This window comes from Sus scrofa, chromosome 14, assembly GCF_054392235.1.
Source record: "Sus scrofa isolate SSC_HxYL_T2T_F1_AM1 chromosome 14, Sscrofa_HxYL_maternal_Yorkshire_Landrace_v2.0, whole genome shotgun sequence".
Taxonomy (NCBI): domain Eukaryota; kingdom Metazoa; phylum Chordata; class Mammalia; order Artiodactyla; family Suidae; genus Sus; species Sus scrofa.
In genome coordinates, this window is record NC_139396.1 from 20,370,017 (window position 1) to 20,514,195 (window position 144,179).

The 144,179-nt window shown below is 42.1% G+C and overlaps 1 protein-coding gene across 1 annotated transcript; it reads left to right on the forward strand.

Moving 5' to 3' along the window:
• Positions 1 to 24,789: 24,789 nt before the first annotated feature.
• On the forward strand, positions 24,790 to 89,010 carry SPIN1 (spindlin 1; the record flags this gene model as incomplete). The annotated part of the gene is given in 6 exon segments (NM_001195370.1): positions 24,790 to 24,828; positions 47,511 to 47,721; positions 64,479 to 64,527; positions 78,948 to 79,201; positions 84,451 to 84,684; positions 88,573 to 89,010. Coding segments are annotated over 5 exon segments (789 nt in total). The 5' UTR covers positions 24,790 to 24,828; positions 47,511 to 47,669.
• Between the last annotated feature and the right edge of the window lie 55,169 nt (positions 89,011 to 144,179).

Here is a 144,179-nt window from a genome sequence, read left to right on the forward strand (position 1 = left end):
AACATGGGATCTGAGCTGCACCTGCCACCTACACCACAGTTTACCGCAATGCCAGGTTATACACCGAGTGGGTCGAGGGATCGAACCCGTAACCTCATGGATACTAATCGGATTCATTTCCACTGAGCCACAACGGGAACTCCCAAGAAAAAAATTCTTCATCTTTTCTTTCTTCCCAAGCATGACTTATAACTCATGTTGACTTTAAAAAACACACACACTGGAACTAGAGACTCTCATACTGAGTGAAGTAAGTCAGCAAGAGAAAGACAAATACCATATGATATCACTCATATCTGGAATCTAATATGCGGCACAAATGAACCCTTCCACAGAAAAGAAAATCATGGGGAGACTTGTGGTTGCCAATGGAGTGGGATGGATTGGAAGCTTGGGGTTAATAGGTGCAGAGTATTGCCTTGGAATGGGTTAGCAATGAGATTCTGCTGTGTAGCACTGGGAACTATGTCTAGTCACTTGTGATGGAGCAGGATAATGTGAGAAAATGTATGTGTAACTGGGTCACCATGCTGTACAGTAGAAAACTGACAGAACACTGTAAACCAGCTATAATGGAAAAAAATAAAAATCATTATAAAAAAAAGAAACCATCAATACAGAAAACAGAAGATTGCTTATGAATAGTTTATGTGAATGCGAGTATTTACAGATTCAAAATAAATCAGATCTTATTATAGTGGGAAAACACACACACACACACACACACACACACACACACACACACACGCAGTGTAAGAGTTAGGAGGTGAGTATATTCGGGGTCTTACTGGGAACCAAAAACTAGGAGATAGGTTCTCAGTTCTAAGAATCTCTTCCAAAGCAGTAAAGGAGAAGAAGCCAAGATATATGTGAGTTTTTCGCTAGGAAAAAACCACAACCATGTAGTTGGATATCAGATTACTGTTTATTCTTGAGAACACACATCTCAAGTTAATGATTTTAGTGCTTTTCTATTTATAGAAAGATGCAAGAAACTGGGGTCATTGAAATTTTTCCTTAGATATGTATCTTAGCCATCTAGGGCTAGTATCCAAACACAAAATTCTTCCTGTTTTTATCCGTTCTGAATTCCCCTCAGGTGCACTGTCAGTAGGCAACTGCAGTAGCTAATGGCTGGGTTCTTGTAGGACAGGAATGGCAGGCAACATTCATTTTCTTTATACTCAGAAGTCCAGCTTCTCTTTTCTTTTCTTTCTTTTTTTTTTTTTTTTTTTTTTTTTTCTTCTTTTTAGGGCAATACTTGCAGCATATGGAGGTTCCCAGGCTAGGGTGAAATTGGAGCTGCGCAGCTCATGACAATGCCAGATCCTTAACCCACTGAGCAAGACCAGGGATCGAACCCACGTCCTCTTGGATGCTAGTCAGATGGTTTCCTCTGAGCCACAATGGGAACTCCAGAAGTCCAGCTTTTCATCTGCAATCATGGGGGAGGGGTCTGGAGCCCACTCAGGAGCCCATTGATTGTCTGGAACATAAGAGGTGAACAATGATAATTACAGATTGATTCACCTTTTACCATTCCAAGAAGAGGCCAGTTGACATTTGTCCCTGAGAACCAGAAACCATCTCTCCTGGAATTAAAACAATTCTTCCCCTTAGCCTCTACCACCTACTAACACAACATTATCATTAGCACAGAGTCATTGCAAGCACTCTGGGTGAACTTATAATGAATTTAATTGACATCCAAGGCAAAGAGAACAAGCTATGCTTTGCCCATTTTCTTTTTTTTTCTTCTTCTTCTTCTTAAGGCTGAGCCCTTCCATAGCCTGGCATATGGATGTTCCCAGGGTCATATTGGAGCTGCAGCTGCCAGCCTACCCCACAACCATAACCACACTAGATCCGAGCAGCATCTGCGACCCATACCACTGTTCATGGCAATGCCAGATCCTTAACACACTGAGCAGGGCCAGAGATCAAACCCACATCCTCATGTATACTAGTCAGGTTCTTAACCTGCTGAGCATGATGGGAACTCCTACCCATTTTCATTTATAGATTAGCAATAGTATATATGGACACACATTAGAAGCACATTCACACATAAGCATGCTTGCTCAAAAGGTTTTTAACTTCAAGATCAAACAAGTTTGGAATTCAAATATTTAGAACAGTCTGACTATCCTGCCTCACAGGAGAGTTGATCAGGAAGACTGAAGAGCTCAGTGGGTTAAAAACCTGACACTGTCTGTATGAGGATACAGGTTCAATCCGTGGCTTCTGGTGTTGCCGTAAGCCACAGCATAGGTTGCAGATGTGTGGCATGGATGCTGTGTTGCTGTGGCTGTGGTGTAGGCTGCAGCTGCAGCTCTGATTTGACCCTTGGCCCAGGAACTTCCACAAGCCTCAGGTGTGGCTATAAAAAAACAAAACAAAACACTGAAGATAACAAAATTCTTGGCTTTTGATGTACCAAGTAGACTTCTGAGGTCTCAAGGAAAAGATTTTAATTTGAGACAAAAAACTTAAGTATGCGAGGTGGGTTTGAGATTCAAATGTCACATCCCTAAAGACTTGCAGATTTGGAGGAGTTGGAAAGAATAGATGAAACTGATCCCTGGTGGGAATATAAATTGGTGCAACCACTGTGGAAAACAGTATGGAGATTCCTCAGAAAACTAAAAATAGAACTACCATTTGATCCAGCAATCCCACTCCTGGGCATCTATCCAGAGAAAACCATGGCTCGAAAAGACACATGTACTCCAATGTTCATTGCAGCACTATTTTCAATAGCCAAGGCATGGAAACAACCTAAATGTCCATTGACAGAGGAGTGGATCCAGAAGATGTGGTCCATATACACAATGGAATATACTCAGCCATTAAAAGGAAAGAAATAATGGCATTTGTAGCACATGGATGGACCTAGAAATTATCATGGTAAGTGAAGTCAGTCAGACAATGAGACGCCAGCATCAAATGCTATCACTGACATGTGGAATCTGAAAAAAGGACAGACTGAACTTCTTTGCAGAACAGATACTGACTCGCAGACTTTGCAAAGCTTATGTTTTCTAAATGAGACAGGGTGGGAGGTCGGGGGATATACTGAGGGCTTGAGATGGTCATGCTGTAGGGTTTGGTTGTGATGATTATTGTACACCTGTAAATGTAATAAAATTCATTAAATAATTTAAAAAAAAGAAAAGAAACAGGTCCTTCCCTGCCCTCCTGAGATGAAGACAGCCTCCTCCTCTTAGGAAGCTGGGGCCTTGGGATCAGGGATTGGGACAGATCATTCCTGGTGGAAGTCTCTCCGCTCCTAGCCAGACAATGCCCTGGAGTCTGTGGTGTCTCAACGGAGTTCTCCATTGGTGTTGGCTTTGTCCTGGCCATGGGCTGCACCTTGGTGGGTTATCCTGGATATGAGCTAACTGCTAGAATGGCAGTGCTCACTGCACTTGCCCTAGGATTTGCTCAGCCCTCTGAATCATCCTCCCACCCAGAAGAAGTGTGGTGGGGCCCAGCACTTACACTCAGACTGAAGTCAGTAGATGACCCATGCTTGAAGGCACATTGTGAAAATAATCATCAACCAGGGTCATTGGGTGCAAGCACTGTGGCTTCACAGATGTAATCACTTCCATTATATGCTAATTATTTCTAGTTTTCAAATCAAAGGAATAAGCTTTTATGCCTTTATGCCCTTAAGGCAAATCTAGTAAGGGGAAGAGGGGTTTGGACCCTTTACTATAGCCTTCTAAGCAAGGTGGGCACCCTAGGAGCAAGAAAAACCACACACGCACAGGGGCAGACATTCACAAACACAGATACACACTCAGAACTAGGGACCCTAAAGAAGGCTTGTCTTTGGTTTCTAGGGAAATTATCTTGGATGACAGAATATTTAAACATGATAGAGAGGCGTTCCCATTGTGGCTCAGTGGAAATGAAATCTGACTAGCATCAATGAGGATGCAGGTTCTATCCCTGGCCTCGCTCAGTGGGTTAAGGACCCAGCATTGCCGTGGGCTGTGGTGTAGGTCGCAGTCATGGCTCAGATCTGGCTTTGCTGTGGCTGGGGTATAGCCTGGTAGCTATAGCTCCAATTTGACACCTAGCCTGGGAATCTCCATATGCCATCAGGGCGGCCCTAAAACGACAAAAAAAAAAGAAAGAAAGAAAGAAAGAAAGAAAGAAAGAAAAACATGATAGAGAATGAAAGTGGAAGATTTTAACTATTTAATAGCATAAGCCACATTTAAAAATGGGAAAATATTTAACAACAAAGTCAAACATCTTTTCCTGTGCTTAAAGTTATAGTTTATAATTTTAAGGTTTTGTTTTTGTTTTTTCCCTTTTTTAGGGCCGCACCCACAGCATGTGGAGATTCCCAGGCTAGGGGTCCAATTGGAGCTGTAGTTGTTGGCCTATACCACAGCTACAGCAACACAAGATCTGAGCTGCATCTGTGACCTACACCACAACTCAAGGCAACGCCAGATATTTAACCCACTGAGCGAGGCCAGGGGTCAACCCTGCGTCCTCATGGATGCTAGTCATTCTTTTCCACTGAGCCACAACAGGAACTCCTATGATTTTAAGTTTTAAAGAACAAAAAAATGCTTCTGAACATGAAAGGAAAAAAGAATGCATTGTAGGGGAGTATAGGAATAAATAAGTAGGAGTCCCCATGTGGCAGAATAGGTTAAGGATCCACTGTTGTAACTGCAGCTGCTTGGGTGGCTGCTGTGGCTAGGGTTCAATCTCATGCCTTGGGCATGGCCAAACATGAGATAAAAGAAAGAAAGAATAAGTAAAGAATGCAGTATAAGGAAGACCTTTCTAAAGATGATAAAATGAAGAAGCAATATAAGAAAATGAAACCCAGCAGGATTCTGTGGGGCTCCAGGGTACAAATCCTTTCTATGTCCCCTCTTTCTGCTTTGTAGGCTTCATTGAGCCTCACTGACCTTCCCAGAATTCTAAAGGGCAGATCCAAACAGTTGCTAACCGGAGAAGGGAGGAAATGCAGAAACAGGGGAGGAGCAGTCAAGAAACAGTGCAGCCTTGGGGCAGGGTCCTGGTTCCTCCTGAAGGAATATACATAAAAATACCTTTGAGTTTTGCTGTAGGGACTAAGGTACCCCCAACCCTCAGGTGGAGGACGGCAGCCTCAAGCTGAGCACAAGATTCCTAGAAAGCTGTCCTGTTAACCTTACCACCAACCAAGCAGAAGAGTCACACACCCACAGCCCTCATCCCAAATTTTGTCTATTAAAAACTTCTCCCAGAGTTCCCGTCGTGGCTCAGCGGTTAGCAAACCCAACTAGCCTTCATGAGGACAAGAGTTTGGTCCCTGGCCTCGCTCAATGGGTTAAGGATCCGGTGTTGCCATGAGCTGTGGTGTAGGTCACAGATGCAGCTCAGGTCCTGCGTTGCTGTGGCTGTGGTGTAGGCCGGCAGCTGCAGCTCTGATTAGACCCCTAGCCTGGGAACCTCCATATGCCTCAGGTGTGGCCCTAAAGAGACAAAAAGGCAAAAAAAAAAAAAAAAACTTCTCCCTAGAAGCCATTGGGGGAGTTCCCACTGTGGCTCAATGAATCACAACCAGGTTGAGGGAATGAACCCAAGTAGTATGCATAAGGACACAGGTTCGATCTCTGGCCTTGCTCACTGGATTAAGGATCCAGCATTGCCATAAGCTGTGGTGTAGGTCACAGACAAGGCTCAGATCTGGCATTGCTGTGGCTGTGGTGTAGGCTGGCAACTGAAGCTCTGATTGGACCCCTAGCCTGGAAATTTCCATATGTTGCAGGTGTGGCCATAAAAAGTAAAAGAAAAAAAAAAATCAGAAAATTTGGGGTTTTTGAGCATTTGAGCATGAGCCATCCTGTCTCCTTGTTCGGCCCTGCCATAAACTTTCCTCTGCTCCAAACTCCAAGGTTTTGGGTTATTTGGTCTCACTGTGCATCAAAATTTCAACATTGTTCAGTAACAGGGGAGATCTCGCACATGTACCACCCGTCAATAAGATCCTAGTGGAAAGAGCAATATCTTCAATCTTCGGCAGGAGTGTCATTGCCCCCAGCAGGATGAAGAAAGACTTTCTTCTTGCCTGCACACAGCTCAGACTATGAGGGCCTGTCACAACCCAGCCAATGAAAAACCACTATGCTTTGACTCCCAGTTTCCTCCAGTGGATATTGTTTATAACAGCCCCTCCCAACTTCCCCTTCTCAACAAAATTTCCTCTCCTTTGGTTTCTCAACTTCCACATAGTTGCCTATGGTTGCGTTTTGAACTGCAATTGTTTGTTGCTCCCAAATAAACATGCTGTTCAGGTTTTGGGCAAAAGAGAAAAAAAAAAAGCTTTATTGCTTTGCCAGACAAAGGCGGTCACAACAGGATAATGCCCTAAAGACTATGCCCTCCTTTGGGAGAGAATAGGAGGTGGCATTACAGTTTTGGGAGTGGAAAATAGGGCCACAGATAAGGATTAGGGTAGATGCAAGCTTTCATTCTCCTTCAAAGTTGGTATTTATTGCCCCCAGGATTTGTTCTGGTGGTCCTCCTACTTTCGGGAATGAATGCTTCAATAGGTACCTTTAATTTGTTAGGGGTTTTAGCTCTGCAGAGGCACTCAAAGGTATTGTTACACATATTCTTTGAGGAGGAACAAGAACCCTGCCCCAAGGCTGCACTGTGGTCTCTAGACTGCTCCTCCCTGGTCTCCGTATCCCCTCCCTTTCTGATTAGCAACTGTGTGAACCTCTCTTTGGAACTCAGGGGAGGTCATGGGAACTGAGTAAGCTCTACTTCCTCAGGCAAAAAATAGGGGAGAAAGGCTTTTCTGCACAAGAGCTCCACAGGGTCCTGCTCGGTTTCACCCCTTAGTCACTGCCCCACAATCTCTGTCTCCTGTCCCAGGGAACAAACGAATCTACCTTCCATCTGTACAGATTTGCCTATTTTGGACATTTCGTATATATGGACTCATATAATATGTGGCCCTTCTGTTGGTTCATTGCTGAACAGTCTTTCCTGGGCTTATTTGCCATTTGCTTATCTTATTAGGAAAACTATTCAGATCCTTGGTTCATTTTTAGTTAGGCTGTTGTTTTATTACTGTGTTGCAATGAGACAATATTAACTCAGGTAGTCAGTGTAGGAGCAGGGGCTTTGATGCATTCTTTGATACAGCCATTGATTAACATTTATGGCTTAAGAGCTCCAGGGAGTAACATCCCCACAGGCCTTGTTTACTACAGGGAGTGTACCTACGCCCAGAAAGACATTAATCTCCAATGGCCTATGACTCAGTTTACGGGAAAAAAGGGGCAAAGGAACTTGGAGAAAGGGGGAGATTTACCGGACACTTCCACCCCTAAGACCCTATTGGACGAGGACTGATATGGGTAATTGAACAAGGTCAATGGGAGAAAACCACATCTTTCTGGACCCCATGTTGGTACCCCCCATCTTTAAGGGATAAAACCCCCTATAGGACAATACGGAAAGGGGGAGGGGGCTCTTCCCCTCGCTCCCAGCAACCCAGGGAGCTATTTGCTTGCTTTCTGCCTATATGTTCATGAAGTTCATTCTTCTGTGAACAAGAACCCAGATTCCGGTACCATCTTTCTAGCATCAAAATGAGATACTGAGACTTCAGTTGCAAAATAGAGAAACCAAAGTCATTTAAGACTATTAATCAGTATGTTCAGCGTCATTTTGAGATGTTCTGTACAAGAAAGCACATGATTTTAGAAATTGTAAAAGACAGTCCATGGTTGCTTCAGAAAAGCAGGATGTGAGTTTTCAGTAAAGAAGGAAGGAGGAATGGAATTGCATTTTATTAAGTGAACAGAAAGTAAGTCTGCCTTACAGCTTGTTATTTAGAATGGAAAGGTAGGGGACAGAATAATATGGATATAGAAAGTGATGGAAGATTTGTGGGAAGTGGACACTGAGAAAAGAATTTTTTTTCTTTTGTCTTTTTGCATTTTCTAGGGCATAAGGAGTTTCCCAGGCTAGAGGTCGAATCAGAACTGTAGCCGCCAGCCTATGCCAGAGCCACAGCAATGCGGGATCTGAACCACGTCTGTGACCTACACCACAGCTCATGGCAATGCCAGATCCTTAACCCACTGAGCAAAGCCAGGGATCGAACCCACAACCTCATGTTTCCTAGTCAGACTAGTTAACCACTGAGCCACAACGGGAACTCCCCAGAAAAGAATTTTGTGCATGGTTGGGGTTGACTAAATTTAGAATTAAATTTAATTAAGTAAACTAATTTTAAAAGTAAGCTAGTGCAAAACTTGAATTTGGATTCCGTCTCTCTGTTAAAAGAAGGTTTTCTTAAAATGTTGCTTTTGATAACAGGGTTTATGAATTTCTTTGCCTTTAATTTGTATTTGCTTTTAAAATCCTTTGTAACTTTAGCTGAATGAATAAGTAATGTTAGGAGTTCCTGTTGTGGCTCAGCCATAACGAACCGACTAGAATCCATGAGGATGCGGGTTCAGTCATTGGCCTGGCTCAGTGGGTTAAGGATCCAGCATTGCTGTGAGCTGTGGTGTAGGTTGCAGATGCAACTTAGATCCTGCATGGCTGTGGCTGTGGCTGTGGCATAGGCTGGCTGGCAGCTGCGGCCCCAGTTTGACTCCTAGCCTGGGAAATTCCATATGCTATAGGTATGGCCCTAAAAATAAAAAAATAAAATAAAAAAAGTAATGTTAATAATCTATGATTCTATTTGACCAGGTGTTTTTAAATTTTTCCTTATTTTTTTTACAAACTTCCTGAGTGTAAATTACATTGTCAAATAAAAAGCAAAAACAGAATCTATAAAGATTATGGCACACATAGACATAGTGCGTTCTACTTCTACAAGGAATTAACCCCTCATTGTCAGAATTTTGCCATCCTGATGCCCCTGTAGTATGGTAACAGTCTGCTCCTAACTTAGAGAAGTTAAGATAGGTAAACAATAGCTGTGAATTAAACAGTCAGGGCTATGGGAAACCCAAGACAGCTGCTTGGGTCTGTCCCTCGCAAAGCCAATAATGAAAAAGTAATGGTTAGAAAATGTGTTTTCCTTTTGGGGTATATTTTCTATAAACCTAATTTGACTATACTTGGTAAAAATGAGGGTAATTTTAAAGAAAAAGACTGTTGGAGTTCCTGTTGTGGCGCAGTGGTTAACGAATCCGACTAGGAACCATGAGGTTGCGGGTTCCATCCCTGGCCTTGCTCAGTGGGTTAAGGATCCGGCGTTGCCCTGAGCTGTGGTGTAGGTTGCAGACGCGGCTCGGATCCCGCGTTGCTGTGGCTCTGGCGTAGGCCGGTGGCTATGGCTCCGATTCGACCCCTAGCCTGGGAACCTCCATATGCCGCAGGGGCGGCCCAAGAAATGGCAAAAAGACAAAAAAAAAGAAAAAAGAAAAAGACTGTTTTGATCCATATTCTAGTTTTGTGTATTGAGATTAGTGTTCTGTCTAAAACTCACCTCCCAATTTGTTCTTTGCCACTATGTTGCGCTATTATAAAGTTTAACTGAATTAATAAGAAAAATAATCTAAGCTTGTTTCTGAAGCTGATTGCTGTACTCTGTCTCTGGGTAAATATCAGATGTCCCATGACAACCAGCAGACTATACGTTCTGGAAAAAGTGTCATTTAAAGGTCCATCTCCAGCCTAGAGAAAAGGTTTCTTATCAGGAAATCTTTTTTTTTTTTGTCTTTTTGCATTTTCTAGGGCCGCTCCCGCGGCATATGGAGGTTCCCAGGCTAGGGGTAGAATCAGGAGCTGTAGCCATCTGCCTATACCACAGCCACAGCAACGCTGGATCCGAGCCGCATCTGCGACCTACACCACGGCTCACAGCAACGCCGGATCCTTTAACCTACTGAGCAAGGCCAGAGACCGAACCCGCAACCTCATGGTTCCTAGTCGGATTTCTTAACCACTGTGCCACAACAGGAACTCCTCTTATCAGGAATTCTTAAGTGCCATATGTACAAAGAAAGTGAAGAAACTCTTAAATTTATATTTCTCTCTTAAGAAGGGCTTCTACATTAGACTGGTCTATAGAGAGAACTATTGACTTCAAACTCATCCTAAAATAAGACTCTAATAAGAGAAACAAACACCAATGCATGGACAAAATGAAGACAACATCAGAAGTAGACCCCTGTCCCAAGACTGCCACTCCTGACGCATATGGTTATTTGTTTGACTTCTGATTTACCTTGGTGGGTTTCTCCCCTCCAAGGCTCTTACTGATGTTACTAGGTGGGATCCCTTCACCTGGCCATTAATACTCACTCTCACCCAGGCCATAAATATGTTTTCTTCTAATGTTTCTCAAGATCAATCAGCAACAAATAAGACTTCAGCCAAGGGACATAACTTTCCCAGGCTATATTAATTTAAATTTAAAGGCTCCCTTATGTTGGGAACAATTAAACCATCTAAGGATAACCAGCCTAATAACACTAGGAAATAAGGCTGAATGGACAAAGCCAATATATAATTTCCTTTAAAGATTAGGAACAGGGAGTTCCCGTCATGGCTCAGTGGTTAACGAATCCGACTAGGAACCATGAAGTTGGGGGTTCGATCCCTGGCCTTGCTCAGTGGGTTAGGGATCCAGTGTTGCCGTGAGCTGTGGTGTAGGTCACAGATGTGGTTCAGATCCCGCATTGCTGTGGCTCTGGGGTAGGCTGGTGGTTACAGTTCTGATTCGACCCCTAGACTGGGAACCTCTATATGCCATGGGTGCAGCCCTAAAAGACAAAAAGACAAAAAATAAATAAATAAATAAACATTAGGAACAGACAAATCCAGCTGAACCGGAATATACTGGGCTGTACTTGCTAAAAACATTTAACTTAATATTATTATTATTATTATAGGGCCACACCTACAACATATGGAGGTTCCCAGGCTAGGGGCTGAATTGGAGCTGTAGCTGTTGGCCGACGCCACAGCCACAGCAATACCATATCCAAGCTGTGTCTGGGACCTACACCACAGCTCACAGCAATGCCAGATCCTTAACGCAATGATTGAGGCCAGGGATTGAACTTGCATCCTCATGGATGCTAGTCATGTTTGTTCGTTGCCACTGAGCCACAACAGGAACTCCAAAACATTTAACTTAAATTCTTATTTACAGCTTTACTAATACTGCTATCTATCTTATTTCTATTAACTGTTTTCACAAAATTGCTATTTCTTGCCTTGCCGAATGTGTAACTGAGTCTCTGATAAAATGATATACCGTTCCATATGAGATCAGTGATCTCTAGATATGGGAAAATGCAACAAGAGGGAATATTTTCCAGAACCATAAGAGACTAGAAAGACAGGTGATCCAGATCCTTATTGGCTACTGTTAATAAGGCCACGTCTAGTAATAGCACATTGAGTGGCCTATGAGCAAAACCTTTGCCAGATCTAGGAATGTTCATTCCTAGCCCCATGGGGCAAATGATCATGAAATGCCTCCCAAAACTACAGTTGAATCTATGACCATGGGGAAGCACTGTGAACTGAAGTTTAGCACTTGCCATCAGCCTCCACATAGAGTAAAACCTGAGCCACTGCAGCTGCCAACCTGCAGCACCCCCTGAGCAGAGGTTAGGGTGGAGACCAGAAGCGAGGTACTCTGAGTTCTGGGAAAACTGACAGAACAGGCCTTCAGAGAGTTAGATTTCAGGTAAGGACTTTTATGGGCCCAAATTCTTGTGTCTTCTCTTATCTAGAAAACCAGAAATCATTAATAGTGGCATCTCCAGGAGTTCCCATCATGGCGCAGTGGAAACGAATCTGACTAGGAACCATGAGGTTGCAGGTTCTATTCCTGGCCTCACTCAGTGGGTTAAGGATCTGGTGTTGCCATGAGCTGTGGTGTAATTCGCAGATGCGGCTCGGATCCCGCGTTGCTGTGGCTCTGGTGTAGGCGGGCAGTAACAGCTCCGATTAGATCCCTAGTCTGGGAACCTCCATTTGCCATGCGTGTGGGCCTAAAAAGACAAAAAAAACCCAAAAAAACAAAAACCAAAAAACAGTGGCGTCTCCATTGGCCATTAGAGAGAAAAGGCAGAATGGAGTAGCTATGGGTCAGACATCCAAGGTAATACTAGCAAATGTTATGGGCATAATTTTAGACAAGTCTTTGTATTGCTAAGAACTTATTGTGCTCCCTGTCAGTCTTGATGCCACCAGCTGTTCTCAAACAGCATCAGCCGGCAACTCAACCTTATGTTTTCAAGGTCTCCTCTTAAAACAACAGAAAGGAGACACCATTTATAATAACCAATAGCTCCTGTTAATTGTGTTAATACCACAACAAATGGTAAAACCTCCTTAGATAAACTACACTCCTTCAACAGTACCCATATCAACCTATAATCTCAAACCTCTGTTTATTTATTTTTCTTTTCTTCCCATCCTCTATGGTAGGAACCTACCATGGCCAGCCACCCAGTACGACTCATCCCTAGCCACCAGAAGTAGCTACAGAAGAGTAGACCGTGGCCCCTATTCCATATAACAAAAGGCTGGGATGATAGGTTCCCAGGATGATGGAGGCAACCACCCCACCCTCACCCCCCAAATGCAGCTGTTCACCTTGGAGACCTGCTTGCAGCCCAGCACAAGATCTACACCCTTTCCCGGAATGCGGAGGCTCAAGTTGGGCAGCAAGAAACAATGGCCTGGAGTTCCCGTCGTGGCTCAGTGGTTAACGAATCCGACTAGGAACCATGAGGTTGTGGGTTCCATCCCTGGCCTTGCTCAGTGGGTTAAGGATCCAGCGTTGCCGTGAGCTGTGGTGTAGGTCGCAGACGCGGCTGGGATCCTTAGTTGCTGTGGCTGTGGTGTAGGACAGCGGCTGCAGCTCCAATTCAACCCCTAGCCTGGGAACCTCCATATGCCGAGGGAGCAGCCCAAGAAAATGGCAAAAAGACAAAAAAAAAAAAAAAAGAATAAAAAAAAAGAAACAATGGCCTGAAGGAAATAACTGTCTGCATAGATTAGCCACCTATAAGGATTAACTGCCCTCAATCTCAACCGCCTACCCCTCCCTTGATCTTCCCCTCCTTCTTCTTTGTCGGTGCTACCACAATCCATCCAGCCACAGATCCTTTATAAGCCTAGCACTTCTTCACGGTCAGGGCTGGTGCCATTTTTTTTTTTTTTTTTTTTTTTTTTTTTGCTTTTTAGGGCTGTACCCCCACACCTGCGGTACATGGTGGAGGTTCCCAGGCTAAGGGTCCAATCAGAGCTACAGCGGCCAGCCTACACCATAACCACAGCAATGCAGCGTCCAAGCCGCATCTGCGACCTACACCACAGCTCATGACACCAGATCCTTAACCTACTGAGCAAGGCCAGGGATTGAACCCGAAACCTCATGGTCACTAGTCAGATTTGTTTCTGCTGCGCCACAATGGCAACTCCGGGCTGGTGCCATCTTGAACCCCTCTGATGCCTTAATAAATCTCTCTTATTTTTACCAACTCAGCCTTGCATGTTCCTCCCTTGGCAAACCTAATAATTTTCATATATTTTCTCTCATTCTGTGGGTTGTCTTTTCACTTTCTTTCTGGTATTCTTTGAAGCGCCAAAGTTTTTTTGTTTTGTTTTGTTTTTTAGGGCTGCATCTGTGACATACGGGAGTTCCCAGGATAGGGGTTGAATTGGAGCTACAGCTGCTGCTCACAGCCACAGCCACAGCAACACCAGATCCAAGCATCATCTACTACCTATGCCACAGCTCACAGCAATACTGGATCCTTAACCCACTGAGCAAGGCCAGGGATTGAACCTGCACCATCATGGATACTAGTCGAGTTTATTACCACCGAGCCACAATGGGAATTAGAAGGAATTGTTTTCTTAATTTCACGTTGGTTTGCTCATTGCTACTGTATAGAAATAGAATTGATTTTTGTATATTGATGTTATATTCTACAACCTTGCTGAAATCATTTATTATTTCTAAGGGCTTTTAAGGGATTCCTTAGGATCAAATGACTTTTATTTATTTTTTTTTTCTGCTTTAAAAGTAGCAGTTTTATTTATTTTATTTATTTTTTTTCCACTGTACAGCAAGGGGATCAAATTATCAAACGACTTTTAAATACATGAAAAGAGACTAACCTCTTTTACAACGAGATAAATGCAAATCAGAACTACCAGTGGGAGTTCCCTGGTGGTGCAGCAGTTTAAGGAGGATCTGGTGTTGTCATTGCTGTGGCACAGGTTCAATAAGGCAAGGCCAAAAAGAACCCCCACCCAAACCCCATTGTCATGGAATATGGTTTTGTTCACCTACTAAACTGGCAAAGATCTAAAATTTTCAATTGTATGGGTGTGGTACTATTAATATTCATACTCTTTATTCAGCAATACCACTTCCAGGAATATATTCAACAGAAGCTATCTTCCAGTTCAGTTCATGTACAGTATCCCTAGGGACGCATAAACATTACTGAGGCATGAAGGCACATCTCTGTTTGATTGTTCATACAAAGTTCAAAAACAGGCAAAACTAATCTGTGGAGAGTAATCAGCATAATTGTATCAACATATCGTTTAATCAAAAAATTTTCAGGAGTTCCCGTCATGGCGCAGTGGTTAACGAATCCGACTAGGAACCATGAGGTTGCGGGTTCGCTCCCTGCCCTTGCTCAGTGGGTTAACGATCCGGCGTTGCCGTGAGCTGTGGTGTAGGTTGCAGACGTGGCTCGGATCCCGCGTTGCTGTGGCTCTGGCGTAGGCCGGTGGCTACAGCTCCGATTGGACCCCTAGCCTGGGAACCTCCATATGCCGCGGGAGCGGCCCAAGAAATAGCAACAACAACAACAACAAACAACAAAAACGACAAAAGACAAAAAAAAAAAAAAAAAAAAAAAATTTTCAGTATGTTTCTTTCTTTTCTTTTTCTTTTTTTTTTTTTTTTTGTCTTTCCTCCTTTTAGGGACATACCCCAGCATATGGAGGTTCCCAGGCTAGGGGTCTAATCGGAGCTGTAGCTACCGGCCTACACCACAGCCACAGCAACACCAGATCCTAGCTGTGTCTGTGACCTACACCACAGCTCACGGCAACACCAGATCCTTAATCCACTGAGCAAGGCCAGGGATCGAAACTTCAACCACATGGTTGTTAGCTGGGTTCATTTCCACTGTTCCCAGTATGTTTATTTCTTTATTTTTTTAATATATATTTTTTAATGACTGTACCCATGGCATATGGAAGTTCCCAGGCCACGGATTGAACCAGCACCTCCACAGGGACAAGCCGGCTCATTAATCCTCTGCACCACAGCAGCAACTCCAATCAGGATGCATCTTTTTTTTTTTTTTTTTATTTTCCCACTGTACAGCAAGGGGGTCAGGTTATCCTTACATGTATACATTACAATTTCAGTTTTTCCCCCACCCTTTGTTCTGTTGCAACATGAGTATCTAGACATAGTTCTCAATGCTACTCAGCAGGATCTCCTTGTAAATCTATTCTAAGTTGTGTCTGATAAGCCCAAGCTCCCGATCCCTCCCACTCCCTCCCCCTCCCATCAGGCAGCCACAAGTCTCTTCTCCAAGTCCAGGATTTTCTTTTCTTTATTTTTTTATTTTCCCACTGTACAGCAAGGGGGTCAGGTTATCCTTACATGTATACATTACAATTACATTTTTTCCCCCAGGATGCATCTTTAAATGATGACTTCCTCCGTCTCAAGCTAACCATAACGCCACCTTCATCCCCCCCTCAGTAAAATAATAAGTTCTCTTTATTATCGGTTTGTTTGCTGTTTAAAATGTATGTATTATATTATGCTTTCCATGAGCACTACATCCAGTTCAAATCCTGTCCCCAAAAGTTATTACAGTAGCCTTCTATATGGTCTCCTGTGTTTCATAATTCCCACTTTAAATTCTCCTCTACATAGCACCAGATTCATTTAACAAAATCACCCTACGAACCTGACTGAACATCTTCAATCGGTTCCTACGGGATTGCGAAACTCCCTTACACGTGCATAGGTCTATATAGAGTTTAGGTTGATCCCTGATATAATCCTGTGAGTAGGTCAGGAGAGTTTAAATTCCCCAATACCCTGGCACTTGGAGACACTTCACAACCTTTGTTCTTTTTTTTTGTCTTTTTGCCATTTCTTGGGCCACTCTCGCGGCATACGGGAGGTTCCCAGGCTAGGGGTCTAATCAGAGCTGTAGCTGCCAGCCTACACCAGAGCCACAGCAACTTGGGATCTGAGCTGCATCTGCGACCTACACCACAGCTCACCGCAACGCTAGATTGCCAACCCACTGAGCAAGGGCAAGAATTGAACCCGAAACCTCATGGTTCCTAGTCGGATTCGTTAACCACTGCGCCACGATGGGAACTCCCCGAATAAGGTGTTTCTTTCTTTCTTTTTTTTTGGTCTTTTCTAGGGCCGCAGCTGCGGCATGTGGAGGTTCCCAGGCTAGGGGTCCAATCAGAGCTGCAGCCACCAGCCTACACCACAGCCACAGCAACTCAAGATCTGAGCTGTGTCTGCAACCTACACCACAGCTCACAGCAATGCTGGATCCTTAATCCACTGAGCGAGGCCAGGAATCGAACCTGGAACCTCATGGCTCCCAGTCGGATTCGTTAACCACTGAGCCACGACGGGAACTCCACAACCCTATGTTCTAATAAATCCACATGTTCCAGTATTTACACACAATCATGTATTCATTTATAATAATTGTTGAATCTTAACAGTCGTCTAGGAGGTATATTGATAAGGAAAACAGATATGGTCTCTGGACTTTACAACAGGGTGGGGAACAGATAATTCACAACTCAACAATTCAATGCTGTATGTAAACAATCAGTGCTCCAAAGAAAAATAAACAAAGAGGTCAGTAAAAGAGGAGAGAGGGCGGAGTTCCTGATGTGGCGCAGCGGAAACAAATCTGACTAGGAACCATGAGGTTTCGGGTTGGATCCTTGGCCTCGTTCAGTGGCTTAAGGACCCGGCGTTGCCGTGAGCTGTGATGTAGGTCGCAGACGTGGCTCAGATCTGGTGTTGCTGTGGCTGTGGCATAGGCTGGCAGCTTTAGTTCCGATTAGACCCCTGGCCTGGGAAACTCCATGTGCCACAAGTGTGGCCCTAAAAGACAAAATGACAAAAAAAAAAAAAAAAAGTAGAGAGAAGAGAGGGCAATTTACTCTTGTAGATGTCAAAAGAGGCTCCTCTGAGGAGGTGACATTTAGAAGCATACATTTGGAGTTCCCGTTGTGGCTCAGCAGGTTAAGAACCTGTATCCATGAAGATGCAGGTTTGATTCCTGGCCTTGCTCAGGCCTCGCTCAGTGGGTTAAAAGTTCTGGTGTTGCAGCAAGCTGTAGTGTAGGTCCCAGACGTGGCTCTGATCCATGGCTGTGGCATAGGTTGGCAACTGCCACTTCAATCGGGAACTTCTACGTGCTACAGGTGCGGTCCTAAAAAGAAAAATAAATTAATTAATTAATAAATAAAGGCATACATTTAACTGCTGTGTAAAGCATGACCTGGAGAAAGGTGGGAGTGAGCCAGGGGAGGGAGGAAGTTGCAGAGTTGACCAGATGGCTGAACTCTGCTCCTGCTCTTTCTTTTTTTTTGTTTTTTGTCTTTTCAGAGCCACACCTGTGGCATATGGAGGTTCCCAGGCTAGGGGTCTAATGGGAGCTAGAGCTGCCGGCCTACGCCAGAGCCACTGCAACACCAGATCTGAGCCACATCTTTGACCTACACCACAGCTCAAGGTAACACCGGATCCTTAACCCACTGATCGAGGCCAGGGATCAAACCTGCAACCTCATGGTTCCTAGTCGGATTCATTTCCACTTCGCTACGTCGGGAACTCCTTGCTCCTGCTCTTTCTTTCTTGGAGTCATTCAGTAAATATTTCCTTATCACCATGTGACGGTCCCTTCATTGAAGTGTAAACATTCTTGGGTGTGTAGATGTAGTGTCCTCTCCAGAGGCTAATATAGTATCTTGTGGTCAGTAGGGTCCATTTTATAGCTTTTCTTGCTCTCTCTCTCTCTCTCTCTTTTTTTTGCGTTTTAGGGCCACACTTGCGGCATATGGAAGTTCCCAGGCTAGGGGTTGCAGTGGAGCTACACCTGCTGCTCTACACCACATCCACAACAACACAGGATCCAAGCCACATCTGTGACCCATGCCACAGCTCACAGCAACGCTGGATCCTTAATCCACTGAGCGAGGCCAGGAATCGAACCTGCATCCTCATGGATTCTAGTCAGTCTTGTTAACCATTGAGCCACAAAGGGAATTCCCTCTTGTTCTCTTCTTTTTTTTTTTTTTTTTTTTTTTGTTTGTCTTTTTGCCTTTTCTAGGGCTGCTCCTGCGGCATATGGAGGTTCCCAGGCTAGGGGTCTAACCCGAGCTGTAGCCACCGGCCTACGCCAGGGCCACAGCAACGCAGGATCCGAGCTGCATCTGCGACCTACACCACAGCTCACGGCAACGCCGGATCGTTAACCCACTGAGCAAGGGCAGGGACCGAACCCGCAACCTCGTGGTTCCTAGTCGGATTCGTTAACCACTGCGCCACGACGGGAACTCCACTCTTGTTCTCTTCTTCACTCAGCAGTGCTGAGGATGGTGATGATGGCTTTCAACTGAGAGAAGCCTGGAAAGGGCATGCTTCTCTAAGTTGTGATTTTCCTGAGGATCCAGGAGCAAGTTGAGCCACAAAAATGAGCATGGAGAGAGAATCCCCTCTGAGAGATGGGATTCCTGAGAAGAAAGCAGTCCTGCTTGGCCCCACTGCTGCCAGACTTCCAAGGACAGAGGACTGGAACAGTGTGACTCCCTCCCCCTCTAACAGGAAGAAGCTTCAGTGTAGTGTCGACATGACCTGAGGCTTCCTGGGAGGCAAGGTGGCTGGACTCCTCCGTTCAGAATGGGAGAGGAAGGAACTCTTATCCTCCTGGTTGAGGTTGTTGGATCCCAGGGCAGACTGCCTCCAAATGTGCCACAATGGCATGTTGATTATTACTATTATTATTTTCTTTGCAGGGCTGGTGGCATACGGAAGTTCCGGGGCCAGGGATTGAACCTGTGCCACACCCGCCACCTGAGCCATAGCAGTGACAGCGTTGGATCCTTTTTTTTTTTAATTTTTTTTTTAGTGCCACGCCCATGGCATATGGAAGTTCCCAGGCTAGGGGTGGAAAAGGAGCTGTAGCTGCAGGCCTAGGCCACAGCAACGCAGGATCCAAGCTGTGTCTTCGACCTACACCACGGGTCACAGTAATTCTGGATCAATCTGCTGTTGGAGGCCAGGGATTGAACCTCCAATCTCACAGTTCCTAGTCAGATTCATTTCCGCCGTGCCACTGCTGGACCTCAGACAACGTCGTATCCTTAACCCGCTGCACCACCAAGGGAACTCTTCACGCTGATTATTTTAATTAAAATCACTTAAGAAACAGCCAATCAGGGGCATGCTCTGTCTCCCTGAAAACAAGGAATAAATCTCCCATGTGAGAGGTACCCTTCCTGTACCAGGAGGTAAAGAGAAAATCCTTATCACTAGAGACAGGGAAATTAGGCTGAGAAGTCTGTATAAACAAAAGCTTGTTACTTTTAAAATTTACTACCCAAAGTCCAAATTCTGTTTAGATTCTTCCTCAGTTGAGCACCCCCAATCCAACTTTCTTTGTTCTATCAATTCCTCACAGATTTCTTGTTTCTTTGCCTGAAAAGAATAAAATCTGCCTGCTTTGGCCACTTTGGAGATTCTATTTCTATGAGATCTCCATGTGCATGAATTAAAATTTGTTTCTGGAGTTCCCATCATGGCTCAGCGGTGAATGAACCCGACTGGTATCCATGAGGATGTGGCTTCAATACCTGGCCTCACTCAGTGGGTTAAGGATCTGGCAGCGTTGCTGTGAGCTGTGGTGTAGCCTGGCAGCTACAGCTCCTATTCGACCCCTAGCTTGGGAACCTCTATATACTGTGAGTTTGACCCCAAAAAGACAAAAAAAAAAAAATTTGTTTCTTTTTCTCCTGTTAAGCTGTCTTCTGTCTTTTTAAAAAATTTTATGTTTTTTGTTTTTTCCTTTATAGTTGATTTACAGCGTTCTCTCAATTTCTACTGTACAACAAAGGGGCCCAGTCATACATACATATAAATTCTTTTTCTCACATTATCCTCCATCATGTTCCATCACAAGTGACTAGATATATAGTTCCCTGTGCTCTACAGCAGGATCTCATTGCTTATCTACTCCAAATGCAATAGTTTGTATCTACTAACGCCAGACTCCCAGTCCATCCCACCCCCTCCCCCTTGGCAACCACAAGTCTGTTCTCCATGCTCATGATTTTCTTTTCTGTGGAAAGGTTCATCTGTGCCAAATATTAGATTCCAGATATGAGTTATATCATATGGTATTTGTCTTTCTCTTTCTGATTTACTTCACTTAGTATGACAGTCTCTAGGTCCATCCAGGTTGCTGCAAATGGCATGATTTTGTTATGTTTTATGGCAGAGTAGTGTTCTGTTGTGTATATGTACCACATCTTCTAATCCATTCATCTGTTGATGGACATTTAGGTTGTTTCCATGTCTTCGCTACTGTGAATAGTGCTGCAATGAACATACAGTAGGTGCATATATCTTTTTCAATGAAAGTTTTATTCAGAACTTCTGTCAATTTCATCATTAGTCCATCCACAAGGAGTCAAGAGGGGCAGAGTAGGAAACTTTTCCCTCCCCAACAGGGTGGCCCCTAGAGAGGGCAGGGGGGGTTGGTGAGGATGTGAGAGGGTAGGGAGGGGTGGATCTAGGCTTGGGTGTCACTCCTCCAGAGCTTACATTAGCACTCTGGCAAACCTGGCTTTTTTCCCTAAGAGGTTACTTCCCCTGGAAGAACAGTTTCTGCATCGAAGTTGTGAAACAAACTTGGGGAAAGCTGTCTACAAACCACAACTGGTCTCTTGTAGGGTTGTCAATGGTCAGTGAAGCCCTTCTCTCACCAGACTCCAGCCTAGTCAGTGGAGACACAGCAGAAACTAAGGTGTAGGAGTTCCCGTTGTTGCACAGTGGAAACAGATCTGACTGGGAACCATGTCAACCCAGGCAGCCACTGGGTAGAGAGCATCCTTACTTTCAAGGTGACGGTGGCATATAAGGCTCACCCACCTAGAGAGTAAGCTAATACAAAGAATGATCCTTGTACAAGGAGTACACACTAGATACTGAACACTTTTTCTGTGTTGAATAACCGAATTCAAATGTGCTGAATAAGTCTATGATAAATATAATGAATTTAAAAAGGCTCCTGAGGTTGGGTTTCCTATGATCATATCAATGTCAGTGGTGAATATACCAAGTTTCACTGTGGATTCATCTCTGGGGAAGAAATTCCCTTCTCCCGAAGTAGGATCCCCAGGATCCAACATTAAAAGAGACATAGTCTTTCTGTAAATTGAAACTTTATTTTTAATTTTTTCATCTTTTTAGGGCTTCACCTGTGCATATGGAAGTTCCCAGTCTATGGATCACAGAATTGCATCTGCCAGCCTACACCAGAACCATAGCCACACCAGATCTGAGCCACGTCTTTGGCCTACACTGCAGCTCATGGCAACACCGGGCCCTTAACCCACTGTGTGAGGCCAGGGATTGAACCCAAGTCCTCATGGATACTAGTCTGGTTTGTTACCGCTGCGCCACAACGGGAACTCCTAAGTTGAAACTTTTAACATGCCAATTTACGTTTGCTAGCAATAAAGTTCCGGCAGGAGAAAAAAATATGTATGAAAGCCCTTCTGACCTAATCTCCAGCAGTCCAATGTGGTTGAAAAACTGTAAAGAAATTAACTACACGTGTTTAAGTTTCTGGAAACGTGTGGTTAGCAAGTTGGAAGAGAACAGAGGCCACCCGGGAAGTTGAAGCACTGTGGCTTATTTAGCATCCTAGAGATTCATGAAATAACTTGTATTCCACTTTTTAAAAACATTTTTACTGGAGTATAATGCATAATGTTATATTAGTTTCAGGTGTATAGCCAAGCGAACTATATATATATTCTTTTTCCCATATAGGTTATTTATTTATTTATTTATTTTTGTCTTTTTAGGGCCACGGGCATATGGAAATTATCAGGCTAGGGGTTGAATCAGAGCCACAGCTGCCAGCCTATGCCACAGCCACAGCAATGTCAGATACAAGCCACGTCTGCAATCTACACCACAGCTCACAGCAATGCCAGCTCCTTAACCCACTGAATGAGGCCAGGGATGGAATGCACATCCTCATGGATACCAGTCGGATTCATTTCCACTGCAATATGACAGGACTTTACCAGCCACACTTGGTACTTCATCACCCCTCTCCTAAGAACAAGGATATTCTCAAACATAGCCATTATCACAGTGAAACATATAACAGACTCAAAATTACTCTCTTTAGTATACATTACACATACAAAGTTCTCCAATTACCTTTCAAATCTCTGTCATAGCTTCTTTCCTTCAACATGGTATAGGATCAAGGGATTTGGTTGTGGTCCCCTAAGTTTGGACTGATTCCTAGCTTTTCTGTGTTTTTCTTGATATTGATTTTTTGAAGAGTCTGGAGCTGTTTCGCAAAATGTCTCTCAATCTGGATTTGTCTGATTTTTTTTCCCCGTGACTAGTTTCATTTTAAACCTTTTTGGCAGATGTACATGGGTGATGTAAAATCCCATTTTTGACATTCAGCGTGCTAACAAGCTAGGCCTTGGAGGGTGGTTGATATATTTTTAGCAGGACTAGTTGTTGCCTTCTCTGGAGTGTGGCGGCCCTTTCTGACATAGGACTGGCTGACCTCTCTGGCCTGTGCACTGTTGAAAACTCAGTGACCCTCATTAGAGGCAAAATTTTAAAAAGGGAGGTTCTCTGTTGAGAGAGGGGATAGGACAACATATCCGGCTTTGTCTGGAGACATTTTTGGTTGTCATATTGGGGGAGGGGGTGTGCTACTAGCATCTAGAGGGTGGAGGCCAGGGATGCTGCCAAACATACCCATTAAAAAAGAATTATCTAGCCCCAAATGTCAATAGTGGCCAGGTGGAGAAAGCCAGTGAATGCCAATGAAGTGCTCCAACTAGTCGACTTCTTGGCACCTGCCTCCTTTCAATCTCTTTCTGAAGTGTTCCACTACTGTTTTTGTCATAAATGTTGAACACGAATGAAAAAAAAAACAATTTCCAGCACTTCCTAACTGTTAAGCAGGGTGACACAATTTTGTATATCTGTATCTAAACTGGTCCTCTAGTTGGCCTGTGAACTTCCAGCTCCTGCCAAGTGTGTCATCTGAGATGAACATTTTAATTGTTTGAACAGGCACGTATCAATCTTATTTGGGAGAAAAGGTGCCAGTAAAATCCCAAAGAGCATTGCGTACTGACAATTACGCTGTAGGTTAGAGTGTACAGAGCGCTTTCCAATAATACATCTGTCATTCGACCTGACAACATTCGGGGAGGTGGTTTATTAGGAAGTGGCTGCCCTTTCGCACTCGAGGAACCACGTCCGCCCAGAGCTGTGCCGGAGGACTCCGGGCTGGGGGGGGGGGGGGCCGGGGGTTGAGCGCGGGCTAGTCGGGGAGGGGAGAGGGCCGGGAGAGAGTTGGGTGGAATGACGAGGGAGAGGAGACCTCCAGGCTGGGGTGGGAGGGTAAGGGGTTCAGACTGGGGATTCAGCCTCCAGGTACCGCAGTCAACTTCGCAGGAATCAAAACTGTTCTGGACTCTTCCTCTCCCTGTCCTCCCGCAAACAACCAACCTGACACTCAAAGGGCATCTTCTTGGGTGAAACAGAAGTCAAACAAGTTCTAGAGTGACCGTGGAAATGCCTGGCTCCTGACTTCCGCGGAAAGCTGGGAAGTTCACCTGTTAGTGGCGGGGCGCAGCACGAGTAGGGAGTGCGGGGTCAAGTGCTTGCAGCGCTCACCTTCCCCCGCCAGGTAGGGCAGGTGAATGAGCAACGTCAGAGTCCAGGTTCGATGGTGCGGTGAGGAGCACAGAGAGCTGTACAGCGCTGCATCTCGGCGACCATGGCTCAGCTGGTGGATGGCCCTGTTACTGTATCCGGCTTCTTCCACCCGTGCGGCATGCGAGACGCAGGTCGACTTGACAAGACGTGGGGAGACAATCACGGCGTGATCAAGGGATTTGATCCTCCCATCACGCGAAAACGAAACTTCTAAGGATGCCAGACTTCCAGTGCGACCTGCGCCGCCCCGGCTGCCGGGGCTCAGAGTCCTGAACGCCGTCCCTCCCTGCGCGTACCTGGGGCCTAGCTCGGCCATGCTGCCAGGCCCCGCTCCCAAGGTGGGAGTCGCGCCTGGCCCTCCCGGCCGGCAGATCCCACCCCGGAGCCAGGCCCTGCTTCGCTAAGTCCGGCAGCCAGGTGTGTGGCGCCAGGCCCCTCCCCACCTTCAGGCCCTGCCCCATTCGGTCCCTTCTCGCAGCCAGGTGAGCCGCGTCAAGTCTTGTCTCATCGCCAGGCCCCGCCCTATCCCGCCGTCATGCCCCGCCCACCACCTCAAGGCCCCGCCCACTGACTGCAGCGCCTGCGCGCTGTGGCCCGTCGGGCCAGGGCCGGGCGGCGCGGCCGGTGCAGTCGGCGGGCGCAGTGCGCGTGCGCCTTGCGGCCGGGGGCGGGCGGCGGCGGCCGCGGAGCGGAGCGGGGGCGGGGCGGCGCCGTCTGGCTCGGTCGGGCCGGGGCGGGAGCGCGGCTCGGGACAGTGGGGCCCGCGGGCTGCGGACGGCGGCCTAGGTGGCCGGCAGGTGAGGCCCGTGCGCCGCTGGGGAGCGGACGCCGCAAGGGGGGCCGCGGGCGGGGCCCGCCGAGGGGCGGTGGCGCCCGGGGAGCAGCGGGCCCCGGCGCATTGTCCGGGCGGCGGGCGGCGCCTGCACAGCGCCCCCTGCCGGCCGGGCCGCGGGCGGGGGCCTCAGGCTCGGGCCGCGCGCCTTTGTTCGCCGCCCCCGCCAACATGGCCGCCGCCCCCGGCCCGGCCGATCGGCCCCGCGCGCTTTGTTCCAGAGGCCTCGGAGCTCACGCGGGCGGGGGGCGCGAGGTGGCAGGGCCCGTGGCGTGGGGGGGGCGATGCGGCAGGCGCCAGCGGGGGGGCGGGGCGGGGTGAGTGTTGCATAACCCGGGCTGGGCGGGGGAGGAAGGAATGGGACCCTCGGGGCTTGAGGGGGTGGAGTAGGAGTCCCCCTGGTGTGGGGGAGGGGGGACAGGACCCCCGGGGTTGGCTGGAGGGATGTGGGGGGGAGGGGAACGGACCTTTGGGGCGTGGGGAGGGGCTGGGGTGGAAGGTGGGAAGAAGGTGGGGGGAGGGGACTGGTCCCCCCGTGTTAGGAGGGCGCTGGACGGGACCCTAGGAAGAGGAGGGGGTTCTCCAGGATCGGGACCCCTGAGCACTGACGCTGCTCTCCCACCCAAGCCTGTGTACCTAACGACGGCTTGGCCTCTCCGGCGGCTGCCCGGGGTCCTGCAGCGATGGGCTTGGCGGAGAAGGTGGTTTTTTCGGGGCTCCCATAACATCCCCCCACCTCATTTCCCTCTTTCCCTTGGCGGCCGGTTCGCACGCCCCGGGGAAGCTCTGCGCGGGACGGGCGGACTACGGGGTTTTCTGCACACACGGACACTTTTCTTTTTCATCACGAGTGACCTTGAGCGCATTCCGCAAGCATTTGCTGAGATTAATTGCACGGCGCGGAAACTGCGCAGTGCCTTTCCTTTGCCTCTGTTAGCCTCTCCAATTGTGGATGCGTCCTCGACTTTACCAGATTTGATTTTAGTGATGGCCTCAGCAATAAATGCCCCAAAATAGACACCCCAAATCTGTTTACGCGGTTGCTTTATGCTTATTTGCTTTTTATGATTTGTGGATTGGGGTTCTTGGTTTTGGAGAGGGTTTTCCGTGCATGTTGAATTAACAAATATGGATTTGCTGTAGATCAATAAGCAACACAGGATACATTTAAGTATTAAAGGATTACACTATGTAACGTGACTTGTGTAGAAGACGACATACCTAAGGAAATGCGAATACCTATGTAAGTTGGATTGGAATTTTCTGGAAGGAACTCTGCAGTCTGAAAGGATTGATGGAGAGTACAGTAATTGCTTTCTACATAGCTTTTGTTAGGAAGTGAAAATTAAACGTAAAACTTGGGGTTGTATACTAGGACAGAATGAGTTTGTGAACATTCTTAAGAGGTTGTGAACTTCTAGTGGCTGTGAAATTTCAGATGGGGTCAAGTGAAATGAGGCAGCTTTTTCCCCTTCCTACTGTCAGCCTTAGTTAATGGGCAAATACCAAAAAACTGTACTAGCTACTAATTTATTACCAGACTTGCTAATTATATGTAAAAGTTGTTAAGTATGTCTCTCAAAATTATGGGTAATAGGTATGTGTTTCTTGTGAGAATTAAAATTGATTTTTTTTGTTTTGAATTTTTTGAGTAGCGAAGTGATTACTGTTAAGATGCTTTTAAATGGATAAGGAAAAAAGACCTTTAGCCATCTCTATGATTCACTTCGAATTCTTGGTTTTTTTTTTTTAAAGACTTTAGATGATCCCCAGAGTTTTGATTGTACCATTTCTGATGGTACCTTTATTGACCAATTCAGAACATAGTAACAATAATTTACTTAGTTTTGGAATATGTATCTGAAGCATTGTTGTTTCAGATGGTATTCTTTGTTACACTGGTATTAAATGCTGCAGGAAAACGGGTCGTGGGTCTCCTTTAGTTTGGGAAACAAATCTAAATCCTTTCCTTCTTCTGTAGGGTCACAATTTTTATCATATCAAGGGCTCTCAGAAATAGTACCAGCAGTGTTTTCCGCATTTGGCCTTACTTAGGTCCCTTCTTGTTTGTCTTTAATGTAATATCTGGTAACAGTCGGGAAATCCAGGTAATGGTGACATGTTGGTTATTGGTGTCCTTATAGATAATGGTGCCACTCCCATTAATTGTTGACTCGGAGGTTGATGTGATCTGTGTGTGCTTGTGCATCCTGTGGGAAGTAGTACCTCAGATTTGGCGCTTATTGATGAGATATAATTATGAGTTACTAATTTGAAGTCTTAACTACAGGAAATTTATGCAGTTTTTACTTCACAATGACTTACCTGATTGCATACTGTTACAGCTCCACTGGCTGCACTCCTTAATTGTTAGCATTTTTTCCTCTGGTATGTTAGAAATGTGTAGAAAGGATACTATTGTTCCTGAAGAGTTCCTGTGGATTATTTTAGAGATGCACAGGAGTGCTGTTGGGCATTTCTTTTGGATTAGCTATTAGCAGGAAACTAATTTGCTGAGAAAGAGCAGTTACTATATATCATGTAAATATTTTCTTATATTTATTAGATGCTTAATGTGTTTTCTTTCTCTTTTCCTTGAATGAAAAGAAATGCGAAGAGGGGAATCAGTGGCGAAAAGGATATGAGCTCTGGAGTTGGACATGGAGATCGAATGGCCTTCAACTTGAAGGAGTCTGGGTTGAAATCCAGCCCCAGTCCTTATTGGTCTAAAGCCACATACCTGATTCATCACAGAGCCTTTTTAAGCTTTCAATTCCTCAGCTGTAAACTGGGATTAAAACCTATCATATAAGACTGTTATGAAAGTTAAATGAAATAGATTTGTAGCACTTCCAGTACGTTCCTGAAATGCACCAGCTGATGCCAGTCATTGTTGATTTCCTTTTCTTTCCTGCCTTTGAACTTTGCTCTAGTTATTAGCATTTATTCTTCAACATCAGGTTGCTGAGCTGTGCTCCAGTTCAATTAAATTTTTAATTAAATCTTTATTAGGCGCTTATTTTATAGCTTTAAAATTACTATAAGTCATGTATGGGCATATTACGTAAAAATGTGCCCTTAGAGCCCTTAACAGCTTGGTAGGGAAGATACCCATTCATATGATGAGGAAATTCTATGCTAATGATGTTTGGGAAGAGAAGGTGATGTGCCAGCAGGGTTTAAGAATATAGATTAGGAGAGGAGTTCCAGTCGTGGCGCAGTGGTTAACGAATCCGACTGGGAACCATGAGGTTGCGGTTCAGTCCCTGCCCTTGCTCAGTGGGTTAAAGGATCCGGCGTTGGCGTTAGCTGTGGTGTAGGTTGCAGATGTGGCTCGGATCCCGCGTTGCTGTGGCCCTGGCATAGGCCGGAGGCTATAGCTCCTGTTGGACCCCTAGCCTGGGAACCTACGTATGCCGTGGGAGCAGCCCAAGAAACAGCAAAAAGACAAAAAAAAAAAAAAAAAAAAAAAAAAAAATATAGATTAGGAGAGAAAAGAAGTCTAAATGGAGTGATGGCAGGGGCAGAGTCAAGAATAGAGTGAGACCATCCTGAATTTGAATTACAATCAGAAGTTTCCTGATTGTTATCTGTTACTCTTGTGAGAGATTCATAGGACTCCTGGATGTCATGAGTTGCCTATGGGTATTGATCATATATCACTGTTGACATACCACTGTAGTCTGGCATAACCAGTCTATCTAGGGATGAATTTGGGGCTAGATTTTCAATCTACATGTCACGTTAAGGTAGTTGGTTTTTCTCCTAAAGGTAGGGGAAGCCATTGAAAGGCATTCAACCTATGAAAGGTGGCTTGGAGGAATCTGCCTGTGTAGGAGCTCTAGCTTCTAGCATCCAGCCTGTGGAAGAAGGTGGATGAAGTCATTTGAAAGCAGAGGGAATTTGTCTGGAGTCATTAGAATGTTAAATGTGTGGACTTTTCTGGGGGTGGTGATGGAGGAAGAAAGGATCCATTCATCATGGATCCTTTTACCCAGATGTTGAGAGAGTAAATGAAGAGACTAATAAAGCATTTTAAATACCATTTTGGATGGTTTTAGTTTGTTGTAATAAAGAAAAGGGCAGGACAACTTTTTTTTGAACCTAGATTATTTTTGTTTGCTTATTACTTGTTCCATTTGCTTATAGTTCTATCCTTAAGAAACCTAGGTTTAATTTTTGGACCTGTTTGCAAATGATCTATATATTTACCTATAGATCTATATAGACACATATGTATCCATGTGACCTATATATCTGTATATTAACTAACTGTGTGTGTAAGTTAATATTCCTCGTGAGAGTTTGAGGTTCTGACATGAGGGTAAGAATGTTCTTTTTCCCGTGTGCATGGTTGATTCGTTGTGAGTTTCTTTTTGCTTTCTTTTGAGGATCACTGTGGTCTCGTGGAATTTTATGCATTCAGTGTGTTTTCATCGAGTAGTCACCATTCTTTTTCCTCAGCGTGTTCTAACTTGGTTATAGCTTGGAACTCTGAATCTGATTCTTTTCCCTCAAATGCAATCCCATTAATTTTTTAACTGTGTCTTGCTCATGTTACAAGATGTCTGAGACTCACTTTGTGCTTTTCCTGCCCAAGACCTATCATCTAGTTCTTTCAGCTGCTTTTATTAGGCAGTGGAATTTAGATACCAAGGTGCTGTGCATCCTTATTGGCACTGAGATGCCCTTGCTTTCATTGGACAGGCCTGGGAAATAATACGTTTTGATTTGTGTACACTATTGTGTTGATATTTCCAGTTCACATTTAACTTTATAGGGTTTTTACTTTGAGTTTATCTTTTCTTCTCTAACATGGAAAATTTGCATTCTTAGCGGCATTGGTTATTTTCCTTTATCTTATAAATTAGTTTGAAAACACTAATAACCGTGAAGAGATTGTAGGTTTATATTTTATTCTTTTTGTTTAAAGACTATATCCACATAAGGATGTACAGTTGACATTCCGAATTATTAAATCATTTGAAAACATTTTCCTTCTGATTTTGTGTAACCAATTTGATTATTAATTTGGCTTATTTGAATGAGATCTTTAACTTTTAAGGATTGCTTTAATTTTTTACTTAATATATTTTTTCACTGTGTAGTTCCAAAGTCAAAGCTGCGTTACAGAGGTCTGTTCACTTTCTCCCTTCTGTTCCTGTCCCCTGCACTGTTCTCCTGCTCCATTTTTATTAGCTTCTGGTTTATTCTTCCACTCTTATTTTTTCAAATAAAAGCACACTTTTTAAAAATTTATTTGCCTTTCTTAAAAAGAAGTTTGGGTACATTGTTGTTACTTCCTTTTAATATATTCTGGAAATCATATAAGCTCTTTTCCTTTTAATATATTCTGGAAATCATATAAGCTCTTTTCCATCCTTTTGTGCTTGTTTGTCTCTTAATTATGAACACTTGGGTTGTTTATATTGTGGACATTTTGTTTTGTATTTGTACAGGGATAATTTCAAGATAGATTGTTAGATAAAAAGGTAAATAATGTTATTTGTTAGTGTCAAAAATTACATTTAAAAATTATCAATCTTTAATAAAATTCTCACTGGCTTCTCGTTGCTTTAAAGAAAGAAACGTCACAACATTACCTCAAAGGTACACATGATTTTTATCCTTTGGGGCCTTGGCCTCACCTGTACCGCATCTCCCTTTGCTTTCCTTATTCCAGCCATACAGGTTCTTCTCGCATGTCCTGTGGCCATCATCATCTCCTCCACTAAGGAGTGTGGCCCTTGTTCTTTTCCTCTTCCTGGAATGCTTTTCTTTTGTTCCTAGTCTTCTTTTAGAGCTTGTCTCAAGCATCACTTTTTGGGTTTTTTTTTTTGGTCTTTTTAGGGCTGCACCTGTGCCATATGGAAGTTCCCAGGCCAGGGGTGGAATTGGAGCCATGTGGCCTATGCCACAGCCACAGCAACTCCAGATCCGAGCCTCATTTGTGATGTGAGCCACAGCTTGTGGCAACTCTGGATCCTTAACCCACTCACCAAGGCCAGTAATCTAATCTACATCCTCACGGATACTACTCAGGTTCTTAACCCGCTGAGCCACAACCAGAACTCCAAGCATCACTTTTTTATGGAGTTCTTTTTGTGTGAGTTTACAGATTTTATAATAGCGGTAGAATAGGGCACCTCCATATGTCCATCATTTGCTATGGTAAATAACCATCAATCTTCTGATGTTTTTGAATTGGTTTTCCTTGGTTTTCCTGAAGTCAAGTCCTTCTGTTAGAGACATTACTATCTTTTCTGGTTCTTAGCAAAATTAGTGTTACAGTAGTTCACATAATTTAATGGAATTTTTTCTCAAAAGGGCTGAGTTACATGAAAGCAGAGACTCTTCCTGTTTCTGCCCATAATTCCTTTTCTTGTCCTTAGCTCAGGGCTTGGGTTGTTAGGGCTCAAGTCCCCTGAACAGTAGCTAGAATTATCCAAGGGTAGATTGAGGCTGTGTGATTAAATGTGTGGTCTGCTGCACAGGCTCTGTCAGAGTTCCATTCAGGGATCTTGGTTAGAGTTGACAATGCACCTTTGTAGATAAGGCTGTTGTCAGCATGCCTGATGTTGGAGTTTGCATACTGCAGGACAGTCATTTGGGAAAGGAAAGTGAAAGTACAGATGGGAAGAACACAGACTGGAAGCCACAGCAAGACAGATTGAAAGCTGTATCAGTTCTCTTGTCTCTGACCTTGCTTGTGTGGGCGTCTCCAAGAGCTGGGCCTTTGTCATGGAGCCAACCACACGCTCTTGGCCCAGGAGGCAGACACTCTCAGGGACCCTGGAGGAAGGTAGAATGGCTATTGCAGCCTTGCATCAGTAAGGCAGATGGGGAGGTAAGTGGGTGCAGGCTGCAGATGTCCCACCAGATGTGCCCTTCACTTGGCGCCCTCTGCCTGCTGCGCAGTAGTCCCTCTTGTGGCCCGCCCAAACCAGAGACAGATGGGAGGGGAAATACTAGGGAATGTGGTTGAGCCCAGCCAAGTTAAAACTTTATAAAGCAAAACCGAGAACCTGGAGTTTTAAATTCGCAGCTCAGGTTCCACATATGGGACCTGAAAGTTTCTATGAAAACCCTGCAAGTGCAAATTGAATTCCCAGTTCGTAAGTGAGAGTGTTGATTGGTAAAGAATGGAACCCTGAAAATTGGATTAGAGACCAGTGGTCAGATTCCAGTTTAGCTGGAGACCTTGAACTCCTAAATTCTGCTGGGCTACCTTTGCCAGTAGAAGCAGCCTTTCCATCCTCTACCTGAGCAACTTCATCTCCCTTTGCCTAAAAAAACCTGCATTTGGCTTCCCCTGGGATCCTACCAGGAGGCCCTAATGGGTGAGGTGCAAAGTGTGACTCATGAAGAGGTGGGCCTACCTGCCAAAAGATTGTCTAGTTTGCCAGTGTGGAGTGAAGAACCTGGGGAGTATTTGTAGCAGTGGATGTTAAAGGTGTGGGGTAATGATGGAGGGAACATAGGATTAGGCACCAAATGTATTGCTGTGCCCTAAGCAGAGATTCTGGATTTCAGTAGCTCAAGGGGTTAGAAAGGGCTCTGCTTAGTTGATTGCCTGAAACAAACCAAAAGGTGACCTGTGCTAGGTGGGGTTAAGATGCCAGAACTGCCTTGGTATACTCTAGAGAAAGGCTTATGGAGATTGGAGTGGATTTGTCATGAAAGACTTGCTCACCAACCCTGGGAAGATTCATAGCTCATGCCTTATCCCACAGCCAGTAGACTTGCAGTGGGAGCTCCATTATCCTTGAGAGCTCTGGTCACTTTTCTCTCTAGGTCAGAAATCACAGTGGAAACTGCTGGTATTGAATTGGGACCTGTAAATGCAGAGGCAACAGCTGGATCTTGAGTTGGCAGCTCTGTTAAATGGTTTTTATTGTATTTCTTTCCCCCTTGGCTGCGCTTGTGATGTGTGGAAATTCGTGGGCCAGGGATTGAACCTGAGCCACAGCAATGATAGCACCGAATGAATCCTTAACTGCTAGTCCACTAGGGAACTCCTAAATGGTTTTTTTTTATTTAGGATTAATCTCTGGCTTATAACTACTGGTAATTTTTGTTACTCTGGTATTTTTGTGTAACCCTATAAAATTTTCCTTGAATTCACTCAGTATAAGATAAATGCAATCTTACGTACTTTTCGTTCATAATTACTCTTCACAATTTTTAGTCCATAGAGTAGGATTCATTTAAAATACATAGCCTTGGGCGTTCCCGTCATGGCTTAGTGGAAATGAACATGACTTGTATCCATGAGGATGTGAGTTTGATCCCTGGTTTTGATCCCTGGCCTTGCTTAGTGAGTTGGGGATCTGGTGTTGCCATGGGCTCTGGTGTATGTAGGTTGCAGACACAGCTCGGATCCCACATTGCTGTGGCTGTGGTGTAGGCTGGCAGCTGTAACCCCTGTTCGATCCCTGCCTGGGAACTTCCATATACCACGGGTGTGGCCCAAAAAACCAAAAAACCAAAAAAAAAACCACAAAAAAACCCGCCATTAAATTATTTATATTGCTTATGGGACTATAATTTGATAGGATCTTTCTGGAAGGTGGCTTCACTAAAATAATATAAAATGCCTGTACTCTGGCATAGTGATTCCACTTCTAGAAATTTACTGTATAGATGTATTTGCACAAATATACAAATCTGTAAGATTTTTCTTTATAATGGTGTTTGTGATAGTGAAGAATTTGAAACATCTCTAATATTGGGGTTAATGGTAAAATAAGTGATCTTATTATATACATACGCTGAAATGTTCCATCACTATTAAAAATAAGTGGAAAATAAAAATAAGAGGAAAAAATTTCCTATACTGCATGGAAAACATAACAGTAAGAGAAGTGAGTTGTAGGACTCATGCCTCTGTGTGCATGTGTGTGTTTTAAGATGTTTATGTTTCTATTCTTATACTTTAAATATTTGCATATGTCATTAGATTCACAGCCGTCTTTTAACAGTAGTTACCTCTCAGGGATGAGACTGAAGAAAGAAGGGGGAGGAGGATGCTGTACAAGATAGTAACAATTTGGCGGCATATAACTTGGTTAATAGTAAGCAGATTTCGTTTTGGTTTGGGGACAGTTGACTTCTCAGTCTTACCTTTTCTTTGAGGTGTGTGTGTGTGTGATATACTGTAAGTAAAGTAGTAGCTACAGATTTGTGACATACTGGCTGTGGAACTGCTCTTAATTTTGTCATGAGTTTCATTCACAGGGTCACATGTAGTTTGTTTATTCATGTAATGATTTTTTCATGTATTAATTATCCATGGCTCGTCATTCTTCTGTTGATAAATATTGGGTGGTTTCCAGTTTGAAACTGTTCAGGTCCCCTGAAGAATAAGAAGACTGCAAACTGGGATTAGATTTAGATTTATTGGAAGAAATGCTTGTGAGAGAGCCAAGAGCGCCTTGCAGATGTGATGCATGTGGAGGAGGAAGGGATTGGGGGGAAAGTCTGGAGGATGTTTTAGGACTTCAGGGCAGTTCTGAGAAAGTTTAAGCAAGGCCAGTGAGGAGTCCTCCAGCCAAAATTGGGGCCAGAGACGTTCCTTATCCTGCAGGTATGGGCCTGCTTTAGCACCCAGCCTGTGGCCAGTCATTGGCTGGAACAGTCTGTGAGAAATGTTGGGCTGGGGGAAGGAATGGATTCAGAGTCGAGCAGCTCCACATGTTAGGTAATGGGAGAGGTTCATTTCCATGACTGACCAGGGGCTCATGTGAGTGGACTTGCTATGAACATTCAGATACATGTTTCTTGCATGCTTTTCTGTTGGGTAGACTTAGGAGTAGAATTGCTGGGTCATATATGTTATGTTTATGTCCAGTATTGGTATAATGCCAAACTTCCGATTTGAATATACCCAGTTTCTATTCTGACTACAGTGAATGCATTCTTGTGGCTCCACATCCTCACCAATACTTGGTTCTTTTTAAATGTAAATAATTTCAGTGACTGTGTGGCAGCATCTTGCTCTAGTCCCTGGCTCCTAATTAAGTGTGGCCATGTCATTTGTGAGCAGAAGAGACTTGTCACTCAGACCTGAAGAGCAGTGGTGAGATTTGCCACATTCCCTTCCTCCTGCCAGTGATGTTTTCAACTGGAGCTTCTTCCAGAGCAGGTCTTTTAAATGTCTAGAGGGAAGACAGAGCAGAGGATGAGGGAAGGAGCAAGGGTAGAGAAAAAGAGGAGAGGCAAGGGTGGAGAAAAAGAGGAAGGGCAAGGGTGGGGATTTTTTTTTTTTTTTTTTTGTCTTAAAGTAAAATTTCTAAGGTTGTTTGTAACCATAGCAACTCGTTAAACCTATCCCGACAAAGCTTTATGAAAAAATATACTTTATTTTTAAGAGCACACTTTAGGTTCACAGCAAAATTGAGTAGAAAGTAGAGTTCCCCTGTATCCTCTGATCTGACACAAGCCCAGCCTCGTCCATTAGCAACATCCTGCGCCAGATAGTGCATTTGTTAGAATGGATGAACCAACATCGACACATCATTATCGTCTGAGGTCTATAGTGCACATAGGGTTCACTCTTGGTGTTGTATATTCTGTGGGTTTTGACAAATTCGTTATATATATCTGCCAATATAGTATCGTACAGAACAGTTTCACTGCTCTGAGAATCGTTAGTGTTCTGTTTTTTCCTGATATCTCTATTCCATTGTGGTCAGAAAACTGTATAATTAAAAGCTTATGGGAGTTTCCTGGTGGCCTAGCAGGTTAAGGATCTGGCATTTTCACTGCTGTGGCATGGGTTCAATCCCTGGCCCAGGAACTTCTGCTTGACACTTGTGCAGCCAAAAAATAAAAATAACAGCTTATGAAATTTTTTGAAGCTTGCTTTATGGTCCAACATATGATCACTTTTTGTAAATCTCTTGTGTGTGCTTTGAAAAGATGTGCTTCTGCATTTGCTGGATTCACTGTTCTATATTTGTTAATCCAACTTGGTTAATTATGTTACATTCTTCTACCTTTTTTCTTTATGGTTTGCTGGTTGTATTGGTTACCAAGAGAAATATATTAATACTCTTACTTTGCATTTGTCTGTTTCTCCTTACTTAGGATAATTTCTGCTTTATCTGTTATGAGGGTATGTTATTGCGTGCATACATGTTTAGAGTATATTTTCCTCATCAGTTGAGTCTTTCTTTTCTTTCTTTCTTTTTTTTTTTTTTTTGTCTTTTTAGGGCCTCACTGCAGCATTTGGAGGTTCCCAGGCTAGGGGTCTAATTGGAGCTGTAACTGCTGGCCTACACCACAGCCACTGATCCATAACCCACTGAGCAAGGCCAGGGATCGAACCTGCATCCTCATGAATGCTGGTCAGATTCGTTTCTTCTTGGCCAGGATGGGAACTCTAGTTGAGACTTTAAAAATCATCAGGTATTCTTCCTTAAGGCCAAAGTATTATTAGAGGTTAAGGTTGCTTAACTTAATATTAATGTAGTTGCATTATCTATTCTCTGATTAGTAGGTGCAGTGTATATCTTTTTTTTTTTTTTAACCTTTTATTTTCAGTTTTTCTAAGTCTATGTTCTGGATGCTTCTGTTTTCAGCGGTATATAGCTGGGATTTTTAGTCTAACAGTATTTCTTAAATTGGAGCATTTGCTTGATATTTAACAAAGTGACTGACATGGCTTTGTTTAAATATGCTGTCTTAATAAGTGCTTTCTGTTTATTATACCTGCTTTATGTGCCTTTTCCTCCTTTCTTGTCTTTCTTTGGAAGCTTATTTTTTTTTTTCCTCTGCTAATTTGGAGGTTACTTAAAACATGCCTCCTTGACTTGTCAAAATCTAATATTTGGTTATTTCCTCCTCTTCTGGACACTTAAGCTCTGCTTATCTTATTTTCACTCATGTAGCACAGTTTGTGCTCTTGTAATTCTGTGTATACTTTATCTTAAGATATTATTAATTTGTACAGTCAGTAGTCATTTAGATTTATCCTTTCATTGCTCTTCATTCCTTGCCATATTTCCAGTCCAGCCCAATTCCATTCCATTTTTTCTTCTGCCTGAAGAACACTCTCTTGTTTCTCCCCTGTTGTGTGACTCCTAGTAGTGAATTCTCTGAGTATGTGTTAGTCTAAAAGTATCTCAAATTGATTTTTCTTTCTGAAGGATATTTTTGATGTGTATAGAGTTCTAATGTGTCAGTTTTCTTCTAAAGTGTTGAAAGAAGTTATTGAATTACATTTGCAGCTTTCATTTTTTTCTTAAAAAGTAAACTGTCAGTTTAATATTTGCTCCCATGGACGGGATCTTTTTTACCTCAGTCTTTATGATTTTTTTTTTTTTTTCGGTCTGTGGTTTTTAACAGTTTTTTTGATGTGTCTTTTTTTTTATATTTTGTGTTTATAGGTCTTACTGAATCTGTGGTAATGTCTTATTCTTTTGAGAAATTTGTAGGCATTATCTTTTAAAATATTTTTGTTACCCTGGCCCCCACCTATCCTCCACTCCATTTAAACACATGTGAGACTTTCCCAGTCTGTTCTGGATATTTTCTTCTGATCTTTTTGTTCACTAATTTATTTATTTGTAAATTTTTTGGCTGCATCTCTGGCATGCAGAAGTTCCTGGGCGAGGAATTGAACCTGTGCCACAGCAGTAACCAGAGCCACAGCAGTGACAAAAGCCAGATCCTTAATGCTCTGAGCCACTAGGTAACTCCTGTTCACTAATTTTTAATAAGACTAGCCTACTGATAATCTATTGAGTTTATTGTATTTTTTTACTTTTGGAAAATCTGGTTCTGTGATACCAAAGTTTTCTAGCTTATGTTTTATCTCTTTGAACATAATAGTTACAGCTATTTTATTTTTCATTAAAAACTTTTATTTCTGTTGCTTTCTTCCCATAACTTACTTTAAAGTATGATTTTGTAACTGGAATACCTGGCAGCCCAATTGATCTGTTTTTTTTGTGTGTTTATTTGTTGTTTTCGCTAGTCCCCCCCCCCCCCCCCTTTAAAAAAAAAAACCAAAAAAAACCCAGCTGCATCTACACATATGGACGTTCCCGGGGCCTGGGGTTGACTTGGAGCTGAGCTGTGGCCTATGACACAGCCACCGCAACACTGGATCTGAGCCATGTCTTCAACCTGTGCCTCAGGTTAGGGTAGTGCCAGATCCTTTGCTGAGCCAGCTTAGGGATCGAACCCACATCCTCACAAACAGCACTGGGTCCTTAACCCCCTGAGCCACAAAGGGAATTCCTGTTTCTGCTAGTTTCTATTTTTGTCTCTTTGTAGGCTCATTTCTGTATTTACACATGTAGTGGATTACATTTTAAAAATTGAGATAATTTGAGGGTCTAGGATGATATTCCTAGGAGAATTTATGCTTGCTCTGCTGGGCATCTGGGGGAGTGGGCAGCCTGGGATCTACTTCAGCTCAATTTTAGGGTGAAGATGAGTTGCCTCTGGGCATCTTATCATTCCCCCAGCCCCTAGGAGCAATTCAGGATTCCATGTCTACATCTTACAGATACATAGGTTCACCAGCCCCCTCCTTCCTTTGCTAGTCCCTGGGTTCTGGTCTTTGGCCCCTTACCTTGCAAAATTGTTAGCCTAAAACTGTCCTTTAACACTTGACACTTACTCTTGGCTGAAAGTGGTTGCAAAGTGGGGTTTACCTCTCTAGATCCCAACTCTGAAAGCACTGCTGTCTTGGAATTCTGTGATACCTTCAAGCATATGGTGAGTGTTTGTGCCAATATGTGTGTTCAAGGTTTTGTCATGGGCATTTTCAATCGTGTACAATCATCCTTTGATATTTGCAGAGGATTGGTTCCGGGATCTCCCACGGATACCAAAGTCCATGGATACTCAGGAACGTCACATAAAATGGCACAATGTTTGCATATGATCTGTGCACATTCTTGTGTACTTTGTCATGTTTAAATTATTTATAATACAGAATACAACGTAAATAATATGTAAATGGTTGTCAATAGAATATAAATGCTGTGTAAGTAGTTGTCAGTGCTTTGGGGAACTTCCTGGAATTTTTTTTCTCCTGATTATTTTTGGTGTGAGGTTGGTTGACTCCATGGAACCCAAAGATATAGAGGGTTAACTGTACAAAAGTCTAGAAAATAATGTAGGGGTTCCCCTAGTGGTGCAGCGAAAATGAATTCGACTAGGAACCATGAGGTTGCAGGTTCAGTCCCTGGCCTTGCTCAGTGGGTTAAGGATCTGGTGTTGCCATGAGCTGTGGTGTAGCTCACAGACGCAGCTTGGATCCCAAGTTGCTGTGGTTGTGGTGTAGGCTGGCAGCTACAGCTCTGATTAGACCCCTAGCCTGGGACCCTCCATATGCCGCAGGTGTGGCCCTAAAAAAACAAAAGAGAAAAAAAAAAAGTAGTGTAAACGAAACCTTTCCAGTGATGTCCTCCTGACTTCAATAGCTTCCTGGCTTCTGGTGTTGCACGGTGTTCCAGGCTCCTCATGTATTTCCTCCCCTCATCTGGAATTAGCCATTCCTATGAGAAACTGGTTCCTAATAGTTTTTGTTAGAGGCGTTCTTTTAGATTTTATTTTGATATATATTCTAGCTTTCAGGAAAGTGGTCTCAAATACCAAGCCATTACTACCAGGCTTGTCTGTTCTTTACATTGATGCTTGCAGGTGGCCTTGAAACACATCGAGGATTCAGAGTTGCTCTTTTTGCTTGTGGTGTGTTGTATATATGTATGTATGTATGTATTTATTTGGCTGCCCCATGGCATATGGAGTCTCCGTGTCAGGGTTCAGATCTGAGCTGCGCTTGTGACCCAGGCTGTGGCTGTGGCAAACACCAGATCCCTAACCCGTTGTGCAGGGCTGGGGATTGAACCTGGTCCCAGCATTCCCAAGATGCCACCGATCCCGTTGTGCTACAGCGGGAATTCCTGCCAGTGGTTTTAGGCAGGGGTGATTGTGCCATGGACTTTCTGGTAGTCTGGTGAAACCTGTGGATACCTTCTCAGAATGTTTCTGAATATGATAAGTGAAATATGAGGGATCAAAGAAGAAATCAAGTATGTTTAAAGTTATTAAAATGTGAAAACAATATAAATTCAGTGTGGCTTTTTTGTTAATATGTTACACAATGCAGATGAGCATTTTCATATTTTAAGATACTAAAATGACAACTCTTGCTATCTATCAAAAAGTAAATTGAGGTGGTCTTTGATTTATCTCCTTTCACATATTGATCAGCTGATAATTGATGACAGGGAATACAAGTGAGCATTATAGATCCTGTGTGTTACTGTGGTGTAATCCTGACACGCTAGTTACCCAGAATGAAGTCATACTTTCAGGCCAAAGCACTGTCCTCCATACAGCTACCCTCCCTGCATACACCAGAAATAAACTTGGGGGTGGGGGCGTCCCTAGGCCATCCACATCTGACCAACTGGCTGCAAATTGGGGGATTCTCATGACTCAGGTTTGATAATTCCCAGATATCAGGAAAGTGCTCTATTTATGATACAGCTTCTTTACAGGAGAAAAAGATCCAAATCCATGGCCAGCCAAAAGACGAAACACATATGATGAGGTCTGGAAGGGTCTGTATGGGAAGCTTCTGGTTTTCTTCCGGGGAGTCAGGAGGATCACCCTCCTGTATATGGATGGTAATTGTGCATGGAGTTGGGAGTACTGTTGACCAGGGAGGCTCCCTTCGGCTTCGGGGTGCAGACTGCTTATGGGGGTTTCATTATGTCAGCATGGCTGATTGAGTCATGAGCCATGAGGTTGAGCTCAGTCTTTTGCTTTCCTCCTTAAAAGTTGGGCGGCTGTCAGGGAATTCAAAGCCCCAGTCCTCTAATCCCATGGTTAGTCGTTTCAGTGTGGCCGGCCCCATTCTTTTTTTTTTTTTTTGGTCTTTTTGCTATTTCGTGGGCCGCTCTCGCGGCATATGGAGGTTCCCAGGCTAGGGGTCGAATCGGAGCTGTAGCTGCCAGCCTATGCCAGAGCCACAGCAATGGAGGATCTGAGCCGCATCTGCGACCTACACCACAGCTCACGGCAACGCTGGATCCTTAACCCACTGAGCAAGGCCAGGGATCGAACCCACAACCTCCTGGTTCCTAGTCGGATTCGTTAACCACTGCACCACGACGGGAACTCCCAGGCCGGCCCCATTCTAAGTCATCTTGTTAGCAGAAACTCTCTGGGGTTCCACCATAATCTCAAAGACTCTTTCCTGTCACTTAGGACCTTCTAAGGATTTAAAAGGTACTTCCCAGGAACTGGGACAAGGGCCAGCCAGAACTCTTTGTTTTATAACAGTCACCAATTCTGTTTTCACAGTTTGATGACTAATGCCCTGATGGCTGATCCACTCTGGTCATGTCTGTTCTGCGACAGACCTCCTTCTTAATTTAGAAGTAGTTGATGAGTTTAAAAGCTATTTTGAGATTTACAACAAATGCAATGGGAAGGAAAGATCTGTGATTTCCATTCTTGAGAAAGTCAGAGGTATGGTAATAATACTGTGGTTTGTTTTTGTACCTTCACGATGGAAGGAAGTATTATATATTTCAGATGAAAGAAAAATGAAGATAGAATTTTCCTCTCATCCAGATTCACAATACTTGTAAATTTTGTCCAGGCTTAAGAGCTCCTATAGTAGAACTTGGTGTTTAGACATTTAGTGGTTTAGGCTGTTCAGCAATTTTGTTGACATTGTTATGAGAGTTTGGGGCTCTGAAGACCTTCAGGTATTTGCTTGATATTTATAATAGTCAAACACTGGGTAGCTGGCAATGCTGTGTTCAGATAGAGCCCTTCATTTTAATCTTGAGCTGTTAGCTGAGGGACAGCCTCCAGTGGAGGCCTCTAGAACACTGCTTTTAGGTGCTATCCATTGAAACATTTATGACTGGCCTTTCTAGTAAATTCTTTTAGGAACTTGGGAACGTTTTGAGTTCCCAATGCTTTTTCTTTCCACATTTACAAAATCTAAAATCATTGACCGTTTCCCTCAACATTGTATCGTGAAAAATTTCAAAAATATAGAAAAGTTGAAATATGCAGTCGGAACATCTGTATACTCACCATCCAGATTCAGGAATTACAAATAATTTGCCACCTTTTCTTGGTCTATTTTTAAAAATCACATCATAGGAGAAATGAACTATAGATTTTTGAGTACCTACAGTAAATCTACATTGTTGCCATATTTGGTATTTTTTTTCCCCAACCCCCCCCACTTTTTTTTTCTTTCTAGAGCTGCACCTGTGGCTTATGGATGTTTCCAGGCTAGGGGTCAAATCAGAGCTGCAGCTGCCTGCCTACACCATAGTCATAGCAACGAGGGATCTGAGATCTGAGCCACATCTGTGACCTATGCCACAGCTTTGGCACCACCAGGCCCTCAACCCACTGAGTGAGGCTAGGGATCGAACCTGAGTTCTGACGGATATACTTGTTGGAGTCTTAACCCACTGAGCCACAAAGGGAACTCCTCCCCAAACCTTTTAAATGAAATTTCCTATGCATGGAAAAGTTAAAACTATAGCTGAATTGTACCTGTATGTTCTCCACCGAGATTTATTTGCTAACATTTTGCTGGACTAACATTTTTTGTTTTTGTTTTTGAGCCATTTGAAAGTTGCATTAAATTGCAGACATTGTGACACTTCTTAAAATGATATTTTTCTTTGTAGCTATATCATAATTAAGACAATTGTTTAATATTTAGGTTCTCTTCAGATTTTAGTCGTATGCTATTTTTCACATAAATATTTGTGGTAATGTACATTCCTTCCAACCCTTTGAACCTCTGTGACAGTAACTTTAAGATACTTGTTTGCAGCCCAAACTTCAGCTCACACTTGACATGTTTAGCCATTAGTGCTCCTTTGTGATCCAGGTATTGAGATTTCTTTGGAACATAGCACTTTTGCTTAAGCAGTTTCAGAAATGTATGTATTTTTAATAAATAGGGCTTTTTGGTGGTAGCAGCTGGCAGTAAATTCTTTGATATGTAACTTCTGCTTTGTCTTTATCACTGATACATGTGAAATGTTGAAATGCTTATTTCTTAACCTTTCCGGAGACACAATACAGTGTCATTGATTTTTGTGGTGTCCTCTTCCTTTATGGATATAATCTGTGTGGTTTTTTTGCCTTTTTTTTTTTTCTTCTTCACATTTTGGGCTCCATCTGCAGAATATGGAAGTTCCCTGGGTATCAGGGATTGAATCTGAGCTGCCTCTGCAACCTGTGCCACAGCTGTGGCAACCCCAGATTCTTAACTCATTGTGCCGGGCCAGCGATCAAATGGCAGTGCTGCAGAGACAAGCCAGGTCTTTAACCCACTGCATGTCACCGTGGGAACTCACGTGTGTATTTATTTTTAAAATAGGAGATTTTTCTCAGTAATGTTACTTGTGGTCTGTATGACCAAGTGCGAGTTGTTTTAATTTTGGTGCCGCAGTTTTTAATTTCTAAAATGGAACAGCTATATGTGCCTTGTGGTTGTGTAGAGTCTGAATTGATGCATGTATAGCAGTGTGTGACACATAGCATGTGCTTGGGGACATTTGTTTGTGAAATAGTTTCTGAGAATCTTGTGATCCCCTTTGAGATGGTTACAGAAGGAGAATTTTGAGTTTCAAAACCAAATTCATGACATGTTTTAAAGATCATTTAGCAAAATTGCATGCCTGTTAGTTAGCTATGTTTAATACAGATGGACTTAGCAAGGGAAATCCAGGCTCTTTTTTTTCTCAGCTTTTTATTACAGAAAATTTTAAATTGAAATAAAAGTTCAGAGAATATTAGTATGTTCTTCATTTAGATTCAAAAATTAACATATTGTCATTCTCAACTTACAGTTTGTGTGTGCATTGCTTTTTTTTCCCTGAAGTGTTTGAAATTCACTTGCAGACATTATAACAGCCTACCTGTAGAAATTTCAGGACTCATTTCCTAAGTATATTCCCGTGCATAACCACAGTGTACTTTTAAAAGTAAATGATAATTCCATAACATGTCATGTACTATATAGTCTCAATTTAAATTTTCCCATTTGTCTTCAGCGTCTTCTTTAGCTTTTTTCTGTCCAAACCATTCATTCAGGATTTACTGTTGTCTGCTTTTATTTATTTACTTTTTTACCATGCTTGTGGCATGCATATCTGGGTCAGGGATCAAACCTGAGTCACAGCAATGACAATGAGCCACAACAGTGGCAATGCCAGGCCACCAGGGAACTCTTAGGTAGCAAGCATTTTTGGCAAGAATGTTTTATAAGTGATGTGGTGTACTTTGTATGACATCACATCTGGAAGCCTCTAAAGTGTGGTGACTCACTCTTAGTGGTCCTGAATTGTTTGATCTCTCCGTCATAAAGCAGCATTTATAACCAGTAGGTAATTTTGGGTGATCCTTTGTTACCATGCAGCATTATTCTCTTACAGCCTTTCACCTGACGGCGTTAGCCGTCTGTTGGGTTTAGTCCTGAATGCAGGACTATCCTTTTTATGACCTCCAAATTAAGTTCCACTTGACAACATTTTCTGTATATTTGAAAAAAAAAGATAACTCCTGCTATCTTAGAAATAATGAGATTTTGCTATCTCGGAATTTAAGATCAGGCAGTTGGAATAGTAACTGCGACTCAAAAATGAGGAAGGATTTTTATCTGAAATTATGCATTCTTACATTATTCAAAAAGCTCCTGTATCCTTCCTTGCTACAGCTCTTTCTTCAATCTGTGTCTTACACTTTTTTAAAAAGTATTATAACAAGTTCAGCCTGGAAATTTTAATGAAGTGGTAAGCAATAGAAAATTGTACCAAGATAAGCTTAAGTCGGCTAGTGAAAAGAGGGCATGCTCTTTAGAACATCAGTTAAGTTAAAACTTTCATGTTGTAGAACCAAGCTGATTTATTAAGTTAGGAAACCTTGATTACTTGTGTAGATTAAAATATTCTACAATCTTTGAAGTAGCTTTGTAAAGAATGTTGGAGAAAAGGAGCAGAGTCTTGGGATGTTTTTAAAATTGGGAAATACTACGTTATTGTATGCTGATAAGAGAGAAATTGATAGAGATGAGATTGATAAAACATGAAAGGGTCGACTTTAAACACAGTTCATCTGTTATAGCATCAGAGGGTACCAATCAGCTGGTGAATTTGATGGTGGGAAGATGAGTAATTCTCTTGTTTGCTTCCACCTCACTTGCAAAAAGCAAGCTTATTTGCTGAGAGGGAGGGAGTGGTATTGTCAAATGCCCACTTGAGATAGGAGATTATAAATTTGAGGTTTTTCCAGCCACGCTTAACAGCTTAAATTGTGGGGCAAGGAGTTAGGCCTTTGCCAAAAAGTGACAGAAGAGAAAAGCTTGGAAGTCACCATAGTGGTTGACCATCTGTGGAATCTAAGCAGAGTAGTGATGAGGGCAGTAGAAAGGTACAGGTCAAGACGTAGTTTGGAAGGAATGGTTGCATCAAAGACTTATTGGAATGGGACTATTGGCATCAGAAAAGTGGGATAATCAGAGATGGTTTTGAGTGTGAGATACTGGAAACAAAGATTCTGGAGATATTGCAGTCATTGGTGATGAGGGGTTGAGGTTGTGACTGTGGAGTCAGGTAGGTAGGCTGAAGTCAGGATATCAGAGAACCAAGGGAGTATGTTGTTCAAAGGATCAGATGTTGCCAAGAGTGTGATGAGAATAGTGATGGAAACAGGTAAACCAAGAGCTAAAACCTTCAGAAGTGTGTGCACATGACTAGAGAATTAACAGGTAGCTGACTACAACATAAAGGGGGGTCTGTTATTGCTGATGCTGTGGCACGTGCCTCCACACTGGGGTGTTGGGGTGGAAGAGATTGTGTGAGGACAGTGGGGGACACAACCACTTTGGAGAGCTCCTGGACAGAGGGGACCCTAGATAGACTCTTAGGACAGGCTGACTGCCTTTCAGAAGGCAGTGGAGAGGTTTGGGCAGATAAGGGGAAGAGGACTGTAGGGTTCCAGTGGGGCAATGTACATCAGTGCGGGAAGAATTGAATGGGAAGCTGAGTTTTCTGGTGCTGAAAGAGGTAGAGCGGTGCAAGGCTTGCATGGCTGTTGGGTGGACGCCTAGGGAAAGATGACTGTCTTTGTTGTCATGACAACCTTGGCTTGGTCTCCTTAGCACTTTGGGATGAGGAGGCAGGTTGGTGTATCACCCAGGAAGGATCCATGAACCTTGCACAGTCACCTTCAGAAAAGGTTTTGCTTCTGTTTTTTTTTTTTTTGGTGCAGGCATACCTCTTTTTTATTGAAGGTTTATGGCAACCTGTCACTGGCTGGTGATGGTTAACATTTTTAGCAATAAAATATATTTTCATCAAGGTATGTACATAGTATTTTCTAGTAAAATGGTACTGCACACTTAATAGACTACAGTGTAAACATAACTTTTATATGCACTGAAAACCAAAAGATTGGTTTTGTGTGATTCATTTTATTGAAATACCTACTTTATTATGTGGTCTGAAACTGAACCCACAGTGTCTCTGAGGGATGCCTGTATAACTTACTGCCTCTTGAGATACGGTCTCTTTTTTTCCTCACTTGTGTACTGTCTCTCCCCTCCTACCTAAGCTACAAATAGTAGGCAGTTTGAATATTCATTGAATGAATTATAAAGTCCATTTATTTTTAAATCGTCCTTGAATAATAAGTTTTATACAGTTAAGAATTTTTAACAGTTAAAATGATTCATCTCTCCCTTGTTCTTTAGGCTTTTAAATTATTTTAACTATTTTGTTGTGTTCCAGTCTCACATTAATTCAGCACTCCCTTCAATTCTTAGACCTGTGAACACATGGCTGTAAGTTGTAGACATGACGATGTAGACATGCGGACTGAATGTAGTCTTGTGGTTCGGTAAAATGTGGGGTAGACGTTTTTGTGTTTTATGAAAATGTTTCCGTATATATTTTACTGTGTGGACTGTAAACCGGCACCAGATTTGGTTTAAATGATAAGCTGCTTCTGTAGGATGACTTAACTTTTTGCATGGGTATGGAAATTTCTTAGGCTTCTCCAAAGTTACTGGATCTTTCCCTCTAGTTTCTAGAAGCATGAGAGCAGAAAGGGAGCTTTTTGATGGCTGTCATCCCTCCTCTTGCCTGAGGCTGCCTGCCTCCTGACCTAGCTGTGGCCTGGTCCTGAAGTAGATTCCTGAGCAGACTACCCCTCAGTTGTTCCACCAAGCGCCTGCTGTACCTCTGTTGCCTGCCCCGTGCCTCATCAGGTCTTTTTGTGTCCTCTTAAGAAGGGCCATGACTATCTAAATCTTCTCCTAAACTCCAGCATCCACCCTTTCTGACTTCTGCCAGTACGGTGGGTTGGGATACAGTGGGGGAATTCAAATGCTGTATTGTGTGTAGTTGGCCTCTGAGGAACTATGCTTTTCCTTGTTAAAGAGTCTAGTACTTCCTTTTCTTCCCTTGCTCTGTGCTGTCCTTGGCACTGAGGTCTGAGGAAATAAAGTTAATTGCTTTTGGGCAAAGTGCATTTTAGCTTGATGTTAAATTTAAAATTTATGTCAAGTTTGATGGCTTGCTTGGAGAAGTTTGCTCTTGTGATGCTCTAGTAATGAACTATTATTTCATTGTTTTACAGAGTACTTAGAATTTCACATATTTTTCCTGAACTTGTAAAAATGGCGCTTGGGATGATGGATTAACAAGAACATTGAAATTCTGTGAAAAGTTTTAAATTGGAGCATATTGAATTTTCACCCTAGTCCAGCAGCTCTGCTGCTCACTTAAATACAGATGAATGAAGACCCCATTCGGGAAGACACCTGGCCAGCGGTCCAGAGCTGATGCAGGTAGGCAGTGCGGTTCTGCACATACTTCAGTACAGTAAATTTAAAACAGTTGTAAAATTGAGGAATGTTTTCACCTAATTCCTAGTGGTTTGCTGTTCTTAAAGCTTTGTGAGTTCTAGTATTTCATACACATATCCATGTGAAAAAAAAAGGTTTAGGTATTTTTTGTAATGATTTTGATTTTTTTCCATTATAGCTGGTTTACCAGGTTTAGGTTTTTGAAAGCAGGGATCATGTTAGTTTTTTTCCTGTGGTCTCTTGCAGTAAGTTATGATCCAATAGATTTAGCAAATGAATTGTAAATACTTAAGATGATTAAGTAAATAAAAGATTTATCATTTGTTTTTGAGAGAAGATGTGAAAGTGAGATAACTAGATAAGTGTTAGATATAAAGAGATATTTGGGGAGTTCCCGTCGTGGTGCAGTGGTTAACGAATCCGACTAGGAACCATGAGGTTGCGGGTTCGGTCCCTGCCCTTGCTCAGTGGGTTAACAATCCAGCGTTGCCGTGAGCTGTGGTGTAGGTTGCAGACGCGGCTCGGATCCCACGTTGCTGTGGCTCTGGCGTAGACCAGTGGCTACAGCTCCGATTCGACCCCTAGCCTGGGAACCTCCATATGCCTTGGGAGTGGCCCAAAGAAATAGCAAAAAGACAAAAAAAAAAGAGAGAGATATTTGATTCCAGCCTAGGAACTTCCATATGCCACAGGTGTGATCCCCCCAAATATTATAATGATGCTAATAATAATTGTGCTAGCATAATTCTCAGATTCATTTATCAAAGAACCTTAATATGTTATGACAGATTTTTTTCAGCGTTCAAATATATTTCCAGAATGGAGAAAAACTAAGTCCTGAAGAGAATATTATTTACCTATTTTATAGCCTATAAGATTTTTTTTTTTTTTGCTATTTCTTTGGGCCGCTCCCCGCGGCATATGGAGGTTCCCAGGCTAGGGGTCCAATTGGAGCTGTAGCCACCAGCCTACGCCAGAGCCACAGCAACGTGGGATCCGAGCCACATCTGCAACCTACACCACAGCTCACGGCAACGCCGGATCGTTAACCCACTGAGCAAGGGCAGGGACCGAACCCGCAACCTCATGGTTCCTAGTCGGATTCATTAACCACTGCGCTACGACGGGAACTCCCGCCTATAAGATTTTTATCTTTGTTTTTAGAGTAGACAAAAATCAGGCAAAGTTTAAACTTTTAGCTATATTAGCTGCATGCCACAAAAATAAGAATTTTTATTAAATATTCATTTCATTTCCATACATTTCGTATCAATAAAGTTTTTTCAAATAAATATACAAAAAACTGAGCTTAACTATATATATGGAGTTTCTGTTGTGGTGCAGCAGAAACAAATCTGATGCGGGTTTGATCCCTGGCCTTGCTCATTGGGTTAAAAGGATCCAGCATTGCCATGAGCTGTGGCGTAGGTCACAGATGCAGCTCGGATCCCTTGTTGCTGTGGCTGTGATGTAGGCCGGCAGCTGTAGCTCCAATTCAACGCCTACCTGGCCTGAGAACTTCCACATGCTGGCCTATGCCACAGCCACAGCAGCTGGGAATCTGAGCTGCATCTGCAAACTACACCATAGCTCATGGCAATGCTGGATCCTTAACCCACTGAGTGAGGCCTGGGATCAAACTTACATCCTCATGGATCCCAGTTGGGTTCGTTAGTGCTGAGCCATGATGGGAACTCTTAGCACAATTATTAATCTTACAAATAGTTGCTATGTGATTTAGAATTTATTAACTATAATGTTTGAAATTCCTTTGTAGAAGGGCCACAGGGATTAAGAGTTTTCAAGTACCTCTTACCTCTTTGATTTTAGTTCCTTCCTCTTTTATAAAGGTAACATTGACTTAACTGCTATAAATATTTGTCAGTAAGATTAATTTGCAGTCATGGTGACAGATGGAAGTGTAAGTCATCTGGGAATTTACTATTCAGATGTTAGCTGTATTTTTTTAAAAATTTTTTTATTTTTTTATTTTTTTTGGTCTTTTTTTAGGGCTGTACCCACAGCATATGGAGGGTTCCCAGGCTAGGGATCTAATTGGAGCTACAGCTGCCGACCTACACCACAGTCACAGCAATGCTAGATCCGAGGCACGTCTTTGACCTACGCCATAGTTCACGGCAATGCCAGATCCTTAACCCATTGAGCAAGGCCGGGGATTGAACCCTCAACTTCGTGGTTCCTAGTCGGATTTGTTTCCGCTGAGCCACGATGGGAACTCTGAATTTTGCATCTTCTTAAGCCTTGGTTTTTCTCATCTGAGCAATGGGACTGTTGTGGTCTGTACTTATTGGGGTTATTATGAAGAGTAGATGCATTGATGTGTCAGGCGCTTAGCTAGGTGCCCGGCACATTATAGCTGCTCTGCAAAAAGCATTATTTTTGTTGATCATGCTACTTAGAATAAAATGTTTATTTCATCTCATTTGTTGCAAAAATTGCTGTTGAGTTTTTGTTGAACAGTGAAACCCCCCATGTTTGTATCATTTGAAAGAGTAGTTCATACCCCCAAGTTCTTTTTTTTTTTTTTTCTTTGCTTTTTAGGGCTGCACGGTGCAGCATATGGAAGTTCCCAGGCTAGGGGTTGGATCAGAGTGGCAGCTGCCAACGACAGGCACAGCAACATGGGATCTGGAGCCAAGTCTGTGACCTACATACACCACAGCTCACCACACCGCTGGATCATTGACCCACTGAGTGAGGCCAGGGATAGAACCCGCATCTTCATGGATTCTAGTTGGGTTCTTAATCCATTGAACCACAAGAGGAACTGTTTCTCCCCCGCCCCCAGTTCTCTTTATGCACATTGTTCTAAATTCAGTACTCCTGTTTTCTTCATTGATTTAAAGTCATCTTGATAGGAGAGAGAGTTGATTAAAGTGATGTGTGTAGTGTGGTATAAATGACAGAGCTAAACCAAAAGATGTTTTTAATTCTAGTCAGAACTTTGCTCTTGTGTTTTCTTGTTCTTTGATATTTCTTAGAGCATATAGGGCTAAAGAATGACAAAGTAGGTACTCTGTAAATTCTAGTAGGCCCATTGTCAGATATTTTAACATCTGAGACCCTGTGGTCATGTATTGTTTTTCACTGTCTTTAATATACTCTATTTTAGAGAGATTGCTGATCTCTTTATCAGTATTATTTATAAAATTGTCTCAGTCATTCTTCCTGTTAATATAGACAAAGGCTCTGTTGCTTTCAAATCGCTGTTTCAGTGACGAACATGCCCATTTGTGAATAAGGAAAATTCACCCAAAAGGGGTGCTTTCTTATTTCATGCAGCAGGAAGCCCAGGTAGGCATTCCAGAGATGCTATTGTGGCCCCGCTATGCCCTCAGTCTGTCTCAAAGGCTGCAGTGGGGGCCTTCAATAGGTAGGACTCATAAGATGTCTTCTTTGTCTGTAGGCCATTGAGTATCTAGACTTGCAGCATGATGGCTCCCAGAGCAGGTATCCCGAGAGAAATTAAGGACAGTGGTATGGTCTCTTCTCTTGGACCCTTGGAAGTCATACAGGTTGACCTCTGCTGCATTTTGTTCATTGAGGCAGTCACAGAGGTCTGTCCAGGTTAAAGGGAATAGGCCTGCACTCTCCTTCATTGGAGGAGTGTCAGTGAATTAGTGGTCATGTTTTAAAACCACCACAGTGGACAACCTCCAGTACCTGACACTCTTTGACATAGGGCATGAGTGATCAATAAAAATTTGAAAACTGAATTTTTGCTTTCTCTTTATATATCTCGTTCAACACATTAGGGATTTCTATTTTTAAAATAACTTAGGTTTATCTGTATAATTATGTTGGAATTTAATTGATTGCTGGAGTGGTAGTTTAGATATACCTAATGACATTGGGCAGTAAGTCCTTTTATATGGTATTTTTTCATATTTTTTTTCCCATAGCCTTAGCCTCCATTTTATTATTATTATTATTATTTTTATTTTTAGAGCCACTCCTGTGGCATATGAAAGTTCCCAGGCTGGGATCAAATCAAAGCTGCAGCTGCTGGCCTACACCACAGCCACAGCCACTGGATCTGAGCTGCATCGGTGACCTCTGCTACAGCTTGGGGCAACGCTGAATCCTTAACCCCTGAGTGAGGCCAGGGATTGAATCTGCATCTGCAGAGAGACAGTGTTGTGTCCTTAACCTGCTGAGCCACAATGGGAACCCTTCCATTTTTACTAATTTGCCAAAGGTTACAGTTTTTCACCTCTTAGACATACTTTTAATCATACTGATAGACACAGGGAATGGTACTAATAGATAGCTGTGTACCTAATACTCAGATTAACAACAATATTTGCTGTATTTAAATATTTTTAAAACCCTGGTTTTATTTTTATCACGTTAATGAAGATTCATAGGTGAAATGCCACATAGTGTCAAAGACATATCAAAAAGTAGACACTCCATTCTAATTTTTACCTTCAAAATTTGTAAGTAATTGAGTATACAAATTTCTCTTGATCTGAAGTTCCCATTTTGGCTCAGCAGGTTATGAACCCAACAAGTATCCATGAGGATACAGGTTGGATCCCTGGCCTCGCTCAGTGGGTTAAGGATCTGGTGTTGCCATGAGCTGTGGTGTAGATTGCAGATGCAGCTAGGATCCCACATTGCTGTGGCTGTGGTGTAGGCTGGTAGCAGGTTTGATCCCTGGCCTGAAAACTTCCACATGCTATGGGTGCAGCCAAAAAAAAAGAAGATACATACAATGGAATACTACTCAGCCATAAAAATAAATGAGATAATGCCATTTACAGCAAGTGGATAAACCTATAGATACTAAGTGAAGTTAAGACAGGGAAAGACAAATATTTTGATGTCACTTATATGTGGAACCTAAAAAAAAAAAACAAATGAACTTATTTTAAAAATATAAATAGGAGTTCCCGTCGTGGTGCAGTGGTTGACGAATCTGACTAGGAACCATGAGGTTGCGGGTTTGATCCCTGCCCTTGCTCAGTAGGTTAACGATCCGGCGTTGCCATGAGCTGTGGTGTAGGTCGCAGCTCGGATCTCGCGTTGCTGTGGCTCTGGCATAGGCTGGCAGCTACAGCTCCGATTAGACCGCTAGCCTGGGAACCTCCATATGCCACGGGAGCAGCCCAGGAAATGGCAAAAAGACCAAAAAAAAAAGAGAAATAGACTCACAGACATAGAAAACAAATTTATGGTTACCAAAGGGGACAGTATTGGAGCATAGGGATAAAATAGGAGTTTGGGATTTACTATATATAAAACAGGTAAACAATAAGGACCTTCTGTATACCACAAGGAACTATATTCAATCTTGCAATAACCTATAATGGAAAAAAATCTGAAAGAGTACATACACAAACACACACACATAAGTATAACTGAATCACTTTGTTGTATAGTTGAAACTACAGTAAGATTGTAAATTAGCTATATTTTAACTAAAAAAATTAAATATTGACTTAAGAGTTCCACTGTGGGTGCAGTGGGGTTAAGAAGCCAACTGCAGTGGCATTATCTCAATTTATTTTTATGGCTGAATAATACTCCATTGTACATATCTTATTCTTTTTTGGGGGGCTGCACCCATAGCATGTGGAAGTTTTCAGGCCGGGGGTGAAATTTGCATCACAGAAGTAACTGAAGCCATAGCAGTGACAGCAGTGGATCCTTAACCCACTAACCCCCAGGCCTGGGAAATCCATGTACCACATCTTTAGCCATTCATCTCTCGATGCACATTTAGGTTACTTCCATGTCTTTGCTATTCAGTGCTCCTATGAACATTGGGGTGCATGTACCTTTTAGAGTTACCTCCAAATATATGCCCAGGAGTGGGATTGCTGATCATATGGTAGTTCTATATTTAGTTTTTTTGGACAAATGTCTGTTTAGGTCTTATGCCCAACTTGATTGGATTTTTTTTTTTTATATTAAGCTATATGAACTTTTTGTATGTTTTGGAAATTAATCCCTTGTCAGTAGCATCTTTTGAAAATATTTTCTCCCAGTCCATAGTTGTCTTTTCATTTTGTTTATGGTTTCCTTTGCTGTGCAAAAAATGTTAAGTTTAATTAGGTCTCACTTATTTATTTTTGTATTTATTTCCATCATTCCAGAAGACATCACAAAAAATACTGCTGCATTTTATGTCAGAGAGTGTCCATCCTTTGTTTTCCTCTAGGAGTTTTATATACCTGGTCTTAGATTTAGGTCTTTTGAATTTATTTTTGTATATGGTATTAAAGAATGTTCTAATTTTATTGTTTACATGTAGCTTTCCAGTTTTCCTAGCACCACTTATTGAAGAGACTGTCTTTTCTCCATTGTATGTTCTTACCTCCTTTGTTGTAGACTGCTTGACCATAGGTGTTTGCGTGTATTTCTGGGCCTTTTATTCTGTTTCATTGAGCTATATGTCTCTTTTTGTAGCATTACCATACTGTTTTGATGACTGTAGCTTTGTGGTATAGTCTAAAGGGAATGTGGTTTCCCCAGCTCTGTTCTTTCTCAAGATTGTTTTGGATATTCGAGAGCTTTTGTTTTACATAGAAATTTATGATTTTTTTTGTGCTAGTTCTGTGAAAAATGCCATTGGTAATTTGATAGGGATTACAATGAATCTGTAGCTTGCTTTGGGTAGTATGGTCATTTTAACAATATTGATTATGCCAGTCTAATGACTCAGTATATCTTTCCATCTGTTTGTGCTGTTTTCAGATTATTTCATTGGTGTCTTATGGTTTTTTGAGTACAGGTCTTTTGCCGCCTTAGGTAGATTTATTCCTACATATTTTATTCTTTCTGATGTAGTGGTAAATGGGGTTGTTGCCTTATTTTTTCTTCTGATATTTCGTTGTTAGTACATGGAAATGCAGTAGATTTCTGTGTATATGTATCCAGCAACTTTACCAAATTCATTGATGAACTCTAGTAGTTTTGTGGTAGCATCTTTATGATTTTCTGTGTATAAGCATCATGTCATCTGCAAACAGTGACAATTTTAGTTCTTTTGCTTTCTAAGATGATTTTGGCTAAAATTGTGTTTATTGTTTCTATTATGATTACTACATAAATACTGAATTTTTTTTTTTTTTTTCCATTGCCTAGGCTGCTCCCGCGGCATGTGGAGGTTCCCAGGCTAGGGGTCGAATCAGAGCTGTAGCCACCTGGCCTATGCGAGAGCCACAGCAACACCAGATCTGAGCCATGTCTGCAACCTACACCACAGTTCATGGCAAGGCCAGATCCTTAACCCACTGAGCAAGGCCAGGGAACAAACCTGCAATCTCATGGTTCCTAGTTGGATATGTTAGCCACTGAGCCATGACGGGAACACTAATACTGAACTTCTGAGTCAGGTAATTCAGTATGATGACTTTTTTTGTACATTATGTTTTTCTTGGAATTTAGTGGTTGCTTTATTTTTTTTCTTTTTGTTTAAATTTCTCAAACCATCCAGCAGCTTTATAAAACTCCTCTCAGTATAATTTCTTCCATGCCAAATGTGATAAATAATCCATCTGTCTATGTTTTTCTTAGAGTCTTTTTTTCTAGAGCCTTCTGTCCTTTTCTAATCTGTTGATTACTCTCTTGACCTACTGTAGCATTGTCATCCTTGGAATTCCTTTTTCCTCCCTTGTATGTTAGATTCTCCTTTTTCCTGGTTGCTGTGCATTTTCTCTCAGTGTTTACTGATAAGTGAAGCGTGTACATCTTCAAAAGAGTAGGCAGTGAATGAGTTGATGGTTAAAGGTACAGGTAGAATGTGTGGTGATTCATTCATTCTTTTGTGCATGTTTGAAATTGTCTTTAATAACAATTCTGAAAAATGCTTATAGAAGATGAAGTTTTTTTGAGACCTAGCATCAACATTGTTTTTTCTATACTTTCATGATCTATATTTGGCAGGAAAAGGATTCTAGGTTGAAAAGAACTTTTTCAATCAGAACTTTCCAGGCAATGCTCTGTTCATTGTCTTTGAGACTTTAGTGTCTCTCTTTGGGGAAGTTGGATGCCATTTTCATTTCTGGACCTTTGTATGTGTCCAGAGTTTTTCCTCGCTTCTTGAGAAACTTTTAGAATTGTTCTTTTTTGTGTTCTGAAACTTTATGACAGTGTATACTAGTTTGGATCTTTTTCTTTTTCTTTTTTTTTTTTTTTTTTTAATGCTTTTTAGGACTGCACTGGTGGCATATGGAAGTTCCAAGGTTAGGGGTTGAATTGGAGCTGCAGCTGCTTGCCTGCACCACAGTCACAGCAACTCTATATCCAAGCTGCATCTGCAGCCTACACCACAGCTCATGATCAATGCTGAATCCCTAACCCACTGAGCGAGGCCAGGGATCCAACCCATGTCCTCAAGGATACTAGTCGGATTCATTCCACTGTGCCACAACAGGAACTCCTTGGGTCTTTTTCATTTATCATTTTAGGCTTTTTGGTCCTTAGATTCTTCCTTTAACTACAAAATTATTTTCCATTTTCTCCTCTTTGGAATGCATGTTACATGAATATTATGTTTCTTAGGTTGATTTTTTTTAACTTTCTCCAATTACTAATTTTTATCTTATTCTTTTTTTTTTTTTTTTTTTTTGTCTTTTTAGGGTCACACCACCTGTGGCATATGGAGGTTCCCAGGCTAGGGGTCAAATTGGCCACAGCCACAGCAATGCGAGATCTGAGCCATGTCTGCAACCTACACCACAGCTCATGGCAACTCAGGATCCTTACCCACTGAGCAAGGTCAGGGATCAAACCCCCATCCTCATGGATCCTAGTTGGGCTCATTGCCGCTGAGCCATGACGGGAACTCCGTCATTTTCATCTTACTCTTTCCGAGGGAGTTTACAGACTTTATTTTCCAAATTGTAAAATTATTTTTTTCAGTAAGCATTTTAAATTTCTAGGAGCTCTTTTTTGTTTTCATATGTGTTTTTTTTTTTCATAGAAACACATAGCTTATACATCTGAGGCTATAAATTACACTTTAAAAAAACCTTTCTGGAATTAGCTCTATCTCTTATGAGTGTCTTAGTGTCTCTGCTTTTTGTACCTATTTGTGGATGTTTTCTCTGGAGATGGATTTTCAGATTTCCTGCTTGTATGATAAGAATATTTATTACTTCTCAGATTTCTTGATTTCTCCCTTAAAGTTATAAAGTCTTTACTTTTTGTTGAAGTAACAACCCTAGAGACTACTGTGGGTCATATAACACCAGAGTAATTAAAATCTCTGATCTGCAGGGAAAGCGTTACCCTGACAGCCTCCCAAGGAAATTTCACAAGAGGGAGAGGGACTCACAGGGGAGGAATGAGTGAGTTGATCGAACCCGCATACTCATGGATACTAGTCGGATTTGTTGCCGTTGAGCCACAACCGAAAGTCCTACAATGATCTCCAATACATTCCCTATCTGTTCCTAGCTTTTCGCACTAGCAGCGTCCCACACCCAATCAATTATACTTTTGTTACAATGGATGTAACATTGTGCTGACTCATCATCATCATCCAAAGCGTGTCGTTTGCTGTAGTATTCACTATTGGAGTTGTATGTTCTCTGGATTTTGACAAATGCAGAATGACACAAATCCACCATTATAGTATCATGCAGAATGGTTTTATTGCCAGAGTTCCTGTTGTGGCTCAGCGGTAATGAACCCAACTAGCATCCATGAGGATGCAGGTTTCGTCCTTGGCCCCACTTGGTGGGTTAAGGACTTGGCGTTGCAGTGAGCTGTAGCGTGTGTAGGTCACATTTGCAGCTTGGTTCTGGTGTTGTGGCTGTGGCATAGACCGGCAGCTGCAGGTCTGATTTGATCCCTAGCTTGGAAACTTCCAAAAAAAAAAAAAGAAGGGTTTCACTGCCTTAAAAATCCCCTGTGCTCCCAACTCTTCACTCCCTACCTCTGACTTAACCCTTTGCAACCACTGACCTTTTATTGTATCCATAGTTTTGCCTTTCTTAGAATATCATATAGTTGGAGTCGTGAAATATGTAGCCTTATCAGATTGCATTTTTTCAGTTGGTATTATGCGCTTAAGATTCCTCCATGTCTTTTCATGGCTTGATAGCTTAATCGCATTTCTTTTCCAGTACTGAATAATAACAGTCTGTTGTCTGGATATGCCATCGATTATTTGTCTATTCATCTGCTGAAGGACATCTTGTTGGTTGCTTCCAAGTTTCAGCAATTATGAATAAAGGTGCTATAAACATTCATGTCCAGGCTTTTCTGTAAAAGAAGTTTTCACCTCCTTTGGGTGAAATTATGCCAGAGAGCATAATGCATAATTGGTGGATCATATGGTAAAAGTTTTGTAAGCTGTCAAATTTGCATTATCACATCTTCTCCAGCATGTAGTACTGTCAGTACATGTTTTGGATGTTCACCATTCTAATAGGTGTGTTGTGGTTTATCACTGTTTTGAGTTTGTGTTTTCCTGGTGACATACAACTATAGAGCATCTTTTCATATGTTTATTTACCATCTCTATATTTTCTTTGGGGAGGTGTCTGATAAGGTCTTTAGTTTTAATCAGTTTTCTTTTATTGAGAGTTCTGTATTTGATAGATAGCAGTACTTTATCAGGAGTTCCCTAGTGGATCATCGAGTTGAGATAAGGATCCAGCATCATCGTCACTGCTGTGGCGTAGGTTTGATCCCTAGCCTAAGAACTTCTGCATCCTGCAGGTGTGACCAAATCCAAAAACAAACCCCCAAAATAGCACTTTATTAGATAGGTCTTTTGCAAGTTTTTTCTCATCTTAGTGTCTTTTTTTTTTTTTTTTTTTTTTTTTTGTCTTTTTGCCTTTTCTTGAGCCGTTCCCACGGCATATGGAGGTTCCCAGGCTAGGGGTCGAATCCGAGCTGTAGCCACCCACCTACTCCAGAGCCACAGCAACACGGGATCCGAGCTGCGTCTGCGACCTACACCACAACTCACGGCAATGCTGGATCCTTAACCACTGAGCAAGGCCAGGGAATGAACCTGCAACCTCATGGTTCCTAGTCAGATTCGTTAACCACTGCACCACGACGGGAACTCCTCATCTTAGTGTCTTGACAGTGCCTTTCAAAGAGAAGTTTTAGTTTTAATGAAATCTAACTTAACAATTATTTCGTTCATGGATTGTGCCTTTGGCATTGTGTTTAAAAGATCTTCAGCATAACTAAGGTTATTTAGATTTTTCTCCTATGTTATCTTTTAGGAGTTTATGGTTTTTCATTTTACATCTTTTTTTTAAAATGTGGATGTCCAGTTGGCCCAGCACCATCTGTTAAAAACACTCTTTTCTCCATCATATTTCCTTTGCTCATTTGTCTAAGATCAGTTGACTGTATTTATAGGGGACTGTTTGTGTGCTCTCTGTTGTGTTCCATTGATCTCTTGTCCATTCTGTCGTCAGTGCCCCACTGTGCATTTTGTGTGTGTGTGTATGTGTGTGTGTGTATAGTGCAGCCATATAGCATGTCTGCAAGGCCGGTGTGTCAGTCCTCCGAGTTTGTTCTTGAACTTCATTATTCTGTTTGCTATCCTGTGTCTTTTGCTTCTCCATATAAACTGTAGAATCAGTTCATTGATATCTACAAAATAACTTTTTGGAAAGAACTGACGTCTTAACAGTGTTGAGTCTTATCTATGACATAGAATATCTGTCATTTATATAGCTCTTTAATTTCATCAGAGTTTTGTAGTTTACCTCATATATACCTTGTATATGGGATCTGTAGTGATGTTCCCCCTTTCATTTTTCATGTTCATGATTTGTGTCTTTTTTTTTTTTGTCTTTTTTCAGGGCCGCATCCACAGCATGTGGAGGTTCCCAGGCTAGGGGTCGAATCGGAGCTGTAGCTGCTGGCCTCGGCCACAGCCATAGCTGCACTGATCCTGGCTGCATATAAGACCTATAGTGTAGCTTGCAGCGACTGCTGATCCTTAACCCACTGAGCAAGGTCAGGGGTAGAACTTGCATCCTCACAGAGACTATGTCAAGTTCTTAACCTGCTGAGCCATAGTGGGAACTCCTCAAGACATTCTTCAGTTCTGTTTTATTGCTTTTGACCTCTGCCATGTCTTTTTAATTTTTTCTCATAATTTCAGTCTTTCCACTTTTATATTACCCATTTGTTTTTGCTTGTTTTCTGCTTTTTTCATTAGAACCTGTTGGAAGGCAGAGATTTTGAATAATAGCCTCTGTGCTAAGAAGTAACTCAGACCAAAAAGTGGAGCTGGGCTGGAGATTGAACCCATGCCTCAGTAGCAACCCAAGTCACTGCAGAGACGATGCCAGATCCTTAACCTGGCACAGGTTGCCACAGTGGGAACTCCCACCACTGGTTTTGTTTTTTTTTTTTTTTTTTTTTACCTATTGATCATTGTCCATTTATACTTAAAGATTAAGGATTAATAATGAGTGGCTTACCTTTCTCGAGTGATCATTAGATTGTTTCTGCCATGATGTTCATCTGAGAAAGTCAGCTTTGTGGGGAGTGTAGTGTGTGTGAGGCCTGGTAAGTGTCTAGGATGCAGGGACAGGGGTATGGGTATTAGGCTGGGGGTGCACCAAATGCTAAAGTCACCTGCACTTTTCTTGAATCTTTACTGAGGAAGAGAGGGAGGGAGGGGATTCTGACACCTAGTACAGTTCCAGCAGACCTTGATCGAAGCCTGCATTTTCATGTCTGCCTTTGCATTTTCTTATATTCTCACCCCCATCTACTCTAAGCCTAAGGGTTTTCCAGGGATGGTTCAGATAGATTTGCTCTCTTCAGTCTGTATCTTACCTTCATCCATGGTTGGTTCAGTGTGTGTAAACATGCTGGGTAAAAGTTGGAGAGAATGGTTCTCTTAGCAATCAGGGCATTGCTTGTCTTGCTACTTTTAATCCATGAAGTAGAAGGGATAAAACTTAGACTAGTTGACTCTATTTCCTTTTTCATTTAACTTTTTAGAATTGTAAGTGTAACATCAGTATAGAAATTGATGTTTAAAAAATGTACATTTTAATCTAAGGCCAAGGAGAGAGAACTTTGCAGATAATCCAGAAGTCTTCTTCCACCCAGGGGAATCATTATTCTGAGTTTAAAGTCCTTTCTTTTCTTTATATTCTTGTTATTTAGTACAAATTTTGATCAATATAGTTAAGTACTGCTCTTGCAGCATTCCACAGGTATTGATAGCTTATGTTTTCATTTTAATTTGAAAGATAGTTGAGTTTTCATTGATATTTTGTGTCTGAACCATGAAGTTTTAGAAGATTGTTTAATTTTCAAATATTGGGGTGTTTCCAAATACCTTGTTATTTCTAATTTAATTCTGATGTAGTCAGAGGACATAACTTTTTATGATTTCAAGTTATTTAAGTATATTGAGGATTTGTATTCTGGGTAGCATGTGGTGTTTCTGGGCTAATGTCTTATGGGAACTTGGAAAAAATGTTTATTTTGGCATTATTGGATTAGTGTTCTATGAATGTCAACCAAGTCTAGTTGGCTGTGATGTTCACGTCTTTTATATCCTTTCTGATATTCCTACCCACTGAGGAATCAGTTACTGAGAAGTGTCCATATCTAAATATAATTATGAGCTTGTCAGTTCTGTCAGTTTTTGCTTTATATATTTCGGTATTCTGTAATTAGGTGCATATACATTTATGATTGTTATGCTTGCTGCATGTAGAAGTTCCTGGGATCGAACCTATGTGGCCCAAGCTGCTGCAGTGCCAATGCCAAATCCTTAACCCCCTATGCCACATGGGAACTCCTGTTAGGGCTTCTTGATTGACCTTTTCATCATTTTGGAATGTCCCTTTTGATCCCTGATAGCTCTGTCCAGAATTATTTTGTCTGATATTTATAATTCTCTCTTTTTTTATGGTCTCTTAATTGATGCATTTTATTTAAGTTTAATGAAATTGTTAGTATTGTTGGTTGGAAGTGCTATATATATATATATAAATCCACAGGTAGGTTGTTTTGTTTATTTTATTAGTAGCACTTTAAGTATTTATTCCACCGTTGGCTGGCTTACAACATTTCTGACAGAAAATCTGAAGCCAGTATTTTCTTTGTTTCCCTAAATACAAGGTGTCTTTTATTTTTTGGCTGCTTAAAAATATTTTGTTGTTGGTTTTCAGAAATTTAATTAGTATGTGCCTTAGCACGTTTTTTTTCTTCCTTTTTATTCTACTTTGGCCTCATTGAGTTTGTTCGTGGGCTCTGTGGTGGTTGTCTACTTACCGGATCTAGAAAACTTCCTGCCATTCTTTTTGTCAGACTTTCTCTTCGTCCCTCTGTCCTTTCTCTCATGGAGTCCATTCAGTTTATGTTGGACTAGTTGATAATGTCCTGCAAGGCACTGAGGCCATTCATTTCCCCCAGTGTTTTCCTTTGTGTTCCATTTTGGATATGTTATATTGTAATGTCTCACATTCACTGATCTTTTTTTATCTCTGGGATCTAATCCATTAATCCCATTCAGTGATTTTTTTTTTTTTTTTTTGGGCTCATATTTTTCACCATTTTCATCTCCCTCCCCCCCTTTTCTATTTTAACTATTTGAGCATAGTTGTTAGGATACTTTTAACATCTTTGCCTGGTAATTACATCATTTTGGTTATAACCTGTTTATGGTGTTATGGGGTTACTTTCTGCTGCTTTTCCACAGTTTTAGTAAATTTAGTTGGGGTGTTGGGCATTTGAAGTGTGTTGTGGAGTGTTGAGGGTTTTTGTTTTGTTTTGTTTTAGGGCCACACCTGCAGCATGTGGAAGTTCCTGGGCTAGGGGTTGAATTGGAGCTGCAGCTGCCAGCCTGCACTACAGCCATAGCAATGCCAGACCACAGCTTGCGGCAGCGCCGGATCCTTTAACCCCCTGAGCAAGGCCAGAGGTCGAACCTGTATCCTCGCGGATACTAGTCAGGTTCATAACCCTCTGAGCCACAGTGGAACTCCAGAGTGTTGGGTTTTATTGATTGCTTTAATGAATATTGGAGTTTTGTTTTGGAAGCAGATGCTAGGATGCGTCTATAGCAGCTTTTATTCTTAGGGCTCCTTCAGCCTTGTTGCTAAGAGATCATCTTTTTATCGTTTTTACTAATCGCCCTATGTGTTCAAAGAGGTGGACTTTGAACAGCTCTCATGACTTTGCAGTTAGCATCTAGCCAAAGACTTAAGGCCATACTGCCCCTTCTGGATGTTTGGAGCCACCTCTGAGCTCTCCCTCCATGCCAGCGCCCTGCTCCACAGCTCCTAGCCACCCACCCTCCCCAACTCCAGTCTGACTCGTGATGTAGGAAAACCATAGTGTTCTCAGTTTCCCCTTCATGTCCCGTAGTTCACAGATTGTTCTTAGGATGCACTCTGTTGGTGTGAGGGCCCCTGCTACCTGGCTCCACAGTCCTGTGCTGCCTGTGCTGCCTGTTGTCCAGCATCAGAATCCACATGTTTCCTATCTTTCGTTTTCTAGTTATTTGTGTCAAGAAGGCAAGTTGTATACCTTTTATTACTTTATGACTGGGATGGTCACTTTTCTTGTTGTAGTTTTTGTCCATGTCTTTTTGGTTTTGTGTTTTATGGCTGATTTGGGGAGATAAACTGCTGTCCCTATCACTTTACCTTCCCAGAATCCCTTATATCCTCTAATTAAAAATTGAGTGAACAAATGGTTTTCTTCCATGTTGGTTGTGGTTTATTTTATTTATTTTTTATTTTTTGATAATGATATTTATTTTTTACATTATGGATGGTTTACAGTGTTCTTTCAATTTCCTACCGTACAGCAAGGTGACCCAGTCACACATACACATATACATTCTTTTATCTCACATTATCATGCTCCATCATAAGTGACTAGAAATAGTTTCCACTGCTATGCAGCAGGATCTCATTGCCTATCCATTCCAAAGGCAGTAGTTTGCATCGGTTAACCCCAAATTCCCAGTCCATCCCACTCCCTCCCCCTTCCCCTTAACAGCCACAAGTCTGTTCTCCATGTCCATGATTTTCTTTTCTGTGGAAAGATTCATTTGTGCCGTATTTTAGATTCCAGATATAAGTGATGTCATACAGTATTTGTCTTTCTTTTTCTGACTTACTTCGCTTAATATGAGAGTCTCTAGTACCATCCATGTTGCTGCAAATGGCATTGTTTTGTTCTTTTTTATGACTGAGTAGTATTCCATTGTGTTTATATACCACATCTTAATCCATTCCTAAATGTCAATGGACATTTAAGTTGTTTCCATGCCTTGGCTGTTGTGAATAGTGCTGCAATGAACATGTGGGTGCATGTGTCTTTTTCAAGGCAAGTGTTGTCTGGATATATGCCCAAGAATGGGATGCTGGGTCATATGGTAGTTCTATGTAAAGTTTTCTAAGGTACCTCTATACTGTTTTCCATAGTGGTTGTACCAATTTACATTCCCACCAACAGTGCAGGAGGGTTCCCTTTTCTCCATATCTCCTCCAGCATTTGTTATGTGTGGACTTATTAGTGATGGCCATTCTGACTGGTGTGAGGTGGTATCTCATGGTAGTTTTGATTTGCATTTCTCTAATAATCGGTGATGTTGAGCATTTTTTCATGTGCTTGTTGGCCATCTGTATATCTTCTTTGGAGAGTGGTTTATTTTAGTGTCGTCTTTACATAACAGTTTTTCATAAGTTAACTTTTTCTTGAGTTTAACTATTTTTTATCCAATTTTCATTGACTTTTACTGACTTTTCTTTTAGGCCATGCTGGTGTATCTGCAAGCATGATGAAGAAGCGGACATCCCACAAGTAAGCAATTCTGAAACCTGCCTTTTAGAGCACAGGTTGTGGCCTTTGGTTCCATGAGCTAGGAGGTCATCTACGCCAAGCCTCCTCCCCGTCTGAGGAAGCGCTGGCTCAGAGCAGCCGGCCTCACATACAGCCTTGCCGCATGCCGAGTGGTGGTGCGTGATCTAATCCCTCTGCTTTGAGGACCTGACTAGCACTCTGCTAGCCATGCTTCAAAAGCATGAGGAGCTGATAATCTAGAGAAAGCATATGTGTGTTGAAAGATAATTTCAAGTGACAAATGTGTTATAAATCCTAAATTCTATAGGTACAGCAGCAACATTTTTTTTCCTCCCTGAAATCGTTTTTTGTGTGTAATGTAGTTAAATGTTCACACAGAAAGTTGAGATACTATTTTACGTACTATCCACTGGTACTGTATTGTATTTAATAGATTTTACCAGGTATCCACCAGTAATGGTGAAGGCTACTGCAGTATGGAACCCTCTCTAACAAATCACTTCTGATGGGATGAGTCTTAGTCGTAGACTGTTAAATATGGAGGAGCCCCTCCTTGACCCTGTCATCTCCCACAACTCATTACAGCAAGTAATTTCAAATTATTAACATGGAAAGGTTTGTTCCTCTCGGTCACCACACTGTCGTAGTCAGAGTGTGAGAGTCTTCTGGGCTGTTGTGGAACGTCTAGATGAATAAAAGTGCCCTTCAGTAATTGCTGATGATTAAATCAAACATGTCTCTGTTTAAATGGATACTTGGATATGTAATGTAAATATTTGTAGGTATTCAGTTTAAGAAATGACTTAGAAAGTAAAAATAAGACAAGGCAACTATGCTCTTGTATCCCTGAGGTTTGATAAGATGTTCTTCAAATTTTATTCATTTGCCCATCACCTTCACAGTTCTGCCATTCCCAGTGAGCTGATAATTTATGTAATATACCTCTGTTCATTATCATATCATTACCATAAATGGTAGGCCATCTCTCAGCACAAATAGAAGGTGATGAAAAAAACTTTAAATACATTGGGGAATAAAAGTAGGTTACATAATAACTTTGCAAAATGAGAGTCTGTCATCTTTTTTCTCTAAAGTACAAGGTGTAGATACCTATTCAGTTTTTGAAGTTCATATGTGTACCAGCCAGAAGGATTTCTCATCCTATATGTTCCATGAGGCAGGGAACTGGTTCTAGTGCTTTCCTAGGAGATGTGCTTGTCTCGCTTAAAGAGGAGAAGTTTTTTTAAAAATTACTGTTATTAAAGTATAGTTGATTTATAGTAGTGTGCCAGTTTCTACTATACAGCAAAGGGAGAGAGTAGAAATTTTGAACATAGCAAAAAGGAGAAGTTGAAAAGTTACGAATCATTTATTTTTTTCTAATCTCGGTTCAAATTTGAAGACGGGTGGGGCAGAAAAAAAAGAAAAGACTGAAACAAAAGTTTCCATGTTTTGCAAATGATAGCTGAGGGGTGAGCAGAGATAGTGGCTGATGGAGAGGCTGGCCTTGGAGTGGGAAGCCCCACTGTGGGCCTTACCAGGTTCTTCCATCTGTCTGGTGTTCACCTTAGCTCATGCCTAAAGTCGCAGTGTTGGACTAGAACAATGAGGTTTTTGGCTTTTCAGCATAGAATCCTTTCTACAAATGCAGTATTTATAGAAAACAAATACAGGAAAGCAGGACTGGAGAGCCTCACTCTCTCCTTGCCTGCCTCCACTGTGGCTCTCCAGGGAGTAAGACACTGAGGACTCTACATGCAGCCACTGACCTGCGGTCATGCCTCCCCCCACTTCTCATGTTGGTACAGGGGGACTGAGCAGTAATTACTCCATGTGCAGATGCCTCTGCTTGCTTGAGAGAGAGTCTCAGGAAGCCCAGGAGACTTGCTGGCAGAGCCGTTGTCCTGACAGCAGCACCTCCGGTCCCTGAGGGTGCTAGGGGATTCAGGTAATCTGGCCTCAAGTGCTTGGAGCAGTCCCTCTGCGCCCAGAAACATTGCATAGCTGAGTCTCGTTCTTGTTTTTAAAGTAAATAGAAACAAACTTTTGTATTTCCTGGGGGCCAGGGTCCTCGGTGTGTTTTAGGCACCAGCTGGTGGACAAACCTTTCCTAGCTTCCCAGGAGCTTGTTTGGGAAGTACATGTACATCGAAGGTACATCTTGAAAGGGAAGTATAGTTGGGGACTAGATCTAAGGTGAATTTAACTGTAGTGTCTTTGTTTCAATTTTCAAATGTAAATCCGGCTCTTTTTTCTTCCTGAAGTTGAATAGTGGGTAGATTTACATTTCAGGGTATTCCTGTAAGTATGATGGGACTTTGGTACGTTTCCCTCTAATGTACATTTAGAAAATGGATCAGGAGCTGTTAAGCGTAAAATTGAGGTATTTCCAGAGAATGTTTTCCTTTCATTTTAAAAGATTCAAATATAGCCCCTATCAAGACTGTCCCTGCTCCTCCTCCTCGTGTCCTTGGTGTGGTTTCATTTAGTATTCATGGCATCCCTGTCAAGTTTGGACCATGAAGCCTTTCTCTGTACAGAGAGATTCGTCAGTAACTGTTCTGAGGTAATACATCTGAAGAGTCAGTGAGCCCATATTAACCACCACATCGTATTTCCTGAACTGCATGTTTTGTTGTCTCATATCTGAAAAATATGTTATTTCTGTCACAAACACCCAGACTAGATAACAGTTGGAGCAAGCATCTAAATGAACCATGGTATTGATAATCTTAAATTGGTCAAATATATAATACTTTTTAATCAGTTTTCCAGCTGGTATTCACACTAGTGAAAGTGAGTGGTGCTTTGGAAGCTTTGAAACATTTGGGTGTTTGCCAGGGATCTCTCTATATTCACAGAGTTCGGCGTAGACAAAAAATGAAAAACCATAGCGATTTGTATGGAAGACTTGACTCTCCACTCTGTTTTTATATTGTCAATTTAAGCTGGGAATGACAGTGTCAGCTATAGTTTTATCAACCAACATGTACCAGAGAAGGAGTTTTTCTCTCTGCTGGCTGATGTGCATCTTGAAAAAGTCAGTTATTTGATTCATTTTTATTTTTTATTTTATTTTATTTTTTTTGCATTTTAGGGCTGTACCCATGGAATATGGAAGTTGCCAGGCTAGGGGTCAAATTGGAGCTGCAGCTGCCAGCCTATGCCACAGCCACAGCAGTGTGGGATCCGAGCCGTGTCTGTGACCTACACCACGGCTCAGGGCAATGCCAAATCCCCAACCAACCAAGTGAGGCCAGGGATCAAACCCACATCCTCATGGATACTCTTTGGATTTGTTTCCACTGAGCCACTTGGCAACTCCCAGTTATTTTGATTTAATCTGTAATTTCACTTGAGATCTACTGGAACGCACAGAGTAAGGGAACTACGTTTATATCACAATACCAAATAGAATAAGGAAAGAAGTCAGTAATATATTCATACAACATGCAGTTCCCATTGTGGGACAGTGGAAACTAATCTGACTAGTATTCCATGAAGATGCAGGTTTGATCCCTGGCCTCATTCAGTGGGTTAAGGAGCCAGCATTGCCATGCCAAGCTGCGGTGTAGATTGCAGACATGGCTCGGATCTCAAGTTGCTGTGTCTGTGGTGTAGGCTGGCAGCTGCAGCTCCAGTTCAGCCTCTAGCCTGGGAACTTCCATATGCCATAGTGCAGCCTTAAAAAGCAAAATATATATATGCAATGAAAACGCCTCTTTAAAAAATTCATACAACAAAGTACATAGTATGTGTCAGGCATTTACTGGTTTGTAGTAGAATTGTAATAGTTGAAAATTTAAAGCATGGTGCTTTTAAATATTGATTATCAAAATAAGACACTTACTGAGGAAAAAATAGTCATCAAGTTAAATCATTAAGGGAGTCTTGATAAAAAATCTAGTGTCTTTAAACATTTTTTTAGAATTGGGATATAGTTTATTTGTAACATTATGTAAGTTTTAGGTGTACAGCGTAGTGATTCACAATTTTTAAAGATTTTATACTCAGAGTTATTATAAAATATCGGCTCTATTCCCTGTGTTGTGCATTATATCCTCGTAGTTTATTTATGTATAGTAGTTTGTATTTCTTAATCTCCTACCCCATCTTTCCCTCTCCCTTCCCTTTCCCTAGTGGTAGCCACTAATTTCTTCTCAGGAATTCTTTTCTTGATGACAAGATAGTTGGGATGGTACTTTTGGAACTTTTTAAACTAATTTTTTAAATAGTTTTTCTTTTTTATTTGTTTATTTATTTTTTGCTTTTTTAGGGCCGCACCCATGGCATATGGGGGTTCCCAGGCTAGGGGTCGAATCGCAGCTCTAGCCGCTGGCCTCCACCACAGTCACAGCCACTCCAGATCCGAGCCAAGTCTGAGACCTACACCACAGCTCACGGCAGTGCTGGATCGTTAACCCACTGAGCAAGGCCAGGGATTGAACCCGCATCCTCATGGTTCTTTGTCAGATTCGTTTCCACTGCACTGTGGCAGGAACTCCAGGGACTTATTTAAACTATTGGGCAAAGTACAGAAACGTTTTCTACACTCTCAGTTTACCTTTTTGGGAACATGGGTAGATAGAAATTAATATTTCTTCTGGATCAGCTTTATTACCAAAGAAATGGTCCCTGCATCAGCAGCAGCCCTAAGCTTGTTAGAAAGTCATTGGAGAGTGGAAATGAATCCGACTAGTATCCACAAGGACGCAGGCTCAATCCCTGGCCTGGCTCAGTGGATCGGGACCCAGCGTTGCCAGGAGCTGTGGTGTAGGTCTCAGATATGGCTTGGATCCTGCGTTGCTGTGGTTGTGACATAGGCTGGCAACTTTAGCTCCGATGCTGTTACCAGAGCTGATATTAAAGCGTTAATCAGATGACTAAGTCAAGTTACATGGAAATTAGTACACACAATTATAGCAATGAAAGGTACTAGGTGCTGTGTACTTGGTCACCTTTTATTCCCAAGAAAGCTATTTATAGCTTCTGGAGATAAGAGACAAGGAAAGTGATTATAGATGTTTAATTCAGTTTTCTCTACTTTTATCTTTGGATTGTTTGGATCACGACATAATGCAGCCTTTTATTTGCCTTTGGCTGTAATTCCGTATGTCCTCAATTGAATGAAGTGTTTTGGTATTAGTTTATAGTATTGCTATTTGTTTATTGACTACCTGTTGAATGATACTTAAGAACATTTTAGACCCTTTCCCAAGAAAATACCAGAGACTGAGGCTGTTAAAAATAATGTATTCAGATTGAATATAAAGCAAAGTCATCCTTTTCTTCAAGCAACTCTCATTTCATTTAATTAATTAACTTAATTTGCTTAAAGTTATCTCTTTATTTACTTTATTTATTTTTGCTTTTTAGGGCCACACCCGCAGCATATGGAGGTTCCCAGGCTAGGGGTCGAATTGGAGCTGTAGCTGCTGGCATGTGCCACAGCCACAGCAACCCTGGATCTGAGTCACATCTGTGACCCACACCACAGCTCAGGTCAACATTGGATCCTTAACCCACTGAGGGAGGCCAGGGATTGAACCTGGGTCCTCATGGATGCTAGTCAGATTCGTTAACTGCTGAGCCACGACAGGAACTCTGGAACTCTCATTTTAAATTAAAAGAAAATTTTGCTTGTTAATTTCACATCCCTGCTCTTTGATTGAACTATCTAGGGAGGACCAGAGTGTGTTGGTGTTCGTATACCTTCTTCCAGTAATCTGACATGTTCATATTTGCTTTTATATATACTATTTCAACTCATGTAAATAAGCTTTAACTTTTATTTGTTTCTCTTACTGATATTTGAATCTGAAGTAGCAATTAGAATTTAAAATGTAAGAATTTGTTTAATATATAATTTTTTTTTTCTTTTTAAGGCCACACCTGTGGCATGTGGCTGGGGGTTTGAATCAGAGCTGCAGCTGAGGCCTACACCACAGCCACAGCAATGCCAGATCTGTAACCCACTGAGTGAGGCTAGCGATCAAACCCACATCCTCAGACAATGTCAGGTCATTAACCCGCTGTGCCACAGTTGTAACTCTCAATATATCATTGTTAAAAAAAAATAGTGTATTATAAATCCCAAATTGCTTTCACCCAACTTCAGCAATCATCAGCATTTCCCTGATATTAGATAACTCTTAGTGTATGTATCACTTGTTATTTAGGGAAATTCTTTTTTTTTTTTTTTTTTTTTTTTTTTGTCTTTTTGCTATTTCTTTGGGCCGCTTCTGCGGCATATGGAGGTTCCCAGGCTAGGGGTCGAATCAGAGCTGTAGCCACTGGCCTACGCCAGAGCCACAGCAACGCAGGATCCGAGCCGCGTCTGCAACCTACACCACAACTCACGGCAATGCCGGATCGTTAACCCACTGAGCAAGGGCAGGGACCGAACCCGCAACCTCATGGTTCCTAGTCGGATTCGTTAACCACTGCGCCACGCCGAGAACTCCTTTTTTTTTTTTTTTTTTTTTTTTTTTTTTTTGTCTTTTTGCTATTTCTTTGGGAAATTCTAAACATTGTCTTCAGTTAGATCTAGTTGAAAGCACTTAAATCACTTTATCAATAACCCCCGTATTTTAACATGTTTAAAAATATTTTTAAGCACTCTTTGTAAATTTTGGCTGCAAAGCATTCAGACAGCTTGGGCATTTAAGGTACAGTAATCGGAAAGTTTGACTAATGAATTTTAAAAGTAGTAAATTATTCTAATTACTGTGTTTGTCTTTAGTATTCATTGAGGCATCCATTAAATTTTTTGTTGCTCTACTTTTTTAGTCAAATTAAGTTATTAAATAAATTGGGCAGAAGCGGTATCTATATTAGATCTTTAATTCTTTTAGAACTGGTGAAATCATGCTTTAAAAGTAGAATTATCTGGGAGTTCCCATTGTGGCGCAGGGGAAATGAGTGTGACTAGGATCCTTGAGGTCTCGAGTTGGATCCCTGGCCTCGCTCAGTGGGTCGGGGATCCAGCACTGCCGTGAGCTGTGGTGTAGGTGGCAGATGTGGCTCGGATCATGTGTTGCTGTGGCTGTGGTGTAGGCTGGCAGCTGCAGCTCTGATTTGACCCCTAGCCTGGGAACTTTCAGATGCCACAGGTGCGACCCTAAAGAGCAAAAAAAAAAAAAAAAAAAAAAAAAAAATTAATGTATATTTTGGAGTTCCCCTGGTGGCATAGCAGGTTAAGGATCCAGCATTATACTTAAGGGATTTGATATGCCACTGTGGTGTGGGTTCGGTCCTTGGCCTCAGAATTTCCACATGCCATGGGTACTACCAAAAAGAAAAAACATATTAATTTCATGTATATTTTAAAAGTCTTTCTTCTACATATCTGTATGGATAATTGTGTGCATAAAATTTTTCACATGGTCGTATATTCTACATTTGTTTTTCAAACGTCTTTATGTTTTTTCTGTGATTTTTAACAGCTATGCTCTTATTTGATTATAAAGATATACTGTCACTGGAGTTCCCATCGTGGCTCAGTGGTTAGCGAATCCAACTAGGAACCATGAGGTTGCAGGTTCGATCCCTGTCCTTGCTCAGTGGGTTAACGATCTGGCGTTGCCGTGAGCTGTGGTGTAGGTCACAGATGCGGCTCGGATCCTGCATTGCTATGGCTGTGGTGTAGGCCAGCGGCTATAGCTCCAATTCGACCCGTAGCCTGGGAACCTCCATATGCCGCGGGAGCAGCCCAAGAAATGGCAAAAAGACAAAAAAAAAAAAAAAAAAAAAGATGTACTGTCACTTACTGAATCAGTGGGGCCAATTAAACATTTTTATTTCCAGTTTTCCCTGTTGTGAACCCTGCTCAGAACATCACTGTAGCTATAGTTTTGTGATTGTCCATTGTTTTTTGTTTTTGTTTTTTGATAAATTTCTAGACATGGAATCACTGGGAGAATGGATTGCCAAATTGTTCACTAGGAGGGTTGCATTTATTCTATAAGTGGATAGAAAATAGTACCTCATCATAATTTGGAGTTGTTGTTATAGAAAGATACGAGACCCCCTAAGAGTTCTGTGGTGCAATGGGTTCAGGATCTGGCTTTGTCACTGCTGTGGTGTAGGTTTGATCCCTGACCCAGGAACTTCCACGTGCCATGAGCACAGCTGTAAAAACAAAACAAATCAGATCCACTCAAATCTGTCCAGGTCAGGGACAGCAAAGGCTGGCTGGCTGCAGTCACCTAAGTCGTTATGGGTGAGAAACCAGCTGCATTCAGCAGTAGATGCTCACCTTACACCTTACCTCCCACCCCCTCGTTCTTGGCTACTCTACAGTTCTCTGGGTCCTGGCTGTTTCATCAGGCCCTGTACTTAATGCTCAGACACCAGGGATCCTGACTTGGCCTGAAAAAATACATCTCAGCCATAGATACCATTGAATATTTCCTTGTGTTTGCAATATGAACACCAAGAATCATCTGGCACCTGAGGAACACTGACAGTGCTAAAGAAAGTCATACACAGAACAAGAGAGCTAACCAGGAATCTGCAGGTGTGAACAGAGCTAACACTCAGACAGCAGCAGACTCAGCAAAGACAAGGCTGAATCCAGTAGTTCAGAAGGAATTGGGAAATGTTCATTAAAAAGAAAAATCATTCAAGATAAGATAAAGAAATAATTAGTTCATAGAAGTGAAAAATGTTACATAAGATATTCAGTAGCTAGGCTGAAATTTTAACTAGTTCAAGAGAAATGGATCTGAGGAGTTCTGAAGATCTGAAGATGAGCAGTATGAGAAAGGAGTTGAATCATGGTGGATAGATCTGGAAGAGCTACATCCATCTAATTGGAGTTTCAAAAAAAGGGTGGAGGGGAAAAATAGTCAAGAATAAGTATGAAAAGGAGTTCCTGTTGTGGCGGATTTGATCCCCGGCCTTGCTCAGTAGGTTAAGGATCCGGCTTTGCCGTGAGCTGTGGTGTAGGTTGCAGACGCGACTCGGATCCGGAGTTGTTGTGGCTGTGGTGTAGGCTGTCAGCAACAGCTCCAATTAGACCCCTAGCCTGGGAACCTCCATATGCCGAGGGAGCAGCCCTAGAAAAGGCAAAAAGATTTAAAAAAAAAAAAAATAAGTATGAAAAATAATTTTGCCCAGCTCTCTTTAGATTTACCAAGTCTAGTGAGGGATAATGAGAAACACACGTGGCAAGTCCTAGTGATATTTCAGAATCCAGGAACAAAGAAAATTCTAAAAGCAAGCTGAAGAGCAGAACAAGTTAACCTTAAAGGAACCAGGGTCACATTGGCATCTGGTATCTATAACTCTGGAAGATAGAAGACAATGAAAATACCTTTTTCTGATAAAGGTGCTGAGGCAAAAGGGATTTTAAGCCAGCCTTCTATACCTAGGCAAGTCAGGGATAAGGAAAAAATAATACTATTTTGAGGCTTAGAAGAATTTGAAGTTTGCATTTGTGAACTCTACTGACTCACCAGAGGATATGTCTAGAAAAACCAAATATACATGAGAAAAAAAATGTGTAAATTTTGCAAAAATTTGTTACAAAAAGCAACAAATCTTCCTTGTTTACTTCGAAATAAGACAGTGTCTTAAAAAAATTTTTTTAAGGTAATGGCAAGATAAAAAATAACAATTTGGAACAAAACACTAAATTTCACAAGTGTGGTGAAAGTGGCCAAGAGGGGTTTACTATGTGCTAAGGTGTTTGTTTTCATTTTTTTCCCTTCTTTTTACAAAGAGTTTATTTTTACTCTTGCTCGAGGTGTGGAAGAGAAAGTATAGGTTTTGATTAATTTTAGATTTTAGTAGAAAAATGAAAGTTTAAACAGGATGTTTAGAAAGCGAAGAGGTATCACTGTAGGCTAGCTGTTAAGATCTGTAGCTTCCTACAACTTCCATTAGAACTAACTTTTGTTTGGTGCAAAGAAACCTCACTCATCTTAGCTGTATAGATAAAGGAAGAAAGGGGTGAGGAAATGAAGATGAAACATTTCAAACAGAAACACAAAGCAAAATGTTAGAACAGACCAGGCATATTATTTACCACAGCAAAAGTTAATGATTCAAATTCCCTTAAAAAAAAAAAAAAAAGAAAAAGACCCCCACATTGGAGTCCCTCTTGTGGCTCAGCGGGTTAGGAACCTGACTAGTAATATGAGGGTGTGTGTTTGATCCCTGCAGCCCTTAAAAAAAGAAAAGAAAAGAAAGAAGAAGATCTTTGCAAAAAGGAAGGATGGTATTTCTTTAGAATTAAAGGATGTAGGAGCTACTTTGAAAAGGGATGCTTGCTGGCCACATTTAAGTCTCTTATAATAATTAATGTTCAGAAGAGGGAGGAGAGCCTTGTGTACTTCCATCATCAGAGGTGCCAAGATGAAAACTGCCTTTTCTGAAATGTGACTAAAGGGAGCGTCACATATCTTCCTCCTCGGAAGCAACTGCAGGTTACAGAAGAATACCCCTAATGAGTGTAGAAAGAATGAGTGACTGAACTAGAAAATCATGTCCTTTGGGTCTTCCAGTTGCCCTTTTCTGCTTTCAGTGGCTAAATTTATATTGGTTTTGCTGAGAATGATGGTGGTAAAAAATTTCATGCCTCTGATCTAGGCTAGGACTCTTTCCATTTGTAGTCAGTGTCTTCCAGAGAAGCAGCACCAGTGGTGTGTGAATAGACAGATTGGAGACCCAGAGAGGAGCTGATAGATAGGTCCACTCGAGAATGAAGATGGAATTGCCTCTTCATTAGGAAGAGCACCTTCAACTGATTGGATGAGGCCCACCTATATTATGGAGGGAAATCTGTTGATTTACATGTTAGTTTTATATAGAAAAATACGTTCATAGTAAACATCTAATGCTTGACTAGATACTCAGTACTGTGTCCCAGCCAAGTTGACATATTAAAATTAATCATTATACTGGTGAAGACGCTGTGTTTGTTTATAATTTTGGTAGTAATAATGGAATGTCTGTGTAAATTAGAAAATGGTGCATATGACTGAATTCTTTCTTCAGTGAGTTTTGGGAACCAACCTCTGCCTTTGCTGTGAAGAAAGCCTGATCCTGTACACAGGATGAATCACAAGGACTTTTGCCTAAAGATCAAAAGAAGATAGGTAATTGTCTATTTGAAGAAAAACGTAATGCTAGAAAAGATTCCTGTATTCTAAAGGAGGAATGTAGTCATCTTCACCAGCCATTTCCCCACACAGGGCCAGCTGGATGTAGTGGCACGTTTTCAGGGAATATGAAAACGCCTTGGTGTACTTTCTTTTGGGCTTGAGTATTAGTAGTAGTTACAAGTTACAGACTTGATGTATGTTATTAAGCTTTCTTTTCTCCACTAAGTTGTACATTTATTTTAGATTCTATAGATTGATTCCTTACTATGAACAATATTGAATTGAGCTCTTGGCTCTTTCCTTTCTCTCTCTATTTAATATAAGCTGTTTCGTTCCAAGCCGTATTCTTTTGTTTGGCAGGGTTTTTGTCCTTTTCCTTGTTCTTTCCTCCTGGAGCCCTTTTGGAATGGTGTTAACTCTATTGAGTGAACAGATAATAGTTCTACACTACTCACTTTCTCTTGTTTCTTGTTTGTTCTGCAGTAAGAGATGTTCATTGCTTATTGTCAGCCCCCTGCTGAAACTCTTCCAAGCGTTCTTGATTATCTGAAACTCTGTCCTATTACGTTATCCCTTAGTATCCAAGGGGGAATTGGTTCCAGGACCCTTTGTGCCGTATTAGAATCCACAGATGCAGCACGTCTCTTTATAAAATGGCATAACACTTACACATAACCCACACACATCCTTCTGTATACTTTAAATTATCTCTAGATTACTCATGATACCTAATACAGTGTAAATATTATGTAAACAGTTGTAACTACAGTGTAAACCATTGCCTGCACTGGCAAATTCAGGTTTCGCTGTTTGGAACTTGGGAATTTTCCTGTCCATGGTTGGTTGAATGTGAGGGTGTGGAACCCATGGATATGGATGGCCAGCTGTGAACTTCTTCAGGAAGCATCTGTGAGAACAGTATTCCCTGCGTCCTTGTATGTTCACACTGTTTTGTCTGTGTCCTTTCACTTGGAGGTCAGTATAGAATTCTTGACTGACTATCAAACCCTCAGCTTACATTTTCTTTCCTGAGAACCTTGAATGTGTCATTGCATGGTCCCATCATCCGGTGGCACATGGTGTTGCTGTCACATTGTGTTTTCCTTTCCTCACACACGATGTGGTTCTTTTGCTTGGATGCCCAGGAGATGTTATTTTCTTTAAAGTTCATTTTGTTTTAGTGAAATGTCTTCATGTCAGTAGTTCTAGGTCATTTTCTCAGGGGTGCGTTTGTACATTTAAGTCTTTGATTTCAGGATCCTTTTCGTTGAATTCTTTGAGTATTTCTGTTCCTTTTGTTTTAGTTTTTGGATGATTCTGTTAGGTGGAATTTTGTATCTGTTTCCATCTCTCTGTTTTTCTTTCTCTCTCTTTTTTTTGGCTACACTTGCAGCATGTGGAAGTTCCTGGGCCAGGGATTGAACCTGGGCAGTGACAATGCCGATTCTTAACGTGCTGCGCCACAAGGGAACTCCTGTATCTATTTTCTCCTTTCCTTAAATGCCCCATGGTGTCAACGTCTTCCATGTTCCTCTAGTTTAGTCTTCATTTCTGAAACATGTTCAAATGGCTGATTGTTTCTTGACTGTGTCTGATTTTTCTCACGTCTTCTCTTCTGTAGCTATCTCATATTTGGGCTCTTCTGTTTCTGATGTAAGTTTCTCTTTCATAGCCTCTGTTGTGTGCATAATCTTAGGTGATCATTTCCATCTGTTTTGTATTTTTGAGTTCTGCCTCCTATGCACGTTGGTGCCACCACGATCCCCTCCTGAGACTCCTGTACACGAGAAGCTGTACACGAGAAGGGGTGAGATGATTCCAGGGAGCGGGCCTTGCTGCAGAAATCTGAGCATACTTAAAGTAAAGCTTCACAGTCTTCTCTGTGATACCTTTTGAGGTCTGTCTCCTTTGGGCCCTGCCCTGAAGCATCTGAACACCTCATCTTTCCTCTACTCCCTGGCCTCGCCCTACTCAGATATTATTCTCAGTGTGTGTCCTCTGTTCAGGGCTCTGCCTTCCTGGAAAGCCTTGTGGCTGGGTCTTTGTAGAGCTTTAAGGGCTGGGGCAGACACGGCATTTTCTGGTCTCACTGTCCTGCACGTAACCTTGTAAATCCTTTTATAGTCCAGCTGGAGAAGTTTTCCTTCCGATGTGTTCTCCAAATGGCGTTACCTCTCTTGCTTAGGAAGAGGGCCCTGTCAACTGATTTCTCATGAAGGCAGTTTTAATGGTTTGCTGTAACCTGTTTCTCTGTTTCACAAACCCACCAAATTTACCAAATTGGTCTGTTTAGAATATATATACCAGTTGTAGTTTTCAATGTTACAGCCTACAGTAAATTGCTTGTTTTTTAAAGTTTATTTGTATTTATGCCATCTGTTTACCACTTTTATTTGTGGTATACCAGATGAGAGCTTTATGCCTATGAAAGTGTGGGAGTGGGTTCTTTCTTGCTTTCTAAATTTTTTTATTCTTGGCATATAGCAGCATCCGTGTGCCAGCGTGGTTTTGGCTTCAGCTTGCATTCACGCCAAGTGTTGTCCCTTGTCTTTGGATTTTTACGTGAAATGAAGATTTTTTTTTCCTGATGTCGAAAAAGTCAGGTGTATTATTTATAAATATCTGTAGATTTTTTTCAGTTGTTCGTGATTGAGAAAGAATATAGTTTGATGTTGCTCCAATAATTTTTAATATTACATTAAGTATCCGTCACAAATTTAAATGTTTTAAGGTAATATATTTTCTAGAGAAGTAAAATGCATGGATATAAGCCAGCCTGGATTCCAGTTTAAGAAAAGATTAAATGTTAGTTTCTTCTTATTGTTTAAGCCAGCGGGAACAGAATTATGTCGTCATTAGAATGGGTGAAATTTTAAGTTACACATTTCTTTTTGATGAGAAATATGTTTGTATTTTATAAAGCCAAATATACATGTGTAATTATTTCATGTAGTCAGCTCTTTGGTTAAGTTGGATAATTGTGATTTGATGTAATTAAAGGAAACTCAGAAAGCTGGGAAATTGGTACTTAATTTTAGTGTTTAAATTGCTACTGAGTGGTACTGCCTGTCCACAGTTGGGGTACACAGAAGTTCCTATTGGGACAGAAGGGCCTCTCCTGTGAGCCACCTCTGCTTGGCTATGGGATGGGGAGATGGCCACCTTGGAGGCCCCTGAACCCCGAGCGTGGCAGCATTAGCTAGCACAGGACTGGGGCCATCTGTAATGAGAGCATGTTAGCTAGCAAAGTTGTGTGGGTAGGAGTGCATACTTTTGAGATGATACCTTATGTGTGTATATGTGTGAATACAGAAAACATCGGAGCAGTGTGGGGCCAAGCAAACCTGTTTCCCAGCCCCGGCGGAACATCGTAGGCTGCAGGATTCAGCATGGGTGGAAAGAGGGGAATGGCCCTGTCACCCAGTGGAAAGGAACCGTGCTGGACCAGGTGCCTGTAAATCCTTCTTTGTATCTTATAAAATACGATGGATTTGACTGTGTTTATGGACTAGAACTTAATAAAGATGAAAGAGTTTCTGCGCTTGAAGTCCTCCCTGATAGAGTTGGTAAGTTCTCTTTACTATTTGTGCGTTATAATGCTTTAAAAATGATTATTGAAATGGATGTGTTTTGATTTTTTTTTTTTGCATTATTATTTTTATTTTTATCGGAGCATAAGCACTTCTGATTCACATTTAAATCAGTCACCTAAAACCACAAAAACTGATCAGTAGATCAGTTCTAAAACCACAGTTCAAGGAACTGTGAGGGATATAAAGATATATAAAATTGTTTCTCAAAAAGTTTACAATCTAATAATTTCTAACATGATCATTTCCCACATTTTGCTCACTTTTTATCTGGACTCTGATGGGTAAGAATATTTCTCATTAGCTCAAATATTCAGTGTACTAAGAAAAATTTCATGCATTAATTTAGAATCTATGCAAAGTGTATCTTTCATTGTGTATTATTATGATGACTGTTCAGCCAAAACATGAAAACTTTATTGCACTGCATTTTCAAGGATTTGTACAAGGTTTGTGGGAAATGAATGGTTTTTTAAATGTCATATGAATCAGTTTTACTGTGTATAACTTAGGTTCCCTTAAAGCATAAAGTGTCAGTTAATAATGACGACTGATTTTATTCTTAAGAATAAGATAAAATGATGTTATTTTAAGATCAATAAGATACACCCAAGTTGATGTTACTTTCTTCAGAGTATTTACTTTGAAATCAGTTTTCTTATTATTATAGTGATGCTGCTGTTGCTCGAATACTGGTTTATGCTTTTGGAATTGTCCTCAAACAGCCTGTATATTTACAAATACAGTCTCAGCAGATCTGCACTTGGGGGACAGAAATTTGGGTTCAAATTGTCAAGGGAAGAAGCTTACTCAATCCCTTCTCCCCCTTTATTTTTGCCATTGCATTCTTGGGACACATGCATCCCCAGCAAGTTAATTCTTTGCTAGAGCAGCAGGTTATTTTTTAATCTATCTTTGGATAGCAGATGCTGTCTTTATTCATCCTGTATAAATATAGTTCAGTTTTCACAGAAATCTTTATTTAAATTTGTATTTTTAACCAAAGGTAACTAATTGTGTAATAGTAGCTGGTGTTTTAAACATTTTTATCAATTCTAAATGCAGATGAACCCTTCATTCTTCCTCGTGAGACACGTCCTTGTTTCTCTTGATCTTGACATCAGTCCATTTCCCACGTTAGAAACTAACATTAAAGAAACTAACTTAACATTCCCTTCAGGGCTGAAGAAGTATCATCCACACCTTTACATCAATTACTTGTACTCGGTAATTATCATGCATTCTTTTTCTCACCCAGAATTTTAGTTTCTGACCCCTTCAAGGGCAAGACTCCTAGCCCATTTGAAATTTATTGCATAACTAACATAGGTCATGAAGCCAAATGCAATAAATTTCAAATGGGCTAGGAGTCTTGCCCTTGAAGGGGTCAGAAACTAAAATTCTGGGTGAGAAAAAGCTTCATGAGCTATATTTGTTCTTTTGTCATCGTAGGCAGAAAAAAAACAAAAAAGTGAGTTGACCAAACCAAAATATCCATAAATATATAATATCTCTGGTGATGGGATTTAAGGGTTTCCTAATGTTTTTCTTTCTAGCTCTGGGTCATCTCAGTTTCCAACAGTAGACATGAATTGCTTTTGTAAATAGAAAAGCAGTTCAATAAAAGAAATTCAAAGGCCTCATTGCAAACCGGCAATATGTTACATACCTAATTGCATTAAAAGTTAATTACAATTTCCCTATGATACTTCAGTCTGAAAAATTATTTGACTTTGATTTATGTTCCATGTAGGAAGAAAATGGTCTTTTCCAGTTTGCTTCAGGCAGTATGTTAGACTAAAGTTACAGTTTTGTTTTCATTAAGCTAAAAGTAGAAAGGTAAGTCATTCAGCTTAAAACCATGTGGTGACACAGAGTACTGATTCCCAAAGCATGGTCTGGGGACCCTTGAGATTCCCTGAAGCCCATTTGCCTTTTCCCGCTCATCCTTCACAATTATACACTGGGGTTTCTCACTATTTGGAAGATCTGCATAACTCGGTGAACCCAATATTTTTTATGTGTACAGTGCATGATGTTACCAAAGCATGTGTTGGTAAAAGATCCATTCAAAGACTGACAGATTTTTTTTGTTTTTGTGGTAAAAACACCAGACACTAAATTTACTACCGTAACTATTTTTTAAGTGTGTGATTCAGTAGTGTTAAGTATACTCACATTGTTATGAAGTAGATTTCCCGAGCATTTTCACCTTGCAAGTCTGTAATTCTGTTCCCATTAAACAACAACTCCGCTATTCCCTCTCCCACCAGTCCCTGGCACCCACCATTCTGTTTTTAGGAATTTGATTCTAAGTAGAATCGTGCAATAATTGTCTTTTCTGTGATGAGTTTCTTTTCCTTAGCATAATGTGCTCAGGGTTCATCCATGTTGTATGTGACAGGATTTCCTTCCTTTCTAAGGCTGGAAAATACTCCATTGCCTCTGTATGCTACATTTTGTTTACCCGTTCACTCGTGGTTGGACAGTTGGGTTCCCTCTACCTTTTGGCTGTTGTGAATAGTGGTACTATGAACTTGAGTATACATTATTTCTTAGGGCCCTGCTTTTGGCTCTTAAGTTTATACCCAGAAGTGGAATTGCCGGATCATAGAGTAGTTTTGTATTTAATTTTCTGAGGAGCCTACGTACTGTTTTCCATGGTGTTTGTAACATTTTACAATCCCACCGATAGATAGTGCATGAGAATTCCAATTTCGCTGCATCCTCACTAACGTTTGTTATTTTCTATTGGTTTTGATTTACATTTTGTTATAACTAGTGACATTAAGCATCTTTTCATATACGTTTTGGCCGTTCGTATATCATCTCGGCAGAAATGCTTGTTCTGTTCAAGTGTCCTTTGCCCACTTTTTGGACTGGGTTATTTGATTCCTTGTTTTGTTGTAGAGTTTTAGGAGTCTGTTTAATAGTTGACAGAAGTTTATTGATAGTGATTTCAGAGTACATGGCAGTTAACCTTTAAGGAAAGCTACCACTTGTGTTTTGATGTGGTATCATAGAAGAATATCTAAAATTATCTGAAGAGACTAAAAAATATTTACCTTTTCAATAGCATGTCTTTTGTAATTTTTTTAACCTTTTGTGATTTTTTTATACATTAACCAAAAGTATCTACGTCAGATCGAGTACTGAAGTAGATTTGGGAGTCTAGCTGTCCTTTTTAAAATCTAGCCATTTCTTACTAAATTTTTGTTAGAAAATATAGTTGTTCTTCATTAAAATTGTGTTTATGTAGCTATTTTAAAATGTTTTTAGATTGTCATGTGTAATTTCTAAAATATTTGATACTGATATTTACCATCCATATAGACATGCTCTTTTAGGTCCTCAAAATTTTTAAGAAAGCTTGAGAGCTTCTGGTATGAAGAAAATAGTGGGATTTTGCTTTAGTGCTTTAGCGTCACACACAGTCGGGAATTTGAAGTTAGTTTTGGTAATTACTGCACACTTAGGCAAAGAAAACCACCATATGTGGGTTTGGGGGAGGGGTGGTTGTCTTTTTAGGGCTGCACCCACGGCATAGGGAAGTTCCCAGGCTAGGGGTCGAATTGGAGCTGTAGCTGCTGGCTTACACCACAGCCACAGCAACACGGGATCCGAGCCATATCTGCGACCTACCCCACAGCTCACAGCAATGCCTTACCCACTGTGCAAGGCCAGGGATCGAACCTGCATCCTCATGGATGTATTGGTCAGATTCCTTTCTGCTGAGCCACGGCGGGAACTCCCCCACCATATGTGTTCAGAGTGTCCTTCTGATAAAATTGGATGGCAGTATCTTTACCACGAAATTCTAATCTTTGTTGCTTTGAATTTTGATAAAAATGGAAGCACTTAGGAATGAGTAAGAAGTGCTAACTTTTTAAAAAAGATAGTTGTTTAAAACATGGGGACTGGAGAAACCTTACAATCAGGATTCTCTGTAATTTTTCCAGTACTAAAAAAGAAAATGAAACTTGTAATTTTTTGCCTACATCTTTAAGGAATGTAGAGCAGGACTGCAGGGGGCTATTGATACACCAGTGGGAGTTGGGGGCTGGGGCTATGCTCCTAACCACACTGACCATCTCTGGAACAACCTGCTCTCCTCTGAAATAATTAATTCATACAACAAACGCTGAACCCCTGTGACCTCAGTATTGGAAACAAGATGGGAAAGCCCTCTGCTTCCATCACTGTGTGCAGGCTGAAAGCAAGTAGATAAATATATAAAACAAGGTAACACAGATAATTGTAAGTGTCTTTAAGAAATGAGTGAGGTGACGGATTGTTTGGCCTGTTTTCATTGGGGTGGTCCTGGAGAGCCTCTGGGAGATACCTTCTCAGGAAGAGTCTGCCCCTGAGGATGCAGGGCTGTAGTCAGCCCAAGGGTATCCCAGGAGAGGGATGCCCATGTTGCTGAGGTGTAGGCAGTCAGGAAGCGTGAACAGGAGGGCAGAGGGATGCAGGGGATTATGGCTGAAGGGCTGTGGATTTGGGAGAGTCAGATTGTTACTTGAATTATGAAAGGAAAGTGCTAGAATATTTTAAGCAAGTGAACAAACAATCCGGTATAACTGCCACAAAGATCCCTCTGATTGCTGTGGAAAATAGGTTGTAGGCTCAAGAGTTAAAAGTTTATGTCTTGGTTATAATAAATGATCAGTGGTTATATAAGATAGTAATATAAAGGGAAGATGGGTAAAGGGTGGATGGAGACAGTACTATTTTTTAAGTTTATAATCTTATAATTTAAAGTAATTATCTGTTTTAAAAACAAAACACTTTATACCTTGAGTAAACAGCCTGAAGTTTTGGCGTTGTTCTGTGGTGCAGCGGTTTAAGGATCCAGCATTGTACTGCTATGGTGCAGGTTTGATCCCTGGTCCAGGAACTTCCACATGCCGCCAGTGTGGCCAAGACAACCCCCCAAGTAAAAGTTTTAATTTAGATACAGTACCAAGAGCAGATGAATTCAGAAAAATAAAAAGAAATAAAGCAGATTCTCTCAGTCACTGGCTTGGGACAAAATAAATAGTTCTGTCAAATCCACTTTGACTAAGCCAGCAACGTGAGTTTGGTGGTTGTCCTTAAAGCCCTCCAGGTGGTAATGATGCCTGAAGTGTATTTCAGAATTGTTTCCTTGAATAACTTCAGTCTTCACGGTACATATTTATTTAGTAAAACCGTTTGTAAATCATTGCTTGCTTTTTTGTCCCCAGCAACATCTCGAATCAGTGATGCACACCTAGCAGACACAATGATTGGCAAAGCAGTGGAGCACATGTTTGAGACCGAGGATGGCTCTAAAGACGAGTGGAGGGGAATGGTCTTAGCACGCGCTCCCATAATGAACACGTGGTTTTACATCACCTATGAAAAAGATCCTGTCTTATACATGTACCAGCTCTTAGATGATTATAAAGAAGGCGATCTTCGCATTATGCCTGATTCTAGTAAGTATAGATTGACAACTTTTACAAAAAATTTGAACTTTAGAACAAGATACTTGATTAACTCTCATGCAGATACATTTTAAAATGTTGAAAAATTAGGGGTAAGTAATTATTATTTTAGTCAAGCACCAAGCATAGGTTGTGAAAGTTTTCACCCTTTTGCCAAGAATAACTTACTTTCCCTGGTTTGGACCTTCATCTGAATGGAATATATAATATGGGGTCCTTTGCAACTAGCTGTTTTTATTCAGTATTTTCAAGGCTCATCCATGTTGTAGCATGTGTCAGTAGTTAAATTTCTTTTAATGGCCAAATGCAACTCCATTATATGGATATACTCTGTTTTGTTTATTCGTTTATCTGTTGACGGACTTCTGGATTTTTTTTTACCACCTTTTGGCTCTTAGGAAGAATGCTACTATAAATATTTGTGTACAAGTTTCTGAATGAACATTTGTTTTCAGGTCTCTTGGATATATGCCTAGAGTGGAATTGATGGGGCATAGTGGTCACCTGTGTTGAAGCGTTTAGGGAACTGGAGACTAGTTTTCAAAGTGACTGCACCATATACATTCTCACCAGCAGTGTATGAGGGTTCTGATTCTCCACAACCTTAGCAACACTTACTGTCTCTTGACTTTTTTGATTCAGCCATCCATTAGGTAGTGAAATGATATCTCATTGTGGTTTTGGTTTTCTTCTTTCTTTCTTGATGACTAAATACTTCAAGTATCTTTTCATGTGTTATTGGCCATTTGTATATCTTGTTTGGAGAAATGTCCATTTATGTCCTTTGCCTGTTTTTCAGTTGTGTTGTCTTCCTATTATTGAGCTGTAGGAGTCAGTATTCTAGGTACAAGTCTCTTGTGAGGTACGTGACTTGCAAGTGCTTTCTTTTATTCTCTGGGTTGTCTTTTGATAGTATTCTTTGAAGTACAAAGGTTTTTAATTTTGTTGAAATCCAGTTTATCTGTTTTTCCTTCTGTTGCGTATGTTTTGGTGTCATATCTAATCTCTTGTGAAATCCAAGGTTATAAAAATTTACCTCTATGGTTTCTCCTAAAAGTCTTGTAGTTTTAGCTCTTAAATGTAGGTCTTCAACTCTTACATTTGGGTCTTTGATACATTTTGAGTTAGTTTTTGTTTGATGATGTATCAGGGTCCAACTTCATTCTTTTGCAGGTGGCAGTCCAGTTGTCTGAGCACCATTTTTCGAAAAGACTATTCTTTCCCCTACTGAATGGTTTTGGTATCCTTGATGAAGATCAGTTGATTGTGGATATATAGCGATATTTCTGAACTTTAAACCGTATTGCATTTGTCCATATATGTATAATGCCAGTATTCCACTTGATTGCGTTGCTTGGTAATACGTTTTGAAATCAAGAAGATTGTGATCCTCCTGTCTTCTTTTTCAGAATTGTTTTGGCTATTCTTTGCAATTTCATGTGAGTTTTAGAATCGCCGTATCAATTTTTATAAAGAAGTCAGCTGAGCTTCTGTTAGGCAGTGTGTTGAATATCCAGATCAGTCTGTTAGAGTATTGCCGTCTTAACAGCATGAAGCCATTGCATGGATGTTTTTTCACTTGTTGAGATGTAAAAATTTCTATCAGCAATGTTCAGAAGTTTGCAGAGTGTTTAAGTTTTATACTTCTTAAATATATTCCTTAGGTGTTTTCTTCCTTTTGATGGCTATTGTAAATAGAATTATTTTTCTGAATTTCAGTTTGAGATAAGCCTGTTTTTTGTTTGTTTTAAAAGAGCTCATTAGCTTTTCCTCAAACGCATGGATTCCTGCCCAGCACAAATGAGGCCGGTGACAGACACTGGATGCATTAGCAGTGGGACATCATCCCCACCACACCTCCCCCTTTTTTAGATCTTCCTTTGAACAAGCCACTCAGTGAACTTACTTGTGCTCTTTTGGCCCTTTCTACTTTTTTGTTGTTGTTGTTGAAGTTTTGTATATTTGTTGTAAATGTATGATGGAAAGGTAGGAATTTAATGATGAGAGCATTCCTTAAAAGCATTTCTCCCACCTATACAAAGTTACTTTTATCTTTCTTATAAACAAATATCCGAAGTAAGTACTACTGACTTGATAATAGAAAGTGTGAGGTCATTTGCATATTACCCATTGTCTCTCCCAACTGTGTCTTAATCCTCGCACTCTGTTGGTTTGAGTGGTGAGGAGACTCATTTACCATTACAAACAGTGGTGATGTTCTGATGGAAGGAGCTCTGCTGTGACCTCTTTTTGAGTCCCTTTCTTCTTCATTCCTGGTTACTGTGAAACAGGTGGCAGTCACATCAGGGATTCCTTTGTACACATGAGGTACAGTGGAAGTGTGGTGGTCTGATGCTGCTGCTCGAAAGAAGAGTCCAGCTTAGATTTCCTCTTTACTTCTCTGATACTCTGCTCGAGCGTTTTATTTGTGTTATGTGAGATCAGGCAGCAGGGTTTGGATTCTGTCATTCAGTGAGGATGTCTTGTAATGATATAGGCAAACTGCAATTAATATGAATACACGATATGGTCCAGGCTGGGATACGTGTGAAAATCAAAGGGTGCACTGCTAAGCATTGTTCCAGGACCACTGGCATAGCATGGACTGTCTTGGTCAAACAGGATACCTGATGGTCCCCCTTGAAGGCTGTCTGTTACATGGAAAAGAGCTTGAGTTATTCAGGACCTGTAAGGGGTTTCTTAAAATAGAATTGTAATGACCTAGCTCTCTATCCCCTCTTGGCTCTGCCCCCTTTTGTACATTGTTTCTGTTGTTGGCAGTGATGGTTTGCTCTCATTTTATGTGTATCCCTGGAATTTACAGAGTTCTTGCTAGGTCAGAGGGCAGACAGTGTTTTCTAACACTTGGATTTTCTTGGGGACCTTTTAAGAAATACAGGTGCCTCAGCCATCCTCCAAGATTCTGCTGTAATTGGTCTGAGGATGGAGTTCACTTACCAATTACAATTTACTTCTGAACAAGTGAGGTTTAGGGAGGCTGTCTTCTGCATAGTTATATTTGCATGTAACTTAATGGTCAGCCCTTCATAATCTGCAGTTCCTTTGCATCCGTGAATTTAACCAACCACAGGTCTTGTATTTATGGTTGAAAAAAATCTCTTTATAAATGGACCCGTGCAGTTCAAAACCCTGTTGTTCAAGGGTCAACTGTATTTAGTTTTATTTCTTAGCTCTTTCCTTCTTTTAGTCCTTACCTCTTTAGGTAATTATGGCTGTAATTAAATATTGAGCCAAAGGAATTTCTGGTTATGATTTTTAAAATCATTGGCATGTCTAGATCTTGGGGGTCCCCACACTGTTTTTGTAAATAAAGCTTTATTGGCACACAGCCACACCAGTCATTTGTATATCATCTGTGGCTGCTGTCATGTGACACTGACAGCTGAGTAGTTGGTACAGAGACCGTACGGTCTCAATCTTAACAAATTTATTGTCTGGCCCGTTGAAGGAAAAGTTTGCAGAAATCTTGGTTAGAAAATCCAGATGAATTCAGGATATTAAAAACTATTTTCTTTCTTTCTTTTTTTTCTGCTTTTTAGGGCTGCACCTGCAGCATATGGATGTTTCCAGGCTAGGAGTCTAATCTGAGCTGCAGCTGCCAGCCTACTCCATAGCCACAGCAATGCCAGATGCAAGCCCTGTCTGTGACCTACATCATTGCTCACAGCAACACTAGGCCCTGAACCCACTGAGCAAGGCCAGGGATCAAACCTGCATTCCCATGGATACTGGTTGGGTTCGTAACCTGCTGAGCCAAGATGGGAACTCCTAAAAACATTTTTTAAAAAATTGTTCAAATAGTTGGTGTGTATCTAAAAATTGACTCTAAATTCTTTTTTCCCCTCCTTTTAAATACAGATGATTCACCTCCAGCAGAAAGGGAACCAGGAGAAGTTGTGGACAGCCTGGTAGGCAAACAAGTGGAATATGCCAAAGAAGATGGCTCTAAAAGGACTGGCATGGTCATTCATCAAGTAGAAGCCAAACCATCTGTCTATTTCATCAAGTTTGATGATGATTTCCATATTTATGTCTACGATTTGGTGAAAACATCCTAGATGTCATCATGAACTTTGCCAAATTTGTGGAACTATTAAATGTATAATTTGTAGACATAAAGACTTGATTGCTTTCCAGTTTAATGAAAGCTTAAATGTCCCTGCGAACCCACAATCTCTGCCAGCAGAACTGGTTTTGTTCTGAATAGTACAGATTTATGTGAACACAAAGCATTTTGTGTAAGGAACTCCTTCCTCTTAAAAGAAGTCTGTCTGTCTGGAAGGGAGTTACAGGCAAGTCTGGTAAAAGTTAAGCTAGTATCATAGTCATTTAAAACTGTAATAGATCTTATCCACTTTCCTCTTCACTTTTAACACTCTTATTCTGCTGCCACAATGCAAGCATAGTTTGGTATTTTTGTTATTGCCTTTTTTGAGATATATATGTATCTATATCTACCTATCTATATCTGTGTGTATACATATGTAGTGTATATATATACACACACATAGATATGTGTGTATACACACGCGCGCGCACACACACACACACACACACACATTCATTGGCAGTCCTTTCTTTGGGGATTGGGGTGGGGGTTAAATAATTTTCTCCAGTTTAACAGGAGCGCTTGACCCAAATTATTCATATCTAGTATATTACTGCTGTTTATTTAAAATTAAATTTGGGCACAGGAAGTACATAGGGACATTCAGCTTGTTTTGAGGGTTAGAAGTTCAGAGCATAATTTCACTCTGGGGGCTTTAAACCGTAAATTCAAACATGAATCACTTGTGAACAGTTAATGACCCACATTAGAATTTTACAAAACAGTTAAAAATCTGGGTAAAAGGCTGCCTTTAATTCTAAGCTTTGTACAGTTTTTTTGTTTACATTTTTTATCATATATTTTTTTTTTAAAACAAAGCCCAGGTACTTGGTCCACATAATATAATGCAGGTATGTTTTAGATGGCACATTTGGTCCATTATTTGTACAAATTAGTAATCTGGATTTCAGTACACGGATTTAAAGGGCAACAGTACATCAGTGGTTTGTGTGTATTTGGTAAGTTCCTGGAAGAACATAGTGCTTTTATAGTAGAAATTTAAGTTGTTGCCTATTTACAAGTTAGCTGGGATACCTTTATTTTTATTACTATTATTACTGATATATGATTATGGTCAGAAAGCTTTTTCCCCTCGGCTTTTCCCCACAAAGAATATCCAGATGAATAACAGCTTAAATCTCCTGACACCTTTTTTGGTGCTGTATGTTCTTGCTCATGGTGTGCTGTTGGTGTGGATTCATTCCATTTAATGGGTCAGGGTCAGTCATCTGCTCTGACTTGTGAGTGTGACAGACAGCAGCCCTTAGCCATTGAATCCTTTCCTGGCCTATTCCCGCAAGGCTGTTTTTTAACTCAAATAGAACTGCAGAAGTGGTTCGTTTAGCAGCAAAACGTCAGCCTGTCACTGTGTTTTGGGTGATCCCTGGCAGCTTGAAAGCTAGGAGAATGGTGGTTTGTAAAACCAGGCAGAAAGCTAAATGCATATGCTGTGAATCAAATGACCAGAGGTACGACCTCTGTCATGGCTGTTCTTGGTAATAGAGATTCTGTAGTTTGGAGGCCATACTATGCGTGGCTTGGTGATGCCCCTTTTCGCCTTCAGGAAGGCTGTGCTTTGTTGTGCTGGTGGCTGGTAACCTCGTGCACCATGTAAGAACTGCACCTGGTTCTCTGCCGTGTGCCCAGTGCCTCACCGAGAGCAGCCAGGGGTGAGCTGCTCCGTGTAGTGAGTGCCCAGGTCTGAGATGTTCCTCCTGTGCTTGGAAGAAGTGTCATGCTGCAGATCTGTCACCTGTTCTCCTGGTGGCTCTTGTAAGAGTCCCTGCATGTGAATCTCAAGGCCAAGCCCAACTCCCCGAGCCCACACAGCGTGTGAGGCCTAGAGAGAGCGTGTCCCGCGTGCACAGCATGAACAGGGCACAGTGACTTAAGGCTGAAAACCAAGTCCTTTGGAGGGATCCTGAGGGTTGGGTCAATTGAAACATTTCTGGCATTACCTAATGACTTGCATTGTGGTTTTTCTGCAAGTGTCTTTAGCAGCTTTTCATACCACATGATCTGCCACTCTCTAGATGAATGTGACATTTGATTAGTATCATAATTATTTTAATCATTGTTCCATTTATTGCCTTTAAGGTTGAAGGAAGGGGAAGGGGTTTTTTGTTATTGTTTTTGTTTTTTTTCCCCCCATTCTTTTTTCTTTTGGTGGCTTAAACCACACTTCCTGATGCCGTGACTAACTCTGCTCCCTAGCCGAGTATTTCAGGCTTCGTTTAGGCTCATGTTTCAGATCTGCATGCGTTGCTTGCATTTTCCTGATATCTGAATGTTGGTTCCTTGTTCTAGGAATACAACATTAATTTCCAAAATTATCATGGGACTTGTGACAACACAAGACATGAATCTCTGTATAAAATGTATTGGCCTTTCTCATTGACCTGCTATAGTATTATTGTGTCGTGTGTGTGCGTGTGTGATGTCTGGCTGCCATGTAAAGCTTCAACGGAAAACCTTAAAAGCAGATCATCCTTTTTTGCATGCTCTATTCTAAGTAGAATGTTCAATGTTAACTAACTAAAATTGCATGTTAAATATATTTAGGTTTTTTGTTTTCTATCTTTGTTTTTATTTGTTTTCAGTTTCTGTATATTTGCTTAACTGTGCTGTTTTAGTGGTTGTAGGATAAAAATGCACTGGTGAAGCAAATGTAGTGCCAACAGGAGGTGATTTTCCAGTTGTGTATGTCATGCAGCATTTGAAGGGACTGTGCATTCTTAAAACAATCACAGTTGCTTCTAAACCAGATTTCATTTCTATTATTGTTTTATGTGCCAAACCCCGAAGTGCATTGGGCTTGAATCTCTGAACGCCATGGACCCATTAGGAGACTGTTCTGATTGTCACAAATTGTAGTGCCTGAAAACATTCTTAAGCTGATTGTCTTAAAAAAGAAAAGAAAAGCAAAGAAAGTTCTCCAAAGACAAAACAGGAACAATTATTATAAAAAAAGTAATTATGGTCAAAATGTCTGTGGTTCCTTGGAAATGCTGCGCTTTTTGTATTTTCCACCATTAGTGCAGTTTGAACGAATGTGTATAGTTCAGAGGTCTTCGTGTTCGCATTTTAAAATTAGGTAAATGACCTCATCTTTCAAGCTTGAATTCATTTTTAATTTTAATTTTATTTTATACAATGTGTAGACAGTTCCCTGTTCTCTGCATTTAGAAGTATAAACAATATAAATCTGTTAATTCTGTAAGTAATTTTTATAATTATGATGTAACTCTATCCTATCCTTAAAACATTTAAAATAAACCCTTTATGTGCAACTTTTGACTGTAAATTTTGTGCTTATGAGCAAAATGTGATGTTAAACCTGCTTTTCTGAAAAAAAGTTTTTGAAGTTTTACTTGAAGATTTTAAGTAACTTTTTCTCGCCTTTTCATCAAATGTAAATATAAGGAACAGAAAGAATTAGAATTTTTATTTGAATGATAATCAATACCTGAAAAGAATGGGGGCAGTACTCAATAGCCCCAATGTATTATTATACAGTCCAAAATGTTAAACTTTGTGATTAGCCATCCATGAGTTAAATTTTAATTTATCATAAAATTTTAAACTTAAACGAATTGTTTTAAGTAGTTAAATAATGTGTATTTCTAATCTTGCTAAATTATATATTGCTCTTCTTATTATTGGTGAAATTCCTTAGTGAAAGAAACTCCATTTTCAATAGTAAGGACAAAGAAATCTAGGTAGAACTGAGAACTATCTGTACTCTGTGTTTGATCTTCGTAGCTAGATAGTCTAATCAATGAGGGGAAGAGTAGAGTTTATGGTGTGCCTGCCCTGAATTAGATGGATTTTTAGTATTCCCCTGTTTGGCCCAAGGATCTTGTGGTTAAAGCTAGAGTGGGACAGGTTGCCTTTCCTGCTGGCCAGAGTGGCTGGGAAGGCTGGTCTTGGCATGGCAGCTGCAGGGTCCCTGCCAAGGTCATGGCCAAGGGGCTGCAGGGCCATCTCTCAGGCTCTGGTTGGAGGAGCCGCAAACTGGTGATGAACAGGGAACCACAGGCATTCACCGTGGGCTCGATCTTAAAGTCCTCCTCCTGAAGGTAAATCACTCATTGCAGTATCGAAGGTGTACCCTGAGAGGACAGGGCAAGTTAGTCTAAATTCGGTGGCTGCTTACTGCTGTTTGTAAACTGAAGAACTGGGTCTAGCGCAGTCACCACTATTGGACAGTTGTGGGCATGGGCTTGCTTTCCATTGTTTCTTCTCTCGGTAGTCACAGCTCTGGGACAGTAAAAGCGTCACTAATAAAGCACTAGCAAAAGTGCTTAATGAGTTCCTTGTCAAGCGCTTTCCACCGTTACTTCATGCTTAATCCTGTGAGGAAGGCACGATGCGCTTTCTCCATATTTTGATGCAGAAGATGTGGGGCGAGGGCCGCGTCCAGGATCACAGAGTCCTCAGGACTCAGACTCTAGTGCTGGGCCCAGGCTCCGAGCTGCTGTGTTAATGCTGCAGAATTAAATTATTTCAGTGGAATGATTTGATTTGATAGTCTACAGTCAAATAATTTCTGTGGATGATTTTTTGTAGCCTTATTTCATAAGTTGATAGCAAAGCGTTTTATTTCCAAATTGTATAATAAAAGGTTTTACATTAGGTCACTAGACTGTAGAAATCTATGTCTCTTTATAGTGAGACTTACAACCCAAAGTCACTTTTTTTCTCAAAAGATAAATACATTTTATTTTGGAGAGAAATTATACTGCAAAAATTTAAATAATTTACATCACAAGAATGTAGATACTGGAGTTCCCATCGTGGTGCAGTGGAAAAGAATCCAACTAGGAACCATGAGGTTTCGGGTTCAATTCCTGGCCTCGCTCAGTGGGTTAAGGACCTGGCATTGCCATGAGCTGTGGTGTAGGCTGCAGACGTGGCTCGGATCTGGCGTTGCTGTGGATGCGGTGTAGGCCGGCAGCTGTAGCTCCAATTCGACCCTTAGCCTGGGAACCTCCATATGCCAAAGGTGTGGCCCTAAAAACCAAAAGAAAATAAAGAATGTAGATACTATTTTATATTTCAAAGACACTTTAAACATGCCATTAGGTCTTACAAAGCCTGGACTTCTTATTCTAATACCTAGTTTTTATAATAATTAATTTGTCCTATATCATATATACTACATATGTTAAGTTTTTAGGCTGATGAGTTTCTGAGGATTAGGTGAGCCTGTGAACTATTTCTTAGAACATTCTTAGTCTCTCTCTGCCCTTATATTAGCCATAAAACTTCTAGGTTTTGGTAACCTGGTGGCAGATGGTTTGGAGGTATTGCCTTAGCACATCATTTTGCCTAAAAATGACATTGCATTCTTTCTGCTTAATTTTTACGTGAGGGCACTGGACCAGGTGGCGAGTTGATTCCTGTCAGCTCTGGCGATGGTGACGCGGAAGTGTGGGCCTTTTCCATGCATTTCTTTTTTACATTGGCTGTTAACAATAGGTGAGTAGGCTGCCATCTGCACTGTAGGCACATTCCTGCTTCCTCTTTGATCGTCATCCTCCTTAAACATTACTTTCAACTTATGCTTTGAAATTCATGCTCTCTGGGAACCTAAGAGCTTCCAGCATCACGTCAACTATCTAAAAGTCCTGTATAGGATTGGCACGTTACATGTAACTTTAAAATTCTGTGTCATCATTTTGGAACCGAAGCAGATTATGCTGTGAAAAGGAGACCTTTCTTCTGTCCTTTTCACATGAGGAGTTAACAGCTGGATTGAAATTTAGCTTTCTGTATTGTCTTCACATATAGATAGTGAAAGCAGCTTGAAAGCTTTTGCCTTGAATTTGTCTCCTAAAGGATTTATGAGAAATCTGGTAGCAACTACTTGTGCACTGTTGCATTCACACTAGAGAAACAAGGAAGAGTTCTCCCTGGTGACAGTGGCTTTTTTTTTCTTTCTTTCTTTTTTTTTTTTTTTTAGCTGCACCCACATGGTGCAGAAGTTCCCAGGCCAGGGATCAAACACACACCACAGCAGCCATCCATGCTACACAGTGCCAGGTCCTTAACCCGCTGTGCCACATCCTTAACCTGCTGTGCCACAAGAGAACTAGTTGGGCTTACACTGTTAGGCTTACACTGGAAAAGAAATGTTACGGATAGAGCATTATTTTTGCATCTATTGAGATGATTCTGTGGTTTTTGACTTCTCTTGTTAATATAGTGTATGACATTGATTTACATATGTTGAACCAACCTTGTGAACCTTGTGAACTTGGTCGTGTATGATCTTTTTTATATGATGTAGGATTTGATTGGGTAAAATGATAGGGCATTATTATTATTATTATTATTTTTTTAGGGCTGCACCTGCGGCATATGGAGGTTCCCAGGCCAGGGGTCTAATCGGAGCTGTTGCTGCTGGCCTACACCAGAGCCACAGCAACGCAGGATTCGAGCCGTGTCTGCAACCTATACCACAGCTCACGGCAACACTGGCTCCTTAACCCGCTGAGTGAGGCCAGGGATCGAACCCGAAACCTCATGGGTCCTAGTCGGATTCATTTCCGCTGCGCCACCATGGGAACTCCCATAGTTTGTTGTTTTTGACAGAGACTAATTTTTTTAAAATTTTTCTATGACTAGTTAAAAATAATATTCTCTATTTTTTATATAAAAGGGCTCCATAAATTTAGTGTACTAAAAAGATCATTGAAAGAAGAACCAGGGAGTTCCCATTGTAACTCAGTGGAAACAAACCCGACTAGTATCCATCAGGATGCAGTTTGGATCCCTGGCCTCACTCAGAGAGTTAAGGCTCCAGCGTTACCACGAGCTGCAGTGTGGGTTGCAGACGTGGCTTGGATCTGGCTGTGGCTGTGGTGTAGGCTGATAGCTGCAGCTCATGATTCCACCCCTAGCCTGGGAACTTCCATATGCCACAACTGCAGCCCTACTGAAAAAAAAAAAAGAAAAAGGAAAGAAGAGCCAAATTTCTTGAGTTCTGGTTGCCCACTTCTTATCAGTGTGATCTTAGGCAAATTCTTTAGCCTTCCTAACTTACTTTCCTCCTCTGTAAATGGGGAGAATCCTGCCCTTCTCACTCAGAAGATGCCTGTGAGTTTCTGTGCCACTGGACCTGATACAAACCTGAGCCTGATGCAGAGGGGATGAGTCACTTTCATGCTGGCATTTCCTTGGGTGGCAGGGCCTTACACAGACAGCAACTCTTTCATTTAAGGACTTGTGTTTTGCTTTGATTTTAAGATCTTTGAGATCTATTAATTCCACAGCAGTTTCATTTATCATCATACACCGTCAGTTGGGAAGATTTCCATTTGTATGTTTTTTCAGAACACTAGGATCCCCCAGCATAGGTGAAAATTGTGAAAAGCGCTGTTGGAAGGTGAGTGGGATGTCCCACATTTTCCATTTATCATACTGGGAAGTAGACTGTTAGCTAACCTTCATGAATAAAAGTCCGCATCTGTGTCTTGTACTCATGTTGTCATAGGGGTCGTGAACACTGAACTGCCACCTTGGTGCTTTTGTGAAATGTGGTGCTAGAGTTAACAGTGTCAGCCAGTGGCCCTGTTCAGAAAGATTTAAACAAGTCCACTCTCAGAATGTTTTGCCGCCTAAAAGGGAATTTATATCATGAGGTCTTGATGCACTGTGTCTCTCATCACTACCCTTTTTTATTTTTTTCTCTAACATAATCTGAAATTGGTCCCTCTTTGGAGAAGTTTTAAAAGTTGATTTTATGGCGGGGGGGGGCAGGGATTTACAGGTCTTTCACCTTAGTAGTTTGACATCCCATCATTAATTTCTGATACAGATATTTAACATTGGTCCCACAATGCTAAGTAAAGCCAGCTGCTCTATTTACTTTTTCTATTTTTATTTTTGGTCTTTTGTCTTTTTAGGGCAGTACCCGCGGCATATGGAGGTTCCCAGGCTAGGGGTCCAATTGGAGTTCTAGCCGCCAGCCTACACGACAGCCGCAGCAACGTGGGATCCAAGCCACATCTGGGACCTACACCACAGCTCACGGCAACACTGGATCCTTAACCCACTGAGTAAGGCCAGGGATCAAACCTGCATCCTCATGGATACTAGTCGGGTTCATTAACCACTAAGCCACGATGGGAACTCCGAGCTGCTCTATTTAAACTGCAACCAAATTTCACTTTCTTTAACATGTGCTCAAAAGAAATAACCATCAGGGTTATCAGAGATCAGGAGCTGCAAGCTGACACCTGACGGCCACTGTCTGGGTTCTTTCGTGGACACAAGGAGCAGGTTATTTTTCTGAGAATGGGGAGATAGCTGGCTGCCTTCCTCTCAAGGGCTAACACTTCGGGGACCTTCTAGGCCTCCAGTCTAGAAATTATAACTGGAGGTGAGAGTTTAATTAAGCTTCGTAAAAGTGGAGTTTCAGACATTATGTTGCAGGTTTTTATTATAACTTGCAAGCAAGTCAGTTCTAATGTAATTCAGCTTTCATGTTGCTCATACAGTAGCAAAAATGCACATTTGCTTCTGGTTTATTTTGTAAATGTGAATAATATATAATGTATAAGCTACCTTAAATCTTTTATGGAACAAAATAGGTATAAATAGTTTTTTTGCCCTTGAAAATTCTCCATCCTTTAATAGTAAATTTTTAAGTGTCCTGTGGAAGATTGTCCTGTGGAAGAAGCGTCTTCCCAGAGAGTGAAAATTAATGTTGTATACTCCTACCTCAGAGAGTCCCTTCACCTAAACAGCTTCTAAAACTTGTGGTCACTATTTTTTTTTTTTTTTTTTTTGCCATTTCTTGGGCCGCTCCTGCGGCATATGGAGGTTCCCAGGCTAGGGGTCGAATCGGAGCTGTAGCTGCCAGCCTACGCCAGAGCCACAGCAACGCGGGATCCGAGCCGCGTCTGCGACCTACACCACAGCTCACGGCAACGCCAGATCCTTAACTCACTGAGCAAGGGCAGGGATCGAACCCGCAACCTCATGGTTCCTAGTCGGATTCGTTAACCACTGCGCCACGACGGGAACTCGTGGTCACTCTCATGTGGGAAAAAACTCGCCAGTATTTGAAGCTATATGGTGGTTATGACTTGGGGAGTTTTAGGATCCTGTGTGATACAGCAGCTGAACTTTGCAGGATAAATTCACAAGGCCTGATAGAATTAGCCCTGAGTAGGAATTATGGAGCGTGGTCTCTGTTCTCTATTTTAAAATATCTCTGTGCTCAGTTTCTTTCTTTTTGCATGATTATTTTGTAAACACCTCTGAGCTTCTAATTTGTTTATCCTGAATAACACTATAATTTCCTGTTTCTTTAAAGCACTTAGGAAATATTTTGGTTTTGGAGGGGTTTCTTTGTTTTTTTTTTTTTTAATTAACAAAAAATGCTTCAGAATAAGTGATAATCTATACTGCATTTAAGCTAGCAAGGTAATTTTGGGTGGCAACAAGCTCGTGTCTGTTCTAAGTATTATTATATCGCAGGCTTCCCACTGCTCACCTGGTTTAGTGAGGTGCCTTCTACCACCAATTACATCGGGGCTTTGGAAGGTGAACGTTAAGCTGATGAAGGCGTTTGTTGCTAACCAGTATCCTCCCTGCTACGCCATTACACCCCATGGAGGAGCCCACGTCTGATGGCTGCCATTTAAGCATTTTAGTTCTGACACCACAGAGTGGCGTCCTATAGCTTTTAGGAAGAGAAAGCCAAGTTAAATGTAAACTGCACCGTTTTCTCAGTGTATAATCAAAATTCGCCCAGCCAGCCATTGACCAACAAAACAGTAATACGCTGGGACCCACCAGGGCTATTTCTACCCAGCCTCTTTCTGTGAGGCAGGATCCCTTTGGCTGTGGTCAGGATTTATCTGGTTGGGCTGTTAGACCTGCTGCTTCTCAGGTTTTATGCCTACCTTATCCTATAGTTTTATCACGAATTGCAAGGTGACATTTCAAGTTATTAGTACTTTCAGGAAAATGCACAGTACCTTTGTCCCAATTTCTATGTCTTATTTTAACTTAAAATATTCTAGGAGTTCCTGCTGTGGCACAGTGGCTTAAGAATCTGCATCGGCCTGGGTCAGTGCTGCAGTGCAGGTTTGATCCCTGGCCAGGGGAAGTGGATTAAAGGATCCAGCATTACCGCAGATGCAGTGTAAATCACAGCCACTGGTTAGATTTAGTTCCTGGCTTGGGAACTTCCATATGCCATGGCTGAGGCCATAGAATATAAATAAAATTAAATAATAGTGATAAGCCTTTCTAGAAGATTCAGTTACTATCTTCTATCTTTAAAAGGTGGTTTTTCTTACCTGTTCTTCTGACCTTCTATCATTGTGCTTGTGACTCACCATTAACTTATTACTCCTGGAGCAGAAAGGGGTTAGAGGACTAAAACATAGGAATTTATTGCACGTTAATTTTGTTAATCATCGGAAATGGGTGGTCTTTAAGAATGTTCATTAGACTGGTAAGTTGTTACAGGAACCCCTTGTAGGCTGGTGTCTGAGTGCAGTGTGAGAATGTGAGGGTTATTAAAAATGCAGATTCCTGGGCTTGATGCAGACTAAAGTTGCTGCTCAGGAAACTCACTCATGGAAGCACTCCTCCCCTACCCCTAAGTAATTTTGTGCACACTTAACTTTGAGACTTACCATCTTGGATCTTAGAGGCTAGTTAAAAGTCACAGCATTTTGTATTTTAATATTTAACAAGGCTGTATCTCAGGGATGGTGAGACAGTGCATTTTTTTCTAATGCTCTTGACCTAGATCTTCCTGTTTGAAACCTCCAGATTAAGTTTTATGTCATTAAGAATCTTATTCTTAAGGTTTCAGAACCGTGGAAATGATGTGATTTTTTTTTTTTTTTTTTTGCTTTTTAGGGCCTCACTTGCGGCATATGGAGGGTCCCAGGCTAGGGGTCTAATCGGAGCTACAGCTGCCGGCCTATGCCACAGCCACAGCAACCTGGAATCAGAGCCATGTCTATACCACAGCTTATGGCAACAATGGATCCTTAACCCCCTGAGCAAGACGCAGAGATCAAACCGCAAGCTTATGGTTCCTAGTTGGATTCATTTCCACTGCAACCACGTTCCAGAACTCCCATGGTGTGATTTTTTTCTTTTTTTTTGCCATTTCTTGGGCCGCTCCCGCGGCATGTGGAGGTTCCCAGGCTAGGGGTCTAATCGGAGCTGTAGCTGCTGGCCTACGCCAGAGCCACAGCAATGCCAGATTTGAGCCGAGTCTTCGACCTAACACCACAGCCCACGGCAACACTGGATCGTTAACCCACTGAGCAAGGCCAGGGATCGAACCTACAACCTCATGCTTCCTAGTCGGATTTGTTAACCACTGCGCCACGACAGGAACTCCCTATAGTGTGATTTTTGTTTGAACTTTTGTGATTGTGTTTTCCAGATTGCTCAGGTGACCAGCACGTGGCATTTCTGTGTTTCATCCATACGTGAGCCAGGCTGTGTTAGTTCTCCCTTGGACCTCAACCAGGTGACCCTTGTCTGCTTTTGCCCCTTTAGCTATAACTTTCCATGGAAAACAGCCCTCAGTCTTCAGTATTCAAATGATGTTGACAGCTTCATTGGAGACAAAACTCACAACTCAACTTTTAGATTACCTCTGTTCTATTCATGAAAGAATACTCAGAAATAGTTGTATGTATTTATTTTTGAAATTTCTTAAGGTTTTTTGTTTTTGTTTTTTCTTTTTATGGCCACACCTGCGGATGTCCTAGGCTAGGATTGGAACTCGAGCTGCAGCTGCAGGCCTACGCCACAGCAACACCAAATCTGAGCCACACCTGTGACCTACACTGCAGCTTGCAGCAATACTGGGTCCTTAACCCACTGAGTGAAGCCAGTGATTGAACCTGCATCCTCATGGGTACTAGAAGGGTTTGTTACCACTGAACCACAACGGAAACTCTTTGAGTTTGTTTTTTTAATTGACGTACAATGTAGTGTCAGTTCCTGCCCTGATAATAGTTTTCAAACAAAAAACGTGCAGGGTAGGGAAATACCTTGTGCCAAAATGATTTGCACTTGTAGGATGCTCTCTAATCCTCTTACACATTGATTTCACTTCGGAAAATGGATTGGTGTTGTTTTATAACTTTCAAAGATGCTTATTAATTTAAAAGAAAGCATTATAGGAACAAAAGAATAGCATTTCATCACATTTATTTTGCCGTGTGCATTTGGAGTGTCTCTGAATAGCCACTTTCGCTGTGTGTTTTACAGAATTCTTATTTGTCTTTAAGAGGCTGGAACTCAGTCTTCAAACTGTCTGAATTATGACATGGGTGTGTTTATGCCGTGACTTAGTACAAATGCATCCATGTTTACTTCCAGATAGCTTACACTGGCCTGATTACTGGACTATATGCATAGATAAGAGAAAGATATTAGGATGCTTAATGTTACTTTTCAAAATCTGAGATACAAAGCTTGAATTGGTTAATTAACAATTTGTGTTTTATATTAAATTCCCTATTATTTTCCAGGGAGGGACTTTACATTTTGTAAAAACTTTAGTAAGCAATCATTACAGAAGTGTTCGTGAAAAGAAAAAAAAATGGATATTACTTCTAGCAGGTCTTAATCACAACATGATTTTAAAATTTATGGGATATAGCTAAACAGTGTTTAGAGGGAATTTTTTGCTATAAATAGTTACATTTAAAAGATCTCAAAAGTTCCTGCCTTGGTGCAGTGGGCCAAGGATCTGACTGCGGTGGCTGAGGTTGCTGTAGAGGTTTGGATTCGATCCCTAGCCTAGCTCAATGGGTTAAATTTTTGGAGTGCCCGTCATGGCTCAGCAGTTAATGAACCCGACTAGCATCCATGAGGACCTGGGTTCAATCCCTGGCCTCGCTCAATGTGTTAAGGATCCGGTGTTTCCATGAGCTGTGGTGTAGGTTGCAGACATGGCTCAGATCTGGCGTTGCTGTGGCTGTGGTGTAGGCCGGCAGCTGCAGCTCTGATTCAGCCCCTAGCCTGGGAACCTCCATATACCACAGATGCGGCCATAAATAGACCAAAAAAAAAAAGCCACAAATTTTTTAAAAAAATGTTTTATTGAATTATAGTTGATTTACAATGTTGTGTTAATTTCTGCACTATCTCAAAGTGATTTAATTATATGTATTCTTTTTTCGTATTTTTTCATTATGGTTTAATACAGGATTTTGAATATAGTTTCCCTGTGCTATACAGTAGGATCTTTTATCTATGCTATATATATAATAGTTTGCATCTGCCAGTCCCAAACTCCCAGTCCTTCCCTCCTCAATCCTCCTCCCTTTTGGCAACCACAAGTCTATTCTCTGTCTGTAAATTCATTTCTTTTGTAGATAAAATCATTTGAGGCATATTTTAGATTCCACATATAAATGGTATCATATGATATTTGTCTTTCTCTTTGTGGCATACTTTACTTAGTATGATAATATCTCTTGCTTTTTTTTTTTTTTTTTTTTTTGGTCTTTTCTAGGTCTACACCTGTGGCATATGGAGGTTCCCAGGCTAGGGATCTAATCGGAGCTACAGCTGCTGGCCTATGCCAGAGTCACAGCAACTCGGGATCCGAGCCACATCTGGGACCTACACCACAGCTCATGTCAACGCCAGATCCTTAACCCACTGAGCAAGGTCAGGGATCCAACCAGCAACCTCATGGTTCCTAGTCGGATTTGTTAACCACTGAGCCACGATGGGAACTCCTTTTTTTGTCTTTTTTTTTTTTTTCTTGATAATCTCTAGTTGCATTCATGTTGTGGCAAAGGCATTATTTTGTTCTTTGTTATGGCTGATATAAATACCATATCTTCTTTCTTTCTTTCTTTCTTTTTTTTTTAAATCTTTTTAGGGCCGCACCCACAGCATATGAAGGTTCCTAGGCTAGAGGTCGAATCAGAACTGTAGCTGCTGGCCTACACCACAGCCATAGGCAACACAGGATCTGAGCGGTGTCTGCCGTCTACACCAGAGCTCATGGCACGATGGATCCTTAACCCTACTGAGCAAAGTCAGGGATCAAACCTGTGTCCCCATGGATGCTAGTAAGAGTCGTATCTACTGAACAGCAGCAGGAACTACACCCATATCTTCTTCATCAGTGCATCCGTGAATGGACATTTTGATTGTTTCTATGTTTTGGCTATTATTAATAATGCTGCTGTGAACATTGGGGTGACGTATCTTTTTGAATTACAGTTTTATCTGGATATATGCCCAGGAATGGGATTGCTACATCATATAGCAACTCTATTTTTAGTTTTTTTGAGGAACCTCCATACTGTTTTCCATAGTGGCTGCGCCAGTTTACATTCCCACCCACAGTCAGGAGGGTTCCCTTTTCTCCACACTCTCTCTAACATTTACTGTTTGTAGATTATTTTAATGATAGTCATTCTGCCCAGTGTGAGGTCGCACCTCATTGTAGATTTGATATGCATTCTCTAATAATGAGCGATGTTGAGCATCTTTTCATGTGCCCATGTCTTTTTTGAAAAATGTCTATTTAGGTCATCTGTTCATTTTTTGACTGTGTTTGTTTTTGTTACTGAGTTGTATGAGCTGTTTGTATATTTTGGAAATTAAGCCCTTGTTGGTCACATTGTTTGCAAATTTTTTCTCCCAGTAAATTATCTTTTCATTTTTTTTATAGTTTTGTTTGCTGTGAAAAAGTTTGATTAGGTCCCTTTGCTTATTTTTGCTTTTATATCTGTTGCCTTGGGAGACTGACATAAGAAAACATTGGTACTCTTTGTGTCAGAGAATGTTTTGCCTGTGTTTAAGTGTGATCTAACTTCATTGATTTACATGTTCAGCTTTCCCAATACCACTTGCAGAAGAGATTGTCTTTCCCATTGCATATTCTTGTCTCCTTTGCCAAGGATTGACCATAGGTGCATGGGTGTATTTCTGGGCTTTCTGTTCTGTTCATTGATCCATACATGTTTTTGTTCCAATATCACACTGTTTTGATTAATGTAGCTCAGTAGAATTGTCTAAATTCTGGAAGCATTATGCCTCTTGCTTTGTTCTTTTTCCTCAGGATTGCTTTGGGTCATTTGTGGTTCCATATAAACTTTAAGATTATTTGTTCTAGTTCTTAGAAAAACTTAATGGGTAATTTGATAGGGATTGCATAAATCTATAGATTGCTATGGGTAGTATGGCCATCTTTAACAATATTAATTTTTCTAATCCAAGAGCATGGGATATCTTTCCTTTTTTTTTTGAATCATCTTCCTAAGGTTTTTTTTTTTTTTTGGATCTGATTTTAAAAGAGATTGTGTTTTTTATCATTCCCTAAAAAAGACACAAATTAACAAAACTTTGTCAAGAAGAAATAGAAAATTCCATTATATCTATAACAAGTGGAGAGATTGAACTAGAAACTAGACTTGACCCATGACATAAAAACAGGGCTAGATAGCTTCACTGGTGAATGCTTAAAGAAGAAATAATAATGTTTAAAGAAGAAATAATGCGAATCTTTCACAGACTAAAATAGAAGAGGAGGGAATACTTACCAGCTCTGTGCTACGATTTTCCTATTATTCTGACATTAAAGCTAGACAAAAACATCACAAGAGCACTACAGACCACTAGCCCATATAGATATAAATATCTTCAACACATCCAATGTCATTTAGAAAGGTTTAAATGCACAGCCAAGTGAGATTTTACATGAAAGCTGATGAATATACTCCACTATATTATTAGATGGAAGGACAAAAAATCCTTCATTTCAAAAGGCAGAGGGAAAGCATTGGACAAAATGTAACACCATTCATGATAAAAAACTCTCAAAAACATGGACTAGAAGGGCATCTCCTCAACCTGATAAAGGGTATCCTTAAACAAGCAACAGCTGACACCATACTGCATGGTGACAGAGTACTAACTTTCTCCCCCAAGGTCAGGAAGGTCAAACATGTCCACGTTCATTCCTTCTCTTCAACATTAAACTGTAGATTACAGCCCAGCAGTCGAGCAAGAAAAAATAAAAAGCGTCCAGATGGAAAAGGAAGAAATAAAGTTATCTTTACTTGCAGATGGCATGACTCTATATTGAAAATCTTAAGGGATACACACATAAAACATTAAAAGCAGTTCAGCAAGGTTGCACGATAGATGGTCTATATACAAAAGTCCATTGCTTTTCTACATACAATATAGCAGGAACTATCCATCCTGAAACTAATTCCATCAAAAAGGATGAAATACTTGGGAATAAATTTAATAAAAGTGGAAGATTGAACCCAAGAAGATCTTTAAATAAATGGAGAGACTGTCCATGTTCATGAGTTGGAAGATACATTATTAATATGGCATTCCCTGTCAAAATTCCAGCAAGATTTTTTTGCAGGAATTTAACAAGCTGATGCTGAAGTTTTTATGGAGTTGTAAAAGAACTCAGAATAGCCAAAAGAATGGGGTTTTTTTTGCCTTTTTTTAGGGCCACGCCGTCAACACATAGAAGTTCGCAGGCCAGGGGTCGAAATGGAGCTGCAGCTGCCAGCCTATACCACAGCCATAGCAACGCAGGATCCAAGCGGCATCTGCAGTTTACATCACAGCTCATGTCAATGCTGGATACTTAACCCACTGAGCGAGGCTAGGGAGTGAACCCTCATCCTCATGGATACTGGTTGGACTTGTTTCTGCTGCACCGCAATGGGAAGTCTGCCAAAAGAATTTTGCAAAATAAAAACAAATTTGGAGAACTATACTTCCTAATATCAAAACTTAATCTACCAATAATCAAGATAGCATGACATTGGAATGAAGCCATGTCTACATAGATGCAGCTATGTCAGTGAAACAATTGAGAGTCTTGAAAGTAATCCTTACGTTTATGGCCACTTGCTTTGCCTCAGAGGTACTGGGGCAATTAAATGGAGAAGATACCACCCTTTCAACAGAGGAGGCTGGAAGGATTGGATATCCGATGAAAAAAGATGAATTTAGACCCTTTACAATACACAAAAGCGCACATGGAATGGACCACAGGCCGAAATGTAAGAGCTAAAAGTATAAAATGCAGAAGAAATTACAGGCAAAATCTCCACGACCGTTGGTTTGTTTTTTTGTTTGGTTGGTTTTGGCCCCATCCTCAGCAGGCAGAAATTCCTGGGCCAGGGATTGAACCCGAGCCTGTGCAGTGACAACATCTGATCTTTAACCCGCTGAGCCACCAGAGAACTCCCTGGCTGTTGTTTTCTTAAAGATTTCTTATATATAAAACACCAAAAGCACAATCTATAAAAGATAAAGTTGATAGGTTAGACTGCATCAAAATTAAAACCCTGTGTATTGGAAGCCACTATTAAGGAAATGAGAAAACAACCCAGATTGGGAAAAAAATTTGTAAATCATATTGTTAAAAGATTGGCATTGCCATGAACTGTGACTCAGATCTGGCGTGGCTGTGGCATAGGCCAGCAGCTACACCTCCATATGCTGTGGGTGTGGCCTTACAAAGACCAAGGTTGGTGTTCACGGAGTTCTTGTGCTGCAGCAGGTTAAGGATCTGGTGTTGTCATTGTGGTGACTGGGTTGCTGCTGAGGGGTGGGTTCAGTCCCTGGGCTGGGAACGTATACATGCCATAGGCCTGGCCTAAGAAAACAACAAAAAAAGATTGGTTCTCAGAATATACAAAGAACTCTTTAACAAGGTAATCCAAGTAAAAATGCCATGGATTTGAATAGGGATCTCTCCAAGGAAGATATACAAATGTCCAGTAAATACAAAAAGATGCCTAACAGCCTTGGTCATTAGGAAAATGCAAATGAAAACTGGGATTCTACTTACCCCAAGCAACTGTACCAAGTAACAATACCAAAATAACTGTAATCCAAAGAACTGGCAATGACAAATGTTGGTGAAGATGGAGAAACTGGACCAGCCCCTCTGGGTAACAGTTCAGCAGTTTCTTAAAAAGTTAAATGTTAGCTTTACCAAAAAACCCGTCAGTTCCTGGGAAAATACACGTGAGAATTGAGAAAATATGTCTACAGGAAACTTGTAAATTAATGTTTATAGCAGCATTGTTCATAGGAGCCCCCAAATGGAAATACTGCAAATTACCATCAACCATTGAATGGGTAAACAGCTTGGAATATCCATAAAATGGAACACTACTCAGACAGGAAGAAGAATGGAGTGGTGCATGCTACCACTTGGATGAAGCTCAAAACTTAAAATGGAAGAAGCCAGATGCTAAATACCACATATTCCTTTTTTTTTTTTTTTTTTTTTTTGTCTTTTCTATGGCCACACTCATGGCATATGGAGGTTCCCAGGCTTGGGGTCTAATCGGAGCTGTAGCCGCTGGCCTACGCCAGAGCCACAGCAATGTCAGATTTGAGCCGCGTCTGCGACCTACACCACACCTCACGGCAATGCCGGATCCTCAACCCGCTGAGCAAGGCCAGGGATTGAACCTGCAACCTTATGGTTCCTACGCGAATTTGTTAACCCGACTGCGCCACGATGGGAACTCCTCCATATATTGCATTTAGATGAGGAAAAACCACAGATAGGAAGTAGCTTACTAGTTGCTGGGGGCTGGGGCTAGGAAAGGAAGCCCCCTGCCAGTGGATACCAGGAGTCCTTTTGGGTTGAGGGGACTGTTTAAAATTATTGTGGTGATTGCACAGCCATATACTAAATAAAAATAGTTCACTTAAAATAAGTGATTTGATGATGCATAGGTAATTTGTATCTCAAGTAAAGCTTTTAGAAGATTCCTGAAATGAGATGTGAATTCGACAAAGAGAAGAATTGGGGAGGGAGAGTTTGTGGTTCTGCCTGAGAATTTGTTTCTGATGACTTCGAGGGTGATGCTTTGGTATCCAGTCTGAAGACAAGACACTAGACCAAAAGCATGAGTTTTCAGCATGGGACGTGCATCCGGGTGAAGTAGACTGTCAAGGGAGTTGTGATTGCCAGGAGTGCCATGTGCCTTTCTCCTCTGGGTCAAACGCTGGGGAGCAGCATCAAGAGCCAGCATCGGAGTTCCCGTCGTGGCACAGTGGTTAACGAATCCGACTAGGAACCATGAGGTTGCGGGTTCGGTCCCTGCCCTTGCTCAGTGGGTTAACGATCCGGCGTTGCTGTGAGCTGTGGAGTAGGTTGCAGACGCGGCTCGGATCCCGCGTTGCTGTGGCTCTGGCGTAGGCCGGTGGCTACAGCTCCGATTCGACCCCTAGCCTGGGAACCTCCATATGCCGCAGGAGCGGCCCAAGAAATAGCAACAACAAAAAAAAAAGACAAAAAAAAAAAAAAAAAAAAAAGAGCCAGCATCATTGAAAAACCAAAGGTTTCAGTTCCCGTCGTGGCGCAGTGGAAACAAATCTGACTAGGAACCACGAGGATGCAGGCTCAATCCCTGGCCTCACTCTGAGTTAAGGATCTGACATTGCTGTGAGGTGTGGTGTAGGTCTCAGACACGGCTTGGATCTGGCATTGCTGTGACTGTGGTGTAGGCAGGCAGCTACAGCTCTGATTCAACCCCTAGCCTGGGAATCTCTCTATGCCACGGGAGTGGCCTTAAAAACAAACAACACTAAAGGTTTCTCTGTTGGGGAAAATAACTGGGGGAAACCAGAACGTCATTGTCACAAATGGACTCTTTTGTTGAAAACCTGAGAGGAAGGCAAGAAAACCAGAGAAAAATCTACAAGTACTTGCAAAGCTGGGCAGCTTGGGCCCCTGGCTGCTGAGTTGTGCTTTGGGACACTGATTGCATGTGGCCTGTGGGCACCACTGGGGCAGCAGTGGTTGGTGAGCAAGACAGTGCTGTGAGGCCTGCAGGTTGACCAGTAACTAAAGGAAGCACCTGGGATGCCAGGTGGCTCTTTCTGATGCTGACAGTGTGATTCTCCAGAGACCAAGGGTGGGGGGCGGGCTTAGTCCAAAAGGGGGGTTAGGCCCCTGCTGGAAGAGTTGGCCAGAAGGGAGTGTGAATAGCTCAAAAAACAAAACAAAAAAAATTGGACTACCAAAAGCAAAAACAGCTGAAATGAATGAAACCTTATACACTTAAAGTCACTCCCAGGAGTTCCCGTCGTGGTACAGCAGAAATGAATCCAACTAGGAACCACAAGGTTGCGGGTTTGATCCCTGGCCTTGCCCAGTGGGTTGGGGATCCGGTATTGCCGTGAGCTGTGGTGTAGGTTGCAGATTCGACTCAGATCTGGCATTGCTGTGGCTGTGGTGTAGGCCAGCAGCTGTAGCTCTGATTCAACCCCTAGCCTGGAAACCTCCATATGCCATGGGTGCGGCCCTAAAAAATAAAATTAATAAAATAAATAAAATAAAATAATAAAATAAAAATACTCCCAATAGCTCTTTACCTGAACTACTCGAACTACTCTGCTTTAGGCTAGTTTGGCTGAAAATTAAACGAGTGCTGGGGGAGGCACTAAGCATGTCTTCAGAAAGTGAAGGCAGATAGACAGGTGGACCCAGGTCACTCAGCGGCTGATTCAGAGGCCATTTGGGGATAGAACGGAAACTTGTGCTTGTGCAGGCCTGTGTGCATGTGCTTTGGAATGCTGTGATGGCTGGAGGTGTCAGAGCACACAGACGGCAGTACAAGGGACAGGAGAGTGTGAGTCACGTGTACATTGGTGGTCCTGTGGGGTTCTGTTAGGTGCATTTTTTTTTTTCTGTCTTTTTGCCATTTCTTGGGTCGCTCCCGCGGCATATGGAGGTTCCCAGGCTAGGGGTCCAATCAGAGCTGTAGCTGCCAGCCTACACCAGAGCCACAGCAACGCGGGATCCGAGCTGCGTCTGCGACCTACACCACAGCTCACAGCAACGCTGGATCGTAAACCCACTGAGCAAGGGCAGGGACCGAACCCACAACCTCATGGTTCCTAGTCGTATTCATTAACCACTGTGCCACGATGGGAACTCCAGGTGCATTTTTTTTTTTTTTAAGAAAAATTAGCTATGGAGGCAATCCTTACAAGTCAGCCCAACATGAGGGCAGATGTATGTGGGAAGATGTCTCATCGAAGTCCTGCAGGGGCTGGTCAGTGGGCGCCGTCTTTCCCCAGCAGAACGTATGAGGCTCAGCGCCTTTCCGCGGTGCTGCGGCAAACGCAGACACTGATGACAGAGGAAAGCAAAGACGACGTCTAACACTTTCCTGCCTCAGGCACTTGGACTTTGAAGGAGAACAGATAAAACCCTTGAGAGGGAAAAGATCATTTGCGGACCAGAGTACCAAAAGCTGGGAGTTCCTGCTGGAAGCTCTTTGAGATAATAATTTGGGAGGAGCTCCCACTATGGCACAGTGGGTTAAGGATCTGGTTTATCTCTGTGGAGGTGCTGGTGCTATCCCCAGCCCAGCACAGGGGGTTAAGGAGCTGGCATTGCTACAGATGTGGCATAGCTTATAGCTCCAGCTCAGATTCACTCCCTGGCCAGGGAACTTCTATATGCTGTGTGCAGCCAAAAAAGGGAAAAAAAAAAAAAAAAAAAGGTTGTGAGGACTTCATGTCTCTTTTATTAGATGGAGTTCCTTGCTAGAGAGATTGCCTTGCTTTTGTTGCATTCTTGTTTCCTAATGACATCCATGTGTGTCACAGTATGGGTACGAGGTTTCTGCATGTCAGTTTCCAATTTCTGTCATTGCAAGAGGATTTCCCCTCCAAAGTCATAACTGGGAACACCTCGCTGTTCCCCTTGGGCATTTTGCATGTCCTTTGCAAGCTGCCCTAGCTGTCCTGGTGTTTCCATGGCCTGGCCATTGTATTCACAGGTTAGCAGTCAGCCAGTGCCAGCCCCGTCCTTGACCCCGTGAACAGTGACCACCAGTACCCCGTCCCCTTTCAGGCTTGGATGTGTTTGTTCCTTCAAGAGCCAGGCTAGAAGGACAGCTGGGTCTAGATGCAAAGAGAAGTACCTTCTGGGTTTTGATGGGACTCCCTCTCCATTCTCACTCGGCCATGTTTACTCTGGAGAGAAATTCAAGGTCATGCCAACTACATTTTGGCCATGAGAACTTTGTTTCCCTGGTGTGTTCTATGTATTGGAGAATCTGTAGTGTCTCATGCCCTGAAAAGAATGCCTCCACTGTCATGAAGACGGAATGTTCGTGCACAACGTTAGAGCCTAAGATTTTGAGGCAAAGGGAAAACCAGGCCACGCCCACCTCTGCTTGTGGCAGCCGAAGCCATGGCCTGTGCTTCTCTTTATGCCCCATGTCTCAGAAGCATCAGGGTGGTGGCCATTTCAAGCTGCTTTGATTTATTTCATATCTGTGCAGATGTATTTATCTTGCTGAATATCAGCAATAATATCTAAATTATAGTTCAAAAGAGAAAAACCAAATATTTGTCCTAGGTGATAACGTTACTCCTTATTTTGGAAAAACTGGTCACAACAATAATGAATTAATGTCACAGTGCCTCCTCCATCCCTCTCACGCTCTAGGGCCCACAGCCATGCCTCCTCTAAAAGTGGCTCCCCTGCTCCCAGTGACTTTGTAGTAATTTGAGACTGCCTTTTAAAATCCACACTTGATAATTGATCCTTAAGAAGTATTAGAAATATGATTGGGGAGTTCCCGTCGTGGCGCAGTGGTTAACGAATCCGACTAGGAACCATGAGGTTCGGTCCCTGCCCTTGCTCAGTGGGTTAAGGATCCAGCGTTGCCGTGAGCTGTGGTGTAGGTTGCAGACTCGGCTCGGATCCCGCGTTGCAGTGGCTCTGGTGTAGGCTGGTGGCTACAGCTCCGATTGGACCCCTAGCCTGGGAACCTCCATATGCCGCAGGAGCGGCCCAAAGAAATAGCAAAAAAAAAAAAAAAAAAAAAAAAGACAAAAAAAAAAAAAAGAAATATGATTGGTTGTTGCTATAAAGAAATGAGATTTACCAGCGCATCTTTGAATGAAAGTCTTTAAAGATTGAAGGGTGGTTTGGATATGTAGATGGGGGACCTTGAAGAGAAGCTTCCAACCCTTGGCTTGGGGGTGACTCCTTTGGAGAGATGTCTCGGCATGGGCGTGCAGAGGTAGGACCCTTAGTTGTCACTTAACCCCTGCCTTGTCTGCTGATGGCTACCCACACGACAGTGAGCGATAAACCTTTCCAAGTGAGTAACAAGTCAACTCTGACCTAACCAGGGTAAAGCAGCTCTGGGTTTGGATTTTAAAAGAATATCTTGGAAGAAGCCAAGATGGAGAGAAGTTCTGGGCAGGACAGGAGCGTTGCAAGCATTTCAGTCAAACTTCCTTAGTCCTTTAACAGAGCAAATATATCTTACTAACATCTGACAAAATAAGGACCCCAGGGAGAACCACATATGAGTCTGTATGAAGGCACTTTGGCAGAACTCAAGCCCTTGGTGCTCTAGACTCTCTCCCCAAAATTCCTGCTAAATCCTGGTGCCCAGCATGATGGTGCTATAAAGTAGGATTTGGGGTGAGAGGTCATAAGGGTGGAGCCCCAGATGGGGTTGGTGCCCCTATAAAAGAGACCCCCTTCATAGTCCCTTTGCCCCTTCCTCCAAGTGATGGTGAGAAGCAGTAAGTCATCCGTCTATGAACCAGGAAGCAGGCCCTCACCAACTTGCCAGTGCAGGTTGATCTTGATCTTAACAGCATCCAGAAATGTGAGAAGCAGATTTCTTGTTTATCAGGCACCCAGGGTTTGGTATTCTGTTACAGCAGCTTGATTGGACTAAGAGCAATAGCTGAGATTATCAAGCAGTAGAACATCAGGGGTGTGTGTGTGTGTGCAATGGGAACTTGGTTGCTTTGTGTGTGTGTGTGTGTGTGTGTGTGTGTGTGTGTGTGTGTGTGTTTCACATAGAAGATATAAAATCCTTACAATAACCTCTTCTGAAGGTTAGGTGGTATCACTCCCATTTTACAGATGAGGCCATCTGAGGGTCTTTAGAATCAGACCCGTGCTATAGAAAGCTTAGCTTGCATGGAGCATCTAAGACAAGGCTATCCAGTAGAACCTTCTGGGATGAGGAACATGGTCTGTCTGTGCCACCCAGTGCTGCACGTGGCTTCTGAGCACCCAAAATGTGGTTTGGGGGCTGAGGAACTGAACTTTTGACTTCACTGTACTATATACAGCCATGCGTGGCCCGAGGCTGCTGGGGTTGGATGGTGCAGGTGAGGCCCTGGGATAATGTGACATGAGTGGTTGTGTTCTCTGCTGGCTGTGGGGTGAGAACGCTGAACGCTAACCACTTGATGTGGGTCCCCAGAACTTTGTCCCTTTGGAGAAAGAGTTCGCATAGAGACAGAGTAGTGAGGCAAATAAGCGTTTATTAAGAGAGAAGATGGGGGAGTTCCTGTCGTGGTGCAGCGGCAATGAATCCGACTAGAAACCATGAGGTTCCAGGTTTGATCCCTGGCCTCACTCAGTGGGTTAAGGATCTGGTGTTGCCGTGAGCTGTGGTGTCACAGACGTGGCTTGGATCTGGCATTGCTGTGGTGTAGGCCAGCAGCAATAGCTTCGATTAGACCCTTAGCCTGGGAACCTCCATATGCCGCAGATGCGGCCCTAAAAAGACAAAAAGACAAAAAGACAAAAAAAAAAAAGAGAGAGAGAGAGAGAAGATAGATGTGGAGAAGGCACAGGCAGGCTCCCAGTGGGCAGCAGGTGTAGAGAGAGAGACAGAAAGAGCAAGAGAGGAAGAGAGCCATATGTGCTTTGGAGGTTGTTTAAATCATTCCTCTGGGGGCAGCCCTTCTGGGCTTCCTCTGGCCAGTCATCCTGCTTGTCTGGCCGTGGCCTGACTCAGGGCCCTGCCCTCGGGATGGATTCTAGCACAGGGGTCTCTGGGACGTTGACCGGATGTACTGTGGTCTGGTGCCCCTCCTTCCTCTGACCCAGAGGAATCTGTCTGCGTGTGTGTAGTTCCGAAGGTCTCCTTGACCTCAAGAAAGAGAAATAGAAGGCCTCTTTTATCCAAGCAGGATGCAGCTTTTATCTTGAGGTTATCTGCCCACAGGGAACAGATTACAGTTGCTCAGCCTGGACCCAGTCTGTCTCCTGCCTCAGTGGTCCATCTCATTGCTGTTCTGTAAATTGCACAGGTAAGCAATGTGTGTTCATTGGTATGTAAAACGTGGGTATCTGCCTCCTTCCTGTTTCTCCTGGTAAGTTCAGTGTGACTTTTCCAGTAGCTTTAGTTCAGGTGTGAAGGGCCCTTGACTGGTGAGCTGTGAGAGCCTCAGCTTCTGCCCTTGAGCGAGCAGGGACCCTGTGCAGGGACCGCAGGAGATGGTCCCTGAACACCAGCCCCTAGGCAGAGGCAGCACATTCTCACCGCCTAGAGAGTGGGAGCAACTCAGCTCAGGGGTTCCCCCAGGTCCTCTCTGCCCAGCAGCTTTGCCTCAGAGGACCGTGAGCGCTGAGACTCCCAAGGCCAAGCACCAGCCCCATCTTGAGGAATGGTCCCTTTAGAACCACTCTTTCCCCATCTTTCTTCTGGGGCCAGACTGAGTGAAGTCCTCCTAGTGGAGAGGGCAGCTGTGCGCAGTGGGGCTTCATGGTTCTCTTAGAAACTGTGCAGCTGGCCCATCAGACCCAGATCAAGCAAACAGAAAACAGAAACAGGGTCCTAGAGGAAGCAGAAATGCTGTCTGCTGCTCAGCCCCTGGCTTAGCTGTGTTTGACCTCAGCATTGGACTGCCTCTCTTGAGAAGCCTCAGTTTCCTCTGCACCTGCAGCGGGTAGGCTGGAGGCTGAAGACTGAAAGGGCTTTGGAGAGTCGGGCCTTCCCTGAATGTGTTTTCTGGACAGCCCCCCAGGCTAGTCTCGGGGTTCAGGAAGGTTACCAAGAGCTACAGGAAACCACTGAGAATGCAGTGGTGTGAGTTTGTTTTTAATTTTTTTGTTTTTTTGGTGGTTTTGCTTTTTTCCAGCCACACCTGCAGCATTTGGAAGTTCCTGGTCCAGAGGTGGTATCGGAGCCACAACCACAGCAACTCGGGATCTGAGCTGTGTCTGTGACCTGCACCACAGCTCACAGCAACGCCCAGTCCTTAACCCAGTGAGTAAGGCCAGGGATCGAACCCGCATCCTAATGGATACCAGTCGGCATTTCCATGCACTGCAATGGCAACTCCAGCGTGAATTTTTATACTTTGGGCATCATCCTAGTTGGTCAGCACCCATCTGGCCCAGCTGATCAGAGCCTGTATCACCATACTTGGAGGCCAACCCCAGATATCTGAGGTCTCAGACCCACCCTGGCCAGCTGTGTTTAGAGATTGTCTCTGGGTTTTAGGTCACTTGATTAGATGAAATGATGAATGGTAAGTGGATCACTGTGTATTAGGTCTCCAATTAATTCTCAGTATACCTGACCTGATTGACACATAGCACCATGCTCTGATCATACAGTGGTAAAATTAGAAATCACTAACAGAAGCATGAAAACCCAACTTTGGATATTAAAACCATCTTTCTAAATAAAACAGGAATAAAAAGAAACTCCATAAAAATTAGTGTGTTTTGGATTTAACAAAAATTCCCTATCAATATTTATGTGATAGTCTTCAAGATGTATTTCAGTGGAAGTAATAACCTTAAATTCATATTTAGAGGAGTTCCCTGGTGGCACAGAGGGTTAAGGATCTGGTGTTGTCACTGCCATGGCTTGGGTCACTGCCGCAGTGTGGGTTCAATCCCTGGCCCAGGAACTTCTGTGTGCTGTGTGTGTAGCCAAAAAAAAAAAAAAAAAATTCATATACTGGAGAATAATGGTTGAAAACTGATAACTTAAATATTAAATCCAAGAAAATATCCTACCCAAAGGAAGGATAAAGATGGACATAGATATAACATTAGGTATATGGGCAGATATGGGGAGTGCCCATCATGGCTCAGTGGTTAATGAATCCGACTAGGAACCATGAGGTTTCGGGTTTGATCCCTGGCCTTGCTCAATGGGTTAAGGATCCAGCGTTGCCGTGAGTTGTGGCGTAGGTTGCAGATGTGGCTCGGATCCCACGTTGCTGTGGCTCTGGTGTAGACCTGTGGCTACAGCTCTGATTCAACCCCTAGCCTGGGAACCTCCATATGCTGTGGGAGTAGCCCAAGAAATGGCAAAAGACAAAAAAATTAATTAATTAATTAATTAAAAATAAAAATAAAAAAATAGATATATGAGCAGATAATAATGAACTAAAACATATGAATGAGGGCAAGTCTTGGTTAACATGAGAAGACAAACTCAGGCAATGCTGGTAAAGGAAAAGAAGCAATAAACCTGTGGAAAGGTTTATTTGTGCTATATATTAGATTCCAGATATAAATGGTATCATATGTATTTGTCTTTCTCTTTCTGACTTAGTTTGAGAGTCTCTAGTTCCATCCATGTTGCTGCAAATGACATTATTGTATTCTTTTTTACAGCTGAGTAGTATTCCATGGCATACATATACCACATCTTTTTTTTTCTTTTAATTGTTATTTCTCCAATTTTCTTTTCTACTGTACAGCATGGTGACCCAGTTACACATACATGTGAGATAATATTTTTTCACACTATCATGCTCCATCATAAGTGACTAGACATAGTTCCCAGTGCTACACAGCAGGATCTCATTGCTAATCCATTCCAAAGGCAATAGTTTGCATCTATTAACCCCAAGCTCCCCAACCACCCCACTCCCTCCCCCTCCCCCTCCCCCCCTTGGTAACCACAAGTCTGTTCTCCATGATTTTCTTTTCTGTGGAAAGGTTCATTTGTGTCTTATATTAGATTCCAGATATGAGTGATATCATATGGTATTTGTCTTTCTCTTTCTGACTTACTTCACTCAGGATGAGAGTCTCTAGTTCCATCCATGTTGCTGCAAATGGCATTATTTCATTCTTTTTTATGGCTGAGTAGTGTTCCATTGTGTATATACCACATCTTCCTAATCCAGTCGTCTGTCTGTGGACATTTGGGTTGTTTCCATGTCTTGGCTATTGTGAATAGTGCTGCAATGAACATGTGGGTGCATGTGTCTTTTTCAAGGAAAGTGTTGTCCGGATAGATGCCCAAGAGTGGGATTGCGGGGTCATATGGTAGTTCTATGTATAGTTTTCTAAGGAACCTCCATACTCTTTTCCATAGTGGTTGTACCAGCTTACATTCCCACCAGCAGTGGAGGAGGGTTCCCTTTTCTCCACATCCCCTCCAGCATTTGCTATTTGTGGACTTATGAATGATGGCCATTCTGACTGGTGTGAGGTGGTACTTCATGTTAGTTTTGATTTGCATTTCTCTAACAGTCAGGGATGTTGAGCATTTTTTCATGAGCTTGTTGGCCATCTGTGTATCTTCCTTGGAGAAATGCCTATTTAGGTCTTTTGCCCATTTTTCCACTGGATTGTTGGTTTTTTTGCTGTTGAGTTGTATAAGTTGTTTGTATATTTTAGAGATTAAGCCCTTGTCATTTGCATCATTTGAAACTATTCTCTCCCATTGTGTAAGTTGTCTTTTTGTTTTCTTTTTGGTTTCTTTTGCTGTGCAAAAGCTTGTCAGTTTGATTAGGTCCCATTGGTTTGTTTTTGCTTTTATTTCTGTTGCTTTGGGATAAACCAGTTTTTTAAAAGGAGCCAACTATGGACAAAGTAGATATTTTTAAAGTTACAATGTTACAAACATTTTGATGCCTCTGAATTAAACCCTTAGACAAAATGGACAGTTTTCTAGAAAAATAAGTGATCTCAACTCATTGAATAAAATAGATAACCTGAATAGACCTGTAACTATTTTTTTTTTTTGTCTTTTTGCCTTTTCCAGGGCTGCTTCCATGGCATATGGAGGTTCTCAGGCAAGGGGTCTAATCAGAGCTGTTGCCGCCGGCCTACACCAGAAACACAGCAATGTGGGATCCAAGCCGCATCTGCAAGTTACACCACAGCTCACAGCAACGCTGGATCCTTAACCCACTGAGGAAGGCCAGGGATTGAACCTGCAACCTCATGGTTCCTAGTTGGATTCGTTAACCACTGTGCCACGATGGAAACTCCTAGACCTGTAACTATTAAACATGCTCTGAAGGGCATGGAGCCGTATCAAACCCAACCCTCAGGGTTTCTACCACAACTGGGGGGCAGGCTGCATATCTTACAAGGCTGTGACAGTCATGGAACAAAGTGGAGGCAGCACCCAATATCCAGTACAGGCTCTGGACCCCACAACAACCATCACACCCACTGTCAAGAGGGTAATGGATAACATACTCTGAGAAAAGACATGGCTGGCATCCACACCATAAACAGCCATTGCACCAAAAACATTGGACTTACACAGTCAACAGAGGGATGTTCCCATCTAAAAACACCTCTTTAAGATCACAATAGATAACTATTTCTCCTAAATTCAGTGGCAGAGGAAGTTAAATAAAATGAAAAAGCAAAGAAGCTACTGTCACTTAAAAGAGAAAAAGAGTACATATATTCACTATACACAATTCATATACACTGTATATATATATATAACTGGGTCACTTTACAACAGAAATTGACAAAATGTAAATCAACTATCATAAAAAAAAGTACATAAAAGAACAATATAATTCCCCTAAAGGAACAAATAATGAAACAGACTTCACAAGTCTACTAGACCCTTACTTCAAATAGGAGGTCATAAAAATGTTAAAAGAATTAAGAAAGATTATCAAAAGAAATGCAGATCATTTTAACAAGGAAGTAGAAACTAGAAAGTAACCAGTCAAAATTAGACAATTAAAAGTTCCTGTTGTGGCTTAGTCGGTTAAGAAACTGATGAGTATCCATGAGCATGCAGGTTTGATCCATGGCCTCAGTGAGTTAAGGATCTGGCATTGCTGCAGTCTGAGGTTTAGGTCATAGATGTAGCTTGGATCTGATTTGACCGCCAGCCCAGGCAGCTGCAGCTCTGATTTGACCACCAGCCAAGGAACTTCCATACACTACAGGTGTGGCCCTAAAAAGAAAAAGGAAAAAAAAATAGACAACTCAATTGCCAGGATAAAAACAAATCTAGAATCAATAAATAGCACAGAAGAAAAAATAAGTGATCTGGAAGATAGAATAATGGAAATCACCCAATTAGAACAGCACACACTTTTTAAAAAAGCAACATATGAGATCCATGGGATAATTTAAAGCATGTCAACCTATACATAATAGGGGTTCCAGAAAGAGAAGAGAGAGAAGAGGATCAAAAATATATTTGAAGAGGGAGTTCCCGTCATGGCTCAGTGGTTAACAAATCCGACTAGGAACATGAGGTTGCGGGTTCAATCCCTGGCCTTGCTGAGTGGGTTAAGGATCCAGCATTGCCATGAGCTGTGGTGTGGGTCACAGATGTGGCTCAGATCCCAAGTTGCTGTGGCTCTGGTGTAGGCTGGTGGCTATAGCTCCGATTAGACCCCTAGCCTGGGAACCTCCATATATGATGTGGGAGCAGCTCAAATAAAGGCAAAAAAAAAAAAAAAAAAAAAAAAAACCACATATTTTAAGAAATTCTGGCTGAAAACTTCACACGTTTAAGAAGGAAACAGATATGCAAGTACAGGAAGCACAGAGGGCCCCAAATGAGATGAACCCAAACAGATCAATGAAAAGACATATCATAATGAAAATGTCAAAGACTCTAAAGGCAGCAAGAGAAAAAGAGTCAGTTACAAGGGGACCCCCATAAGGTTATCAGCTGATTTCCCTGCAGAAACTGCAGGCCAGAAGGGGGTAGCATTATATATTCAAAGTCCTGAAAGAGAAAAACCTGCAATCTAGTATACTCTACGCACCAAGACTATCATTGAGAATAGAAGGAAAAATGAAGAATTTCTCATACAACCAAAAAGTAAAAGAATACACCAATACTAAACCTACCTTAAAAAGAAATACTGGGGTGCAGCCCGTTGTGGCTCAGTGGTTAATGAATCCGACTAGGAACCATGAGGTTCGATCCCTGGCCTTGCTCAGTGGGTTAAGGATCTGGCATTGCCATGAGCTGTGGTGTAGGTCGCAGACGCGGCTCAAATCTGGCATTGCTGTGGCTCTGGCGTAGGACAGTGGCTACAGCTCCGTTTAGACCTAAACCTCCATATGCTGCAGGAGCAGTCCTAGAAAAGGCAAAAAGACAAAAAAGACAAAAAAAAAAAAAAAAAGAAAGGAACAAAAGAAAGAAATACTGGAGTTCTCCTGGTATTGCAGTGGGTTAAGGATCTAGCTTAACTGTCAGTGCTGTGGCTTAGATCACTGCTGTGATGCAAGTTCAATCCCTGGCATGGGAACTTCCATATGCTGCAGGTGTGGCCAGAAAGAAAAAAATATTGCAGGTCATCTCTAAATAAACAAGAAGTCAGAATCTATAGGAAAGAGAAAAATCACAATAGGAAAGTAAATATATTAAAGAATAAAAGATCACTCAAATAAGCCAGTACATAGATTTAAAAAAATACAAAATTTTGTAAAAGTGAGTGCAACTGCAATGAACAACAAAAGGATAAACATGAAGATGTAAAATAGGACATCAAAATCACAAAATATGGGGGGAGGGGAGTTAAGCAAGTAGACATAATATTGGAAACCCAAGTAGCCACAAAAAAACAAACAAATTCATCAAAACCAAAAAGAAAGAAAGTAACTCAAACATAAAAGAAAACCACCAAACCTCAGAAGGAAAAAGAAAAAAATGAACAAAGAACTACAAAATCAATTAGAAAACAAGGTTTAAAATGGCAATAAGTACATGCCTATCAACAATGACTTTAAATGTTAGTGGACTAAATGTTCCATGCAAAAGACATAGGGTGGCTAATTAAAAACAAAAACAAGGCCCATCTATATGCTGCTTATAAGAGACTCATTTCATGGCAAAAGACATAAAGACTGAAAGTGAGGGATGGAAAAAGACTTTTATTTTACTATTTTATTTTATTTATTTATTTTTTTCCAACCCACAGCATATGGAAGTTTCCAGGCTAGAGGGTCAAATCAGAGCAGCAGCTACTGGACACAGCCACAGCAATGCAGGATCCAAGCCACATCTGTGACCTACACCACAGCTCATGGCAATACTGGATCCTTTACCCACTGAGCAAGCCCAGGGATGAAACCTGCGTCCTCATGGATACTAGTCGGATTCATTACCACTGACCCACAATGGGAACTCCTGGAGAAAGATATTTCATACAAGCAGGAAAGACAAAAAAGTGGGAGTAGCAATACTCATATCAGAAAAAGACTAAAAGTCCATAAAGAAAGATAAAGAAGAACAGTATAAAATGATAATGGTATCAGTACAAGAAGAGGATATTACACTCATTAACATATGCATCCAATATAGGGGCACCTTAATATACAAAACAAATACTAAAGATATAAAGGGAGAAATAGACAGGAATACAATAACAGCAGAAGACATTAACACCCTACTGACATCAATGGACAGATAATCCAGACAGAAAGTCAGTAAGGCAACAGAGATCCTAAATGATGCAATAGACCAGTTGGACTTAATTGATGTCTATGGGACACCACATCCAAAACAAAAACAGAATACACATACTTTTTAAGTGTTCATGGAACACTCCCTAGTATAGACCACAAACCAGGTCACAAAACAAGCCTCCACAACTTAAAGAGGACAAAATTATTTCAATGACTACGATGATTTGAAAAACCAAACATATGGAGACTAAAAAGCCAATGAGTCAAAAATGAATATAAAAACAATTACTCTCTAGAAAATTGACAATGAAAGCCCAACCTTACAAAATCTATGGGATGTAGCAATAAGCATTCCAAGAGGGAAGTTCATAGTGATATAAGCCTTCCTCAAGAAAAAAGAAAAATCTTTAAAAAACTTTAAAAAATTAGAAAAAGTAAAACAAAATGCAAAGTCAGTAGAAGAAATAATACAGATCAGAAAGGAAATACATAAAATAGAGATACAAAATTGAAAAATCAATAAAACCAAGAGCTGGCTTTTTGAAAAGATAAACATAATTGACAAACCTCAAGAAAGGCTCACCAAGAAAAAAGAGAGGTTCCAAATAAATAAGAAGTGAAAAAGGAGAAATAACAACCAATACTGTAGAAACATAAAAACTCATAATGAGTTCCCTGCTGTCTCAGCTGGTTAAGGATCAAGCTGTGGTGTGGGTGTGATCCCTGGCCCAGGAACTTCCACATACCACAGGTATGGCCGTAAAAACAAACAAACAGAAAACTGCCTGCAAACAAAAGTCCAGGACTGGATGGCTTTACTAGGGAATTCTACCAAACACACAAGGAAGATACTGTACCTATCCTAAAAATGTTCCAAAAGATTGAAGAGGAGAGAACACTCCCAAATTCATTCTATGAAGCCACAATCATCTTGATGCCAAAACCAGACAAAGACACAACAAGGAAAACTACAGGACAATATCTTTGATGAATATAGATGCAAAAATCCTCAAAAAATTTGAACAAACTGAATCCAACAATACATAAAAAAGGATCACATACCATGATCAAGTTTCATTCATTTCAGGGTTGCAAAAATTGTTTCAAAATGTTCAAATCAATCAATGCATCAATCAATCAATGTATCACATTAACTAAAAATACAAAAATATATGATCATTTCAATAGACATAGAAAAAACACTTGATAAAATTCAACATCCATTCATGATAAAAACTCTCACCAAAGTGGGTATAGAGGGAACATATCTCAATATAATAAATAATTTATGACAAACCCACAGAAAATAGAATACTCAATGATGAAAAGCTGAAAGCCTTCCTGCTAATTTCAGGGAAAATACAAGGAATCCCACTCTCTCCAATTCTATTTAACATAGTATTAAGGGTCATAGCCACAGCAATCACACAAGAAAAAGAAATAAAAACTATCCAAATTGGAAGGAAAGAGGTAAAAGTGTCACTATCTGCAGATGTAATGATATTTTATATAGAAGTCTAAAGAATCCACACAAAAACTGTTGAACTAATAAATAAATTCAGAATGGTAGCAGGATATGAGGTTGATATATAAAAATCTGTTTATTGCATTTCTTTGCACTAACAGTGAAATAGAGAAAGTAAAATATACCATCCCTTTAAAAATTGCATCAAAGAGAAAAAAAAAAAGAAACTTGGGAATAAACTTAACCAAAGAGGTGAAAGACCTATATGCTGAGAACTATAAAACATTAATACAGGAAACAAGATGATTCAAAGAAATAGAAAGACAATTCATGTTCTTGAATTAGAAGAATTGATATTGTTGGGAGTTCCTGCTGTGGCTCAGTGGGTAGTGAATCTGACTAGCATCCATGAGGATATGGTTTTGATCTCTGGCCTTGCTTAATGGGTTAAGGATACAGCATTGCCATGAGCTATGGTGTAGGTCATGGATGTGGCTTGAATCCCAGGGACTGTGGTGTAGGCTGGCAGTTGCAGCTCCAATTCAACACCTAGACTGGGAACTTCCATATGCTGCAGATGCAGCTCCAAAACAACAACAACAAAAAAAAGAACTAGAAGAATTAATATTGTTAAAATTGTCATACTATCCAAAGAAATTACAAGTTTAATGTAATCCCTATCAAAAAAAACCATGACATTTTTCACAGAACTAGAACATATAATCTTAAAATTTATATGGAACCACAAAAGACTCAGATTTTCCAAAGCAATCCTGAGGAGAAAGAACAAATCTAGAAATATAACCTTTCTAGACTTCAGGCAATATTACAAAGCTACAGGAATCAAAACAGCATGCTATTGGAACAAAAACAGATCAATGAACAGCGTCCTAGGATCAGACCTTCCTACCTACCCACAGCTCTTAGAGGGTCTCTTGAGAAGGCAGGGGGTGGCTGTGGCTCACTGTGGGGGCAAGACATTTTGAGGTGAAGGTCCAAGGAATAGTTATTGGCATTGGCTCCCCTGGAGGCTACCATTTTGGAAAAATTTAGGCCCATTCATGAGGGCTGAGAAGCCTGAGACCAAACAATAAACAGGGTGGGAATACGACCCCACCCATCAGCAAACAGGCTGTCTAAATTCTTCCCAGGCACACAGCTGTGTCAAATCCCACCCAGAGACAAAGCTCCACCCACCAGAGGGACAAAACTCAGCTCCACCTACCAGTAAGCAGGCACTAGTCCCTCCTATCAGGAAGACTGTAACAACTCCCTGTATCAACTTCACCCACAAAGAGGCAGACATGAGAAGCAAGAGAGGCTATAATCCTGTACCCTTCAGAAAGAAGACCATGTAAAAATCTACACAAAATGAAAAGGCAGAAAAATATGAGTCAGATGAAGGAACAAGACAAAACTCCAGAAAAACAGCTAAGTGAACTGGAGATAAACCTTCATGCAAGAGACTTTAGAGTAATTACAGTAAAGATGATCCAAGATCTCAGAAAAAAACACTAGAAGCAAAGATGGATATATTTTTTTAAATTGTTGAAGAAAGAAATAGAAGATTTAACAATTAAACAAGCAGAGATGCAAAATACAATAACCAAAATTAAAAATTCACTAGAAGAAACCAATAGCAGAATACAGGAGGCAGAAGAATGAATAAGTGAGGTGGAAGACAGATGGGTATTAATCACTTATGTGGAACAGAATAGAGAAAAAAGTGAAATGACCACAGTCTAAAATAACTCTGAGATGACTTTAAACACCACCAACATTTGCATTATAGGGGTGCCAGAAGGAGGAGAGAGGGAGAAAGGGCTGGAGAAAAATATTTGAAGAAATAAAAGCTGAAAACTTCCCTAAAATGGAAAGGAATCACTCGCTCAAATTCAGGAAGCACAATGAATACCATATAGAACAATCCCAATGATAACAACCCCAAAACACATATTAATCAAGCTGACAAAGAGAAAATATTGAAAGCAGCTAGGGAAAAGTAGCAAATAACATACAAGGGAACCCTGATAAGGCTATTGGCTAATTTTTCAGCAGAAACTCAGCAGGTCAGAAAGGAATGGTGTGATATATTTAAAGTGATGAAAGGAAAAACTTCTGAACAAGAATACTGATCTCATTCAGATTTGTAGGAGAAATCTAATACAGCACCACTAAATCAGCTTTACAGCAAATACTAAAGGAACTTCTCTAGGTGGCAAAGAAACTGCCACAACTAGAAACAAGAAAATTACAAACGAGAAGGCTCACCACTAAAGGCAAACATGTAGGATATCATCCCCACAAAATATGATATCAAAACCAGCAGTTGTGAGAAGAGGAGGGTACAAATGCACGATACTGGATATAGGTAATTGGACAAGGCCAATGGGAGAAAACCACACCTTTCTGGACCCCACATTGGTACCCTCCCATTCCATTAAGGAATAAAAACCCCTATAGGACAATAGAGAAGGGGGACTCTTCTTCCCTGGGAGCTATTTGCTTTCCTTTAATAAAGACTTTGCTTGCTTGCTGCCTGTGTGTTGAGGAGTTCATTCTTCGACTGCCGTGAACAAGAACCCGAATTCCGGTAGCATCTTTCTGGTATCAATATTATCTCTGTGCTGCTGTCTGGGAGACCTTGTTGATAGTGTTTGGAGATGGCTTTGAAATGGGCAAGTTTGTAAATGCAGCTCAGCAGATGGCAGCTAAGTTTACAGCATTAACTGTCTAACCACGACACCATTGCAACTGAGCAGGACCTATGGGGCATGGAAGCCTTCTGTGTCCCGCCCCCCACCCCAAAACCATTTCTTGTTTGTAGGAATAAGCTTCAGCCTCCTTCCCTGAGTTCCAAAGGGCAGGTTCAAACAGTTGCTAATCAGGAAAGGGAGGGGATGCAGAGACCTGGGAGGAGCAGTCAAGAAACAATAATGAAGATTAAAAAAAAAAAAAAGGAGTTCCTGTCGTTGCTCAGTGGAAACTGACTAGCATCCATGAGGACGCATGTTCAATCCCTGGCCTCATTACTCAGGTTAAGGATCTGGCATTGCCATGAGCTGTGGTGTAGCTCGCAGATGTAGCTCCCATTTGATACCTAGCCTGGGAACCTCCAAATGCCATGGGTGCGGCCCTAAAAAGACAAAAAAAAAAAAAGGAAAGAAACAATAACGCAGCCTTGGGGCAGAGTCCTTGTTCCCCCTCAAGGGATACATATATCTTTGAGCTCTTCTGAAGAACTAAATGGAAGATGTTAACTACATGTTGTAACATTCTTCATTCCAGACAGAGGGCCACAGTTTGATAACCTCATCCTTGAAAACCACAGTAGTTCATCAGGAGAAAGTGAGGCCAGATTAATGGAATACAGGCCCTGCACATGCCCTGATCCTTATCAGCAATCCCCACCCTTGAACCACTGCTATAAAATGCCTCACCAGGGAGTTCCTGGCATGGCTCAGAGGTAAGGAACTCATCTAGTATCCATAAGGACAGAGGTTCAATTCCTGGCCCCACTTAGTGGGCTAAGGATCCGGCTGTTGCCAGGAGCGGTGGTGCAGGCTGCATCTTGCTGTGGCTGTGGTGTAGGCCAGCAGCTGCAGTTCTGATTGGATCCCTAGCCTGGGAACTTCATATGCCATAGCTGCAGCCCTAAAAAGCAAAAAAAAATTTTTAATTTTTTTAATAAAGCACCTCACCTGGAGTTCCCTTCATGGTGCAGTGGTTAACAAATCCGACTAGGAACCATGAGGTTGCGGGTTTGATCCCTGGCCTTGCTCAGGATCCTTAGTGGGTTAAGGATCCGGCTTTGCCATGAGCTGTGGTGTAGGTCACGGACACGGCTTGGATCCCGTGTTGCTGTGGCTCTGGCACAGGCCAGTGGCTACAGCTCCAATTGGACCCCTAGCCTGGGAACCTCCATATGCCGTGGGTGTGGCCCTAGAAAAGACAGGGAAAAAAAAAAAATCCTCACCAAATAAATCCTCCTGCTGCACAGTTTCTCAAGGCATTAGCCTACTGTATCCCCCTTTGCCTGAAAAGCAATAAAGTTATTCTTTTTTCCTTCACCCAAACTCTCTGAAATTCAATTTGGTCTCAGTGCATAGAGGCTGGCTGAATTTAACTCTCTTAAACTGGTACTTATAGCAACAGCAAGGCTCATGGTGTCAGCAACCCAAAAGGCAGATGCTTATGATTTATCTCTTTGTTTTTTAAGAGTAGTTTACAACAGCTGTAATTTGGGATAAAGAAGTGTCAAGTAATATCCCCACATCAACATGTGGCAGTTTAAAGTCCCTTATCATTTAAGAAAACTTGGTGCAATGTCTTCCAGAAAAGCTTACCTTGAGGCTTAGAAGAAGAAAATGAGGTGTCTCCTAACTTCAGAGCCTGGACCCCTCAGGTGGGACCCTGAGCTGAGACTCAGGCCGGGCCAGGAGACAGTCCACAGCCTACCAGTTTCAGAGGCTGGTTACTGCACTTGGCTATGAGCTCTCATTCCTGCACGAGTTAAAGGCAGCAAGTTGGGAGCCGTGCATTTTTAGTTCTGTAGCCATCATGCCCCACTGTTGTCTGCATTCCTCAGGCCTCCAAGGCCTGTACTTGCCCCGTTTGAAGACTGAAGAAAGAACTCAGGAGTCTGAGACGGTTTAGTGGATGCAGGAGCTTACGTGTATGAAGCCTGGTCCTGGAGCAATTCCCCACTGTGTGAAGCAGCAAAGAGCCTGCAGGACGTGACGGCAGGCTTCACTCAAGGGGAAAAGGGACATTGCCAGTAATAGGGGGAAACTGATGTCTGGTTGGCTCATTAGTTCCCAGGGAAACCAGCAAGAGGCACACCCTTCACCACCCTGCTTTGATGAGAACAGTCACCAGCTGGGGCCTGGGGCCAGTACGGAGGATGGTCAGTCAGGTGCATGGGTACAGGTGAGGCAGGCACTGGTCAGGCAGGGCATGCACAGAGAGCAAGAGCACAGCCGTCTTGAGTGGCCTTGTTCCCGGAGGTTAGGTTCTTGTCTCGTCACAGAAAGAATTCAGAAACAAGACAAAAGCTGAGAAAGAAAATTGAGGATTTATTTAAGTGAGAAATATACCTCTTAAGGAGAGGTGGGCAGAGAGGCGAGCAGCTGCCCTGCATTTGGCACACTAGTTATGCGGGGTATCTAATTGTATGGGTGGGATATTCACTGGGAAGGTGGGATTTGGGGGTCAGATTCCTTAATTTTCATCCTTCTTCACCTTCCCGAAGGGAGGAGCAATTTTTATCCTTATTGTGTTGGAAGTATTACGGTGTCAGTGTATGATGGGTACTTCATAGCTACCCAGTGTATGATGGGTATCTGCATAGCTAATTGTATTATGATTTTATTATAATGAGGGCATAATGAGCAACAAGTTATATCCAAACATTGGAGATTCGAGCTCTTTTCCACCTTTCTTTGTCTGCCCCCAGGGCATTTATCACCCCAAAAGGTGTGGTTTCCTATGAGTCTGGAGGTTCCGGCTTTTCTTTACCCACCCATGGACCCTGCTGTTTGCATTATGTGTGGTTTCCTGCCATCTGGCCCCATGCCCCCTCCTTCTTAGCTCATGCCTACCATCTGCCTGCTGTACACTTCACCCCTACATATCCTGCATGGCCCTTACAATCTTGGTCCACCCCTCTTCTGCAAGAATCTTGGGGTCAGGTACCTAGGGGGCATTGCAGCTGGGTACCACAGATACAAAACAGACAGAAGGTAAGGCCACCTCTGGTTTTCACACACCCAGAGCCACCCCTCTAGGGAAGAGGGAGGCCCCAGCTCTAAAAAAAACACTCGGTGATTTCATCCTGGTCTGCTATATGGTTCAGAAAATTCAACTTTTCCATAATACAGGAACATGTCTAAAATCATGTCTATGGTGGCCACGTGGTTTTACCCTGGGTGTCTGGACCATAGCTACTTCATTCTGACTCTCAAATGCATTCTTTTCCTCAATGGTCAAAGCAGATGTACAATGCATGTCTGAAAGGCCACAAAACAAGCTGCTTTGGTCAGTACAATGCAAGTTAAACCATATATAAACCTTCTGACTTCCCCCTACTGCAGCTTTTCCTTTTTGATTGCAAATCTTTCAGTAGAAATCACTGCCATCAAAGTATTTGTCCCACAATGCTGGGGTGCTGGCTCCTACCCCGCGTTCAGATTATGTCCCCTTAGTGCTAGGTCCCCTTATATTCACCTCATCATGCCCATTGGGGGAAAACTAATCAGATCTTGTGAACAGACTCAGAGGTATGTTAATGGGAAAACACTTTATAGGCCATACATTTTATCACTTATACCCAATGGTCACGCAAGCATTGTACATGTGTTTTTAGCAGCAGACTTATAAGCAAGCAGTGTCACACATCATGACTGGTTATATATACTCTGTGACAATTCCATTAGATGTTTTCTTCCCTTCCTGAACATTAGGGCAAAAATAGAGCTAACACAATAACTTTCATAAATCTAGACCTCAAAGAGCAGAACTAGAATGGAATATCCACTGAAACATAATATGGTTCTCTCTAAAATGACCCCCATCTCCACTAAATACAGCTCAATCAAGACTAATTTGTCTGCAAAACAAGTCTGGTCAATTGATTATACAGGCTCCTTCAAACTGATGGTGGTGGAATTCTTCAGAAAGAGTCCCAGACTGAATTCCCAGAAGGCCTCTCAAGGCCAGGAAAGCCATGCCAAAGGCCTGCCATTAGGCTCCACCTGAGTGAATTTCTCTTCCTAGAGTTCCCCCAAATTTCAAGATTATTGCATATGTCAGGAGATTTTTTTTTCTTTTTTTCTTTTTAGGGCTGCAGGGATGGCATATGGCAGTTCCCAGGCTACGGTCGAATCAGAGCTATAGCTGCTGGCCTACTCCACAGCCACAACAATGTGGGATCAGAGTCTGTGACCTATACTACAGCTCACAGCAACACAGATCCTTAATCCACTGAGCAAAGCCAGGGATCGAACCTGCATCCTAGTGGATACTAGTCAGTCTCATTACTGCTAAGCCACAATGCGAAATCTCCAGGAGACAGTTTTTCCATTCTCTTGTTAAGTCTGCTCAGAACTCAAGAGTCTCTAATTTATGGAGGAACCAAGCAGAAAGAAAAATATTTCAATATTACCCACATGTGTAGTTTCCCCAAATGCTGTTAAGTCATAACTAACCTGAGAGGAAGGACTTCCCTATATCTGTAAAAACCAGAAGTATTCCAGACAAAACCCATTAAAAATTATAATCACATTCAGCAGTTCACTCAGTAACAAATTGTTAACTTTTTATGAAGCCACCCAGTCTTCCATTAGGACTCTTATTTCTTACCCAGTTCAGCAATATAATCTGAGAATCATAAAACACCTATTATTGTCAAAAGATCCTTCCTACAAATCTTGAAGATGAAACACTTTTGCAAAAGCATCAGAGTACAACAATAACTCTATGAAAGACAAAAGACTTAAAAAGGCAGTTATCTACGTGATCACAATGCAATCAATAAAGAAACCTGGTTAAAATAACTAGAGTTATGACTATGTAACCAAGCAGGACCTTGGGAAGCTTTCCCAGAGTGGATGGTCCCCCAACTCTTGTCCTCCACCTGCTTCTTATCTGTAGAAAAACTTTAGTCAAAGAACCAATTTAATCAGAGAAGTAAAAAAAAAAAAAAACTCAGAGAAAAAATTAAGCAGTCATAATAATTCAGCAAAGTCAAGGACCTTTAGCTCTTCCTCAAGAACTGTAGATAATATTCTGAGCCATGTCTTTGGGCTCGTTTTGCAGGTGCTGAAGCCCCCACCAGATGGAAGAAGTCAACTATATGCTGCCCACAAGCACACACACTCCAGATTGGTTGGAACCAGAAGGTGGATGACACTGACTCCCAATTACCTCATCACCCACCAATCAGGAAATTGTCCACGAGCTGCTCCTCAAACACAATGACTCTTCACTACCCACTCTAAGGGGGGGGCACAGTCCTTGAGGCACCAGCCTGCTGTGTCCCCCTCTTTGCCTGGCAGTTAAAGCTACTTTTTCTGTTTCCTCCAACTCTGTCTCCGTGTTTTTATTTGGCATCAGTGTACAGAGGCAGTTGATATTTTGGCAACAATTATAGTCTTAATCCTTTAAAAACATTAATCTTTAGCAAAAAGCCAAGAAGCAAGTAATTGTGAACTGTTTGCCATACCAGCAAGGAGGGAGACCTCGGCTTTCATCTTCCTCTCCTAAGAAGACAAATGTAGGTGTCCTTACAGCCTGCCCCGCAGTTAATATTTCAATGTTTTATCCTATTTGAAATGACCCAGATAGTCAGTGAATTCTCTCTCTCTCTCTCTTTTTTTTTTTTTTTTTTTTTTTTGTATTTTTAGGGCCACACCTGCAGCATATGGAAGTTTCCAGGCTAGGGGTCAAATCGGAGCCACAGCCATAGCCACACCAGATCCGAGCTGCATCTATGACCTACACCACAGCTCACGGCCACACTGGATGCGTGAACAACGCCAGGGATCAAACCTGCATCCTCATGTTATTCGGGTTCATTACTGCTGAGCCACGACAGGAATTCCTTTCATGTAACTTTGTTTCAAGTTACCAAAGTCTGGAAAGACTATTTCAGATAGAAATTCCCCAAGCTATTTCTATAGCTTACCTGAAAGCTCTTTTTTTCCCTTCTGCTCAGAAATTACAAAAAATTAAAGTCCCAGGGAGCCCAGGTAGATCATTTACATCTCAAAGTTATGAGAAATACCAGTTCCTTCAGAGAGCTAGCCTTACCAATTACAACAGTCTCACCTGGACACAAAGCAGAGCCATTAGGGGCCAGATCTCTTGGCTGCCCCAGCTCATCGAGGATGGCCACCACAGGGCCCCACATGTGTCCCCGCAAGAGTCACCCCAAGATGACCCCCACACATTTCAGGCCTCACACGTTAGTGGGCACCTCCCCCACCAACTTTCCATTCCCAGTCTTGTGTGTCCAGATATCTCGGTGCTCAAGGGAGTTTCCTCACGGGGACTCCTGGCTGGCTCTGCCAATTGGTGGGCTGCACCCCACAGGCCTACAAGGCCTGTACTCACCCAGCTTCAATCCTGAAGAAATGTTGCAGTACGGGGAGCCCTTCCAGGACCCAAGAATGGGCTCTTGTCTAACACTCGGAATGAATTACCGAGGAGACACACAAGCGGACAAAGCAAGAGACTTTATTGGGAAGGGGTGCCCAGGGGGAGAGCAGCAGGGTGAGGGAACCCAGGAGAACTGCTGTGGCACCTGGCTCACAGTCTCATGTTTTATAGGAATGGGGTTGGTTTCTGGGTCATCTCTGGTCAATTGTCTTGCTCAGCCTGTACTTGGTCTGGCCCAGGGTCCTTCTTAGTGGCTCACATACCTCTCGGCTAAGGTGGATTCTAGCGCCAAGGATCCTGGGAGGTTGTCGTTTCCTCCCTCCTATTGGCCCCTCCCAAGTCCTCCTGGTCCTTTTTAGGACCTCCTGTTGTAAGACAGCTCATGTAAATGGCTATGATCATGCCTGGCCAAAGTGGGCGATTTCAGTCAATGATGCCCCAACAGAAAGAACCCAGAGGCAGCAACAGAGACATCAGTGGTTTAGTGGATGGGGAGCTTACATGTCTGAAGCAAGGTCCTGGAGCAACTCCCTACTGTGTGCGGTTGACAGCAGGCAGGACCTAGCGGCAGGCTTCGCTCACAGGGGAGGGGAGATTGACAGTTATAGGAGGAAGTGATGTCAGGTTGGCTCATTAGTTACCAGGGAAACCAATGAGGGGCATGCCCCTCACAGCCCCTTTGATACGCTATCACCAGCAGGGGCCTGGGGCATGTGTGTAGGGTGCAGGTGAAGAAGGCACCTTCAGGGAAGGTACAGTGAGCAAGAGAACAGCCATCTTGAATGGCCTGACCATATACCTACCAATATCCATTATTTGAAGGTTGGTCTAAGGCCATTCTGCTGCCTCCAAGGGCCTTCTGATCCCTTTTCCTCACCATGCCCCAAGAATCGGATGGTGCTGCCTGCGTGGCTGCACTGAGTCCTCAGATCATACCGTTCTAACAGTGGGTAGCATTTTCCCTTCTCAGTGTGGCCGGTAGGAAGACAAGGATGGCAGGCACCTTGGAGGGGCTGGACTGAGCTTGGGGGGGAGGGAGAGATAGGAGAAGTGCCCCCTTCCCTTGCAAGCAGTCCCTAAGCCAGCAGGACACCAGGACACTTTTGTCCTTCCTAGTAATGGAGAGAGGCCTGGAGGGGACCCCTGGCCTGCAGCAAAGCTGTTTTGTGACCTGCATGGGATGTATATGTTAGGCTGCACATTTGTTTTTGGTAGTTTTCTGAATCTCCTTTTTACTTTACAGTAACAGCTTAAACAAACACAGGGGCGAGATAAGAAAAAAAATCCATGGAGACACTGGAAGAATACCAGAAGCTACCCGTCTAGCAGTGGGGCTGCCAGATGCTGTTGCCCCTAAGTGCCTGAAGTCTGACTGAAAAGATTTTACACAAAAAGCATTTGCCTTTGTTTTTCGCCTTGTTAGTTTAGACTTGAAAACAATTTTCCTTAATGGTGGATGCCATCAGCTTCCAGATGTGACTGCTTTCTTCTGGGTGTTGATAAAAAGATAAGCAGGCCTAATCATTTTACAGTTTTCTCATTATCCACATGCTAGCTCCTTGAGGCCTCCAAGTTTAGAGTGACCTCCAGATCCTTTAACCCACTATTCCAGCTGTGCCAGCCAGGTGTGGGACTTCAAGTACTCTCCAAGGAGATAAAACTCAAAGCCTCTGGCCAAGATAAGAACTACCAGACCTCTTATTGCCCAACCCATCTCATTATAATGCTTCCTATCCCTCTTGAGAAACCTGACCTACTCCTTCTTACCCCCTACTAGAAAACGTGTATGACCCATTCCTCACCCCACCCCTACAGGGGCCTTATACACCCCCAACCAACCAGCAAGTGTATTGTAAGACCCCTCTTTCCAACTAATCAGCAGGTCAGCAGTCATATCCTGAGACTTTCCCTCTCCCTGGGCTATAAAAAAGGCACTGTGTGCAGTGTCTCTCATTTCAATAAACTTATCTTTCTTTTAACCCAGCTATGAATCTTGAAATTCTTTTTCCAACCCATGCACAGACCACTGGGGATCAACTGTGTCCTGGAGTTCCCGTCGTGGCTCAGTGGTTAACAAATATGACTAGGAACCATGAGGTTGCGGGTTTGATCCCTGGCCTTGCTCAGTGGGTTAAGGATCCGGCGTTGCTGTCAGCTGTGGTGTGGGTTGCAGAGGTGGCTCAGATCCCGTGTTGCTGTGGCTCTGGCATAGACTTGGCAGCTACAGCTCCCATTAGACCCCTAGCCTGGGAACCTCCCCATGCAGCGGGAGCTGCCCTAGAAATAGCAAAAAAAAAAAAAAGAAAAAAGAAAAACTGTGTCCTGGTGCTCCATAGATGGCTCTAATCCCATTGTGCCATAGTGGGAACTCCCGCTTCCTGTTCTTACTTCCAGCTCGTCAAACTTGTTGCCACAGTCAGGTCAACCGCTCTCCCAATGTCTGTCAGAAAGAGCCCTCAGCAGAGAGGTGACGAGCTGGTGAAATGGGGATTCTTAGTGAAAGTTAAATATGAGAGCTGGAAATACATACCTCCTCCACTGCCCAAACAGCTTATTTATTTATTTTGCTTTCTATGGCTGTACCTATGGCACATGGAAGTTCCCAGGCTAGGGGTAGAATTGGAGCTGCAGCTGCTGGCCCTACATCACAGCTCACAGCAACACCAGATCCTTATCCCATTGAGAAAGGCCAGGGACTGAACCTGTATCCTCATGGATACTAGTCGGGTTTATAACCTGCTGAACCACAAGGAGAACAGCTCTTTATTAAGTCACCAGCATCTCCCTCCCTCCTTACTCCAAAAGGGATTTAAAGCAACCAGTAGAAATAGACAAGTTAAAAAATGATAACATGAAATTGAAAATCAAACATACAACTTTTTATACCTGAGTTTACTAATCAAATTAGCCCATGCTATCTCTATATTAAAAAATTATCAGTGTTTCCTGGTGACTCAGTGGGTTAAGGATCCGGTGTTGTGGCTGCTGTGGCTCTGGTTGCTGATGTGGTGGCATAAGTGTGATCTCTGGCCTGGGAATTTCCACATGCCACAAGACACACACACACAAATCGTCAACCAAAAAAAATAATGTAAGATGATGGTTTGATATCTAATCTAACGATAATTGTTAAGAATATATAATTTTAACACATTTAAATGAGATTAAAGTTTATAATAACTTTAACTAAATCATAAATAATCATTGACTATCTAGCGCACATCCAAGTAAGATAGTATACTGAGATACTGATTGCTAAACATAAATGTAAGTTTATCTACTTTTGGCTTTTTAATTTTTATAGAAAGACAATGGATGTCCAGGTCTACTAATAAATATGTCATTTACCACACCAAAAATGTATGCTATGAAAATCATACATATCTAAAAAGTTTAAGTTTTTGTATTAGGTATTATAAGTAACCTAGAGATGATTTAAAGTATGATGAACTTGGATGCAAAAATCCTCAATAAAATACTAGCAAACCAAATCCAACAATACATTAAAAGGACTGCACATCATGATCAAGGGGGATTTATCCCAGGGATATCGCCAATCAATCAGTGTGATACACCACATTAACAAACTGAAGAATAAAAACCGTATGATCCTTTCATTAGATACAGAAAAAAGCCTTTGACAAAATCCAACAGCCATTTCTGATAAAAACCCTTCAGAAAGTGGGCATGGGGGAACCTACCTCAACATAATAAAAGCCATACATGGAATTCCCATCGTGGCGCAGTGGTTAACAAATCCGACTAGGAACCAAGAGGTTGCGGGTTCGATCCCTGGCCTTGCTCAGTGGGTTGGCGATCTGGCGTTGCCGTGAGCTGTGGTGTAGGTCACAGACTCGGCTCGGATCCTGCGTTGCTGTGGCTCTGGCATAGGCCGGTGGCTACGGCTCCGATTAGACCCCTAGCCTGGAAACCTCCATGTGCTGCGGGAGCGGCCCAAGAAATGGCAAAAAGACAAAAAAAGACAAAAAAAAAAAAAAATACAAACCCAGAGCTAACATCATCCTCAATGGTGAAAAGCTAAAAGAATTCTTGCTGAGATCAGGAACAAGACAAGGATGTCCACTCTTGCCACCACTATTCACTAGTTTTGGAAGTCCTAGCCACAGCAATCAGAGAAAAAAAATAAAAAAATAAAAGGAATCCAAATTGGAAAGGAAGAAGTAAAACTATCACTATTTGCAGATGACATGATCCTATACCTAGAGAATCCTGAAGACTCTACCAGAAAACTGTTAGAGCTCATCCATGAATTTGGCAAAGTCGCAGGATACAAAATTAACACACAGAAATCAACTGCATTTCTATACACTACCTCAGAAAGATCAAAAAAAGAGAAATTAGGGAAACAATCCCATTTACCATTGCATTAAAAAGAATAAAATACTTAGGAATAAACCTACCTCAAGAGACAAAAGACCTGTACTCTAAAAACTATAAGACACTGATGAAAGAAATCAAAGAGGACACAAATAGATGGAAAGACACACCATGCTCTTGGATTGGAAGCGTCAATATTATGCAAATGACTATACTACCCAAGGCAACATACAGATTCAATGCAATCCCTATCAAATTACCAAGGACATTTTTCACAGAACTCAAACATGGGGTTGGGGTGGGGGTGATCTGTAGCAGCCCAGAGGTATCCTTGGGGAGCTTTGCAGAAGGAAGAAGTCTGGCGAAGCGGATCCCAGGAAGTGACCTCACTTCCCTGGCAATAGGGTCCGACAGAACTTGGAACCTAGGTAGCCAGGCACCCACTTCTCCAGGAGAGGACAGAGGAGGGATGGACTTGCTCTGTTGTGTCCTGATTTCCCGAGGCCGAGGCCTCAGGAGAGGGTGCAGAAGAGAACATATCTTCGAAACCAGCAGAAAATGGATGAGAACTCAGGGCAGATGCCTACGGGCCTTTGCCCGCAGGGACCCAGAGGTAACACAGGGAGAGGGAGCTCCAGCCCAGCGTAGGGACCTCTCTGATCCCACATGGTAGCCCCATGTCCCCTCCCTGGATGATTGTGTGCAGAGGGGGGTTGTGAGGGGTAGGTCCACCTCAAGCAAGAGCAGACTGACCCAAGGTTGGAGGCCTGTCCACACCCCAGAACACAGCTGGCTGGGGAGAAATGGGGGTGTTGAGATTCAGGGCTGAGCCCTGTGCGTGAGCTGTACCCCCAGCCCTACAGAGGGTCTCATTCCTCACTGCGGGAGGTGGGGGGGGGGATGTGGTGTCTGAGCAGACAAGGCCTCACCTGATCTGGGAACAGAAGGTTGGAGGGGGCAGAAGAAGCAGGGAGAAGATAATGGCCCCACAGGGCTCTGACGCCTCAGGGCTGGGCCCTCTGCTGCTCACTGTCATTGCAGAGTGCCCTGCCTGAGACCTGCCAGGAGCTGGGCGAGGAAGGCAGAAGGCCTCCTGATGAAATTCCACTCAGGCCACTCCCCGGGATCCATCCTGGGCTCATGGGGAGCTCAACATATCTGGCTCTGGGACAGAGGACAGAGACCACCTGGGTCTGAGTCCATTGAACAGCCTGGCCCCCCCTGAGGCCCAGCCTGAAGGTGAGAGGATGGGGTTGGGGCCCAGTGAAGGTGTGGGGAGCTGAATTCTGGGCCACACAGTGGGGAGTCCACAGAGGATGGTGTTGGCCCAGGAGCAAAGACTAACCCCTGCACTGACCTGGTGGACTGCAGATGGTAAGCTGCTGGGTGGGACTGGTCTGGAAGGTTCTGGGAAGATTGCTACCCTTGGAAGAGCATATGGCAAGGCAGGCATGCAGGAAAGCTTTTCTTCTCTCACAGCTCCAGCAGGAGAGCCGGAGCCAGAGGCCAAGACACAACCTGGGCAGGGAGAAACTGCAGCCGCTCTGGCCCTAGCCCCAGATACTGATGTGTGTTTACCTCCACTGGAGGGAAACGTTGCATGGGCTCCTGCAAGACACCAAGGGCCAGAGGAGAATTCAGCAGCCCTGCAGGGAGAGCCTGCACTGACTGCTCCAGCGCCCCCTAGACGAGGTCCCGAGCTGGCTCTGGCAAGAGCCCCAGGCCAATTTCCAAAACCACCTTCTGCAAGGTCCCCTCCGTTCCTGCAAGTGCCCGCCCCATTAGCTCCCCAAAACCCCAACCACCTGCTCCCCCTCCCGAAATTTACTCTCCTTCCCTTCTCGTGATTTATCTTTGGATGTTTGCTCAATTTCTGTTCTTCTTTCATATTATTTATGGTATACTTTATTTTATGTTTTAAGAATAAAATTAGCAAGTTGGAAAAAAAATAAAGTATGCAGGAGGATTTGGGTAGGTTACATGCAAATATGCCTCATTTTATTGACTGACTGATTGATTGATTGATTGATTGCTTTTTAGGGCTGCACCTGCAGCCTATAGAGGTTCGCAGGCTAGGGGCTGAATCAGAGCTATAGCTGCCAGCCTACACCACAGTCACAGCAACGAGGGATCTGAGCTGCATCTGGGACCCACACCACAGCTCAGGGCAACACCGCATCACTGATCTACTGAGTAAGGCCAGGGATCAAATCTGCATCCTCTTGGATATTAGTCAGATTCGTTTCCTGCGGTGCCACAACAGGAACTCCTATACCTCTTTTACATAAGGAATTGAGCATCTTCTGATTTTAGTATCCTCAGGGGTCCTGGAACAAATTTATCCATTAGCTAATTTTCTACAAAATGTTAATAAATGACAGACAGCTACAGCTGTCTGTTTCCTAGTTTTCACTAGAAAGTAAAAAATTAGTAATGGTTAAAATTTATAATCAAAATGTAAAAATAAAACTACTAGGAGTTCCCACTGTAGCTCAGTTGGTTAAGAATCTGACTAGTATCCATAATGATGCAACCTCAACCCCTGGCCTCGCTTAGTGGATTAGGAGCTAGCGTTGCTGCGGTTGTGGTGTAGGCTGGCAGCTGCAGCTCTGATTTGACCCCTAGGCTGGGAACTTCCATATGCCACAGGTGCAGCCCTAAAAAGAAAAATAAATAAATAAAAATAAAACTACTAGAAACAGTAAGAGGAAAGAAAAAACTTTGCATATAACATATGGAACGAGACTGGGATATATTTTTATATGAAGAGTATGAAAGGAATATAGGATGTGTTTTTGTTAAGGAAAAAGAGAGTAATGTCTAAAATAAAATGACTGGTTGTTCTAGAATAATAAAAGAAAAAAAAATAACATAAAACCAAAATGAATAGAGAAAGTTGCCAAAGTTTTGAGGAAAATAACTTTTATGTTGTGAGGGAAAATCTGGCTAAAACTGACTAGATTATGATAAGGGTTTCTTAAAAATAAGCTTTAATAAATGGTGTACTCATGTAAAACTAAAACAATGTTCTTTTAGGATCGTGCAATGTTTTTACATTTTTTTTAGTAATTTGCCTAGAAAACAAAGATTCTGATTTTTTTTTTTTTTTGGCTTTTTGCCTTTTCTAGGGCTGCACTCACAGCATATGGAGGTTCCCAGGCTAGGGGTCTAATCGGAGCTGTAGCCACCGGCCTACACCAGAGCCACAGCAACTCGGGATCCAAGGTGAGACTGCAACCTACACCACAGCTCATGGCAACGCTGGATCCTTAACCCACTGAGTGAGGCCAGGCATCGCACCCGAAACATTATGGTTCCTAGTTGGATTCGTTTCCACTAAGCCACGACTGGAACTCCCTGATTTTTGTTTTTTTTTTTAATCTTTTTAGAGTCTCAGCTGCAGCATATGGAAGTTCCCAGGCTAGGAGTCAAATCAGAGCTGTAGCTACTGGCCTATACCACAGTCACAGCAACTCGGGATCTGAGTGGCATCCGTGACCCACACCATAGTTCAAGGCAACACCAGATCCTTAACCCACTGAGCAAGGCCAGGAGTCAAACCGACATTTTCATGGATACTAGCTGGGTTCGTTACTGCTGAGCCATATCCGAAACTCCAAAGTTTCTGTGTTTTATCAAAATAATTTCTTGTTCTTCATGTTGTCTTCATCGAGTCTTCAATTACTTGAGAAAACTGAGTCTTCAGTATTAAAAGAGCTAGGGTATTTTTTTACAACTGTAATTGACCTCTGAACAACCGGCACTTGAACTGCCCAGGTCCACTTATACATATATTTTTTCCCACAGATATGTATCACAGTACAAGGAGTTCTGAGACTGGTTGGTTCTGAGGATGCAGAACCTCAGATTTGGATGGCCAAGTGTAAAGTGACATGGATTATTGACTGCATGCGTTGTTGTTGTTCAAGGTTAAAGCATATATACTTTCGTGTTTGCCCTTGAAACCTTTTAATTGTCACTTTGGCTGAATGAATAAGTATTGTTTTGTTAGAACAGCAGATAACTAGATATGAGCAGAGCAGGGGGTGTGCAAGGGTCAAATGGCAGGAACAACGGGGGTCCTCAAGCAGACAAAGAAAAGCAGGAACTTCCAGACTGACAGAAAACTGAGTATGTTGGGTCTTAGAGGTAGACAAAGAAAGGTGAGAAACTGTTAGATTCTCCAGCATCTATCTGATGGTAACTTTTGCTCATTATGCCCTCATTACAATAAAATTAGCCTTGCAGAGAGGAGGTACCCACCATGCACCAACCCCCTGACACTTCCGTTCAAGGCTAAATAAGGTCAAAAATCCCTCCTCCCTTCAGGAAGGTGGAGCTGGGATGAAAATCAGGAAATAAACCCCAAACGCCTCCCTCCCCAGTGAATGCTCTGCCCATTCATTTTTACGTCCCATATAACCAGCTTGCCAAAGACACACAGGGAAGCAACTCACCTGTGTCTGGCAACGCTCCCCTTGAACGTGTACAAGGTCTTGCTAAATCCTCACTCTGCTTTCTTGACCTCCATCTCTCTTCTGAATTCTTCCTGCGATGAGACAAAAACCTACAGTAACAGTTTCACCATGACCTATGATCCTATTTGATCAAATGTTTTAAACATTTTGACATTTTTGACATACTTCCCCCAAAACAAATTCCGAATGAGGTCTTTTTGATCTTGAACTAACTTTGGGATTTTCCAGCGGGCCCCTGGAAGATCTCAGAGGGGTTGCTTTTAGAGTTCCAGCTGTAGCGCAGTGGGTTAAGAACCTGACTTCTGGAGTTCCTGTCATGGCTCAGCAGAAAAGAATCTGACTAGCATCCATGAGGACACAGGTTCAATCCCTGGCCTCGCTCAGTGGGTTAAGGATCCAGTGTCGCTATAAGCTGTGTTGTAAGTCAAAGATGCGGCTCAGAACCCGTGCTGCTGTGGCTGTGGCTGTGGCCATTGGCTACAGCTCAAATGTGACCCCTAGCCTGGGAACCTTCGAATGCCGCAGGTGCAGTCCTAAAAATACATAAAAAAAAAAAAAAGAAGAAGAAGAACCTGACTGCAGTGGCATAGGTGGCTGCAGAGGTGAGGGTTTTTTTTTTTTTTTTTTTTTTGGGTCTTTTTACGGCTGCACTCGTGGCATATGGAGGTTCCCAGGCTCATGGTCTAATCGGAGCTACAGCTGCCGGCCTACACCACAGCCACAGCAATGCCAGATCCGAGCCGCGTCTGTGACCTACACCATAGCTCACGGCAACCCTGGATCCATAACCCACTGAGCAAGGTTAGGGATCGAACCCTCAAACTCATGGTTCCTGGTCAGATTCATTTCCACTGCGACACAATTGGAACTCCGACAATACATGTATTTATACAAGCTCAATAAGAGTCTGTTCTCCTTGTAATAGGACACAATTAGATAAGTCTTTGACTTGGCTTTGTAGCCTAAAGAGACTTTAAAGATCAATGTGACTCTCCATATTACCAGACAATTTAAAATAACTTTCTTCTTTTTTTTTTGCTTTTTTATAGCACACCTGTGGCATAGGGAAGTTCCCAGGCTAGGGGTTGAATTGGAGCTACAGCTGCCGGTCTACACCACAGCCTCAGCAAAGCCAGATTCGAGCCACATCTAGGACCTACACAACAGCTCACAGCAAGGCCTGATCCTTAACACACTGAGCAAGGCCAGGGATCCAACCTAAGTCCTCATGGATACTAGTTGGGTTCATTACTGCTAAGCCACAACAGGGACTCCTTAAAATAATATTTTAAGTTGACCCTATGGGAGTTCCTGTTGTGGTGCAGCGGAAACGAATCTGACTAAGAACCATGAGGTTACGGGTTTGATCCCTGGCCTTGCTTAGTGGGTTAAGGATCCGGCATTGCTGTGAGCTGTGGTGTATGTCACAGATGCGGCTTGGATCCCATCCCGAGTTGCTGTGGCTGTGGCATAGGCTGGCAGCTGTAGCTCTGATTCGACCCCTAGCCTGGGAACCTCCATATGCCTTGGGTGAGGCCCTAAAAGGCAAAAAAAAAAAAAAAAAAAAAGATTGACTCTATGGAGCCAAACATTTTTACCTACTCATTCAAATTTAGAAAAGAGAAAAACTTACCACTGTTGTTTCTGATTTCAGAGAAAGAGAGCAGTGAGTGATGGCTGAAAGTGAGGTCACAATTTTCTGCTCAGGGATTGAACCTGGGCAACCTGGGTGAAAACCAGGACTCCTAGCCACCAGAGCTGCTAGAGGCTAAAAGCAGAGTTGCCCTGATTTTTGCCCCCTGTTGAAAGCAAGAATGTTTCAAGGAGGAAAAGACGGTGAAAACAGCTACAAATTTATTAATTTTTAGGGCCTCACCTGCAGCATATGGACGTTCCCAGGCTAGGGGTAGAACTGGAGCTGTAGCCATCAGCCTATACCACAGCCATAGCAACGCCAGATCTGAGCCACATCTGGGATCTACACAACAGCTCACGGCAATGTCTGATCCTTAACCCACTGAGTGAGGCCAGGGATTAAACCCACATCCTCATGGATGCTAGTTGGGTTTTTAACCTGCTTAGCCAAGATTGGAATTCCTGGGCTACATTTTTATAATGAAAGGAAAAGTGGGGATGGAGAGAAGATGCCCCTCTTGCTCATTCTTGAGTAGACGGGAAGTTTCCATCATCAAATTCTCCTTCACATTGAGCAGGGGAGTTTTTTTGTCCCTACATAGTCAAACTGGGGCTATCACGGTACGATCCAAAATCAGCAGAAGGGCGGTAACATATATTAAAATATGGTAAATCATCCCAGGTTTTAGCTTAGTGAGATTTTTCTACTTTGGAATGTTACCTTTTCCTGTATTTTTGTTTTCAGTGCACACAAAGGAGTATTAGCTTACTGACCTCAACCCACAGGATGCAGGCATCATTGGCTTGATGTATAGTTTTGTTGTTAAGCAAGTCTGCTTTGTTTCATGATTTTTCCAATTGCTTTCTTGAGTGATCCCCAACAATGGTCTTCCCAGCCCCCCTAAATTTCCCTCTCTATCTATAACCTCCTACTGGAATTTATTAAACTAGCTATTTGATAATCCCACTCTAGTCCTATCATAAGTATGAGGCCAATAAAGAAGAGGATTCAGAAGAGCCTGTCTAAAGTTTGGTCAAGAAGAGGAGTTCCCTGGTGGCTCAGTGGGTTAAGGAGCTGGCGTTTTTAATGCAGAGGCTCAAGTTCCTGCTGTGACATGGGTTCGATCCCTGGCCTGGGAATTTCTGTATGCTGTGTGTGCAGTTCCCCCTACCCCCCGAAAAAAAGTTTGGTCAAGGGGACTCTAACAGAACAGAAGGTATCAGACAGGAAATGCAAAAAGACTACTTTTAAATTCCAAGCGGGAAAGGGATGACGGGTGGAGTATGTAAGCAGCAAACTTTTGCGAGTGGAGGCAGAGCTCAGGGAGGGGGCTGTAGAGGGAGGGCAGGTGTGAGGAGGCCCTCACGGGGCTGCTCTCAAGCATGAGGAGTAAGAGCACTGCCCAGCTTGGCTGAGATTATCTGGGTGACATAAAGCTGATTAGCAGATGACAGCAATCCAGGCACCCTTTGCTGTCCTGGCAGGAAGCTGGGTATGAACTGATGTTGCACTGTCTCAGCTGAGGTTAGGAGCCCCCTAACTGTGTTTCTAGGACTCCATTTCTGGCTGTTCCTGTGCTCAGTGGAGGAAAATGTGTAAGGGATTTTACTGCGTCCAGTGCTGCAGGGCAACGGGGAATCCTGGAAGAGAGACGGCACAGCATAACAAAACACACAAGACTCTTTTACATCTAGAAAGTGGGGGACCAGGAGGCACTCTGTTCCGCAGAACAAAGGCGCTGGGCTTTAGCCCACAGTACTTTTCATAAGGAAGTTGCATTATGTAGATTAGTGAGCAGGAACAGGCATATATAATGACAAAATTACCTCATA